At 35.2% G+C, this 124,372-nt stretch overlaps 1 protein-coding gene across 1 annotated transcript; it reads left to right on the forward strand.

The window, feature by feature from the left end:
- Positions 1-22,968: 22,968 nt before the first annotated feature.
- Positions 22,969-120,961, forward strand: ANKRD13C (ankyrin repeat domain 13C). Its single transcript, XM_047727430.1, has 13 exons — positions 22,969-23,915; positions 45,686-45,727; positions 59,570-59,674; positions 64,716-64,801; positions 73,020-73,065; positions 78,888-78,954; positions 83,690-83,834; positions 88,975-89,106; positions 92,125-92,286; positions 105,681-105,760; positions 106,990-107,088; positions 110,224-110,324; positions 118,693-120,961. Exons 1-13 carry the CDS (start codon positions 23,471-23,473, stop codon positions 118,821-118,823), a joined length of 1,641 nt encoding a protein of 546 aa, XP_047583386.1. The 5' UTR covers positions 22,969-23,470; the 3' UTR covers positions 118,824-120,961.
- The last annotated feature ends 3,411 nt before the right edge of the window (positions 120,962-124,372 follow it).

Consider the following 124,372-nt stretch of genomic DNA (forward strand, 5'->3'; position numbering starts at 1 on the left):
TTTTTTTTTTGACATGTGGATATTGGGTTGCTTCAGCACTATTTGTTGAAAAGATTGTCTTTGCTCCATTGCATTGTCTTTGCTCTTTTGTCAAAGATCAGTTGGCTACATTGATGAGGGTCTATTTATGGGCTTTCTATCCTCTTCCATTTGATCTATTTGTTTATTATTTTGTCAATACCACACTGTCTTGATTATTGGACCATTGTAATAAGTCTTGAGGTTAGGTAGTGTCAGTCCTCCTACTTTGCTCTTCTTCTTTCATGATGTGTTATATATTCTGGGTCTTTTCCCTCTCTATGTACAATTCATCCATATCCACAAAATAACTTGCTGAAGGTTAGATTGGGATTGTATTAAATCTATAGATCAAATTGAAAGGATCTATATCTTAACAACATTGAGTCTTTCTATCCATTAACATGGAATATATCTCCATTTATCTCATTCATCTTTGATATCTTTCATCAGAGTTTTACAGTTTTCCTTATATAGATCTTACACATAATTTGTTAAATTTTATCTAAGTATTTCATTTTGGGGAATATAACATAATATTTTCAACTTAATGTGATTTCAATTAACATAATTTCAATTTAATGTAAAATTTTCAATTTAAAATCCCATTTGTTCATTACTGGTATGTAAGAAAGTGATTAACGTTTATATATGTACATACATTTTAATAATTTGATGATTTTTTTCTAGGACAACGTCATCCTTAAATCTATTTCTTAAAAATTTCTTTCTCAAATTAAAAAAATTAAAGTATATCAAACTTTGAGTTTCATGTAAATTCCAAGTGTTCATCAATTTCTAGTCTAAAGAAAAAGTCACAGTAAAGGTGGACTGCAGTTAGAAGGCAAGTTCATTTAAAATAATTAGGATGCCTGGGTGGTGCAGTTGGTTTGGTGACTGACTCCTGGCTTTGGCTCAAGTGGTGATCTCAGAGTCTTGGAATTGAACCCCACACTGAGATCCACAACAGGCTCAGAGCTCTGCATGGAGTCTGCTTGGGATTCTCTTTCTTTCTCCCTCCTCCCCTTCCCCTAGTAGTCTCTCTCTCTGTCTCTGTCTCCATCTCTCTCTCTCTAATAGGTAAATAAATAAATAAATAAATAATAGTTCAATTGTTCATCCTTGCTATCTCTGACCCATGAACCTTAATGGGAAAAAAAAAAAAAAGGATAAGTTTATCTTTCTTGAAACTTGCTAGCATGAAAACACAATGGGGAATTCCATATTTTTCAATGGAATAATTTAGCCCATTGCAGAACATATTGTTCTTGCTAAATTAATTGGTAGAAATGAGTAGTTAATTCATTTAAAAAAAAAAAAAGTGTGTTATCAACCTGGAAAAAAGATGGTGCTGGTATTCTACTGAAATAGATATAGTTTTTAAAAATACTGACAACAATAATAATAGTTTTTAAAGCCTATCCATTTGTATAGTATTTTCGATTTTTAAAAATATTCTCTTACACAATGTTATATAATCCTAACACTTATCTTATTTTTTAAGATTTTATTTATTTATTTGACAGAGAGAGATGACAAGTAGGCAGAGAGGCAGGCAGAGTGAGAGGGGGTAAGCGCACTGGCCACTGAGCAGGGAGCCCAATGTGGGGCTTGATCCCAGGACCCTGGGATCATGACCTGAGCCGAAGGCAGAGGCTTTAACCCACTGAGCCACCCAGGCACCCCAATCCCAACACTTATCTTTTGAGGTTGGTATTATCATGATCCCATTATATAGATGCAATAGCTAAGATTCAGAGCATTTAAAAAACTTGCTTGGATTTATACAACCAATATGTAAATAGACATGCCTAGACTCAAGCTTGGGTTTTCTCATTCTAACTTCTAATGTTTACCCAAACCTGATTACCTACTACCTGTAAATATATATACCACATCATCTTTATCTGTTCATCAGTGAATGGGCTCTTGAGCTGTTTGCATTATTTGGCTAATGCAGATAAGGTTGCTATAAATACCAGATTTATCTATAAAAATTATAGAAAAATAAAAAGGCTGAAAAAGAAAAACATTCTAACCTGATATATAGGTGGAAAGTTGATATTTCCATCTTTTTTCTACCTTAGATGAAAACACCAGAAGAGAACGAATGGGAGGAAGGAGCACAGGAGCAGTGACTTAAAATATGTCTACAAATTTTATACTCTTGTCCTCAAGAGTTAGCGCCTAATTCTCATGTCCTTGAGTGTGGGCTAGATTTAATAACTCTCCTCTAATGAATAGAATGATGTGGTATAACTTCAGAAACTAAGTCAGAAGAGTATTAAGTCTTCCTACTTGCTCTTCCTCTTGGATCTGCCACTGTGGCAGAAACCAGCTACCACATTATGAGAATACTTTGGAATTCCAGGTAGAAGTCCACATGGTAAGGAACTTAGGTCCACAACCAATAACTAACACTAATTTTCCAGAATCTTGGAAAGAGATCCTCCAGCCCGGTCAAGCCTTCAGATGATTGCAGCCCCAGCCAACATCTTGACTACTATGACATGAAAAACCTTGACCCAGAATGTCTTGGCTAAACTGCTCCCCAATTCCTGACCCACTTAGTTTAAACCCCTAAGTTCAGGGACAGTTGATTACACAACAATATATAACTAATATAAGAACTTTGGCATAAAAAATATGTAAGTGTAAACCAGGAGACCGAAGAATATTTAGAAAATCAGAGGGACCTGGTTAGAGTCTAGAGGCTGTGTGTTATACTCATCCCTTAGTGTTTATCTCCTACTTGTTTGTACTAGAAGTTAGTAGGGAATTACACATATTGAAAATCACATGTGAGTCAATTTCATTGGTCACTGGAATAGCTGTTCACCTCATTCCTTTCGAGGTATATATTGTGTGATTGCCCAACAGAAGGTGGCCTCTCTTCACTCTGGAAGCAGAGCTACAGACCAATACTTCCCTTTTACTTCCTCATTTTCTCCAGCACTTTAGTCAGTCATCAGTAGTTGGCACAAGACCTTTGACCTGTTTCCATCCCATTCCAAAGCACGCTAAAAATAAAGGGTCACACTTTCAAAAAAGTGTCAGATCTTTGGACTAAACTGAAGGAACAGTAAGACTTCCAGAGGTCCTTTGCATTTATCTAGCCTAATTCATCAGGGGATTAGAATATAAAGAGGAGTGATTGCTAATGGGTACAGGGTTTCTTTTTGGGGTGATGAAATATTCTAAAATTGATTTTGGTAATGGTAGCACATTTCTGTAAATATAATAAAAACATTGAATTGTACACTTCAGATGTATGAACTGTATGGTATTTAAATTATATCTCAATAAAGGTGTTATTTTAAAAAGAAGGGTGGGAAAAAAAATAAAAAGAAGGACGGGACGGAGTTAAGAAGATACAACCTTGACTTCTGAGTGATCAAAACCCAACTCTGACTTTGCAGTGACATCAGTGTTGATCCTTCTTCAGTTATTAGGAGTCATGGTTTTGAAAATATAACCTTAATTACTATAAAATAATGATCCAGCAAAATTAATTTATAACCCTTAGAAACAAATGCTTAGATATTTGAATCTTTATGCACTGTTTGAGCAAAGAAAGAAATTAACATTCATTCAGTGTCTGCTACTTGTCAGGCACTTCGACATATATTATTCATTTAATTCTTGTACAATTCTGTAAGATGGGTATTACTATTCTTGCTTTAAAGGTAACAAAGCAAGTGATAGAGTCTAGGTTTAAACCGAAGTTGTCCTTGGGAGACCAGGGTGGCTCAGTAGTTAAGTGTCTGCCCTTGGCTCAGGTCTTGATCCTGGGGTCCTGGGATCGAGCCCTGCCTTGGGCTCCCTGCTCAGTGGGGAGCTCGCTTCTCCCTCTCCCTCTGCTCCTCCTGCTTATGTTCTCTCACTCTCTCTGTCAAATAAATAAATAAAATCTTGAAAAAAAACCAACCTAAGTTGTCCAATTATAGGTTTAATGGTCCTTCCATACTATCACAAAGGTACCATACAAATTATTTAGCTGTCATATTTGGGTACCTTAAACAATCTTGTTAATTGCCTTTTTAGTGTATATATTATCTCTCCTTCAGTGATTTTAAGCATCTTATTGGCAGAAATCTTTTTTTTATAACTTTCATATCACCTTTTATTCCAAACAACTGGTCTAGTGCTAAGATCATGTAAATGTTTATGAGGATGAAAATGCTAAACCTGGGATGATAAGAGTAATTTAGGGGTGATAATTAATTCAAGATATTTGGGCTGATACTATAAACTTATGTATCATATATGCCACTACAACCCTTATGATCTTCAATATTATGCAATAAAAATAACAGCATTGGATTGAGGTAGACCACTCAAAACCTATGCAATTCTATGGCCAAAATGCTATCAAGAAAATAATTGGTACTTCAGAAGAAACTTTGGACAGCCTAGTCAGGCAGCTCAATATGTCTAGAAGCTACTTTAGGAAATAGTAAATATGCCAAAAAGCAGTAGAATAAAAATACTGCTGTGACGACAGTGTGAATGAAGAATTGTTTTGAACTAATAGGGTTGCTATTTCTCCGAGATGGAGAAAGATCCCCTGAAGAGGAACCTTTGAAGGGCATATCAGTGGCTTTAAAAATGACACTTACCCTCAGTTGATCATTAGCATCAGAATTAGGGGTGGCAGTTTGCTATCCACTGAGTCAAAACTGGAATTTATTCCATAAGGTGTTGTTTTTGTTTACCAAATATTATCTAAGTTTGCAATAACTTTACCACATTCCTCCTTCCTCCCAGCACTGCCAAACTCCCTTCCCTCAAAAACCTACCAGTTGAGGTCACATGATTTGGGTTGTTGATGAATTGATTCTTGGTCAGGATATGGAATTTCATTGTTAGCTCAAGGGAACTCATACCTAATACTTGATTATTAGGCTGAAGTCCTTTTTAAATAAAAGTTCCCATGTGTCACCTTAATGTAACTTACACATTCACATCTTTCATGCCCATTTTAGTTTTTTGCAAAATAGATTTTTTTCAGATATTAAAATAATTAACACTTACTGAGTAATTATGTTCAAGGCACTGTTCTAAGTATTTCACATGTATTTACTCTTTAATTTTCATCATGACCACTGAGATGGAAACTATTATAACTCTCATTTTATAGATAAGGAAATTGAGGCACGGAAAGATCAAATAACTTGCCTAAAGTAACTTACCTTGAGCCGAAGCAGACTGGCTCCTGGGTTCCTATTTATAACCAGTAAATCACCTACTATCTGAGATGATGTCATGTGATATTCCTGAATCTGATCTGATACAAATACTGGCTACTTTATAAGTCATTAGAATCTTACTTATAATTCACTGAACAGGGTCATCTAAAGTACTTCTAAAGGGTTTATCTATCAGAAAATGAGGGCTCAACCTTTTAGTTAATTCTTATATTTGGGATAGTTAATTATTTTATTATTATGGAACACTTTGTTGAATCCTCTTTAAAGGTGTTTATTATATATGACCACTGGTGCTAATCAATTGGTGAGTGCACCTTCTGCTGGGCTATCCTCTATTAACAAAGGGATTGATTAGCCCATTCAGTTCTGGCTCAGTACCTATTTTTTTTCTGGAAGCATTTGGCTCACTTAGAGTTCTCTCTCTATATATCTTGCTTATACAGATAGGAAAAAAAGTACCTGTCTATATTTTACAGACACATACTTATGGAATTAACAAAATGCACCAGTGTATTAATGTCCCCAATTTATATTGAAATCACTAAAACTTATGTATCTATTATAGTCATTCTTTCATATTAAAAATACTGTTTGCACATAGTATGTTAACCTTTCTTTTTTCAATATCATTACCAAGTTCATGGGCTTTTTATACTCAACTTGTTTTAGTTAGCAAAATCATAATAATAAAGATTCTGGTGCTCAAATTGTTACAACTTGGTGGCTGGAAATCCCTTTACGGTGGCTCTTTGTCTTTAAATACTGCCCCTGGAATTCTTAAAATTATCTTCATTGTCTAATAATAATAGACAAATAAAAATAGATTTTAAAACATTTTTAAAAATATTCTCTACAGAATCTTACTGTTTTTTTCCTAGAATAACTTTAGGGACAAAAATCTGGGCTGCTAGGATTGCACACGACTTTAGGTGGTAGGCAAAAATGCTGCTGCTACTATTGCCGCTTGATCACTTTTAGCACAGAGGTGGAGAATTATATTTCTTTATAAGTTTATGAGTTCATATTGATTTTTTCCAACTCAACATTATATGGCTTTGCATAGTACTTTTCTGATTTTATAAAGTTTCAACAACCACTGAGGCTTTCAACTATGCCTTCATGATCTGTAAACCTCAGCTACCTTGATTCCCTTGTTCGTAAAATTGGTGTAAATTCAAAGGATTGTTGGAATGAAACAACACATGTAAAGTGCCTAAAATGTTTGGTACACATCCATTGTTGGCTGTAGCTACAGATACAAAATTCGGGACTATTTTCTCTTCCTTGGTAACATCCCTTCCTTCCCCTGATCCACAGGGTGTACTGCAAGCCACCGTATCAGTAGAACTCAGCCTTAATCCTGAACTATAGTTGTTTGATCTGGGACTGGTATTCTGAGGAACTCTAGATGAAATTCCTGTTTATAAGTCTTAATTATTATTTTCTTTTCTCCTGGGAAATAATTGGAATTAGTAGATTATGAATATTCTTTTTTCATCAAAGTCAGTCATTTTAAGATATGTGTGAACCCTCTCCTAAGGATAACAGACGCATGTATCTGCCTTGGTTTTTATGAGGTATCCTTATCTAGTTCGATCAGTCATGACAGAGCGATGAGACAATCTTGGAGGATAAAAACTACCTTGTTTTGTGAATTGGGGATGCAAAGGCAATTTTTTGAAGAGAAGGGTCATTGTATAACAGCAGGCAACCCCACAGTGTCTAATGCTAACTTACAAAAGGAATTTTAAAAATCTCTGAGAGAAATTACTGATATTCTAGAGCAGTACAGTCTAGTAAATCTTTCTGTGAGGGTACAACTTCCTTTTATCTGTACTGTTCAATTTAGTAGCCTCTAGCCATACATTGCTTTTCAGTACTTGGAATGTCACTAGTGCAACTGAAGAAACAGAGGAAGTAAAGTTAATTTTATATAATTATAATATAAAACATATACAATATAATTATATGTAGCTAGTGCATATTATATTGGACAACAGAATTTTAGAACTGTCAGTGAAACCGTGTATCATACTTATTTAAAGCTTCAGAATTTGGAATCAATCCTGGGTATAAATTTGGTCTGTGCTATTGATCATCTGAGTGAATTTAAGAACATTATTTTACTTATCTAAGCCTCAGCTTGTTTTAAAAAGGAAAGTGGATATAATAACCCCTATTTTATATAGAATAGTGCTACTCAAAAAGTGTGGCCTGCATATTGGTGCCAATCAGTGAACTATTTGTTACAGGTCAGAAGTTAAGAGTGAGCAGTGGAAACTTCTATAAAAAATTGACAGTAATTTTATGTCTTTTGGCTCTAATAAAATTTCATATGACACATCAGATTTTCATTTTTCTAGGTATTTGTTTTTGTTGTATTTTACAAAAGTATCAGTGTGCAACAGATTACAAATAAAAGAAAGATGACCCTTTACCACAGATGATTTGAGAAGTACTATCAGAGATTCACTGGGAAGATGAAGCTAAAAGGTATAGAATGATGTCTGTATTGTTACATGTAATTGATGAATGGCTATTATGAGTGTTGGTCTTATAATTTCTCAATCTCTAAGGTAATAGAAACAATTCCTTCTTTGGACTGCTCAGAATATAATCCATAAGGCACAATAAATTAGAGGCAGTATGAGTTAATAGCGATATATTTCACTCAAATGACTATACTTTTGACTAAAGAATGTGTTGTTAATAACCTATGTAGGCAATGAGGTTTGTTAGTCCAAGTGAAAAATGAACAGTATGTATTTTAGTAAGAAAAATAGATTATTATAAGTAAAGTGGAGCAGAGAGGATTTTTAAGGCAATGAAAACAAATTGTATGATACTATAATGATGGTTGAATGTCATAGGTTTGTCTAAACCCATAAAATGTACAATATTAAGAATGAGCCCTAATGTAAACTATGGATTTGGGGTGAGTATGATGTATCAATGCAGCTTCATTAATTGTAATAAATGTACCACTCTGGTGGAGGATGTTGTCAATGGGGGAGGCTGTACATGTGTGAGACAGAAGGTATACGGGAAGTCTCTGTATCTTCCTCTTAATTTTGTGGTGCACCTAAAACTTTTCTAAAAAAAAAAAAAAGCCTTAAAAAAAAGAAAAATAAGTGATAGAAAATTTCTGCCTTAATGTAGAAAACAAAGATTGTTAGCCTTTGCTGCATTTGGGACCTATACGGTTATTTGGTGATATGGTTTAAGAAAAAGGTATATATTACATAAGAATATAATTTGTACTCTAAGAAAATAAGATAGGATTTATTACTGGGAACCCCAAAGACCAATCATTATTAATTTTTTACTGGGTTTTATTAAATAAATGTATGCAGCTATTTTATGTTGAAAAGACTTTGAATGTTAAATATCACAGCAAATAATCAATATGTATTTTTTAAGTTTTTATTTAAATCCAGTTAGTTAATATAGAGTGTAATATTAGTTTCAGATATACAATATAGTGAACCAGCACTTTCATACAACATCTGGAGTTCATCACAAGTGCCCTCCTTATTGCCTATCACCTATTTAACCCATCCCCCCATCCACCTCCCTTCTAGTAATAGTTTGTTCTCTATAGTTAAGAATATGTTTATTGGTTTGCCTCTTTCTCTTTATTTTTCTGCTTGCTCATTTGTTTTGTTTCTTACATTCCACATGCAATTGAAATTATATGGCATTTGTCTTTCTCTGATGCATTTTGCTTAGCATAATACTCTCTAGCTCTGTCCACATCCTTGTAAATGGCAAGATTTCATTCTTTTTCATGGCTGAGTAATGTTCCATTATGGGTATGAATATAAATGTTCCATTACATGTATATATGTGTACATCCTACCTCTTCTTTATCCATTCCTCAGTTGACGGGCATTTGGGGTCATTTCATAATTTGGCTATTGTTGGTAATGCTGCTGTAAACATCAGGGTGCATGTACTCCTTCGAATCAGTGTTTTTGTATCCATTGGGTAAATACCTAGTGGTTCAGTTGCTGGATCCTAGGGTAGTTCTATTTTTAACTGTCTGAGGAAACTCAATGAAGTTTCCAGAGCAGCTCCACCAGTTTGCATTCCTACCAAAAGTGCAAGAGTGTTCCTTTTTCTCCACGTCCTCGCCAATACCTGTTGTTTTTTTCCCTGTGTTGTTAATTTTAGCCATTCTGGCTGGTGTGAGGTGATATCTCACTGTAGTTTTGACTTGTATCTCCCTGATGATGAATGATGTTGAGCATCTTTTCATGTGTCCATTGGCCATCTGGATGTCTTCTTTGAGAAAATGTCTATTCGTGTCTTCTGCCCATTTTTTAACTGGTTTATTTGGGTTTTGGGTGTAGAGTTTTATATGTTCTTTATATATTTTGGATACCAACCCTTTATCAGAAACGGCATTTGCAAATATATTCTCCCAGTCCATAGGTTGCCTTTTAGTTCTGTTGATTGTTTCCTTTGCTGTGCAGAAGCTTTTTATTTTGATGAAGTCAGTAGTCCATTTTTACTTTTGTTTTCCTTGCCTCAGGAGGCATCTAGAAAGAAGTTGCCAGCTGATGTCAAAGAGGTTGTTACCTATGTAGGATTTTGTTGGTTTCAGGTCTCCCAGTTAGGTCTTTCATCCACTTTGAATATTTTTTTGTATATGGAGGAAGAGGGTGGTCCAGTTTGATTCTTTTGCATATTGCTGTCCAGTTTTCCCAACACCATTTGTCGAAGACACTGTCTTTTTTCATTGGATATTCTTTCCTGCTTTGTTGAAGATTAGTTGACCATATAGTTGTGGGTCCATTCCTGGGTTTTGGATTCTGTTCCATTGATCTGTGTGTCTGTTTTAGTGCCAGTACCATACTGTTTTGATCACTGCAGCTTGGTAATACAACTTGAGGTCTGGAATTGTGAAGCCCTCAGCTTTGCTATTCTTTCTCAGTGTTGTTTTGGCTATTTGGAGCCCTTTGTGGTTCCATACAGATTTTAGGATCGTTTGTTCTAGCTCTGTGAAAAATGCTGTTGGTATTTTGATAGGCATTGCATTAAATGTATAGATGGCTTTGGGTGGTATAGATATTTTAACAATATATGTTCTTCCCATCCATGAAGATGGAATGTCTTTGTTTCTTTTTTTTTTTTTTTTAAGATTTTGTTTATTTATTTATTTGACAGACAGAGATCACAAGTAGGCAGAGAGGCAGGCAGAGAGAGAGGAGGAAGCAGGCTCCCTGCTGAGCAGAGAGCCTGATGCAGGGCTCGATCCCAGAACCCTGGGATCATGACCTGAGCCGAAGGCAGGCAGAGGCTTTAACCCACTGAGCCACCCAGGCGCCCCTGTCTTTCTATTTCTTTGTGTCATCTTCAATTTCTTTCCTCAGTGTATTATAGTTTTTAGAGTAGAGGTCTTTTACCTCTTTGATTGGGTTTATTCCTAGCTGTCTTGTGGTTTTCGATGCAATTGTAAATGGGATTGATTGGTTCCTTGATTTCTCTTTCTGCTGCTTCATTATTGGTGTATAGAAATGCAGCAGTTTTCTGTATACTGAGTTTGTATCCTGAGACTTTACTTAATGCCTGTATCAGTTCTAGCAGTTTTTGGGTGGAGTCTTTTGAGTTTTCTATGTAGAGTATCATGTCTTCTGCCAATACGGAAAGTTTGATTTCTTCCTTGCTGATTTTGGATGCCTTTTATTTCTTTTTGTGGTCTGATTGCTGAGGTGAAGGCTTCCAGTTACGTTAAATAACTGGTGAAATTGGACATCCCTGTCTTGCTCTTGAGGGTGGAGGGAAAGCTCTCAGTTTTCCCCATTGAGAATATTAACTATGGTTTTTTCATATATGATCTTTATAGTTTTTATTATTATGGATTTGTTATCTCTAAACCCACTTTATTGAGGGTTTTTATCATGAATGGATGTTATACTTTGTCGAATGATTTTTCTGCATCTATTGAGAGGATCATATGGTTCTTATCCTTTCTTTATTAATCTGGTGTATCACATTGATTGAGTCATTGTTGCAACCCAGGAGTAAATCCCACTTGATCATGGTGAATAATTTTTTTAATGTATTTTTGGATTTAGTTTGCTAGTATTGTACTGAGAATTTTTGCATCCATGTTCATCAGGGATATTGACCTGTAGTTCTCTTTTTTAGTGAAGTCTTTATCTAGTTTTGGTATCAGAGTAATGCTAGCTGCATTGAATTAATTTGGAATTTTTCCATCCATTTCTATTTTTTGGAGTAGTTTGAAAAGAATAGGTGTATATTTAATTTTTTTGCCCACATTCAGATACTGTGTATATTGAATATTAATTTTTAATAAGCAAATGTGTTATGATATCAATAAAAAAGATTATTGTAATTATGTGACAAAATGAAGCTGTGAATATATCATAGTATGTTTTGATTAAAATTAATCTGAATGTGTTTCTTCTTTTCCTTCTGCTTCTCATTCTCCTCTCCCTCCTCTTCCTTTTTAAGTGATACATGGTTATTTAAGAACTAATTAGAAAGGATTTAAGAACTAAGAGAATTGTTCTGTATTTTTCATGCGTGTGTGTATGCATGCACATGGGCACCCATGCTCATGCAAAAAGGTTATTTAAAAAGTTTAACAAATATTTTTAAAAAGATGTTATCTATCTATCTATCTATCAATCTAGGTATGAAGGCAAAGGGAAATAATGATTTTCAGGTAGACTCTGCACTGAGCTTGGAGCCCAACAGAGGTTTTGATCTTATGACCCTGGGATCATGACTTGAGCCTAAATCCAGAGGCTGATGATTGACCAGCTGAGCCACCAAGATGACCCTAACAAATATTTCAATTGGTAAATCACATTTGTTAGTAATATTCCTAATTTCCTACTTCCTGAGATGAAACATTAAAACTATTTTGCTTTTTATTTTACATGTTATCAGTATATACACGCAACAGTGAAAAGTCTCCCCAAAACATAAAAATAAGGGAAATAGTTATTTGAATTAAAATTAGAAATGATCACAGCATAATGTATAGACTTGTTGAATCACTTTGTTGTATACTGAGACTAGTGTAACATTGTGTGTCATCTGTATTTTAATAAAAATAAGCAAACAAATAATATCTTATTAAAAAATACAATGAAATATAATTATATAAAGTTAGAAAACATTGGAAAATTCACATAACATATATGAGTAGAGGTGTGCAAAGTCATCTAAAGAAATACAATGGCTTCCTGGATCAGACTTGTTAATAATCACAGGGAATATTTGTTTGTGTGTATGTTTCTCTATTGAAGTATAGTTGACACACAATGTTATATTAGTTTCAGGTGTACAATATAGTGATTTGACAGCTCTAAACTTTATGCTGTGCTACAGATGTAGCTACCATCTATCACTGTACAAGGCTATTACAATACCGTTGACTCTATTCCCTGCTATACCTTTCATCCTGGTGATTTATTCATCCCATAATTAGAAGCCTGTGTCTCCCACTGCCCTTCATCCATTTTGCATATACCCTTGCCCCATCCCTTCTCACAACCACCAGTTTGTTCTCTGATATTAGGGGGTCTGTTTCTGTCTTTTTGTTTGCTCATTTGTTTTGTTTTTTAGGTTCCACATATAAGTGAAATCATACAGTATTTGTCTTTCTCTGTCTACCTTATTGCACTTAATACCCTCTCAGTTCATTCATATTGTTGCAAATGGCAAGATCTCACTCTTTTATGGCTGAATAATATCCCTGTGTGTGTGTGTGTGTGTATTACATCTTTATCTATTCATATATTGATGGGCACATGTTACTTCTATATCTTAGCTATTATAAACAATACTGCAATAAATGTAGGGGTACACATATCTTTTTGAATTAATGTTTTTGTTTCCATTGAATAAAGAGTAGTGGAATTACTGGATGGTAGATATTTACTTTTTTAATTTTTTGAAGGATCTCTGTCCTATTTTCTACATGGCTGCACCTATTTACATTCCCACCAATATAACACATGGATTTCTTTTTTTCCACATCCTCACCAAAGCTTGTTATTTCTTATCTTTTTGATACTAGCAATCCTGACAGTGTAAGATAGTATCTCATTAGGGCTTTGATTTACATTTTCCTGATGATTAGTAATGTTTAGCATGTTTTCATGTCCCTGTTGGCCATCTGTATATCTTCTTTGGAAATATGTCTAATTTGGTTCTCTGCCCATTTTTTAATCAGACTTTTTTTGTTTGTTTTGAGTTGTATAAATTCTTATATGTTTTGGACACTAACACCTTATTGGCTATATCATTTGCAAATATTTTCTCCCATTCAGTAGGCTGCCTTTCATTTTGTCAATGTTTTCCTTCACTGTACAAAAGCTCTTTATTCTGGTGTAGCCCCAATAGTTTAATTTTGTTTTTACTTTCCTTGCCTTAGGAGATATATCTAGAAATATGTTGCTAAGGCCATGTCAAAGATATTACTCCCTGTGTTTCTTCTAGGAGTCTTATGGTTTGAGTTCCCATGGAATGTTTTAATATACCTGCAGCTTTTTTTTTTTTTTTTTTAAGCAACAAGTAAATGCACATGAGATTGGGGGATGGAAGCGTTAGTCATTCAGGAATGCAAAGAAATATGAGTCATAGAAGCACAAGTTGGCCCTGACCATCAAAGCGTGGTGTGCTGGTGAGGAATGGATTATTATTCCTCTGGTCTTGTGAGTCTCCATCTGCCTCACAAACAGAATTTTGTTCTTGTGGAAGAGTGCACATCAGGCTATCAAAATGCAATGCCATTAAACATTAGAATCAAATACTTGACTCCTCTTATTCTGATTCCATGCTCACCAAGCACCCTTCTGCTTATTTGACTTTGTATGCAGTTTGTCTACAGGGGGGGTGTGCTGATGGATACTTCTAGTACACTCAATCATTAATTTTAGATTGGAATGCTATGTTAGTCTTTTATTCTTGGCTATCTCAAGCCCATCCCTGGAAAATGGACTCACTCTCAGGTAGCTGAAAATATTAGATTTCTTTACTTGCCACACTGACGACAAGCTCACAGACTACAGTGAAACCATTATCGTAAGTGCCACTAAAGAAAGCTCTTGACTGTCAGCCAACATTCTACAAACAATAGTTCTTTGCATTCTCTGGGGCAAATGTTCCTAATAGTCAAGGAACAATAGTTGGCTTCGATTTTAGCAATAGGGGTCCTCAATAATTATATGATTGCTTGACTTATTTTTCTACTCTTGAAACGTGACGTCTAGAGGCAGTACATAGGAGAAGTACCTAACCCAGATACAGGTTTTTGGAAGCTGCAAAGGTAGAATGTGAGGATAAGAGTTCCCTGAGTGCAGGAATTAGAAAGTCTGAGAAATGGAAATAAATAGAGAGGGTACAGTTGAAGTAAAGATGGTATCCGTATGATACCATACTTACAATACCAGTTTCACATACTGTTTTACTCTGCTCAACATGTTTTAAACTCAACTCTTCACACCGGTATCTCTCTTTTCTTCTGTTGATGAGGAGGAGGACATGCTAAGGAGGAAAGATTCTAAGAAGCATCTTAAAGTCAGGCAAATTTCCTTCTGTTCCTTGGAGGAAGAGTGTTGTAAAATTAATGGTATCTAGAAAACTGATAAACAGGAGAGGAAAAGTTCAAGGAAGCAAATCCAAGGAAGTAAAAGGAAGTTTTATTCTTTTATTAAGGTAGAAATGCATTGATGTTCACATACAGGATTCGGAGCTGTTAGTAAATCACAGTCTTTAGTTAGCAGCACATGGACTTTAAGGAAAATGAAGGAAAAGAACAGACGGAGAAGAAAATACAGGTGACAATGAAATTTTAATTAGATTCCATAAATGCAAGTGTTAAGTATCAATGCATCATACCTACCATATAATGTAATAATGCCTACTCTATTTATTAAGTTTGAATTTATAGATATACAAAGCAATTTTTAGAAACTTAACATGTAAGGCTAAGTGTGGTTTGTACAAGCTGAGGAACACTTGCCATGTGTTTATTCTAAACAACAAAAGCAAGACCCAGTTTACGTGACAGGTGATGTTGAAACCAAACTTTGCAATAGGAATGACAGAAGAGAACTTCATTCCAGGTAATGATTTCTAATCTACTCACTATGAGGTGGTAAGATTTATGATTTCACCTAGATACTGATTATAAAATAGGGTTCATGTTAGAAGTAAAATTATTAAATACCTCAAGAATGCTAAATAAACCAGCCCATCATTCATTAAGTAATCAATTCCTATAGCAAATATTTATTGAGGAACCATTGGTGCCAGGCACTGGGTGGGGGCTGGAGTTGTCATTATGAATACAACTTAGTCTCTATACTTTTAGAGTTGTTTTCTAATGGGAGATACAGACAAGTAAGTCAGCAGTTATACTTGGTAAAGATAAATGCAAGTAGTGGTAAAAGTGTTGAGTTTCCTGACAGTACATAGGAAAACTATATAAGCCAGATATTGATAAGGTGCCAGTGGAGTACTGGCAGCTAATTTGAGGTTTAACGACAAGAGGGAAGAGTATGGGCAATCTTTTGAGGAAAATTTTTCAGGACAAACAGACTGTTGTGTACAACCTGGAAGTGACAAGGTTAGAGGGGTAAACAGAGTCAATGAACCCATGATGGTGCTTATAATCCATGTTCAATTCTTTGGACTTTATCGAGAGTGCTATTAAAGATTTTAAAAATATTCATTATAAATATTTGATGCACACACAAAACAAAGTAATATAAAAAACCTGTATAAACACCAATGAACTTAAGGAATGAAACATAAATACCCTTTTAAAAAGGAGGAAAAAAACCTAAAAGCAAAAATTCAAAATGCATGCTTAATACAAAAATAGCTGTAACAGAATTTCCTATGGACACTTAACTGAAGGCACTTTTTTACTTCATGCTTCAAAGAAGCCACTATACCAAATTTGGTGTTATTATTCTGATTCTTTTGGATTTGTACTTTATTACATATTTAACTCTAAATAACACAAACAAATGAGAGGTAAGTTTGTCAGATAAAATACAAGACAACCAGTTAAATTTGAGTTTCAGATAAAAATAATCATTTAGTGTAAGTATGTTTCACATATTGAAATTTGCAATATTTGTAATATTGTCCCACACAATATTTGGGACATACTTATAACAAAAATTGTTTATCTGAAATTCAAATTTAACTGGATGTCCTGTAATTTTAATTATAAATCTGGCAAGCCAAGGATTGAATGGATGCGGGTTTCTGCATATGCACTCATGAGTGGGAAATGAGAGCCAGAGACACAAGAGTTTGGAGGCAATTTTAAGTGATAGTGGCCTAAACCTAAGGATGGCTACTGTAAAATTGAGAGAAATGATTCAGTTTTAGAGCTATGTGAAATGGTTCAATTTTAGGGCTATTAGAAAGGTCAAGATACTATTAGAAAGGTCAAGATTTAGTAACTGGTTGAATGTGGAGCTGAGGGAGAGGGAGGAATTAAGGGTAATAGAATTGATATACAGGTTTGGCCAGTGGAACTGCTGACGGAAATAAGCTCTATATTGGACATGATGAGTTGGATGTTCTCTTGAGGAATATTTAGGTTAATTGATACAGTATATAGTTGGATGTATTCTAGGCAGTAAAATAGAACCAGGAAGCCATGGACACAAATACTGAACCATATCCATCTATTCCATTTAATTGCTTTACATATCTATTTACTTTATTTTAACCTCTTTCACTGAAAAACCCACTCCTATCCCTGTTCTGTCTCTTGTTCCAAGCCTTTGTTGGTGATCTAAAAATAATTTCACTTATAAAAGTTGCAATGTATCTTTTCATATTCATCTCATAATGAGTTGTTTTCTCATTATGCTCTTGGCATCTTTCCTCCTTCTCCCCTGCATAAGTCTGTGTGTTTAATCTGTCTCAGAGGAATTCCTTCCTCCCTTCTGGAACTTCCACAGCTATTGGCTCTGGTTTCCTTGGCAACCTCTGCATCTCTGATTTTTTTTTTCTGATTATTTAAGGGAAATCTGACAAAATCACTAATAGTTGCTGATCAGAAAGACTAGGAAAAAAAAGGAGAGTTCCCAACATTACCTCGGAGAAAGGAAGTGGGAAGATTTAGAGGAAACAGGAAAATATTGAGACCTAGAGAGATGGATGTAAAATGTGTGAAGAAGATATTGATCTATATGGCTTGTTATTTTCATTTTCAGTGCACTGTTAAGAATGTTTTAGGGGGATGCTCAAGATGATGACCTCATTAGCCAGGCAACTGTAGCATCTATCCAACCAAAATTCTCCTGGACCTAGCTCAACCAATATGGAGTGTAAGAAATCATATTTTAGATTATCGTGAAAATATGAAATACAAGCCTTCAAAGAAGGAGGGGAAAAAAAGATGTAGACCAAACTTGCTTCAATGTTTACATTAGAAATATATTGGTACACAAAGTAGGGAGGACTGAGTAAGATTAGCGAATTACCAATCTTAGTTGTAGTTCTGCTGATGCATTTATAAAATATAACCAGTGAGATTTTATTATTGTGTACAGGGCTTCTGTATTTCATACTTTGATGTGATTGCTTTTATTAAATGAAGACACCATGATGGGGATTAGGTGCTTTGTCTAAAGCTAACAGAGATACATAGATACATATATTTCCGCTAAAATTCAGAAATATTCATTCTGGGAATCAGGCTTAATCCTCTAGTCATTGTTGGATGTCTATTATCTAGTAAACTGGATAGTTGAGTTACAAATTCAAATTGTTGGATTGAATTCTATCTTGGTAACATTTGAATAAAAAATAAATTTGTTGTTGAAGTTATTCACTCATTATCTATTGATATTATTGATTATCACAATGTATTTCATCATATTTAGTCCAAGACACTGTGACAAGAGGCAAGTTTTTTTTTTCCTCCAAGTAAAATCTCCCATTAAGTCTGAGTGTAGTACTTTTGCTGATTGCTCATCTTTGTCTCCTTATCATCTTTCCCACCTATTTCCCATTATGAAATAGTTTCTGCAGTTTGGGAGTGTTTATCCCCAACTTGCTGGATTCAGAGATGAGTGCCAATTGGGCAAAACTAGTCAAGGTAACCACCTCCCCCGGGGGATTTGTTTAGGTAACCCAGGCCTGAGCCAATCATCACTTTCCTGGATACTTGGATAGGATTCTTTTATGAATGTCAAGGGCCAGACATCTGTGGTTGTGTGCCCTCCCTCCAGTCCTGAAGGAGGGAATACATGGGTCCTGTGACTGTGGGCAGGCATCTTGTTCTTTAAGAGAAGCTGGCCTTTGGAGGACAGTCCAAACAGGAAGAGGCACACTGAGAGTCACCTAGAAACTGACAGGTGGTTTAGACCAGGCCACTCTTGAAGACATATCTCTGCCCCTTTCTATTATGTAAGTCAATAAATGCATTTAATTTAAGCCAGTTTCAATCGAATTTACTGTTACTTGTAAATGAAAAAAAAACAAAAAACAAAAAAACCCAAACAAACCCAAAATGAAATATTTACTCTTGGGTTTCATGTAAGAATCCAAGAGAGTAGTAGTCAACTTCAGTGTTGTCAGGTTGGGATTATTTATTTATTTATTTAGCATCTCATCACTTAGTGTACAATTGTCTTGGTACACTGTAGGTACTTTGGGGTTTTATATTCTAATGGATTGATTAATTCAATAGCTGTTTATTATTAATATTAAACATTCACTATTTAACGATCTGAAAGGCACTGTGCATACAACAGTTTTAGCACTCGGAGTTTTAGTACTTGGAGAGCTCAGACTTATATATTTTGTAACTAGAAGTTTGTACTAACTTTTCTTTTCGTGCTGTGGACCTCTTTGGCAGTATGGTGAAGCTTAGGTGTAAATGATATTTTGAGATATTGGTAGCAATTGTAATGTGACACGGAAATATCTGTGCTTTCTTGTGATTGCAAAGGCACAAATATTGCTAATATTTTCATGGTTTGTGACCTACATTCATAATAGAAAGACACGCTAAATTTTATTTTGAACTAAAGTTCGACGTAATTTTCTGGACCCCTGGATTCTATGCCAAGTTTAAAAGACAACAACAACAACAACAAAAAAAAAAACCTTGTGCTAAGGAGAATTTTGAAAAGCTTTTGAAAGGCTGAAGGAGGTATCTAGGTGAATGAAATTACAATGGGTTTGGGACATATGGAACATCGTGTGCACAGGCATGGAAACATGAGAGAGGATATGGGACTGTCAGCAGATTGTTTTGGTTAGAATGAGGAATGAGTTTGGCAACGTGGTAGGAGGCAAAGCTGGAAAGTTTGGCAGTCTCCTATCTTTGGAATGTGGGTTGATTATACATTATGGTGATTAAATGTGATCCTGTCTTTACTGTGTTTGAAATCCTTTACAGATTCTCCACTGTCCAGCATATATAGTCATATAGTCCGAATGTCTTACAGTTGCTCTTTGTAATCCAGCCCCAGCTTTCCTTTCTAGTCTTATTTGCCACCACTTTTCCTGTCACATACTATGCTCCAGTGTTTGTCAAATATAATGCTGTGTTTATACATACTATTCTCTTTTTTTAAGATTTTATTTATTTATTTGACAGAAAGAGATCACAAGCAGGTAGAGAGAGAGGAGGAGGAAGCAGGCTCCCTGCTGAGCAGAGAGCCCCATGCGGGACTCATCCCAGGACCCTGAGATCATGACCTGAGCTGAAGGCAGAGGCTTAAGCCACCCAGGTGGCCCTATACATACTATTCTTTTTACCTCTACTCATAGCTGGACGATCACTTCCTAGTGCCTCTGTTGCCTCATCTGTAAAATGGGGACAGTAAGTACCCCATAGAGTTGTTGTGAGAAACTTGCTTGAAACAATGCCTAACACGTCATAAGCTCTCAGTAAATGATAGTTTTATTATTATTGTACTTATTATTACTACCTTTTCCCTCCTATGTCCAATCAGCCAACTTCATACATTCTTTCAATTCAGACAATTACCTCCTTCAGAAAGACTTCCTGATCAACTGACTTTCATTTCCTCCAGAGAGAATTAATAATTTCCTCTTTTATATCATGTCAGGATCTTATATAATTTTAATTCTTGTATTTTTCACAATGTATTGTAATCTTATATTTCTAGATCATTTTTTACTGATTATACTGTTAAACCCTTAAAAATAAGGGTCAAATAACATTGACATCTGCAATGTTTGATTTTACTAGGGAAACACTTAGGAGTTTTCACATCTATCCGTAGTTGGCAGCCACTAATGAGGTACTTTTAAATTCTGGATGCAGTGATAAGATGCTTCTCAGATATAATGGTTGACTATTTGGTGCAGGTTTTAATAATAACAGGGTACTGAACACCAGTCTTTTTATACATATCCTTTATATGTTAGTGTTTTATTCTAGACTGGACCTGAATTTCTCACACTGCACATTCTTTCTTGGGGAACTCAAAGACTTCTGTGGTATCAATTACTGTGTAATGATAACTCCTAAATTTTAATCCTGATCCCTGCCTCCTAGGGTCATTTCAAAATATTCAAAATGTATACCATCTAACTTCTTCTGGGTGAACAAGAAACTTCAATTCAATATGCCAAAATTGAACTAGTTTTTTTTAAGTTTTACCTCCTTTAACATCACTCTTACTAACTTGGTTCATGTTCTCCTAATTTCTCATCATCTGAATTACTGCATACTTCTTTAAAAATTAATTTTTTTGATTCATAAAAATGAATATTCAAGGAATGTAAGAAATATGTGATTTAGCAATCTCATCTTCCAAAGATAACCAGTGTTCACTCTGTGCAATGTATATATTCTGCCAGACTTTTACATGCATATACTAACACACTTATTTTTTTATTTATGCAGTAGTCTGTCTCTAGAAGAGCACCCATGTACTTTATTCTTGACATATACTTTTCTTTTTTTTTTTTTTTAAAGATTTTACTTATTTATTTGACAGACAGAGATCACAAGTAGGCAGAGGCAGGCAGAGAGAGAGGAGGAAGTAGGCTCCCTGCTGATCAGAGAGCCGGATGTGGGGCTGGATCCCAGGACCCTGGGATCATGACCTGAGCGGAATGCAGAAGCTTTAACCCACTGAGCCACCCAGGAACCCCCCACATACTTTTCTTCTTCTTTTTTTTTTTTTTTTTTGTCAGAGAGAGAGGGAGAGCGAGCGAGCACAGGCGGACAGAATGGCAGGCAGAGGCAGACGGAGAAGCAGGCTCCCCACCAAGCAAGGAGCCCGATGTGGGACTCGATCCCAGGACGCTGGGATCATGACCTGAGCCGAAGGCAGTTGCTTAACCAACTGAGCCACCCAGGCGTCCCCCCCACATACTTTTCTAAAGTACGGGAGAGTGAGTAACTTTTCTAAAAGACAAATCTCATCATGCTATTTCCCTATTCAACATCCCCCATTTCTTGTGGGATAAAGTCTAAACTTTTAACATGATCTGGCTGTTTCCTATCTTTCTAGCTCTAGAATAAGGCTGGATTGTGCTACATTCCAGCTTTGAAGCATTAGGGTGGTTTTTCAACTGTCAAGTGAAGATTAAAAATAATATCACATGGAGATAACAGCATATAAAATGCCAAGCATACTGCTTGCCTTAGAATTAATAAATATTGGCTATCGTGGAAGAACAAAATGTTTTTGTATGCATATGTTCAGTCTCTTGGTTTCTGAGTAGGATTCTTTGAGGTTTTGGTTATGCAATGCTTGATCATAATTGGAACAAGCCTCACTCCCCACAAAAGGAGGAGGAGAAGAAGGAGAAGAAGGAGAAGGAGGAGAAGGAGAAGGAGAAGAAGAAGAAAGAAGAAGTAGTAGTAGTAGTAGTAGTAGTAGTAGTAGTAAGGGCGGAAATAGTTCGATTTGAATAGATTTGAGAAAAAGATGATGGGAAGTGAAAACCTGAGTGGCGGGGAAGGATGAAGAGAGGACAGTTCCCACAAGTTATTTGTTTATTTGCAGGGGAATGGAGGTGACAATAAAGTTTAAGAAGCGATTTGAGAGAAGCTACTGTTAGTGTAAATGGGACTTTGGAGAGATAAGTGGGTGAAGGCACACCTCTAGGATACTTCACTAACCCTCCTCCCTTCTAGCTCCCCACAGCTTTAGTTATTTGGTTGAGATTTTAGGGATTTTAGATTTAGGTTTCTTTAGAATTTGACAATGGGTGGAATTTGGCCAGGAACTAGCCCAGTGACATCCCAGTCACACAATTATTATATGCCATTCTTTAGTGTCCATTACCTTACCTGAAACTCTGACACCCACTTGAAATTCATTTCTCTAAAATTTGAGTGACCTCCCTTCTTTCCGTTTGCTGAATAGCCTGTTTTCCAAGGTCAGCCCCTAAACTACGGTGACTTTTAGGACTAAAATTTTTTTTTTTTTTTTTTTTTTTTTGGTGCAATCCAGCTCCTCATATTCGTCGCGCAGTGAACTACTGTACCCAACTGTTTGTCTTTCCTCCTCTGCTGAGCTCTTTGGAGCCAGGAGTGGCGTTTTAAAAATTTACTAGCTCAGTATACGGCACAAAGTAGATGCTTAGTAAATGTTTATTGAACGAGTGTCTTGTGCATCATCTCACTGACATCATATCCTGTGTGCAGTGGCGTCAGTTTGCATTACTCTGCGGGAGGCCCAGAGGTCCGAGGGTTTAAGTCATCGTTTATAACGTGTATCGAGTATCTCAAACAAAGGTTAAAGGTCTCAGACTGCACCGAAGAAGCGCGGCCACGGCGAGCGCTCGGGTTCTCAGCTTGGGGCGGAAACACGCTGCCTGGGAGGCGCCAGCGCTGGGCTCTTCTCCGTGAGTGGAAGGTGCAAGGGAGGGAGCGGGCACTTCACTTATCGCGGTGTTTCCTCCCTCCTCCCGAGGGAGCTCTCGCGAGAGAAGTCAGGGTAAGATGGCCGTGTCCTGTTTTTCGGTGTGAGGCAGGCGGCTGCGGCAGCGGGGACAGGGATCCTGGTGTCGTGGGCACCTCAGCTCTAGCTCCCCCCAGCGAGCGCGCGTCCCTTAGTGCCTAGGCGAGAGCCGGCTCTTCCTCCAGGAGATGCGTTTGTCCCAGGCTCGGGGGAGCGCTGAGAGTACATGCTGCGCTGGAGGCGCCTGGCCACCGCTCTAATAGCCTTGCGCCGCCGCAGCGCTACTTCTGTCGCGGGCGGTGAGCCTCCCGGATACCCTCTCTGCCCCTGGCGGCGATGACCGGGGAGAAGATCCGCTCACTGCGGAGAGATCACAAGCCCAGCAAAGAAGAGGGGGACCTGCTGGAGCCCGGGGATGAGGAAGCGGCGGCTACCCTCGGCGGCACCTTCACGGGAGGCAGGATTGGGACAGGCGGCAGGGGCAAGGGCAGCAAAGCCTGTCATAAGATCTTCAGTAACCATCACCACCGGCTGCAGCTGAAGACAGCTCCGGCCTCCTCCAATCCCCCTGGCGTCCCGGCCCTGCCGCTGCACAGTTCCTCCGTGACTACCACCACCCAGTCCCCGGCTCTTCTAGCGGGCACCAACCCCATTGCTGTCGTCGCAGATGGAGGCAGTTGCCCCGCACACTACCCGGTACACGAGTGCGTCTTCAAGGGGGATGTGAGGAGACTGTCGTCTCTCATCCGCACGCACAATATCGGACAGAAAGATAATCACGGTGAGGAGTGCTCGTCCCTCTCCACCTTTCCCTTCCCGAACCCACGGTGTGCCTCCCCAGGCCAAAGGAATTCTAGGCTTCTCTCCAACGATCTTTCTTTCCTCTCCTTTGCCCATCACCCGGGCCAAATGCCTGTAAATCATGACCGTTTCAGTAATAGCATGCCAGTGGTCAGGGGATTGGTTCTTGTGGGTGCAAAGGAATGTTTCCTCTTTGCCCACTTAAGAGTTTCCTTTCAGAAGCTGTTTTTTTTTTTTTTTTTTTTTTTTTTTTTTTTTTTAATCTTTGAGACAGGCCTTCAATGTATTGGTTTTTGACAAATTTTAAATAGTCTCTTATCCAAACTGTCCTTCTTCCTTTGTTTGTGGAACTGTTTCTTTTCTTTCTCTCCTCCTCTCCCACCTTGGGATTTCGAATTTTGAACGTGTAAATGGCCCACCTCCCTTCATCACTCAGGTACAGATCCAACTTGACTGCAACTGGTTGTTGTGATTTCTACCTGCCATCAGGTTCTGTGTTTCTATTTCTCTGCTTTCATGAAACTTAGTTTGATACAAAGTGTCTACACTTTGCATTTAAGATAGAATGTAGAATGCCTTGGTTTCTGAAAGCCCCACAGTAGAAATTTGTTGGCATTTGATACCTAGAGCAAGTAAAAAGTGACTAGAGCAGCCAAAATTTTTTGGAGTAGAGTTTTGAGTGTTTTGTTTGTTTTATGTAATTGCTAACAATAATGTTTTATCTTGCCTGTGACTAAAAATAGTACTATGATTTTTCATAGTAACTTCATCATAGCCTATATGACAAAATAGAGTATCATTTATTATTCAAGGACTGTATTTCTATTTTCTACCTTAACTCATTAGCTGATTTTTTTGGGTTTCTTTTGTTTTAAAAACATTATATGATTGAGTTGATTTATAAGCAACAGTACATTTATTAATGAAAATGAAACACTGATATTTTCAACATTTAATAAGCCATTTTAAATTGGGTAGTTGACAAATATTGTTGCTAGCTCTGCTTTTAATTGAACATGACTGTTGTATACATTCAATTAGAACACACTCAACTCTGCTCAAAATAATGTAACACATTAATGAAATGCTTGCCTGAGGAATAAACTCCCTTAATTCCATTGGACTCCAGGCTTCTTATCTAAAATTAGGGCAAAAATTGAGATTAAAAAAAAAATAAGATTTTTCTTAGTGGTTTTATAATTCTCTAAAAACTGCACTTGTATCTGAATTTACAATATTGTAATATTACTGTCATTTATCATAATTCAGATCCACAAAAAAGTACCTGAAAGCTGCACCCATTTTTTCATTCCTATACTTATTTAATCATTTTACTATTGTTACAACTAGCATAACAATTGTTTGTTGATGGTAATATATTCTAACACTTTGGGAAACATATTGTATTAGAAGGTGTGTTGTAGTTTCAGGTTATTCATCATTTATTAGGGAGTTTGAAGAGTTGGCCTTCATAGTAGGTGTATATATATGTGTGTGTGTGTGTGTGTGTATATATTCCCCCCCCCATGGGGCCTTGAAATATCTGTGAAGGTAGATGAAAGTTTTTTTTTCAGAATTAATTTACTTTGAAAGAAGAGCTAGATGAATATGACTGACAAGTACGATAGTATAGTATTTTACAATTGATCCTCCTGGTTAATCACAGAAGGTACTGAATTACAGGATTATTGAGCTTCCATATTCTGTAATTCAACGTTAAGTAGTTGGTCTGTTAAAATACCAATTCTGTTCATAGTAACTAGAATCCTAAATCTCTTAAACTCTTGTCCTTCATCCCCTCAACTTCACTTTTTAAATTGCCTTGATATACCAAATGTATATATGGTACTTGTATTTTTGGTGTTTCTGATGATTGTAACCAGTGGTTCACATACCTCTGGAAAGTGTAATTGTTTTTTCCCCTGAAATACATATTTTTATCTCTTGCTGTGAAGTCTCCTAGGGAGAGTAGCTTATATTTAATATGCTACTTCTTTAGTCCCTTTTCTTGGTAGCTGCATAATTTCCCCATTACATTACTTTTATTCCTGATATTTTTACTAACCTGGATACTTTACTTAGATTTTAAGGATATTTTTTCCTTCACATTACAGAAGATAAATGTCTTTAAAAGATAAATTTTAAGTCACCAAACAAATATAAACTATATATTTTATTTGGATTGTTATAACGTGATAAGTGCATAGCAGATTCATATACTCATATAGGTACATAGCAAAACCATACAGTCATACTGCATCATACCACGAGGTTAGTTTTATATTTACCAGAGATTCCTTCTATAATGTGTTGATGATGATTATCATCATCATAAGCACAATTTACTGAGAATGTCAGCACTATGCCAAATGTTATCTACATTATCACATTTAATTCTCACAATAGCCTTGCAAAGCAGATTGTTTTATCCTTATTTTAAAGGTGAGGAAAGTGAAACCTAGAGATGCAGGGAAACTTTGTTAAAGTTGCGTATTTGGTATAAATTGCAAAGCTGGGAATTGAGCTAATAGCTGGAACTCAAGTCTGTGGTCAACCTCTGCAAATATGTCTATTAATTAGGACACACTGTCCTGCACAGAAGTAAATTCTAATAATGTGTAATGTGGTAATTTACAACAAAGTTCTTTAATATATATTTTCTCATTTAGTCTTTATAGTATCCTTTTTTTTTTTTTTAAAGATTGAATTTATTTATTTACAAGCAGGGGAGCCGCAGAAAGAGAGAGGGTGGAGCAGGGAGCCTGATATGGGGCTCGATCCCAGGACCCTGGAATCATGTCCTGAACCAAAGGCAGACTTTTAACAGACTGAACCACCCAGGAGCCCCGTTATAATAGCCTTATGGAGGGACGCCTGGGTGGCTCAGTCATTGGACATCTGCCTCGGCTCAGGTCATGATCCCAGGGTCCTGGGATCGAGCCCCACGTCTGGCACTGTTCAGCAGGACCTGCTTCTCCCTCTCCCTGCTTGTGCTCTCTCTCTCTCTGTGTCAAATAAATAAAATCTTAAAAAAAAAAAAAATAGCCTTATGGAGAGTTTTTTGCCATTGGACAACGTTCAGAGTTTTTCTGTAGAGCCCAAATCTCTCACACTTCTTTGTTCTGTTTCTTTTTTATGTAACGGCACAAATCAATGGGTTCCCTCATCCACATGATAGCCCTTAGGTATCTGACAAAAGCTGTCACGTTCTTTTTTTTTTTTTTTTTTTAAAGATTTTATTTATTTATTTGTCAGAGAGAGAGCACAAACAGGCAAAGTGGCAGGCAGAGGCAGAGTGAGAAGCAGGCTCCCCTCTGAGCCAGGAGCCCTATGCCAGACTTGATCCCAGGACTCTGGGATTAAGACCTGAGCTGAAGGCAGCAGCTTAATCCACTGAGCCACCCAGTCATCCCAGCTATCACATTCTTATCTTTCGGTTAAACATTCCTGACTTCTGTGTCCATTCCTATTAACAGCATGGTTTTTAAAGTCCTTACGTGGCCCCTGAAATAGTGAATACTATATAATCATGTTAAGTAAGTAAATGAAAATCCTATTCATCTTCTTTTTAATGAAACTCAGTTTATCAATTCTTCCCTTTGAGGATGGTGCTCAAGACTAACCTTACAAGTAAAGACAAAAAAGGAGACCCTATTGCTCTAAGCAATATATGTTTAGTAATGTGTACTACTAAAAAGCACACATTAAAACATACAGTGCAAGAGTATGTTAATTTTTTAATACTGCTTTTTCCCAAGTGATTAGCTATGTCTCCATTCTATCTCTTCTTGCAGGTTTTTTTTAGCCTAAAACAGGTCTTTATGTTTATTAAATTTTATCGTTAGTTTTGATCCTTTATTCTATCTAGCTGGAAAGCTTATTGAGCCTTAATTTGGTCACTGTTTAGCTCACTATTCATTAGCTCTTTGAGTTTCCAGTGATCTCTGATTTGATAAACTTTTTTTGGAGTGCGTATGTAATGTGTATTTACAAATTACTGACTTGAATAGGAGCAAGGATCCAGCTTTTTCTTTTGTGGTAAAATGTTGGTTGAGTATGAATTGCCTTTTCTGAGTCATCAGTTATTTTGAGGAATATTGTATTTGGATCCAAACATATCTTTGAAATATAAGTTAAATACAGTAATAGGTGTAACATCATGAATATACTGTGTTCAGATATGCCAAGTGATTATGACTCATTGTATATTTAGTAAAAGCATTTTTGGGGTGGGGGAAAAGATACATTAAATGTACACACATTTGTTAAATTTTATATTTTTAGTATACTTGAGTTAATATATGTTTTTTCTTGAGTATAGAATTAAAGTTTAAGTCTAAGCCCTTTTTCACGTTGTAAAAATTTTTCTGAATCACTTCTTGCCATTACTAGTTAAAGTATCATGATGATATGCTTTTTTTAAAAAATAACTAATGGTAATGAGTTTTACTTCTTTAGCACCTTTAGAATTGAGAATGCTTATGGAGCATATAGAACACTTTCTTGATTTTTGATTGCTCTTCCTTTTTGTTAAACTTAAAATTTTGTTTTTTTCCCTTGAGTTAAATATCCTTTGGGCATTTGTCAGAAAGTTTTAGGTACCAGAGTGATGCAAGTCCTTGATATGTGAATTGCTTAAACCAGCCTTTCCTAGATGTGAGAAATTTGTGATGTGAGATGTATTCTGAGAGATTTGGCAGTTTCTACTGCCTTTAATGATATTGCCTGGGATGTGACAAGCCATCTTCTCCATACAGTTAATTTTCATTTTTACTGAGATGTAGCATAATCTTTGTGTAGCTATTTCATATAGTAATTAGAAATTTCAATTGTGAGTTTAACTTCAATTGAGGATCTATTGCTGCCAGTGTTGGTAACTCAAGGGAATGATAATGAAATGGTTAATATGTGTAGCCTCTCTGTCTGGTGGTGGTAGATTTCTTCACAGAGGGATTTTAAAACATCTTAATTTCAGAATGATTAAAAATGTATGTTTGAGAGTTGAGGCAATAGGATAATCTGTTTGGTGCCTATGTGGTAGGTTTATTTTGGTTTATTCTATATACATCTTTAAATTTCCTTCTGATATTTTTCTTCTATGTGTTTGACCCTAAAATCTTTATGATGGGTGATTTAAGAAAATAATGTACCTTATGTCTGTTTGAGAAGTGACTATAAAATTACACTTTGCATGGCCAAAAAAAAATCTTGAATTAAGCCTTAGGTGAACAGTTTTAGCTAAGAATGTTAAAATGATGGTACATCTTTAAAAGAACAGTAATAGTTTTGTATTTTTTCCCTCGTGTTATGTGGTGTTCTCTGGACTTTGTTTTTGAAAGGTAGACCTCAGTTTGTCTTAGAAAAAAAAGTGAAGTAGTTTTTGGGGTGTAAGATAATCCATTAAAGTGTCCTGCACCCTCACTTGGAATGAGGGTGGTTTGGCAGTGAAATCTGTCATTTCATTGATCTATCAGGGTTGATTCAGTTAATCTTTATGACAATGTGAATATGACCTCTCACCTCTTCCATGTGCATCTCCTAGCATGTGTATGTCCTTGGGTTAAGTGGACATGTTTCTTGATGGCATCATATAAGTATTAGAATGTGACTTCGCACTTAGAATTGTGATGTGAACACATTTGCAGAGCTACCTCTCAAGAAGGTGGGGGGAATCCTCTTTCCTGTACTGGGGAATATCTCCTTTCCTTTACTGAGCTGTAAGAGGAGCAGTAATTCTGACCTTTCAAGTTTGGCAAAAAAGGAAGCAGAAATGAGCAGTTATTGATCATGTTGTGTTCTTTGTAGCCTCAATAAGGCAGGAGAATTCTGGAGGACTCCTGGAATAACAGAATTCTAGGCAGTCTTTCCCTAGTTAATGTCATTCTTGAGTCATAGAAATCTAATGCAGAGTATAGTGTAATAGGATGCTTTGGGTTCTAGAAAATGAGCATAGTTCCTCAAAAATTGACTGGGAGCTAGGCAGACAAATATGTTCCTGTTCACATACTATTTATTTCACTGGGGGATAGATGGAAGATCAGTTTTAGAGCAATACTGAAGCACGTAAAATGGCGTAGGAAAAAGAGAAAGGATCTTTTTCCTGTCTGAAAATTTTGAATGGTGTTTGTTACCAGGATATATGAGTTTTAACTTTGTGGCTCAGTTGAACTTCATCTGTTTTGAGCCTGTTACTTTTGTTGAAATCCCAGAGATTATCTGCAAAACTAGAAAGCTGTCTCTGTATTTGGAATTAGATCTAGCTTTGAGACTATGCTTCTCTACAAACTAGTTTTTTTTTTTTTTTTAAAGATTTTATTTATTTACTTGACAGAGAGAGAAAGAGAGACAAATCACAAGTAGGCAGAGAGGCAGGCAGAGAGAGAGAGGAGGAAGCAGGCTCCCCGCTGAGCAGAGAGCCTGATGCGGGGCTCGATATCAGGACCCTGAGATCCTGACCTGAGCCGAAGGCAGAGGCTTTAACCCACTGAGCCACCCAGGCGCCCCTACAAACTAGTTTTTATGAAATTATACTATTTACTTAAGCACTGAAGTAGGTAGATATAATATCTTCCTTGTGGGGCATTATAGTCTCAATTGGGAGACTGCACTTAAAACTATTTTCAAAGGCTAATATAATAGTAATATCCATTGATACCAATAATTCACTCTCACTTGTGGTGTTAAGTGATTTTTGGCAGAAGACATTTTTGTTCTGGAGGTTTAGATAGTACTTCAGGTAAAGTTTTATCTGGTACTTGAATTTATACTGCCTGTCAGAGTACTAAAGACTTAGGTTTATCTGACTCTCTTACAAGTCATCTTTAATCTGCTGGTATAACTTGGTTTAGTGTATTTGGATTCTTGGCTATAGATATTTATCAGGCATGTTAATACATGTATTCTCTTACTCAGCACCGTACTGAGTTCTGTAAAACCACCTATGCTGTGTTGAATATCCTCTTGAGCGTATATATCCTTTGGTTGACTTTCATAAAGAATCATGTGGAGACCTGCATTGTTCTGGGATGGAATGCTTTTTGGAGAGTAAAAACAGATTTTAACACTACTCTAATGGTTCTTTATATATTTTTTTCTTTTCTTTGTTCATCCATTCCTTCATTTAACAGATACTTACATATTGACCTCCTAATATGTGACAGTGTTTTAGGTGCTGGGACTATAGCAGTGAACAAAGTGGCCAAAGTCCCTGCTCTCATGGAGCTTACATTCTAATGGGGGAAGATAAATAATAAGCTAATAAATATCTGATATGACTGATAATGATAAATATCTTGGAGTGAAATAAAGCAGGGTAAGGAGAGAGAGAGTGCTGGGTGTACAGGGGAGGGGAAGTGCTAAGTATTTCAGTGAGGTCAGGGTCAGGGAAGACATCAGGAATAGGAGAAGTTTAGTTACCTAAAGAAAATTAAGGAGCAGATACCTGGCAGAACAGTTTCAGACAGGGAATAACAAATGTAAATGTACCATGTTCAAGGGTCAGAGGGAAGGTCAAGTTTGGCTGGTTCAAGGGGAAGAGTGGTAGGAAATAGGAGATTTGAGAGGTAGCTGTGGGTATAAGCATGTGGAACTTTTGTAGACCATTTTTAAGGATTTTGGCTTTTACTCTGAGGAAAATAGAAAGTGAGGATTTTGAGCAGAGGAGTAATACGATCTGATTTTAGAAGACTCAGTCTGGTGGCTATATGAAGCAGAAACTTGGATGGACAAATGTCAGTTTAACATGCTGTAAAAGTGGGGGTAGCTTTGAAAATAATGAGATGGTAGAGCTGGTTAGGAGTTTATGATGGATATAATATGTGTATATGTGGGTTTTAATAGTATAATACTGCTTATGAGAGAAAATACAAAAATTCTCCCTTTTTACCACTTGCTTGGATGGGACTTGAAGGTGTCTGTAGAAGCTGGAGCTATGTTGGTTCTAGTACTTAGAATGTCCTGTTTTCTCCCTAGTTAAGGGGTAGGTGAAATCAGAACTATTTTTGTAATAATATAAAGTCATTGCTTGCCTTTTTCACTATGCTGACATTTTTGCTGATGGTACAAAAGCAGTGGTGAGTAAAATTGTTGCAACCTGAGTAGAGTCTCCCAAACTACTAGTATTACTTGCCTATTTACTGCTACATACTTGTAGTAAAAAGAAAAAGCCAGTTTCACATAATGTCTTTGATGAAATTGTAGAAATGATTAATTTTATTAAGTCTTAATCTCAAGTACTTATCTTTTTGATATTCTTTGTGACATAATGTAGATTTTGCATGATCTTCTTTTGCCTACTAAAGGGAAACAAGGGAAAACATTTGTATAGTTGTTTGAGTTGTAAGCCACACTAGCAGCTTTTGTCATGGAACACCATTTTTACTTGAAAGAACAGCTTACAGGCAAACTATGGTTATTTCAATTTGGATACTTGGCAGGAATTTTCTGGAAAAAGAATGAAGAAGCCTGTCACTTCACAGAAAATAATTGGTAGTATTTATTGCCAATTAAAATTCAAGCTTTGAATCAAAAATTAACATTTGGGAAATTTGTCTTTGTCACACCGAGGTTGACAGCTTCTCTCACTAAGTTTGACAGCTTCCCAATATTTAAAGACTTCTCTGGTCAGATTGGTGATATTACCAAATGTGTGGTTTTTGTTTTTTTTTGTTTTTTTGGTGTAGTGAAATGGGTTGACATTTGGAAGATCGGTATAACTCAGTCAGCTTATATTTTTCAAATGATCAGTATGTGGTATTTCAAAATCATGCATCAGTAAAAGATCCATTTAAAATACAAGAGAAACCAGTGCATTTCGGTGTAACTCAATAGGAAAAGTTTATTGATAGGGTTTTAGATTTCACATTGCTGCTAACCTTTAAGAAATCACCACTTACTGGGGCGCCTGGATTAAAGCCTCTGCCTTCTCCTTGGGTCATGATCCCAGGGTCCTGGGATCAAGCCCCACATCGGGCTCTCTGCTCAGCGGGGAGCCTGCTTCCCCCTGCCCCCCCACCCCCGCCAACCCCTCTGCCTGCCTCTCTGCCTACTTGTGATATGTCAAATAAATAAAATCTTAAAAAAAAAAAAAAGAAATCACCACTTACTGAGTTCTGGTGTAGTAGCAAAGAATATCTATAATTATTTAAGAAGTCTATTAAAATACTCTTCTTTCTTTCTTTCTTTCTTTCTTAAAGATTTTATCTATTTATTTGACAGAGTTCATAAGTAGGCAGAGGCAGGCAGAGAGGACCTGGGTGGGGGTGGGGGGGGGAAGCAGGCTCCCCGCTGAGCAGAGAGCCAGATGAGGGGCTTGATCCCAGGACTCTGGAACCAGGACCTGAGCTGAAGGCAGAGGCTTTAACCCACTGAGCCACCCAGGCACCCCACTCTTCTTTTTTTCAACTGCGTCTCTTCTATATCTAGATTTTCTTCATATACTTCAAACCAAAGCAAAATTTACACAATTCAGTGCAGAAATAATTATAAAAATCTGGCTATTTAGTCAGACATTAAAGCAATTTATTTTAATTTTTTAAGAGTTTAAAATAGCATACTTTTGTCATTTATTTCTATTTTAGAAAACAATTATTTTTCATAAAAAATTTATATTGATATGTAATGGAGTGATTGTAAATGTAAAGGTAAAGTTTTATAACATTTAATTTAATTATTAATATAAATATCAATAGATTTGTCCATATAAATAATCCATATAAAAGTTGTTTAATAATTATTAAGAGTATAAAACAGGTCTTGAGACCAAAAAGTTTGAAAACTATTGGTCTGGTAAAAAGCATATAGATTTTAGAGTCATGACTCACACATTTCTAGATATATAGTTTTAGGAAATTACCTAACTAGTGTTAGCTTTAATTTTCTTACCTGTGAAGTAGGAATAATATTTGTCTCACAGGGTATTGGGCTAAGATAAGGTTTATAAGGTATATAGCATAGTGCTGGCCCCATATAATGGATGCCCTTTTAATGCCTAGCCTTTTGGTTGGCAATTTGCATACTTTAGCACTGCAGTGGTCTTAATGTTACTGGAATACTTTTTATTCATTTGACACAACAGAATTGTTTATTTACCAAATTAGAACCAAGGCATCTGATTTCAGATTTAACAGCTACATTGTGGAAAGTTGGCAGAAGGTTATTTTAAGTTTTTAGTATCTTTTATGTAACAAGTTAGCTAAAGCAGCAGGTTGAGGTTTTAGAAAGCTGAGGTTTAACTGGGACATTTGAGCAGTTAGTTTCATGGTATACTTGGCTAGTGAAGTAACTCCAGTGTTGGCTAGAGGAGGAAGAGGATGGGGATGAAGAAAATGATGATTTGCATTTAAAATATTGAAATCAAAGCATGATATTTGGTATCCTTAATTATATGTGTATTTCTGATTATGTATTTACCTGTAAAGTGAGAGGAATTGGATGATTGAATACAAAGTCATTTCTAGTTCATAAATCTTTTGAAAATATGATTAATTTTGTTGTGTTACAGTAATTTTAGTTTGTTACTTCAGTGGGTACTGATGATTTACCCCCCCCCCTTTTTTTTCTTTCCAAATTTTAGTTTTTTAGAAGGGGGTAGGGGCAGAGGGAGAGGGAGAGAGAGAGAATCTAAAGCAGACTCCACACTGAGCACAGAACCTGACTTGGGGCTCGATCTCACAACCCTGAGATAATGACCTGAGCTGAAATCAAGAGGCAGACCCTTAACTGACTGAACCACCCAGGCACCCCACCCTTTCATCTATATATTCCTTGAGGGTTTAAGAAAACAGTAATAATTTAGGTATATAAAGGCCTACTTTCTTTACCTAGGTACCCTATCTAGATTTTGGTGGATTCTCCTTAATTTGTGTAATTTTTTCAAAAGTTACTACATTCAAATGCTATAAAATTATAAAAAGACATAAACGATACATTATAAAAATAGTTTCCTTCCTGGTGCTCCTGGGTGGCTCATTGGTTAAGCTTCCAACTGTTGATCTCAGCTCAGATCTTATCTTAGGGTCCTGAGTTCTGGTCCCCCTTTAAAAAAAAGTTCACTCCCACTCATCTTTATCCACTCAGTTATCCTTCTTGACAGCAGCTGATGTTATCAGTTCCTTGTTTTCTTCTTGTCACCATTGTCACCATTTAGAACATGGTCTTTCCCCCTTTTCTCCTGGAAGATAGAGAAATGAAGAAGGGTAACTATTATTACCTTTTCTAGTATTAAGGAAAAAAATGGGTATTCATAAATTTATATGTTTGGTTTTAAATGACTTTTTTTTTAAAAGATTTTATTTATTTATTTGATAGAGAGAGATCACAAGTAGACAGAGGCTGGAAGAGAGAGAGGAAGGGAAGCAGGCTCCCCGCTGAGCAGAGAGCCCGATGTGGGACTCGATCCCAGGACCCTGACATCATGACCTGAGCCGAAGACAGTGGCTTAACCCACTGAGCCACCCAGCGCCCTTAAATGGCTTTTTTAAAAATGTCAAATTTATATCTCAATCTAGACTTCTCCCTGGAGTTCCCAGATTTTATAATCATCTCCACTTGGGAATCTCAGATATTTCAAAATTTGCTTGTTTAAAATGTTATTATTTTCTACCTTATCCTCTCCCATCTGGCCACCTAGTCATTTATTAAATCATATCATTAATTATCTGTTTGCTCAAGCCTCAGTTATTGGGATCATTTGTCTTACCTCCTTCTCCTAACCATACATATCTAACTAACAGGTTATTTTGAACACCCTACTTTCTGTCTCCACTGATTGGTCTCCACCGCTGCTTTGAGACCAGTTTTTATTATCTTTTCCCTGTAATAGTGCACCAACTCGTATCTAATTTCTCTGTGTGCTCCTCCATTCCATTCTGTATATGGTGATAAGGGTGATCTTGAAAGGTAATTTGTATAATGTCATGTCCCTGTTTAGATGCCTTCTCCACTTAAAAGTAAGTTTATATTTCTTTATTTTTTAAATATTTTATTTATTTGACAGAGAGAGAGTATGTACAAGCAGGGAGGCCTGTAGGCAGAGGGAGAAGCAGACTTCCTGCTGAGCAAGAATTCCCAGGACCCTAGGACCATGACCTGAGCCAAAGACAGACACTTAACTGAGCCACCCAGGTGTCCCTAAGTTCATATTTCTTACCATAATTATGGAGCCCTGCATGATCTGACCCTCACCTGATTCTCTGATATAATCTACAAATCGCTTTTTTTTCTATGTTCTGGCCATACTTGTTTTCTTTCAGTTCCTTGAATCTGTCAGGTTATTTCTGTTCTCTGACTGTGATGCCTTTCTTCTCATTCTTTGATTTCTTAGTTCCTCTTCCTCTTTGAGAGCTCATTTTAAAAATTACCTCATAGAGGGATTTTCCTGCCTGAAAAATTAGGTTATGTCTTTCATTGTTATTTTTGATCTTAGCTTTTTGTTATTTTTCTGAATACCTATCAGTCTATTTTGTTGCATTTTGTTTTTTTCTCTTTTGTGACTATAAGCTCCGTGAGAACAAGAATTATTTCTAGCTTCTTAATAGTTAAATCTTTCATATCTAGCACTATGCCTAGAACATAGAATGCTCAGTAAGTATTTATTAAGTGAGAGTGAATGGGTTTTACCTCCAGGTAAAATTTTGGAAAGATAAGGAACCTTTGAACTTCTCTTTCAATTTTATATTAAAACACAATAATTGGGACGCCTGGGTGGCTCAGTTGGTTAAGCGGCTGCCTTCGGCTCAGGTCATGATCCTGGCGTCCTGGGATCGAGTCCCGCATCGGGCTCCTTGCTCAGCGGGGAGCCTGCTTCTCCCTCTGCCTCTGCCTGCCACTCTGTCTGCCTGTGCTCATGCTCTCTCTCTCTCTAACAAATAAATAAATAAAATCTTAAAAAAAAAAATGTAAGTCTTTGAAAAAAAAAACACAATAATAACTCTAGAATCAAGTAAACTAGATTATGAGAGAAGATTTTAATAAAAGTAATATGTGGTTATATATAGAAATTATATTGACTGACAGGTGTTCTCTCCTGGAAGCAATGCAGTATGACATGAAACCCTTACTGATTACAGCATGGGTCTACGAACATAATAAAAGAGCAAGATAGTTACAGAGTTATTGAATCACTATGTTATGCACCTGAAACTAATGTAACATTGTGTGTCAATTATACTTCAATTAAAAAAATTTTTTTAAAAAGGGCAAGATAGTAAGTATAGGCTAAGCTTGCATGTTGTACCATCTGTTGCATGAAAGCAGCCATCAGCCATGGATAAACAATCAGCAAGTGGTTACATTTTGTTATACCTTATTTATGTCACGTCCCTGAATTGGAGGATGAGAATGTGCCTAATATGGGAAACAGATGGGTGCCTGGGTAGTTCAGTGGTTGGGTGTCAGACTCTTGGTTTCAGCTTGGATCATGATCTCAGTGTGATGGGTTCGAGCCTCACATCAGGCTCTGTACTGGGCATGGAGCCTGCTTGGGATTCTCTCTCTCTCTCTGCCCCTCCCCATCCCTTTCACCCGCCCCCCCTCTCTAAAAGATATATGGGAAACAGGTGACAGGAGCAAGTTTGTGCCCTACAGCAAGCCTACCCCTTCCTTTTGCCTTCGTTTATTGCTGTCCTTAGGATTATAGCAGTAGGAAAAAAATTACACTATTTCTAGTACTTTATTGAATAGAAAAATTCATACCAAACAAGCAAGTGGGCAAGAAAGCCTTTTTAGTCCACAGCTAGACTAACCTGGGTGATGATTTTTTAAAATTTAAAAAATTTTTTTTAATAATCTCTATACCCAATATGGTGCTTGAACTCACAACCCTGAGATCAACAGTCATATGCTCTTCTGACTGAGAGATCCAGATGTCGCTACCTGGGTGATGATTATTAAGGCGAAATAAGATGTCTAGTACAAAGGCTTTTGTAAGGAAGAAATCATTAGGAAGTGAATAAATAGTTGCTGCAATTCTAGCAACTTTACTTATCCCCCACTTATCTTCCATTTATTTATTTTAAATAGCTTTATTGTGATATAATTCACATACCATACATTTGATCCATTTAAACTATACAGTTAAATGACTTTTGGTGTATTCAAAGTTGTGTAACCATCACCACAATTTAAACAGAAATCTTGTACCCTTTACCTTTCACTTCCAACCCCTCCCACCATTTCCCTCAGCCCTAGATAGCCACTAATCTACTTTCTCTATAGATCTGATTATTCTAGACATTTCATGTAAGTGAGATAAAACAATATGTGGTCTTTATGACTGGCTTCTTTCACTTAGCACATTGTTTTCAAGGTTCATCCCTGTTGTAACATATATCAAAATTTCATTCCTTTCTATTGCCAAATAATATTCCATCGCATAGATGTACCACATTTTATTTATATATTCACCAATTAATGGACATTTGAGTTGTTTCTACTTTTTGGTATTATGAATAATGCTGCTATGAACATTTGTATGTAAGTTTTTGTGTGGACATGCTTTTTTTTTTTTTTTTTTTAGGGTATATACCTTCTGTTGGATTGTGTGGCAACTCTGTTTACCATTTTGAGGAACTGCCACACTCTTTTCCAAAGTGGCTACAGTATTTTACTTTATATGAGGTTATTTCTCTTCTCTTCTTTGCCAACACTTGTGTTCTTTTTTATTATAGCTATCCTAGTGAATATGAAGTGATATCTCATTGTGGTTTTGACTTGTATTTCCTAATGGCTAATGATTTTGAGCATCTTTTCATGTACTTATTGGCCATTTGTTTATCTTTTTTAGAGAAGAAGCTATTCAGATCCTTTCCTATTTTAAAATTGGGATTTTTAATATTATTTTGTTGTGAGAGCTCTTTATATATTCTGGATATTATCACACATATAATTTGCAAAATGTTTTCCCCTCTGAGTTGTCTTTTCACTTTCCTTATGCCATTCTTTGCAGCACATTTTAATTTTGATGAAGGTCAGTTTATTTTTGCTTTCGTGCTTTTGTGCTGTGTTTTTGGTGTATCTGAGAAATTGTTACCTAATCTGAGGTCACAAAGATTTCCTCATCCCCTACCCCCCCCAAGAGTTTTAGAGTTTTAGCTCAGACATTTAGGTCCATGGTATATATTAGGTCCATGTGTGTAAAATGATTGGTCCGTTTATATATAGATCTGTCTTTACACAAGACAGATCTGTCTTTATAAAGAACTGTCTCTATACTGTGCTGATTACTGTGGTTTTGTACTAAGTTTTGAAATTGGGTTGTGTAAATCTTCCCACTCTGATGTTCTTTTTCAATTTAGATTGTCTGGGTACTTTGAATTTTTATACGAATTTTAGGCTCAACTTGTTATTGTCTTCAAAAAAGCCAGGTGGGATTTTTTGAAGGAGATCATTTAGAAGTTATAGACCATTATGTCATCTTACCAATGTTGAATCCACGAACTCAGATGTCTTTCCATTTATTCAGGTATTATTTAATTTCTTTCAATGCTGTTTTGTAGTTTTAGGAGTATGTCTTGCACCATTTTCCTTCTCTTTGATTCCCATGCAGCAGCTATCTCTCAACTATTTGATTCTCTTTGTTTTATCTAGGGTATTAGAATAGAGTCTCAGAGGAAAATGCCTAAATATCAGCTTGTTCTTTTAGCTTCAGAGTTTAGAAGGGGTTTCTGCTGTTCATGTTTTGAACAAATTGAGAGGAAAGTGGGGGCAGTCTGATTGTCCTTTCCCATACTAGATTTGACTAAATCTTCATTTCAGGATGGATGAGCAGAAAAAAGTCATTTGATGGTCTTTGAAAAATATTCATTATAAAAGATGTGTCATTATGAATATCCTGAAGATACTGTTAAATAAAGTCTTGACAGTATAGAAAATTGAATGAAAGATGTAAAAAATCAATTTGAAAACAAAGACTAGAAGAAAAGGAGAAAAATTTAAAGAATGAGGGATAAACAGTAGATTTCATGTTATGAGTAGTATGTATTTCCAGAGAATAAAATAGAATAAATAAATCAGAAGCAGTACTCAAAGCTGTAAGTAAGGAAGAAAACATTTTTGATCTAAAATTGGTTCAGACTCCAAAGTCAGAGCTCATACTGTGTTCCAGGGAAAGTCAATGAAAAGAGATTCTTCATATTTTGGCGATATTTTGAAACTTAATGTAGAATTCTATACATATACAAGTAAAGAGCATAGATTGCTGTTGAACAAATGAATGTTAATTTGCCTCAGACCTCTCCAATATTAGAACATCCTTGCTATTAATATTTTCCAACTGTAGAACTCTTTCTGGGCAGGTATTCATTTGTGGAAACAACAATGTTCTAGAAAATAGAGTAACCACCATGCTGTCATTCCTGAAAAGTATTATTCAAAGAAGTATCCCAGCTCATAAGAGATGAATTTACATGATTAATACAATAAAAGAGAAGTTGTATCAGAAAAGGGTTGATAATGAACATTGAAACCAGTTAAATATACCATACATGAAGTCTAATAATCATAGCAAATATGATTACAATCTTGAGAGTTAATTTCCAAAAAAAATCTTTTGCTTTAAAATTTAAAAGACATGCACATATTCTATAAAGGGTAAGAAAAAGGTTTATAACTACTAATTAAACTAATGAAACAAAAATGGAGATGAGAAATAAAAGTGTGGACTTTCTCATTTTTTGTTAAAGGGAATTGGGGTGCCTGGGTGGCTCAGTTGGTTAAGCATCTGACTCATGATTTCAGCTCAAGCCATGATCTCAGGGTCATTAGATCGAGCCCCACTTTGGGTCCCATGCTCAGAGCAGGGTCTGCTGGAGATTTTCTCTCTCTTGCTCTCCCTCTGCCCCTCCCCCCTGCTCATGTGCTCTTTCTCTCTCTCTCAAATAAAATCTTTTTTTCTTTTTTTTAAAGATTTCATTCACTCATTTTACAGACAGAGATCACAAGTTGGCAGAGAAGCAGGCAGAGAGAGGAGGAAGCAGGCTCCCTGCTGAGCAGAGAGCCTGATGTGGGGCTCTATCCCAGGACCCTGGGATCAGGACCTGAGCTGAACGCAGAGGCTTTAACCCACTGAGCCACCCAGGCGCCCCCTCAAATAAAATCTTTAAAAAAAAAAAAAGAAAAGAAAAAGGAAATCAAATGTGTGATTTATTTCTTTACTTTGTTAGATAAATATAAGTTTAAAAACATTTTTTGAAAAACGTATTAATTTTGCTACAAATAGAATTTAAAATATATGTTTATATTCTGTGTTACTGCAGAAGATAAATTACATTTTAAAATTCTAAATAATAAGAATAGAAAAGAAAAACAAAAGCACTTATAAAATAGGAGTCTCCCAAAGTCTGTTTATGACAAATAAGACCTTCTCTTTCTGTATCACATTAGTAATGTTCTTGCCATGTGTAAGTGAAACTCATTGCAAACTAGCTTATGCCCAGAGGTATTTATTGATTCATATAACTGAAAATGGTAGGGTAGGAGCTAGTATTGGACATGTATGTATCTACACTTCCTGCAGGTCAGGACTTTTTTTTGGTTGTTGCTTTGTTTTTTAAATAATCTCTTAGCTTTGCTGTTAGGTAGAGCTTCCTCCTTTTCTCTTGCAACTGGGCTTTATTTATTTCAGCTTTTCAACCTCTATACTTCACATTTTGTGCTGGAGAATTCTTTGTGGGAGGAAGCTGTCCTATGCATTATAAGGTATTTAGCAGTATCCTTGGCCTCTACTCTCTAGATGGTATTAGCACCCCCACTCCTCAGTTTTTATAACCAAAAATGTATTAGACATTGCTAGCTGTTCTCTTGGTGTAAAATTGTCCTTAATTGAGAACCACTAAACTATGTTGTAGAGAATATTTGGTCCCATACTCATCTTAAAGCACTGTAGTTCTAGCGGTAAAAGACAGTCTTCCCTATGAGTTCTAATAAAAGAAAAAAGGAAAGAAAGAAAAGAAAAAACTTTTGGAAAAGAACCTTGACCCAGGTGGTTGTTGTGCCATTTCCTGAAACATTTTCTAGTTGGATATCAAACTGGTTAGGTTTGAGTCATGTGTTCTCCCTGGTTCATGTACTTAGTGTATAAGGTTTGTCATTGAGGGGAAGGCGTAGGGAAGAAATTTCCAAAAATAGTAACTATGACATCTGTTAGAAGAAAAGGACTTCTAGGAGACACATCTAAAGGAGACTGGAAATAATGGAAAATTTATTGTTGAGTTAATGATAAAAAAATATGAATGGCAAGATTAATTACTGACAAAATTGAACTTCAGGTAAAAATGATTTAAAAGCACTGAGAAAGTAATTCTCATTCTCATTCTCATGATAGAAGTTATAATCATTAGTGCCAATAAAATGATCTCATCTTTATGCATTAACAGTACCAAAGAATGGAAGGCGCAGAATTACAGATACGAGAAAAGTTAGTAAGTAAAATAGAAGTAGAATTTCTGCCTATTGTAATAATAGACTAGATGATTAGGACTAGTCTTCCTTTGAAGCAATTAAGAATAAAATATTCAACTTAAGGGTATTGGAAATCTAATGAGATAGATGAGAATTACTGGGTCAAGATCTGGCAGAAGATGGAAATCCAAAGATTTGAGCCTTACATTTTAGGTTATTTTGCCTCAGTAGCTTTTGCAAAGCCAAAAGAAGTAGTTAAGAGGCTGAGCAGCACTTTTTATAGCCTCTCTGGGCTAAGAGGACAAAAGATAGAGGTCAGGGCCTCCCAAGTGTGGGATAAAACTAAACACTGCTGTTTGGGCTGGTAACTTGAAGGGCTACACCTTAGGAATACGAATGAACAAAAGGTAAATCAGTTCTGATGGAGGCTCGAGTACAGCTTTGAGTCATTTGTGAGGGCCAGAAAAAAATGTCAGTCCGTGGGTTAATGAAGTGTAGTACCCGCAGCCACATGCCAAAAGCAAGTGGAAGTATCTGGAGGATTTGTTGCTTAGGCTTCCATAGAGAGCTCATTAAATGCTATATCCAGTATATAATTAAAGATGACCAGCACTTTAAGGAAACTGAACAACATGACTGAGAACTGGTGTGGAGGGTACCCATCAGAGCTTCAGTTTTTTGTAATTATTATTAGAGGCTTTAAATAACAGTATTTTTTATATTCTTGGGAGATAAAGACAAATTTAAATATTTTAGTAGAGAACTGGAAATTATAAAAATTGAAATCATGTATTTGAAAATGAACTAAATAGAAATTCTCAAATGGAAAATACAAGCTGAAATTCAAAAGCTAAATAAATAGGCTTACTAACAGGTTTAGATCCTGAAGAAGACAGAATTCATGATCTTGGAAATAGGTTAGAAAAACATATCTATAATGAAAATGGAAAGGGAAAGAAAAAAAAATAGAAAAGGTGACAAGTTCTACTGTAATTGAACCCCCAGAGAGAAGAGAGGAAATGGAACTAAGGCAGTATTTGGAGAGATACTTGCTGAGAGTTTTACAGAACTGTTGAAAGACACTGACTTGGAGATTCAAGAAGTCTGACCCAAGCAGAATTAAAAAAAGGACTCCACATTGAAGTGAAATGGCTGATGATTTAAATGAAATAGAACAAGATAAATATAGCCAGGAATGTCAACATTACTTTCAGAGGAGGGGTAGAAAGTTCTATGGCTAGCTTTTCATCAAAAAAGGAGACCATAAGACCACATATAGTGCAGGGGAAAAATAACAGCCAATCAATAATTACATACTCGGTACAGTGTTCTTCAAGATAGAAGTTGAACACACATTTACAAATAAGAACCTGAGGGAGATCACTTATCAAACCTCCACAAAGGGTAATCTTGAAGGATATGTTTTGTTTTGGATAGATGAAAAATGATTGTGATGGAAGGTTAGAAATAAAGGAAATAATGTAGAGCACAAAAATGGTAAGTAAATCTAAATGAATATTGACTCTTTAAGATAAAAATACAAACTTGTAGAACTAGATAATGGCCTGAAGGAAGATACCTAGCTCCCTAAAGAGTCTGAGCTATTTGGAAAATTGAAATTTGTCTTTTTGGAAAATAGTTTTGTACCGATAACTTGGTACCTAGTAAAGTTTACTTAAGTAGTATTGTGAGCAAAACCTCTTTTCTGGGGACATGCTTCAATGTATGATTATTAACAGAGTTTGCATATCTCAACTGGAATTCATTTTGAGGTGTGAAAACTGCCTAGTAGCTAAGGGAAATTTTATTTTGGAAAATCATAATGTGAATTATGTCCCCAAATCTTCTTATTGTTTTTGTTTTTCTAATATTAAGATGAAGAAATTGATTGTAGCCCAGGTTTTTTTTTTTGTAAAATTATTTACAGAGAAAATTTAAGTTTAATGAATTTATTAAACTTCTAAATTTTGCACAAAAATTGTATTTACAGCCAACAATTCGTATTCCATTGTGCTTGTATTGAGCAAAAGATTTTGTGTGTGTGTGTTTATCATTTTGGTAGTTTTGTCAAGCTAAGAGATTGGTGTAGATCTTATATAAGGTTTTTAAAAACATAGTCAAATCTTGTTTTATCCTGTATATGATTTTTTGGTAAGTGTGCAGCTTTTATTGACAAAAATTGTTCATGTGGTGCCTTCTGTAAAAATGCTAATATCTGAAAATTAGTATACATAAATTTATTCAGTAACTTTATTTTAAAATACTACTGTTGGGGTGCCTGCATGGCTCAGTGGGTTAAGCGTCTGCCTTTGGCTCAGGTCATGATCCCGGGACCTGGGATCAAGCCCCACATCAGGTTCTCTGCTCAGCGGGGAGCCTACTTCTCCCTCTCCTGCCTGCTGCTCCGCCTACTTGTACTCTCTGTCTCTGTGCCAAATAAATAGAACCTTTAAAAAAATTATCTTCTGTTATTTAAAAAAAATAATATTACTGTAGGTTTGCTTTCTTTTATAATCAAGATGTTTTTCGGCTACTGGGTGGCTTAGGATGTCATTTTGAAATTAAATTAATCATTATATAGCAACTAATAGGCTATAGTCCAAACTTTGTAGCATAGCCTCTAATCATCATTATCTTTTGTTCATCTTTCCAGTTTCATTATTTATTATTCTCTTTACTGCCACTAGTATAAAATAAAAATTTGTTTGCTTCCTAAATATAAACTATTCTTGCATTTGAATTTAATTTGGGAGTATTGTTTTTAACATGGAATACTAGTCATTGTTGCTTTGTTTGCCTATAAATTTCTAATGCATTTTTCAAGACTCATTCCAGTCTGTCCCTCTTCAATAGTTAATCCTATTTGTACAGGCAAAATTAGGAGCTATATTTTGTGTTCCATTATCATGCTATACTCTCTTCTGATAAATAATAATAGCAATTATTTATTTTCATATAAGACTTCTGAACAAATTGAGGACTGGGATTAGGTCTTTTTGGTATCTGTCCCCAAAGATGAGTATATAGTAGGTATTTAAATTGCTGAATGAACAAAGAATGATATGATAAAGAAATTAGTAACAAAGGAGTCTGTGAAATCTATTGGGAGAAGAAACCTCAAAAGCAAACTGGGTATCCTTTTTTGGTGAGTGTTGAAGGGTGAGGAATAGAATACGTTGTGTTTAGAAACCATGGGATGTCCTCTTACTTTGAATTTGCCATATAAGGAAGATCATTTTGCAGTCACATTATTTTTGTTTAAAATCTGTCAGTGAAATTTCTGAAGGAAATAAAACCACCTTTAAATAAAATATCCAATGTTTTTATACTAATATAATTTTTCTTTAATTTTAGGAAACACTCCTTTACATCTTGCTGTGATGTTAGGAAATAAAGGTTAGTAAATATTTCCTTTCTTGTGTTTAACTTCACTCATGTAATTTCAGATTTAGTTAAAATTTTTATATTTTGTTTTTTGAGTTTTTCAAAATCTACCTGATTATTTTATTGGCTAATTGAATTAGGATTCAGTATATTAAAATTAATATTTTCTCATTTTCCATAGTTTAACATAAGAGTTAGTGGAAATCCTGTACTAATTTTATGCTTTTTGAAACTATGTTTTTTTCTTATTTTATTATTTCATCAAGTAAGTATTTATAATTTCCAACTATTAAGATTTACTAACTATTGTAATCCTTTTAATATTCAAAGAGTTTATAAGATTCTTTAATAAGGATTGTTTTATATATCTAAACTCAGAAGACTAACCTTTTGTATGTAAGATGATAGTAAGAACTTGTATATTCTTTAATTAAAAAAAACCTTCATTGACAGATGATTTAAAAGATTTACTTAAAAAGAAAAGATTTTATTTATTTATTTGAGAGAGAGAGAGAGATTGAGAGGGAGAGCATGAGTGGTGGGAGGGGCAGAGGCAAAGGGAGAGGGAGAAGCAGACCCACTGAGCCGGGAGCCCGGATGCAGGCCTGATCCCAGGACCCTGAGATCATGACCTGAGCATAAGGCAGATGGCTAACTGACTGAACCACCCAGGTGCCCCTAAAAGATTTACTTTTTAAGGCTATTCCTAGAAGTAATAAAATATTCCCAGTGATCCTGGAAAGTGAGGATTTCAGGTAGTGGATTGGCAACATTTTGATGCTGGATTTTTAAATTTTAGATGTGTTTGATAAAAATTTTTAAAAACATATAGTCTTAAATTTTTAAAAAGGGTAATGAAGTTTGTTAACACTTTTCTTTCTGTTGATCTAGAAGTATCATTTTGGAACATCTGTTATTGTTACATAGTATAGTACATTTGGTGTAAACATTTGATCTGAATGTATGCAGATCCCAGGAGTGTAACCAGAACTTGCTTTGTTGAGAAACAAAATTCTTTCGTTAGTTTGGTTTTTAAGTTTATATGCTTAAGTGTGTGATCTATAGACTGATTTAATTTTTATTTTAATTCTGTATAAATTGGTGACTCAAATTATTTTTAGTACTTTTTAAAATTTAGTTCTTTCTTTTTAATACCTTCTTGCAAGGAATACTCACTTGAGTAACTTCTAAGTTAACAGAGATTTATTAAGTGGCTACATATTACAGAAACTCAAGAAATGAGGACTAATTATATCTCAGGAAGAGAAATGACCAGGACTATATGAGGAATCAGGCTTCCTGCCCCTGCCACATCTCTCTCTACCTACCTGCTTACCTACTATATGTCTATCTCCTATGGTGTGTCTGCTATTTTTTATATATGTGTAAATTACATTTATTATATATAACACTAAGAGGAAGACAAAGCAAATGTGATAAAATGTTAACAACTGTTGAACCTCAGTATGGAGTATTTGAGTGTTCATTGTGATCATCTTTCTATTTTTCTTTATATTTGAAATTTCTTATAATAGAGTATTGAAAGAAATACAGAAATGGCATTGTTGGGGCACCTGGGTGGCTTAGTGGGTTAAGCCTCTGCCTTCGGCTTGGGTCATGATTTCAGGGTCCTGGGATTGAGCCCTGCATCGGGCTTTCTGCTCAGCAGGAAGCCTGCTTCCCCCTCTCTCTCTGCCTGCCTCTCTGCCTACTTGTGATCTCTGTCAAATAAATAAATAAATAAATAAATAAATAAATAAATAAATAAATAAAAGAAATGGCATTGTTATGTTTTATCATAGGTTTACTTTAGCCTGTCTAAATCATATTTCATAGAACACTAGTTTTATGGCATACTGATAAATGTTTAGAGGAAAATAGTAATTTCAGGTCAAATCAATTTGGAAAATAGTGGGTTAATACGTATTAAGCATTTTTTTTTTTTATAAAATTTATAAATAAATTTTATTTCTTAGAACTTTAATATGCTAATATGCATTGTGACCTTCTAAGTTGGGACAGGTGGTGGATATATAGTCGTTGTTCCCCAAAGTTATTTGATTTTTTTTTTTCCACATGTATCCTGAATTCTGTGGAATGTATTTTTGCAGAACACTTGGTTAGATGATTCAGGATCTGAAAATAATATTCACTTTCTGAGTCCTTTTCATCTAGAGTAGGTACTAGAGATAATATGCTGATCCGTTTACATTTTCTTAAGTTGCATATACTTTTTTGCTTTTTTCTTTATGGCCTTTAATTTTTTTTTTTAAGATTGTATTTATTTATTTGATAGAGCGAGAGACACAAGCAGGCAGAGCAGCAGAGGGAGCGGGAGAAGCAGGCTCCCACTGAGCAGGGAGCCCAATGTGGGGCTCGATCCCAGGACCCTGGGATCATGACCCGAGCCGAAGGCAGTTGCCTAACCAACTGAGCCAGCCACCCAGGCGCCCCTGGCCTTTAATATTTTTGAGATTCGCTTACACAGGAGCAATATTGAAATGTGTAGTGGAAGATAAAACATCTACCTTATTAATTCTATAAATTAATTTTGCATTGTACCACTCTTCAGTCTATGGCAATCCATTCTCTTTTATCTTCTTCCTTAGAGATAAATATGCTATACCTTTACTGATATCATCGTTGAAGGAAAACTTGCTATTTGTATGCTTGTTTGTAAACACAGTAAAAGGACAAATAGTATTTGTTGATTGACTTAAAGAGGGATATCCCAGGACTTTTGCAGTATTACCTATTTTTTCAACATTAAAGTCTGATTTTTTTCCTGAATTTCTGGGTCTGTTGACCATGTTGGCCTTCTAGTCTGGGAAGTTGTTGAATTATGGATTTGAGTTACCTAAAGAAGATTTCAGGAATCTTTAGAAGATGAAATAGAAAAGTAATCTTTATTTCTTACCCTTTTGGTTGGACATCAAAGAAAGGTTCATCAAACCAGTTGCTGCACCTTTTAGTATATGTGCTGCCAAAGCGAGCACAGTTGCTGCACCGTTTAATTCATTCTTCTGGATCTGCAGTTTTTAACTTTTTTTTCCCTGAGATAACTCTAGAGTTAATATGATTTCTTACTCTCATTAGAGTCTTTCTCTGGATGTTCTTCTTTGTTTGCACTGTCCTATTTATCCTATTCTCTCTCTTTATATTTTATTATCTTTATAGCTCTTGCTTATTTGTATGTGATTTCTGTTCTTCATAACTTCATTTTATTCAGTCTCCTCAGGTCCTAACTTCTTTGTGGCACATTTATGCATTTTTTAAGCCTTAGTGCCCTGTTGTTAACTATCTTGTTTTTTTATTACTCATTGTTAAAATTATTGGGCAAGGGATTTGATTGATCCTGCCCTTTTTTTTTTTTTTAATGTATCAGACTATGTCATAGGTGACTGGAATATTTATGATTATCTGACTTTTTAAAGTTACTTATTTCTACATTGGTTGAATTGTGATGGGTAGCCATTCAGCAGGCTTTATGGCATATTAGAAAACATAGCTGATGTGTCTAGCATATATATAAATCATACCAATCTTATGCCTTAGTTTATATAACTGGAATATTGCTTTAAATTGTTGTCCATCTTTTTAATAATTTTAAATTAAAAATTTTAAATGATTTTAGACTATTAATATATACATACCAAAACAATAGAAATAAAACAGCTCAAAGATATAGAAAAGTATCGTCTCTTCTACTTTTTTCCCCCTGATGTAATTAACATTAATAGCCTAGTGGTATCCTTGTACCCCTTTCTTCTTATTTATATAACACAGGGGCTTAGTTTGTTTTTACTGAAGTTGAATCACCATACACAGTACTTTGCAATATTTTTCTTTTCATGCAGAAGTTTATCATGAAATAGTTCTGTAAGTCTGTAGATACCTATCCACGTTTATGTTGCCCTAACTTTGTTATATGTACACACATCTATACCTACTCACGTAAAACCCCATGATCCTAGGTTTCTTGGAGAATCCATTTTATTTATTTAAAAATATTCTTTTTAGCTGGGCCGTCATCCTCTTTCCTTGTTAACCTTCTTCTTTCTTCTTTTTTTAAAATTCCAGTTAGTTAACATACAGTGTAATATTAGCTTTAGTTGTAGAATTTAGTGATTGATCACTTACATACAATACCCAGTATTCAACACAAGTGTCCTCCTTAATACCCACCACCATTTAAACCATCCCATTGCCCACTTCCCTTCCAGTAACCATCAGTTTGTTCTCTGTAGTTGAGATTCTATTACCTGCTTTGCCTCACTCTCCCACCCCGCCCCCCAAGTTCATCTGTTTCCCTCTTAAATTCCACATGAATGAAGTCATATGGTACTTGTCTTTCTCTGACTTATTTCACTGAGCGTAATATGCTCTAGCTCCATCCACATCATTGCAAAATGGCAAGATTTCATTCTTTCTGATGACTGAGTAATATTCCTCTGTGTGTGTGTCTGTGTGTGTGTAGCATACCTCCTCTTTATCCATTCATCGCCCAGTGGGCATTTGGGGGTCTTTCCATAATTTGGTACATGTACTCCTTCAAATCAGTGTTTTTGTTTCCTTTGGGTAAATACCTAGTGGTTCAATTACTGGATCATAGGGTAATTCTATTTTTTTTTTAAGATTTTATTTATTTATTTGACAGAGATCACAAGTAGGCAGAGAGGCAGGCAGAGAGAGAGGAGGAAGCAGGCTCCCCGCTGAGTAGAGAGCCGGATGCAGGGCTCGATCCCAGGACCCCGGGACCATGACTTGAGCTGAAGGCAGAGGCTTTAACCCGGGTAATTCTATTTTTAACTGTCGAGGAAACTCCATACAGTTTCCAGAGCGGCTGCACCAATTTGCATTCTCACCGAAAGTGCAAGAGTGTTCCTTTTTCTCCACGTCCTTGCCAATACCTATTGTTTTTTTCCTGTGTTGTTAATTTTAGCCACTCTAAGTCTGAGGTGACATCTCATTATAGTTTTGAGTTGTATCTCCCTGATGTTGAGTGATGTTGAGCATCTTTTCCTCTGTCTGTTGGCCATCTGGATGTCTTCTTTGAGAAAATGTCCGTTCATGTCTTTTGCCCATTTTTTAACCCATTTGTTTTTTTGGGTGTCAAGTTTTATATGTTCTTTATATATTTTGGATACCAACCCTTTATCAGAAATGTCATTTGCAAATATATTCTCCCAGTCCATATAGGTTATCTTTTAGTTCTGTTGATGATTTCCTTTACTGTGCAGAAGCTTTTCATTTTGATCAAGTCAGCAGTTTATTTTTACTTTTGTTTTCCTTGCCTCAGGAGACCTAGAAAGAAGTTGCCAGCTTATGTCCAAGGGGTTACTACCTGTGTAGGATTTTGTTGGTTTCAGGTCTCACAATTAGGTCTTTCATGCATTTTGAATTTTTTTTTTTTGTATACGGTGGAAGAAGTTGGTCCAATTTCATTGTATATTGCTGTCTAGTTTTCCCAACACCATTTGTCGAAGAGACTGTCTTTTTACTTTTTTTTTCTTTTCTTTTTTTTTTTTTTTTTTTAAATTTATTTGTCAGAGAGGGAGAGAGAGCGAGCACAGGCAGACAGAATGGCAGGCAGAGGCAGAGGGAGAAGCAGGTTCCCCGCCGAGCAAGGAGCCCAATGTGGGACTTGATCCCAGGACTCCGGGATAATGACCTGAGCCGAAGGCAGCTGCTTAACCAACTGAGCCACCCAGGCGTCCCGAAGAGACTGTCTTTTTTCATTGGATATTCTTTCCTGCTTTGTTGAAGATTAGTTGACCATATAGTTGTGGGTCCATTTCTGGGTTTTGGATTCTGTTCCATTGATCTGTGTGTCTGTTTTAGTGCCAGTACCATACTGTTTTGATCACTGCAGCTTGGTAATACAACTTGAGGTCTGGAATTGTGAAGCCCTCAGCTTTGCTATTCTTTCTCAGTGTTGTTTTGGCTATTTGGAGCCCTTTGTGGTTCCATACAGATTTTAGGATCGTTTGTTCTAGCTCTGTGAAAAATGCTGTTGGTATTTTGATAGGCATTGCATTAAATGTGTAGATGGCTTTGGGTGGTATAGACATTTTAACAATATATGTTCTTCCCATCCATGAAGATGGAATGTCTTTCTGTTTCTTTGTATCATCTTCAATTTCTTTCCTTGGTGTATTATAGTTTTTAGAGTAGAGGTCTTTTACCTCTTTGGTTGGGTTTATTCCTAGCTGTGTTGTGGTTTTTGATGCAATTGTAAACGGGATTGATTGGTTCCTTGATTTCTCTTTCTGCTGCTTCATTATTGGTGTATAGAAATGCAGCAGTTTTCTGTACATTGAGTTTGTATCCTGAGACTTTACTTAATGCCTATATCAGTTCTAGCAGTCTTTGGGTGGAGTCTTTTGAGTTTTCTATGTAGAGTATCATGTCTTCTGCCAATACGGAAAGTTTGACTTCTTCCTTGCTGATCTTGGATGCCTTTTATTTCTTCTTGTGGTCTGATTGCTGAGGTGAAGGCTTCCAGTACTACGTTAAATAACTGGTGAAATTGGACATCCCTGTCTTGTTCTTGAGGGTGGAGGGAAAGCTCTCAGTTTTTCCCCATTGAGAATATTAACTATGGTTTTTTCATATATGATCTTTATAGTTTTTATTATTGTGGATTTGTTATCTCTAAACCCACTTTATTGAGGGTTTTTTTTTTTTAAAGATTTATTTATTTATTTGACAGAGAGAGAGAGAGAGAGAGAGAGATCACAAGTAGGCAGAGAGAGAGAGGGGAGCAGGCTCCCCGCTGAGCAGAGAGCCCGATGCGGGGCTCGATCCCAAGACCCTGAGATCATGACCTGAGCCGAAGGCAGAGGCTTAACCCACTGAGCCACCCAGGTGCCCCTTTATTGAGGGTTTTTATCATGAATGGATGTTATACTTTGTCGAATGATTTTTCTGCGTCTGTTGAGAGGATCATATGGTTCTTATCCTTTCTTTATTAATCTGGTGTATCACATTGATTGAGTCATTGTTGCAACCCAGGAGTAAATCCCACTTGATCATGGTGAATGATTTTTTTAATGTATTTTTGGGTTCAGTTTGCTAGTATTGTACTGAGAATTTTTGCATCCATGTTCATCAGGGATATTGACTTGTAGTTCTCTTTTTTAAATGAAGTCTTTATCTGGTTTTAGAATTGGGATAATGCTGGACTCATAGAATAAGTTTGAAAGTTTTCCTTCTGTTTCTATTTTTTGGAATAGTTTGAGAAGAATAGGTATTAACTCTTCTTTGAATGTTCAGTAGAACTCCCCTGGGAAGCCATCTGGTCCTGGACTTTGTTGGGAGACTTTTGATTACTGATTCAATTTCTTCGCTGGTTAATAGTCTATTCAAATTTTCTGTTTTTTATTGCTTTAGTTTTAGTAGTTTATGAGTTTCTAGGAATTTATTTCTTCCAGACTGATTTTTTTTGGCATATAATTTTTCATAATGTTCTGTTATAATTGCTTGTATTTCTGTGGCATTGGTTATTTCTCACTTCTTATTTTCTTATTGCTTATAAATTTATTTATTTGGGTCCTTTCTCTTTTCTTTTTCTTTTTTCTTTTTTTTTTTTTTAGAAACATATTCTTTTTTTTATTATTTGATAGAGAGAGAGAGATCACAAGTAGGCAGAGAGGCAGGCAGAGAGAGGAGGAAGCAGGCTCACTGCCGAGCAGAGAACCCGATGCGGGGCTCGATCCCAGAACTCTGAGATCATGACCTGAGCCAAAGGCAGAGGCTTAACCCACTGAGCCACCCAGGTGCCCCTCTTTTCTTTTTAATATGTCTGGTTAGGTGTTTATCAATTTTATTAATTTTTTCAGAGAACCAGGTCCTGGTTTCATTGATCTGGTCTACTTTTTTTGTTTGTTTGTTTTTAGTTTCTGTATCATTTTTCCACTCAAATCTTTATTATTTCCCTTCCTCTGCTGGCTCTAGGCTTTGCTTTGTTTGTTGTTTTTCTTCTAGCTCCCTGAGGTATAAAGTTAGGTTGTTTATTTGAGATTTTTCTTGCCTCTTGAGTTAGGCCTGTATTGCTATATACTTCCCTCTTATGACTGCTTTTGCTTTTACCCAAATGTTTTGGACCGTTGTGCTTTCATTTTTATTTGTTCCCTTGTATTTTTTTTTTTTTTTATTTTCTCCTTTAATTTTCTGGTTGACCCATTCAGTCTGTAGTGCACTTTCCATGTATTTGTGGACTTCCCAAGTTTTTACTTGTGGTTGACTTGAAGTTTGATAGTGTTTTAGCCAGCAAAGATGCATGGTATGATCTCAACCTTTTCTTATTTCTTTTTTTTATTTTTAATAATTTAAAAAAATTTTTTATAAACATATAATGTATTATTAGCCCCAGGGGACAGGTCTGTGAATCGCCAGGTTTACACACTTCACAGCACTCACCATAGCACATACCCTCCCCAATGTCCGTAACCCCACCACCCTCTCCCTACACCCCTCCCTCTGGCCACCCTCAGTTTGTTTTGTGACATTAAGAGTCTCTTATGGTTTGTCTCCCTCCCGATCCCATCTTGTTTCATTTATTCTTTTCCTACCCCTCAAACCCACCATGTTGCATCTCCACTTCCTTATATCAGGGAGATCATATGATAGTTGTCTTTGTCCGATTGACTTATTTCACTAAACATAATACCCTCTAGTTTCATCCACGTTGTCGCAAATGGCAAGATTTCATTTTTTGATGGCTGCACAGTATTCCATTGTATAGATACACCACATCTACTTTATCCATTCAAAGAGTCCCCTTTAGTATTTTTTGCAGGGCAAAAAAGTCCTTTAGCTTTTCACAAAGTCCTTTAGCTTTTATTCATCTAGGGAACTCTTCATTTCTCCTATTCTGAATGGCTGTGACCTTTTCTTGTTTTTTCTTTTGGGATGAATTCCTCCATCTTGGCATTTTGTATAGGTCTCTGTCTTCTCTGTGTTAGAAAATCCTGTTATGTTTCCTGCTCCTGTGAGTAATGGCTTTATGAAGAAGAGGTCATATAATGTCCAGGGTCTGGCACTTGAGGAAGTGCCTCTGGTGTGTGCTGCCTATACTCTGCTGCTGTGTTTTCTCTGCTCTTTCCCTCAGGTCAGTCCTCTACAGAGGCTCTCCTTGCCTGCAGTGGACAGTGTCTAGACCTTGGCCAGAGTGTGATGAGTTTTAACTAGGTATGCTCTGGTCTGCTTGTTAAATAAGACCTGATGCTATTTCCACTAGAGTTGAAGGTTTGCAGAACTCTATGGTCAATAGACATGGTGTGTGTGGGAGTTTGTGCTGGTCTTCCTGGGGGAGGGGTCTGCTTGCTGGTCATTGGGCACACTTGCCTGAGAAAAGCAGCACCAGCAGAGCAGATGGGGCAGGAGCTGGTGTAAACATGTTAGGTAGCCAGTGTTGGCGCTGTGTTCTGAAGTTGGTTTCTGCTGAGGGGCCCAGGAGGGAAATGGCTTCAGCCAACTCCTTTGTCCTGGGAGAGGGAAGTCCATGCCTGCTGCTCTCGGGTAGCCTTCCCAGAAAAGCAAGTAATTTCCCCTCATGTTTCCTAGCCATTTTTGCGATCCCTGTTTTCACACTACCTGTGTCCAGTTTGCTTGCCTGCCTGGAGCAGCACTATTCAGTTTGGGCTCTATCTCAGCCAAGCCTGCTTACTTTTAAGATTTTAAGAGAGAATGCTGACATGAGTGGGGAGAGGGGCAGAAGGGGAGGGAGAGGTAGAGAATCTCAAGCCAAACTCTCACTGAGTGCAAACCTGATGCAGGCTCAATCCCAGGATCTGGAGATCATAACCCGAGTTGAAGCCAGGAGTTGGATGCTTAACCAGCTGAGCCATCCAGGTGCTCCCAGGTCTGCTTACTTTTAAAACTTCAGACTTTAGGGACTTTGTTGCTGCCCTGGACCCTACTCAGGTTTGACCCAGAAGGGCGGTGGTGCCAGTGTTAGAGGTGTGGTATTTGGAGCAAAGCATGCTAAACAGCCAGTTTCCAGTGTCTGGGTTAGCCTCTGCACTTACGCTGAGGGACAGGGGAATGAAATAGTGCCCACGGACTCTTTTGTCCACAGAGAGGCACTGCTGTCACAGATGCACTCCAGGAAGAGTAAACATTCCCCCTCCATGGTGATCCTCAAATTGTGCTATCTTTCCAGGGGTGGCATGCCTGCCTTCTCTCCAGCAGGAGGGCAGTACCCTTAGGTCTTTATACCAGCCAAGGCCGGGACCTCTAAAACTCCAGTCTGAGCCCTGCTGGTTGCAAAACCTCATGAGAATTAGCCCCTCTCATTTTCCCAGCCAATGGCTTTGGGGAAGTGTTCTTCTTGTGCTTATCCCTGTGTGCTCCACTCTCTCACATTTCTCCATAACCAGGGCTATCTCCCCTCCCCAGCACCTACGATCCTTTTCTCTCTCAAACCACTTCTCTGCACTTCCCACCTTCCTTGTTGTGGCCTTTTCTCTCCATTTAGTTGTGCAGTTTGTTCTGTCAGTCCTCAGGTCTAGTTCTTGGGTATTCAGAATGATTTCATGATCACAATGAACATTCTAATACTCTACCTAGGTTCAGTAGTTATTAACATTTTATCATATTTGCTTTGTTTTTCTCTTAGTGTTACATATATTATTTTCACTGTATCATTTGAAAGTTAGATGTAGACATCATGACATTTTACCACCAAGTACCTTAGCATGCATCTCTAAGAATAAGGACATTCTCTTTCATAACCACAGTATCATTATCACACTTTTTAAAAAAAAGATTTTACTTATTTATTTGACAGAGAGAGCACAAGCAGGGGGAGAGGCAGGCAGAGGGAGAGGGAGAAACAGGCTCCATGCTAAGCAGAGAGCCCAACATGGGCTCGATCCAGGACCCTGGACCCTGACCTGAACTGAAGGCAGATGCTTAGCCAACTGAGCTACCCAGGCACCCCTATCATTATCACACTTAAGAAAATTAATAATATTGTTATAATCTCTAATATCTAATCCATATTTTAATTTTTCAAGTTTTTCCAAAAATTTCTTTTATATGTGCTTTATATTGAATCAATATACTCATTTGCATTTGGTTGTTATGTCACTTTATTTTAATCTAGAAAAGTTTGCCTCCTTTTTCTTCTTCCTTTGTACTTCACTTTTTGAATAGAATTTATAGAATATTTCCCATCTCAGATTTGCCTGATTATTTTCTCATAATGTAATTTAACTTGTTTCTTATCTTGTATCTTCTCTGCAAATTGAAAATTAGGTAGTAAGACTTGATTTGATTCAAGTTAAATATTTCTGGAAAGAGTACTGCGTAGGTGATGTTAGGAACTTGATATTATGTCACATTAGAAACACATAATGTAAAAACAAAAACAAAAAAACAAAAAAAAAAACCATAATGTCGGGGGCACCTGGGTGGCTCAGTGGGTTAAAGCTGCTGCCTTCGGCTCGGGTCATGATCTCAGGGTCCTGGGATGGAGCCCCGCATCCGGCTCTTTGCTCAGCGGGGAGCCTGCTTCCCTTTCTCTCTCTGCCTGCCTCTCTGCCTACTTGTGATCTGTCTGTCAAATAAATAGACAGATAATATCTTAAAAAAAAAAAAAGAAACGCATAATGTCAAGTTAATGCCACTATTAATGCCGTTACGTTTGGTCACTTATTTAAGCTGATGATCTCCAGATGTCTTCACTGGAAAGGAACATTTTTCTCTTTGTAATTAGTAGGTGAACTTGGGATACTATTTTGATATCATGTGAATATCCTCTTTTCTGGCACCATACCATTTTACATAATGGCTTTAGCATTCATTGAGGACATTTGCCAAAGTCAGTTATTACTTTGGTGATGTAATATACTAATTTTCAAATTCTGCCATTTCTTCTACATTTATTAGCTGACATTTTTCTGTAATTGATTGTCTTTAGTTTAATGTGTTATAATCAATCATTACTCTTTTTGATGCTCAGTTTCCCAAATTTGGCCAGTAGCTGACCATTTGGCCTTGTTCCTTTGTCCTTTTGATATGACACTATTCTTTTTTTTTTTTTTTTTTTTGGATTTTTATTTATTTATGTATTTGACAGAGAGAGAGAGATCATAAGTAGGCAGAGAGGCAGGCAGAGAGAGAGAGGTGGAAGCAGACTCCCTGCTGAGCAGAGAGCCCGATGTGGAGCTCGATCCCACGACCCTGGGATCGTGACCTGAGCCAAAGGCAGAGGCTTTAACCCACTGAGCTACCCAGGTGCCCCAATATGACAGTATTCTTAAAAAATGGCTGTATATTACTCCAGTGGTATAGATGCATCCTGTTAGTCAGTCATTCCCCCATGGTGGATGTTCATTTAGTTTCCCATATATTTGCCATTATAAACTGCTACAATATCTACTTTTGTAGATTCTCTCCTCTTTTTTGGGGCAGGGAGAGGGAGTAAAGGTAGGGGAAGGGGCAGAGGTAGAGGGAATCTTAAACAGACAACACCAGCACAGAGCCTGATTGTGGGACTTAATCTCGGGAAATCAAGAGTCGGAAGCTTCCTGACAGAGCCACCCAGGAACCTCTCTTATACCTATATTCTTATATACTGCTGTAGACTTTCTTAAGCACATTTGTGAAATTTCTATGTTTATATTAATTTATTCTAGTAAAACTTAGTATAGTTATTCCTAGTTCTATGTGCTGGTATAGTTATTCCTTCTATAACTAAAAATCACATTCTTCTTCCACCTGTGTTCAACGACATGATACTGTCATAAGACCCTTATTTCCTTCAAAACACTTATCATTATCTGACTTTTTAAAAATTTATTAGTTTACTTATTTTCTTCTAACAAAGGATGTAAGCTCTCTGATAGCAAGACCTTATCTTCTCACTGCTTATATGGAGGACTTTAAATGGCATATAATAGGCACTTGGTAAATATTTGCTGAATGATTAATTGAATGAATGAACCATTCCTTTAGGAAATTTGGAACGGATAGCCATCCTAAATTTCCCATGAGTCTCAGTTTTGAACGTTTTGCTTATTAATATACTTTTTATTTCTACTTTTTAAGAAGGGTATCCTCAACCTATAGAAGGGTCTATACCTTAGACTTCTTTTGGTTACTAGACTGTCCAGGTTTGTCCTTGGAATCATAAATAGATTTTTTCCTCTTTTGGGTGTTTTCCTGAAGTAAAAGAATTGTAACATTTGAAAAATAAGGGTTTATGGAAGCATTACTGGTCCTTTTTGAAAGCACTTTTTTTTCTTTTTCAATTTCTTTTTAAAGATTTTATTTATTTATTTGACAGAGAGAGACACAGCGAGAGAGGGAACGCAAGCAGAGGGAGTAGGAGAGGGGGAAGTAGGCTTTCTGCCGAGCAGGGAGCCGGATGTGGGGCTCCATCCCAGGACCCTGGGATCATAACCTGAGGCAAAGGCAGATGCTTAACTACCGAGCCACCCAGGCTCCCCACTTTTTTTTTTTTTCCTGAAATAAATTAGGAACTTTCCACTTAACATTACATATATACAAATCCTCTTTTGAGTTTTATTAGTAGAATTTTGATGTAAATTACTCTTGGGAATCCTGGGTTATCTTTTAGACTATGGAAATATTCTCAAAATAGTACTTCTTTGGAGAGATACAATCTATTTTTAAGTAATAGAATGGATACTTCTTGAATCTAAGAATCTGAAATAACCTTGTTTAGATATATAGGACTTTAAAAATTATTTTTCTTTATAGTACCATGTTTATACTATAGATCTATTTGTATTACATCGGTTTCTTAAATTTCTAAATGATTTTTGTATTTAGGAATTCTAAAAATTACACGATGTTTGATATTATTACCACTTCATGTTTCAGAATGTGCCCATTTACTTTTGGCTCACAATGCTCCAGTAAAGGTGAAAAATGCTCAGGGATGGAGCCCTCTGGCGGAAGCCATCAGCTATGGAGATAGACAGATGAGTAAGCAATACAAATTACTTGTTTTTGCTATAAATTCTAAAAATATGAAGTGATGCCTTTGATATAATTTTCATTTAGTGTAACTTTCCATAGTATGAAATGTTTGTAGTTATTTATAAACTTATATGTGAATTATTCATGACATAGGAACTTGGATATTAGATAGTACATAAAAAGAATTGAGGAGTCATGTTTAAAAGTATATTATTTATAATTATTTTCTTTTACAGTATTCTACTCACTGATAGGCTTCCACTGTTTTATTTATTCAATATGAAGTATTTTTAAAAGCACTGAACCCTGATTGTCCTTTCTGGCAGCTACTTAATTATATACAACATTAATTGGAACTGAAAATAATCAGTGTGTTATAACAGTTATCTTTTTACTTTAATTGGTGAGAATAGGCTTGGCTGGAAGTGAGAAGAAAGTCTCTTTTTTTGGTCTTTGAGAATTTCAAAAAAAGTCACATGTTTTTTCACAGTATACAAAGTGTTCAGTTACTCTACCTTCCCTCCTCCTATTCCAAATTTTTTTTTCAACTTCATATACAGGTTTTATTTTTGTTAAGCACATCTCATAGTTTTTATAAAAATGAATTTTATAACATTTATAAAAATAAACGTTATAAAATTTATAAAATTATAAATTTTATAAAATCTAAATCTGGATGAATAAGAATATTATATTTCTGGTAATATCTTTTTACAATTTGAGGTTGAAAATAATGAAATCTCGACTTGTGGAAGGAACAATAAAATTTTGGGCAGTTTTATTAAATAAGTGCTTTAAGATTGAACGTTCTTAGGATGTTATGTGGATTTAGTTCTATTTGATACTTCGTTTAGGGCTCTTATGTCTTAACTTCATATGTAATCCACATACTACATCTTTGTGGGGCTTCTTTGGCAGCTTTTAATGGTGACGTTACATTTGGGCTTAGGATTTAATGAGATAAAATTGTGATGATTTAACAATTATATGAGTGTGTGTGTGTGTGTGTGTGTGTGTATATTTGTTGTTATTCATTGACAGTTGTCCTTTTTGGACAAAATCAAGAGACTCTTTTGAGAGTAAGAAACCATAGTAATCCTAGAATTATGTCAGGGAAAGGACAAAAACATGTACAGATAAAACAAACTGAGAATAAACTAGAAGTTGCAGCAACCAGTCTAAAGGAACTTTCTTTGATATTTCTAACCCATTAGTGGAATGGAGAGGAAACCAGATGGACTCCTGGGTTTCTGACTTACATTGAGACTTATGTGGCTTTCACATAACTTTTATTTAGAGTCAGTGAATATTTTTTGAATTCTTAATACAAAGCATGTATGTATAGTAAGATGTAGAGAATGAAGACATGGTCTCTGCTCTTTAGGAACTTAATCTGTTGGGAAGGTCAAGAAACCGTTTTCTTGAAAAATCAGTTACTAGATTTTAATATAAAAGATTGAGGCCCATGGTAGTTAAGATCTGCTTTTAAAGTGATTTTTTTTCTATAGAGTGATGTCTTAGATATACATTCTGAATAGTATTCCATTGCCAATTACTGTATCATATATCCATAATTAGTTAGTATTTTTTAAAAGTTATTTCCCATCATATGAAATGGAAATATTTAACAGCTAACTTAAAGAATAGGAAATTTAACAACTCTTAAGCTACATATTTAGAAATATATGGATGTATTTATAATGGTATTAAAAGGGTCTATACTTTGAAATTGTTTTAAAAATTATGATTTACATGAGAGAATCTGGACCCTGGAAACCAAACTGAGGGTTACGGAGGGGAGAAGGATGGGGTAACAGGGTGATGGGTATTAAGGAGAGCACGTGTTGTGATGAGCACTGGGTGTTACACACAACTAATGAATCATCGAACACTACATCAAAAACTTATGTACTGTATGATGGCTAACTGAACATAATAAAATTAATGGATTAGTTAAAAAAAATTATGATTTAAATTTTTGATTATTTAGCTTGTGTTACATTAAAATTTTCTAGGCATAGAAAATTACATTATTTAAAAAAATTAGAGATAATCTAATATAATTTTTACTGAAATATTTTATCTAATTAGCAAAATGTATTCTGATACTATAAATTATCAGCAAGTACTGTAACCTGTTTCTTTTTTGGTCTGATTTCTGCTGATGTTTTTGTGCTGTAGAACGAAATGATACTGTATTTTTTGGAGACTATTTAAAATCATTTCACTTAGGGAGGACACCTGGTTGGCTTAGTCAGAAACGCAGGTAACTCTTGATCTCAGGGTCATGAGTTTGGTTGCCCCAAGTTGTCTGTAGAGATTACTAAAAAATGAACTAAAAAAAAAAGAGAATTATTTCACTTTAGAGTTAATAAAATTTCAAAATTATGTTATTTTTCTGTCTTATGATTGTTGCGTGCTGAACAGTGATCAGCCTAGGTCAGTATCGGAGAGCTATCAGTCTTGGATTTAATTAATTTGATGTTAGATTTGTTGAGTTTGAGTTATCTATGGTATGTCCACAGAACTGTCTAAATAAGAAGTGGGAAATAATTATTCTGGAGCATAGAAGGAAGTGGAGAGCAGAAAATACAGATTTAAGTAATTCTTGGAGCAGGAGGGCATAGTTCCAAAGGTTTTAGGCACAACCAACTGAATATGTTAAAAGTACTTTGTGTGGGAAAAGAAAGAGAAAGGTAAATAAGTTATGGTTTATTGGAGTTCTTTGAGTTTTTGTTTGAATTCTAACACCATTCAAATTCTCTAAAGCTAATTTTATCCTTATTATCAGTCATCGTTAATGTGATTCTTACAATATGGGAGTACAAATCCTGATCCCACAAAAAAATACTGATAATTTTGTATAATTGCATTCTCAATGTTTGTTTCCATTTTCATGAGAAAGTTTGAGTTGACGTTATTTTTTAATGTAATGTAAATTTCTTTATCACTATCTTTTTAAGAATGTTCCATTTTAATGTAACTGTTATTTACTACATGTGTTCAGTCAGTTTCAATATATTTACCTGGGGAAAAATATATAACTTCTGCTTTTTTTTAAGATTTCTTTTCTATATATGAATTGAATTCTTTCTTTTCCTTACATTCACAGAGGTTTGTTTGAATTTGAAGGCAAATTGCCTTGCTTAAAGGCAAGGAAGATTTATTAAAATACTTGAGTTTATTATAAATCATAAAATTTTAATTAATTATAAAATTTTAATTAATCATAAAAAGAATTCTACTACATTTGGCTAATAAAGCTTTGATATTAAAATTAAATCAAACAAACATGAGGTTAGCCAGATTCATATAAATTTATATCTGGAAAGAACTTTAATGATTATCCAGGTCATTGGTTCTCAGACTATTTGGATTTCACAGGCCAGAAAAAAATTGTATTTGAGAATTGAGGTGGAGTAGGCAACATTTCATTTTAGCATGTAGAAACTTTAAAAAAAAGATAATTGCTTTCTTGCTGTGATCACCATTTCTTAAAAAATGACATTTTGAAACCAAAAATAGCAGAAAGAATTAATCCTTAAATTGAAAAAATATTCATTTTACTGCATATCACTGGGAACTTGAACAGTTGGGCACTGTAGAATGTAGACTTGTATTTGGAAACTATTGACCTATGTCACAAAGCTAGCTGTAGGACTATATGATGAGATGAGGTCCTGCACCTTGGTTTCTAGGGCTAACTAATCTCAGCCACTTGTTGTTCCAAAAGACCATGAGTAATTTAAATTTGTTCTTTGATTTTTGACTCTTTAAAATACAGTGGGGTTATGGTTAGAAGTGTGGTTCAAAGTAAGAATAGATTGCACCGTTTTTCAAATTTTTCTCTAGTTTTTTTCCTATTTTGGCCATTGTAAACAAAACAAATCTGGTTCAAGCTTTCAGTACAGTCTTCTTTCGTTTTTCTTTTTTTTTTTTTTTTTACCTTTTGCTTCTGTATTCCACATAAAGCTTTAAGTAGTTTATAAGAATGAATATTGTAAAGTAGTAAAAATAATAGTATTTTTAAATGTATATGAATATATATATATTCAGATATATAGATATATGTGAAAAATATCTCAGGACTAAGAGGAAGTCAGCATGTAGTGATGTACATATTTTCCCCCAGTGCATATTTTCTATCTTCTTATCTTTTGTTAGGCTTACTTGATTTAAGTCTAATATTTTCCCTTATTTCAGTAAATGTTAGGGATTGATTGATATTTTCTAGTCAATTTTAGACCTTTATTCTAATAGGTAAAAATTATATTTACTTAATTGCAGGCACAGTAGTAAGCAACTTATATTGAGCCTTTACAGAAATTCTGTGTAGATTTCACTTTATTTTTTACTTGGCAAATGAAAAACAGAAACTGAAATTTAGGGAAATTAAGTAACTTGTCCATTTACATATAGCTAATAATTAGTAAAGCTGGAGTTTGCAGTTAGGCAATGTGTTTAAATCTCGCCTGAACTATTGAGAAAAGACTATGGAGGGCTTCAGATTTTAAGAGATTCAGAAGTTCTTTTCACAGATAAAATAGGATTCGTTTTTATATTTTTTCTACTATGTGTCGATCTTTGAGAGTACAACCTCTAGGGAGAAAAGAACAGATACACCCAGTAATAATTACAAATAACTACATTTTTTATAAAAGTAATATCCAGTGGGATTTTTGAGATCTGTCTTAGAGATCTTTTAGATCAGTGTTATAACAGGACATTGCATCATCTGACTTAGATTGGTTAATCTTGGCTCAGTTAGGTAAATCCTCGCTGATAATTAAAAACTAGGAATACTAGTGTGAATATAAGTTCATGTTAAGGTATCTCTTTTCAGTTTTCTTTGGGGTTTGTAACAGTTTTATTAAACTTATCAACTTATTTATAATGTCTATATTTATATCTTTGCATAGTAAGCTAGTGGTGTTTTCTAACATGGCAAAAAAGTTTTTTGTATAAATTTTTTTAATTGAGCTGTAATTGACAATCTAGCATGGTGAAATTTATTTTAAATTAAAAAGAATTTTAATTTAAACTTCAGTTACAGCTCTTTTAAGGAAGCTTAAGCAGCAATCCAGGGAAAGTGTTGAAGAAAAACGACCTCGATTATTAAAAGCCCTAAAAGAGGTAAGTTATATCTCTTTGCCAATCTTGTACTAAAGAGCAAATTGTAAGTGTATTTTTAAGCATTTTTAAAATGCAGTCTAATTTCTGGATTATTAAGAAATGGTAAAAGTCCTGTTTGAACTGAGCAATAATGATAAAACAAAATACCCTGATTATAATGGATACATTTAATCCTATGGAAGCACCATTTACTTTGAACCAGGGAAGGAGATAAAGAATTACTGTTTTCGGGCACCTGGGTGGCTCAGTGGGTTAAGCCGCTGCCTTCAGCTCAGGTCATGATCTCAGGGTCCTGGGATCGAGTCCCGCATTGGGCTCTCTGCTCAGCAGGGAGCCTGCTTCCCTCTCTCTCTCTCTCTTTCTCTGCCTGCCTCTGTCTACTTGTGATCTCTCTCTGTCAAATAAACAAATAAAATCTTTAAAAAAAAAAAGTTTAAAGAATTACTGTTTTCAATGAATTAGATAAGAGCTCTAAGGAAAAAGGAGGTAGTTCATAAGTAATGGCAATAATTTTCCTTTGTCCTTTGGATAGGAAGATCACCTAAGAACTGAGGCCACTATCTGTTCCAGGAACAGCATTTTCTTTATATAACAAAACTCTTTTTGTCTATCCTACATTCTGATCTTAAGAGCTGGATGTGCTGGCACAGAAAGGAAGAGAGCTTTGTTTTCTTTTATTTTTGTCTACTGTATGTTTGATGTCTGAAAGAACTGTGAGAGATAGACCTATCGTGTTAACTGTCTCTTCTGAAGTATGCTTTTTTTGGTTTTATATCTCAAGAGATAAATTTTTTTTAGAATATATGATCACAGTAGTTTCCTTAACAGTTATAGGCTTTGCTGTCTAGCTTCTAATTTGTGAAATACAAACTTAACATCTTCATATGGTGTAATTTCATATTTCAGATTTAGTAAATTTGTATTACCACTTTATAGAAAAAGTTTTCTATTTCAGAGTGTCATTTTCTTAGTCCATTATGAGACTGCACAAATAGTCATTTTGGAAGTTTATTTTATAAAACATCTAAAGGTTTGGCTATTTTTACAGTTATAGTTATTATTGTTATTTTGGTTATGCTGATAAATGGACTATTTATTGATACCAATTTTTTATTAATTATTTTTATTAACATATAATGTATTATTTGCCCCAGGAGTACAGGTCTGTGAATCATCAGTCCTACACACTTCACAGCACTCACCATATCACATACCCTCCCCAATGTCCATAACCCAACCACCCTCTCCGTACTCCCCCTCCCCACAGCAAACCTCAGTTTGTTTTGTAAGATTAAGAGTCTCTTATGGTTTGTCTCCCTCCCAATCCCATCTTGTTTCATTTTTCCTTCCCTACCCCCCAAAGCCCCCACTCTGCCTCTCAAATTCTTCATATCAGGGAGATAATATGATAATTGTCTTTCTCTGATTGACTTATTTTGCTCAGCAAATTGACTTCTTTCTTTGCAAATAGCAAGAGTTCATTTCTTTTGATGGCTGCAAAGTATTCCATTGTGTGTGTGTATATATATACACACACACATATACACCACATCTTTATCCATTCATCTGTTGATGGACATCTAGGTTCTTTCCATAGTTTGGCTATTGTGGACATTGCTGCTATAAACATGTGCCCCTTCAGATCACTACATTTGTATCTTTAGGGTAAATACCCAGTAGTGTAATTGCTGGGTCGTAGGGTAGCTCTATTTTTAACTTTTTGAGGATCCTCCATGTTATTTTCCAGAGTTGGTGGATTGCATTCCCACCAACAGTGTAGGACGGTTCCCCTTTCTCCACATCCTCACCAGCATCTGTCATTTCCTGACTTGTTATTTTTAGCCATTCTGACTGGTGTGAGGTGGAATCTCATTGTGGTTTTGATTTGGATTTCCCTGATGCCGAGTGATGTGGAGCATTTTTTCATGTGTCTGTTGGCCATTTGGATGTCTTCTTTGCAGAAATGTCTGTTCATGTCCTCTGCCCATTTCTTGATTGGATTATTTGTTCTTTGGGTGTTGAGTTTGCTAAGCTCTTTATAGATTTTGGACACTAGCCCTTTATCTGATATGTCATTTGCAAATATCTTCTCCCATTCTGTCAGTTGTCTTTTGGTTTTGTTGACTGTTTCCTTTGCTGTGCAAAAGCTTTTGATCTTGATGAAATCCCAATAGTTCATTTTTGCCCTTGCTTCCCTTGCCTTTGGTGATGTTCCTAGCAAGAAGTTGCTGTGGCTGAGATTGAAGAGGTTGCTGCCTGTGTTCTCCTCAAGGATTTTGATGGATTCCTGTCTCACATTGAGGTCCTTCATCCATGTGGAGTTATTTTTGTGTGTGCTGTAAGGAAATGGCCCAGTTTCATTCTTCTGCATGTGGCTGTCCAATTCCCAACACCATTTGTTGAAGAGACTGTCTTTTTTCCATTGGACATTCTTTCCTGCTTTTCGAAGATGAGTTGACCATAGAGTTGAGGGTCTATTTCTGGGCTCTCTATTCTGTTCCATTGATCTGTGTGTCTGGTTTTGTGCCAGTACCATACTGTCTTGATGATGACAGCTTTGAAATAGAGCTTGAAGTCTGGAATTGTGATGCCACCAACTTTGGCTTTCTTTTTCAATATTCCTTTGGCTATTCAAGGTCTTTTCTGGTTCCATATAAATTTTAGGATTATTTATTCCATTTCTTTGAAAAAAATGGATGGGATTTTGATAGGCATTGCATTAAATGTGTAGATTGCTTTAGGTAGCATAGACATTTTCACAATATTTGTTCTTCCAGTCCATGAACATGGAATATTTTTCCATTTCTTTGTGTCTTCCTCAATTTCTTTCATGAGTACTTCATAGTTTTCTGAGTATAGATTCTTTGCCTCTTTGGTTAGGTTTATTCCTAGGTATCTTATGGTTTTGGGTGCAATTGTAAATGGGATTGACTCCTTAATTTCTCTTTCTTCTGTCTTGCTGTTGATGTAAAGAAATGCAACTGATTTCTGTGCATTGATTTTATATCCTGACGCTTTACTGAATTCCTGTACAAGTTCTAGCAGATTTGGAGTGGAGTCTTTTGGGTTTTCCACATGAAGTATCATATCATCTGCGAAGAGTGAGAGCTTGACTTCTTCTTTGCCGATTTGGATGCCTTTAATTTCTTTTTGTTGTCTGATTGCTGAGGCTAGGACTTCTAGTACTATGTTGAATAGAGGTGGTGATAATGGACACCCCTGCCATGTTCCTGACCTTAGCGGAAAAGCTCTCAGTTTTTCTCCATTGAGAATGATATTTGCGGTGGGTTTTTCATAGATGGCTTTGATGATATTGAGGTATGTGCCCTCTATCCCTACACTTTGAAGAGTTTTGATCAGGAAGGGATGCTGTACTTTGTCAAAAGCTTTTTCAGCATCTATTGAGAGTATCATATGGTTCTTGTTCTTTCTTTTATTAATGTATTGTATCACATTGATTGATTTGTGGATGTTGAACCTAACTTGCAGCCCTGGAATAAATCCCACTTGGTTGTGGTGAATAATCCTTTTAATGTACTATTGGATCTTATTGGCTAGTATTTTGGTGAGAATTTTTGCATCTGTGTTCATCAGGGATATTGGTCTGTAATTCTTCTTTTTGGTGGGGTCTTTTTCTGGTTTTGGGATCAAGGTAATGCTGGACTCATAAAATGAGTTTGGAAGTTTTCCTTCCATTACTATTTTTTGGAACAGTTTCAGGAAACAGTTTCTTCTTTAAATGTTTGGTAGAATTCCCCTGGAAAGCCGTCTGGCCCTGGGTTCTTTTTTTTTTTTTTTTGGCAGATTTTTGATGACTGCTTCAATCTCCTTGGTTGTGGTTCTGTTCAGGTTTCCCATTTCTTCCTGTTTCAGTTTTGAAAATTTCTATGTCTCTAGGAGTGCATCCATTTTTTCCAGATTGTCAACTTTGCTGGTGTACAGTTGCTCATAATATGTTCTTATAATTGTTTGCATTTCTTTGGTGCTGGTTGTGATCTCTCCTCTTCCATTCATGATTTTATTAATTTGGGTCCTTTCTCTTTTCTTTTTGATAAGTTTGGCCAGGGGTTTATCAATCTTAATAATTCTTTCAAAGAACCAGCTCCTAGTTTTGTTGATCTGTTCTATTGTTTTTCTGGTTTCTATTTCATTGATTTCTGTTCTGATCTTTATTATTTCTTTTCTCCTGCTGGGCTTAGGCTTTCTTCGCTGTTCTTTCTCCAGCCCCTTTAGGTGTGGGGTTAGGTTATGTACTTGAGACCTTTCTTGTTTCTGAGAAAGGGTTGTATCGCTATATACTTTCCTCTCAGGACCACCTTTGCTGTGCCCCTACAGATTTTAAACAGTTGGGTTTTCATTTTCGATTGTTTCCATGAATTTTTTCAATTTTTCTTTAATTTCCTGGTTGACCCATTTATTCCTTAGTAGGATGCTCTTTAACCTCCAGGTATTTGAGTTCATTTCCACTTTTCTCTAGTGATTGAGTTCTAGTTTCAGAGCATTGTGGTCTGAAAGTATGCAGGGAATGATCCCAATCTTTTGGTACCTGTGGAGGCCTGATTTGTGACCCAGGATGTAATTTATTCTGGAGAATGTTCCATGTGCACCTGAGAAGAATGTGTATTCTGTTGCTTTGGGATGGAATGTTCTAAATATATCTGTGATGTCCATCTGGTCCAGTGTGTCATTTAAAGACTATTCCCTTATTGATCTTCTGCTTAGAACATCTGTCCATTTCAGTGAGGGAGTGTTAAAGTCCCTTACTACTAATTGTATTATTGTGGATGTGTTTCTTTGATTTTGTTATTAATTGGTTTATATGATTGACTGCTCCCATGTTTGGGGCATAGATATTTAAAATTGTGAGATCTTCTTGTTGGATAGATCCTTTAAGTATGATATAGTGTCCTTCCTCATCTCTTATTAGAGTCTTTGGTTTAAAATCTAATTTATCTGATATTAGGATTGCCACCCCAGCTTTCTTTTGATGTCCATTAGCATGGTAAATTGTTTTCCACCCCCTTACTTTAAATCTGGAGGTGTCTTTGGGTCTAAAATGAGTTTCTTGTAGACAGCATATAGATGAGTTTTGTTTTTTTATCCATTCTGATACCCTGTGTCTTTTGATTGGGGCATTTAGCCCATTTACATTCAGGGTAACTATTGAAAGATAGAATTTAGTGCCATTGTATTGCCTGTAAAGTGACTATTACTGTATATTGTCTCTGTTCCTTTCTGTTCTGCTACTTCTAGGCTCTCTCTTTGCTTAGAAGACCCCTTTCAATATCTCCTGTAGGACTGGTTTGGTGTTTTTAAATTCTTTAAATTTTTGTTTGTCCTGGAAGCTTTTTATCTCTCCTTCTATTTTCATTGATAGTCTAGCTGGATATAGTATTCTTGGCTGCATATTTTTCTCATTTAGTGCTCTGAATATATCATGCCATTTCTTTCTGGACTGCCAGGTCTCTGTGGATAAGTCTGCTGTCAGTCTAATACATCTACCATTGTATGTTACAGACTTACTGTCTCGAGCTGCTTTCATTATTTTCTCTTTGTCACTAAGACTTGTAAGTTTCACTATTAGATGATGGGGTGTAGACCTATTTTATTGATTTTGAGGGAGGTTCTCTTTGCCTCCTGGATTTTGATGCTTGTTCCCTTTGCCATATTGGGGAAATTCTCTACTATAATTTGCTCCAGTATACCTTTTGCCTTCCTCTCTTCTTCTTCTGGAATCCCAATTATTCTAATGCTGTTTCATCTTAAGGTATCAATTATCTCTCAGATTCTCCCCTCGTGGTCCAGTAGTTGCTTGTCTCTCTTTGCTCAGCTTCTTTATTCTCCATTATGTGTTCTTCTATATCACTAATTCTCTGTTCTGCCTCATTTATCCTAGCAGTAAGAGCCTCCATTTTTTATTTCACCTCATTAATAGCTTTTTAAATTTCAATTTGGTTAGATTTTAGTTCTTTTTCTCCAGAAAGGGTTTCTCTAATATCTTCCATAGCTTTTTTGAGCCCAGCTAGCACCTTGAGAAATGTAGTCCTGAACTCTTGTTCTGATGTATTCCCAATGTCCGTGTTGATTAGGTCCTTAGCCATTGATACTGCCTCTTGTTCTCTTCTTTGTGGTGAGTTTTTCCACCTTGTCATTTTATCCAGGTAAGGATATATGAATGAGTTATAAAATGCCAAAAAGGTGGCAAAGACTGCAGAAAAATGTACGCTAACCAAACCAGAAGAGATCCAAAACTGGGGGGAGAAGAAGGGGGAAAAAAGAAATAAAAATTTAAAAAATAAATAATAAAATATATATATTAGACTGGTGAATAGAACAGAGCCACTCACTTGATTTTGGGTGTATATTGGTCTCTTAGAAGAACCTGTCTCCCAAAATTTTAAAGAAAGAAAAATTTATATATATATACACAAAAATAAGGGTAAACACGATGAAAGGATGGAGTGTGACTGTAAAGATAAAAATTTTAAAAAAGATTCTAAAAAGGGAATTGATAAGTTGGTTAGAAAAAAAAAAAGAGGAGGGAATGTGCTTAGTCTGGAGACTAGAACAAAACCATGTGCTAGATTAGGGTATATTTTGATCTATTTGAAGAAATTGTATCCCAAAATTTTTTAGGAAAAAAACCCCTATATGTATATAAAAGATAAAGTTAAATACAATGAAGGGATAAAATATGACTATAAGAAAGTTTAAAAAGATTTTTGTTTTTTTAGAAAGGTATTGTTATCATAAACTAGTTAAAACAGTTAAAAGAGGAAAGAGGTAAAGTTAAAAATATAGAATAAGAAAAAAATAAAATTAAACAAATTTAACTTTGCAAGACTAAAGGATCATGGGGAAAAAGCCATGAATTGAGTGCGTTGCTTTCCCCTAGCTCTGGAGTTCCGCTTTTCTCCTTGATTGGTGAGCTTGGTCTTGGCTGGATGTTCTTGCTGATCTTTTGTGGCAGGGGCCTGTTGCACTGATTTTCAAATGTCTTTGCCCTAGGCAGAATTGCACCACCCTTGCCAGGGACCAGGCTAAGTAATCTCGGGTTTGCTCTTGGAGCTTTTGTTTCCTGAATGCTTCCGGTACCGCTTTGGAGGATGGGAATCAAAATGGCAGTCTCCCAGTTTCCCGCCCCATAGGAGCTAAGAGCTGGGGGCCTCACTCCACAGTGAGCCCTCAAAGATAAGCAGTCACTCCTGTCTCCCTGGTCTCTGGCTGTACTCCGAGCTCATCCAGCCTGTGACCAAGCATTTCTGTCTATTTGGAGATAGAAATTGTCTCCAAACTCTATCTGGAGACCCCTATTGGAGTCTCCAAACCCAGCAGATTACTGCTGCACTGCTCCTCCTGGAGGAGGAAGGTGAGTCTCCCCGGATCTGCCGCTTATGGGGTACATGCTGGAAGAGCAGTGGTCTGACTATGCCTTGGATCCCTGTTTAAGGTAACTCTGATCTGAATGCTCACTCTTCGGCTCTGTCTCTGTAGTAGGCTTCCCCAACCCGATACCCTACAGCTCTGCCACACTCAGACACCCCCAATCTTTCTGTGACCCCATGGGACCCAGGTCCCCGCGAGGGCTTCACCCCTACTTAACCTCTGAAGCGATGTCCCTCAGCGGAACAGACTTCTGAAAGTTCTCATTTTGTGCAGTGCTCTGCCACTTGCTGGGAGCCGGCCCCTCCCCCCGTGGTCTGTTTTCCCGTTGCTTTGGATTCACTTCTCCGCACATCCTACCTTTCAGAAAGTGGTGGGTTTTCTGTTCCTAGAGTTGCTGCTCTTCTTTTCTTCTATCTCCTGTTATGTTGTAGGTATTCAGAATGGTTTGATACCTACCTAGCTTAACTCCAAGGATCTGATGTCATTTCAGTCTGCTTCTTCTCTGCCATCTTGCCTCTCCCAACACTGTTGATACCAATTTAAATGCCTGTCAGTTTCAGATATGTTTCATTGTGGTTAAAATATTCATGTAAAATGTACAGTTGGTGCATATTTTCCTTTGTAGATAAGTATAATAATATGTACTATTGTAATGTTTTATTTTGTGATTTAACCATATTTTTTCTTCCAATTCCAGAAATTGAAACTATTTTCTATTGCTGTGTATAGACCTTTTATGATTATAGATTGAAAAAAAAAGTAAAATATTCAGTAGATATAAGAGCTGTTAAACTAAGATGCATTCAGTAATTATTTGTATTTTGTTTCTCAGCTAGGTGACTTTTATCTGGAACTTCACTGGGATTTTCAAAGCTGGGGTAAGAATGTGCTGTGTTTCACTCTAAAATATGTGCACATGCAGAAATGCAAGTGCAAAAATAACTATTCTATAGAAATGTTAGCAAATTTGATACTTGCCTTAAGGAAAATTAAATATTTTTCATTACATTGAATGTAATGGTAGTAAAGCCCTATAGTAATACTTAATTATCCCCACCTAAATAATAACTTTCAAAAATCTTGGGTATGGTGCATAAACAATGAGTTTTGGAACTCTGAAAGAAAATTAAATTAACTTAAAAAAACTTTCAAAAATCTTATTTTTAAGATTGAAAATTGTCTTTTCTTTTAAACAAAATGAAGGTTTGAATATTGTAATAAATATAAGGAATTCTCAAAGGGAAGAGAATAATTATAGGATTATTAAATTGCTGAATTTAAGGAAATTGAAATATAGTACTTAGATCCCTGAATGAGAAGAATTCAGTTAACATTATGATTTTGTATATTTTGTCATCTTTCAGTCATTTTTGCCACTTTTATTGTATACTTTGTAGCTACTTGTTTAACATACTGTTTGGTTGCTCACTGTTTCAGTTATTTATAAGATCTTAATCCCTAGATATTTTGCAGTCATTTAATGATTTATCTTGGCAAGGTAAGTTTCCCTCATCCCCATTTTAAATCTCAGTCCATTTAGGGAGAAAACCTTCATGTCTAAATAGGAATTTGATGCTAATGACCTTTACTAGTTAAGCAACTACTAAATTTGGAGTGTTTTTTGAAGATTTAAAAGCAATGTAATTTGTATGTAGGCTTGGATATAATGAGCTTACATATTTTTTTAAAGCATCTCAATTAATTTCTATGATACAAAGGTATTTGAATGCTTAGTGATATTTATCCCCCAAATCATCATCAAACTAATCAGATATTGACAACCATAAAAATCACTGTTTCTGTTCACGTGAATGCTTTCAAACCCTTTTCAAAATTAATACAGGTGTACATGTGCATGTATATATACACACAAATGAATACATGTATGTGTATTTATCCTCAGAATTATTTTTTAATGGGATCATGCCATTATATTTTTATGCAATTTGTCATTTTTACATAATGTATCATAGACATATTTCCACATTGGTTCATGAGGAAGTAACTTTATTTCAACAAATACATAATAATGTATAGCATGAATGATTAAAATTTTTATAGTGTGTTTTATCTCTAAATGTAAAGTTTTGGTTTCTAACATAATCTTTTTTTTCCGGCATTGTTACAACTCTAGGTTATTGGGTTAGTTTTGGCTCCATCAAAATCACACATGATTTTTTTATACTGTAGACCTACCTTGCCTTTATGCTTTATATAACATTCAGAGTCCTGGTGTTTTAGAACACTGAGAGAAAAAGGAATTTGTAGTAGCTTTGTAAAATAAAAGAATTCCAAGTCAGATTGGTGTAAAACCTGAATACTATTGTTTTTACCCAATTTTTTTTTTCCATCTGTAAAAACCCCAGGCCTGCTTGGCAATCTTTTTTTTTTTTTTTTTAATTTTATTTATTTATTTGACAGAGGGAGATCACAAGTAGGCAGAGAAGCAGGAAGAGAGATGAGGAGGAAGCAGGCTCCCTGCCGAGCAGAAAGCCCGATGTGGGGCTCAATCCCAGAACCCTGGGATCATGACCCCAGCCGAAGGCAGAGGCTTTAACCCACTGAGTCACCCAGGCAACCCTGCTTGGCAATCTTATATTGAAGTAGTTCCTTGAGTATATTGGCTCTTTAACTGATTCTCAAGAAATTGTTAGTAGTTTAAATTCTAAAATAGTTTATCTAAAAAGTTTATCTTTCAAAATGTTTTAAAATATTTTAAAAGTAACATTTCAGTTATGTGAAGAAACAGAAATGGATGTAAGCACTGCTGAAATTATACATGTATCTGTAGTTATAAACTTTGTAAATATTGCATAATCAAATTTATGACATAACAACTCGGTATTGAAAGTATTCCTTCTTTGGGAACTTGACTTTGATGCAAAAAAGTCAGCACATCTGTTTTATTGTTGATAAAGGATTTTACTGATTTCTGTCAAAACTACTAGCATCTAATGGCTGGATATCATGTGTAACTCTAAAAACTAAGCTCACTGGCTATATTTAATTTAGAAACTTTAGATTTAAAAAATGCAGGATAATTCCTATTTTTAGATTTGATTAATCAGCTTTTTTCTAGAATTTAGGCGTGTTTCTCTGCATTGTCAAAACCCCTAATATTGGGGTACCTGGGTGGCTTAGTTGGTAGAACATATAGCTCTTGATCTCAGGGTTGTGGTTCAAGCCCCATGTTTTGGGCATGGAGCCTACTTAAAAAAAAAAAAAAAGAATTTATAAATTCCCTTTGCAAACATAAAATGCTACATAACTATGACACTTTTTTTTTAAAACTCTGATATTAAAAAGATAAAAGAGCAACTCAGAAATAAGGGAAAGTTAGGAAATACTGAGATCCAGGATTAGGTGTAATTAGAGGTAGTGGAGCATGCACACCCTTTTTCATACTATTATATCTAGTGTTTGACTGAAAATTGCTTCAGACTTGGTTAATAGCAAGTAAACTAAACTATTCCAGCTTAGGTTTTTAGGTATAGAAAAGCTTTAAATCAGACTCAGAAGTACTGGTTCCTATCTGATGTGGCAAATCACGTATCTTTCCCAAGTGTCTTCATTTTTAAATGAGGTTAATAACTACCACAGATACTGCAGACTTTTATTTTGGTGTGGAAGAAATGAAACTATGTTTTTGAAGGAAGCCCTTTTTATACCTACTGCAAAACATTAAATAATTTATAGCATCGTAATAATCATGACTTCAAATTTAGGTTTGTGTATATAGCACATTTAAACAGAAAAACTAATATTTTACAAGTTTCTTTATCTCATAATCTACAGAGTATCCATTCTGTATTTGAGACTATTATTTGTGTATTGTAGATGGAAAATACTAGGTTTAGAAACTATTCTTAAGATCAAGGCATAAATGACAGGAAAACCATTTTTTAAAAATTATGTTATGTTAGTCACCATACAGTAGTACCTCATTAGTTTTTGATGTAGTATTCCATGATTCATTGCGTATAACATCTGGTTCTCTGTGCAGTCTGTGCCCTCCTTAATACCCATCCTAGCAACAGCAATCAGACAAAAGAAAGAAATAAAAGGTATTCAGATTGGCAAAGAAGAAGTTAAACTCTTTCTTTTCGCAGATGATGTGATATTTTATGTGGAAAACCCAAAAGATTCCATCCCCAAATTACTAGAACTCATACAGCAATTCAGTAATGTGGCAGGATACAAAATCAATGCGTAGAAATCAGTTGCTTTCCTATATACTAACAATGTAACTGTAGAAAGAGAAATTAGAAAATCTGTTCCATTTACAGTAGCACCAATAGCACCAAAACCCATAAGATACCTTGGAATAAACCTAACCAAAGAGTACAAGGATCTAGGAACTACAGAACACTCATGAAGGAAATAGAAGAAGATACAAAAAGATGGAAAAACATTCCATGCTCATGGATTGTAAGAATAAACATTGTTAAAATATCTGTGCCGCCCAGAGCAATCTATACTTTCATCTCCATCCTGATTAAAATACCAAGAGCATTTTTCAAAGTGCTGGAACAAACAATCCTAAAATTTGTATGGAACCAGAAAAGACCCTGAATCAAAAGGAAGTGTTGAAAAGGAAAAACAAATCCAAAATTAAAATGTAGAGACTCTTCTTTTTTCAGTTCAGTGAATTATGCTACCTTTGGAGTGCTATGTTAAACTCTCAGATTATGCTGAGATAACTTAAGATAAAGAGACCTCGATTGTTCAGTTTATATGAGGGAGGAAAAAAGTCATCACAGAATTGGGAAAATGCAAATCGCTCCATTTTTGGAATGTATTAAAAGCTAGCAGGAATCTTTTTTGTTTTTTTGTCTATGGTGTTCCTTTTTCCCTTTTTATTAGCTTTTGCTTCTCAATTCCTCAATTTATTTTGTCTCTGTATTTGTCTGTTCCTGTGTTTCTGATTTTTGATAAATAAGTATTGATACATAATTATAAATTTTGTTTTGTTACCATAGGTTACCATACTACTTCAAAAGATGCAATAAATTAAGTTAAATTCATAAATTAGGGTGCTATCTTTAATTATCTTTTTCACACTTTACTAAACACTTAAGGACAGGAAAACTGGATCTTGATTAAAGAGCATTAAAGAAGAGCTTTGATCATTTATATAAGATAAATGCTATTATTGCTATTCTCAACTTCTGTTATTTCATATGAGGAAAGATTTTTATCATATAATGGTTACTGAGTCATCAAAATGAAGGAAACCTTGGCATTTGCAATGACATGGATGGAACTGCTAGAGGGTATTGTGCTAAGCGAAACTAGTCAGAGAAAGACACATACCATATGATTTCACTCATATACAGAATTTAAGAAACAAAACAGATGAACATAGGGGAAGGGAAGGAAAAATAAGATAAAAATTGAGAGGGAGGCAAATCGTAAGAAACACTGAACTCAAGGAAATAAATTGAGGGTTGCTAGAAGGGAGTTGGTTATGGGGAAGTGATAATTGGGTGATGGGTATTAAGGAAGGCACTTGATGTAATAAATGCTAGGTGTTATATGCAACTGATAAATGACTAAATTCTACCTCTGAAACTAAAAAAAAGAAAGAAAGAAAATGACATATATTCTCTGACTAGGGTAACTCTTAGTTGATATTCCCTTTGGGCAGTAACTTGTTTTTGTATAATGAAATGTCTAGAAAACTATCTTTAATGCTGAAAATCATGGATTATATGACCCCTAAGAATTTAAAAAAGACATTGATATATTAATACACCTTTTATGTTAATTAGAAAATGATGCTTTTTAAAAAGTTAACTAAAAAACTAGCCTTTAATTTTTCTGAAATTTTTGTTTCTTTTTAGCTGAGGTTGATTTAACATTCATTTTTAAAATGCTGAATTTTATAAAATATGCATGTAGTATATCTTGTACACACACATTCTTATATACATATGTATGTGTGATGTGATTTTGATTTCAAGTATTTTGAACTTCACATTTTGGTTTTTTCTTCTTTTGTATGTGGTAGCTTAGTATAGCCTGTATGTAGATTTATTCATCCAAAGAATAACTATTTCCCAAAATGTAGCAGTTAATAAATAAGAAAAATATCAGAATATGCTTGTGATATGAATATGAACAATACTGGATGTAGAAATCTGTAGGTAAATGTATGATTCCATTTTACAGATTTTGAAACTAAGGTGCAGTGAGCTTAAGTAATAACCAAGATCACATATTTGTAGTTCAATCTCAAATTAGACTATTTAGCTCTAAAAATGTCTGTGTTTTTAAAATACGCATTGCTTTTCTACTATTTAATGAGGTTGTATTTAAAGGTTCAGGAAGGATCCAGGTTCATCAGGTTACCCATTCAGGATGGTTTGGTTGTCATAGGGCACTGTTTGCTCATCTGTAATCATGCCCTGCAATATGAACCCAAGAGTGACACTGTATTGACTCTGCTGTTTGTGTGTTTGTAGGTGGGTAGGTGGGTAGAGGGGTGAACTATATAACAATTCCAATTAAATGGTAGATTTTTGAAGTTGCTCAGAATTGCTTTATATATTATTTTTAAGTGGAAAATACTATTTTAAAGGAAATTATTACAATTTTAGTGAATTAATAAAATGTTTAAGTTACTCTTTTTCTAATTAAGAAATTTGTAATGTCTCAAAACTAGGTAGTTATCTTTTATCTTTTCTTTTTAAAAATACAGTGCCTTTACTTTCCCGAATTCTGCCTTCTGATGCATGTAAAATATACAAACAAGGTATCAATATCAGGTAAGGTGATTTGATATTTTTCTGAGTAACAGAAAATTGAGATTTAGAGGAAGGTTTTCTTTCTATATTAATAGGTTACATTTGGATGTAGTATTTGATAACTTAAACATGCTGTAATATATTCACAGTATGTTATCTTATTTGAGACATTGTATAGAAAAGAAACCAAAGATAAAATCTTGACTAAATCAAAGGTAGTAATTCCTATTCAACTGCAGACTATCTAGGAGACAAACAGAGTGAAGATCATGAAGATCTTAAAATGGGAAGATGTAAGGTGGTTATCTCTCTGATCCTGACTTTTTAAGGAATAGGGACACACATAAGGAGCACCCAACTCTTGTTCTTTTTTCTCAATCCCTCTCATACCCCTCCTTCCTCTGCCTATCCATGCACCTATTTAATCATCTATTCCTTCTAGGGAACACTTTAAGGCTAATTTTAATTTTCTTCTTTTTCTTTTTAAAGTTAAGATTGATTTTTGGGTCTGATGGTATTTATTTTACTCATTTTACTTTTATCATTACTTATATCTTAAACTTTATATTAATATAGGTATATTTAGGGGCGCCTGGATGGTTCAGTAATTAAGCATCTGCCTTCGGCTTGGGTCATGATCCCAGGGTTCTGGGAATGAGCCCCACATTGGGCTTCCTGCTCAGCAGGAAGCCTGCTTTTCCCTTTCCCCCTTTCCTTGCTTGTAGTCCCTCTCTTACTGTGTCTCTGTCAAATAATGAAATAAAATCTTTAAAAAAAATACAGGTCTATTTATAAATTATACATATGTAAGATGTATATAATACTAATGAATATGCCAACTTATATATACATGTGTGTGTATTTATAAAAAAAATATATATGTGTGTGTGTGTGTGTGTGTGTGTGTGTGTGTGTGTGTCAATAATTTTGTAAATCTGTGTCTCTGCATGTCTCCAGAATATTAATTTGGACATGTAAAGGTCTAGAACTGGAACATCTTGAGACTATCTCATAAAAACTCTTTGTTTTAGTATTATTATTTTTAAAGATTTTATTTATATATCTGACAGAGACACAGCAAGAGAGGAAACACAAGCTGGGGGAGTGGGAGAGGGAGAAGGAGTAGAAGGCAGAGCTTAATGACTGAGTCACCCACGTGCCCCCAAAACTTTTCATTTTATAGATGAGAAAATTTAGAGAGGTGAAGTGATTTTTATAAGAGCATATTGTGAATTAATGTCTGGGTCAGGACCTTTGACTTCCTATGTGTTATCACCATGTCACAAGGTAGACATTTTAGAAAGTCAACTCTGAGATTAAGAGTTATGTTAAATTATAGTGAAGAGATAATCTTTAGTTGAAAGTAAGTTCTACGGTAATTGTCCTCAAGCAGTAGAATTTGATTCAGGTGGATATTTCTGGTTTTTGTTTTTAAAAACAACCTCTTCCGATGCTTCTAATTATGGAAGTACTTAGGTATGTTAAATTCATAGTCCATATAGAAACCTTGCAAAATACAGAAAAATAGAAAAACTAGGAAAGGATTTGATAATGATGTAGATTTATTTCAGCAGCCTATTAACATTATATTATGATTTTTATCAGAAATTATTCATCATTTTAACAATGTTTAGGTGCTTGCCAAAGATAGTAGGTAATTTGGGAGAACATTATTATTTTCCATATGCTACTTTTAAAAAAGGTTAGTTTTAGTTCTGAGTCTTAAATGTAGGATAAAAGGAGCTTCTTTTAAAAAATTATTTCACATTTATATATGAATTTTATAAGTAAATGATATGCATATTATATAATAAAGACAATAAAATAATAGTGCCAGAGAATATAGAGTAATATAGATTAAGAGGAAGCTACTATAATTTATCAAGATGCTCAGACCTGGGGCTTACAACCAACTGAGGATAAAGGAGATATGTGATAGGTTCTAAAGTTCTCATTACCAAGTTTACCAGATTAATGGAGAGGCTGGGTTTTAGGATGTATGACAAAGGATTTTTTTTTTTTTTGCATAGATGAGAAGAACCTAATTAAAAAAAAACCATTAAGATTAAATAACTTTCAAATGTAAACATCATGAGATTGTTGTTTTTTTTTTTTAAACATCATTTCAAATGAAACTGAATTTTAAACTATGTTCAAAGAAATCTTTAAAGTTTACTTGTGTTTCATGACAACCATGTGATCATTTAAAATATCTTCTCTGGTGTCAAGGAGAAATGAATACTTTAGTGGAAATAGGAAAGTATGAGTAACTTTATTATTGAGAAGATTAGTAAACATTTTCACTGTAATAATTATGAGGCATTCTGTAACCACTGACTGAAATGATCAGGCCAAATTTGCCTCTTCTCAGGCTTTTCCTGTCTCAAGAGAAGGCTCTATATTATTTTTCATTGTTATTTGGCATTTTTCAAGCTTTTATCTCAAAAAGAATGTTTTCTGTTTTTTTTTTTAAACATTTTCTATTCAGATTTTTGCAGTTATATAATTTTTTTTTCATGGCTAATCACATGGCAAAAATTAAAAATATTTAGACTCAAACGTTTAAAGCAAGGAATAGTTAATACATTAAAATGCCATCATGGTAATTATATCCTTATGAGGCATGTGTAATACAGTAGGCCATCTAATATGTCAGGGATATTCCAGAAAATGTACTGGGCAGTCTCCTTGTAATTGCAAATTATAAAAACACAAATAAAAATTGGCTATGAGTGATTTTAGGTATGGCTAGATCTAAGGTTTCAAATGTCACCATGTATGTCTGTCTTTGTCTTCCTGTTTCTCTCTGTGCATCTCTTCCCTCACTGTTCTTATCTCTATCCCTTCCTCTATCTTCATTCCTTCCAACCCACTACTACTTTCATCCAGTTTAGGCAAGAAGGAAATGGAGGCAGGAGATTGTTCTGTTTCATTCCCTCTTTTATGTGGGGTATGGAGTTCCCTGGTAGCTGAAGTTTGAAGTCCAAATAGACCACTTATATAAAATGATCTTTTCCTTTTTTTTTTTTTTTAAGATTTTATTTATTTACTTGACAGAGATCACAAGTAGGCAGAGAGGCAGGTGGTGGAGTTGGGGGAGAAGCAGACTTCCTGCTGAGCAGAGAGCCCAATGTGGGGCTCAATCCCAGAACCCTGGGATCATGACCTGAGCTGAAGGCAGAGGCTTAACCCACTGAGCCACCCAGGTGCCCCTGATCTTTTCCTTTTTTATATTATCAGTAGCTTACATCTTACAGAGGTAGGGGATGAGCCTCTTTTACTGTCATTATTTTTTCTTATGCCACATATACAGGTAGTAACAGGATATATTTAGTAGTACAGGCACTAGTAGTACAGTAGCAGGCCCCTGGAGGTGGACCAGGAGCTAGAATTCAGCAATAAAGCATCAGGCAGGATTCACCTCTTTAGAAGTTTGTGACTTGCTTTTTTTTTTTTAGGGTTTCTTGATTTTATTCTGTGGGGGTATATACATTTTATATGGTTTAGAAAGGAGACCCTTGTATATAAGGTAACCATACTTCCCTCTTTGCTCTTGGTTCCTCCCTGTTACCCTAGCAAAATTATTAGTATCACCTTCACTTTTAAAAGGTAGTAGTTTTGTTGATAAATTCATATGTAACTGCAGTTACTCTTTTGAAGCAGCATCTAAGATATATTCCAGTTCTCAGATTTTTCTGTGTAGGGAAAACAAGAATGCTTATTCCCTTTGCCTGAGATGAGAATTGAATAACTTAAATGAAGTAATGAATTCTTAGAAACTCAGTAGCTAGGGTATAATCAGCAGCTCTTAACAGCTGTGTCAACCCATTTTTTAGATTAAGTACTGTGTTTTAAGTAGCCGGTAAGAGAGATCCTAATGTGATCTACAAAGCATAGTGAAAGATTGAAGCACTTTGGGGGGCTTGTGAACTTTTCCATTCTAGTATAATCCCGAATTTCAACAAACCGTGGTTTGTGGGATTTATTTGAGACCAATCCATTGGGCCTAGACCATGCCCAAGGAGTTACCAAGGAGTCTTAGTTACCAAGGAGTACCATAAATACACAAGTTTATGAGTCCATGAATCTTTGGCACATAAATGATCCATAAGGTTTTTAGGCCATGGAGATGATAGGAAAGAGACTGCTGATCTGAACCTGGGAAGTGAAACAGAAAGGACAAGAATTTGGAATAAGTTAAATGATTTATCTAGTTGAAGAATGAAGCCAGGCTTGGTATTAGATGGCTAGGCCTAAGGCATAGATGTAGATCAAAAGAGCAAGACTGGACACATAGTCCTTAATCTGAGAATGTGGTCCATCTATTGCTGTGTGTACCCTTCCTATATACTCTCATGAACTAGCAACATGGTCTTGTTGGGATCAAAGAATGTTAGACAAGTCTGCTTTCCATTAATGACCTTCACAGTTGAAGTAACTTTTATGGAGTAGCTGCAGCAAGAGCAATGGTAGGGAACAAGGTATAGTTGTGGAAATATTTGAACAATGTGGAAACAATCTTTTTCTTGTTGGAATAATAAAGTATATATTCAGAAAATGAAACATAGGAAAAATGGAATATACATTTAAATATTCTTTCAGTGTTTTTAAATAAAATACTTTAGCTTTTTACTGTAAGTTTGACTTTGAAATATGGTGTTAGCGTCAATTAAACAAGCAACAAAGCTTGTTTAATTATCATAGAGTTTTATCAAAATTTTATTTGTCAGGTTTCTCATCTATCCGTCTTTCACAGGCTTGACACTACTCTCATAGACTTTACTGACATGAAGTGCCAACGAGGGGATTTAAGCTTCATTTTCAATGGGGATGCGGCACCCTCTGAATCTTTTGTAGTATTAGACAATGAACAAAAAGTTTATCAGCGAATACACCATGAGGTGAGCATGTCATCTTGTCAGTATTTCTCTAAATGGTTTTTTAAAAATATCTATGTATGCAACCAAACATCAATGTAATTGTTTTAAAAGTCATATAGTATAGGTGAGATGGTTCATTCCCAGTGCTTTCATTTCTTTACTAATAGCTTTAAGGTTTTTTTGTTTGTTTGTTTTTTAATATTCAGGTCTTCATCCTGACCTTCCATTGAGACCATTTGCTCATAATTCACTGATGATTTTCTAGTTAAATGAACTCCAACTTCTTTTAGTTCTCATTTGTAGCTCTGATTTGTTGCACCTGTGCCAGCTCTTTTACCATTTATTATCTTGCTACCTTAGCTTCTTTTAATCTTGCTGAGCATCTCCATCCCCTTAGTAGCAACATCTCTTTTGGCTGTCCGTCTGTACTCTTTTTTGTACTCTTTTACTGTCCTTAACTTTTTGGCTGCTTTATCTTCTCCCTCTTAAAATACAAAAATATCTTCCTTCTGTTATGTCGTATCTCCCTGTTGGTATTGCCTGTACAGCAACCACTGAAAAATCATACACACGTTATCTTCATCCTTTGTTCCCTGAATGCCCTGCTATAAACCAAAGAAAAAGTTTTTCCTGTATCTATACATCATAGATAGTCTTTAAAATGTTTTTAAATCAACATTTTATTTTACCACTGTTGCTGTTCTTTTCTCTTCTTTTTTCTCCTCTCTTCTCTTCTCTTTCCTGGTACCTAACACGGGTCTTGAACTCATGACCCTGAGATTGAGACTGAGCTGAGATCAAGAGTCAGATGCTTAACTGACTGAGCCACCCAGGCACCCTGCTTTTCTTTTGTTTTTGTTTTTCAACACTTCATTTCCCTACATAGTCATTCACCACATGCTGTGGCTCCTTCCTTAATATCTCTTATTTTAGACCCTCCTCCTACTACCATGCCTATTGATGAGACCTTAATTACATTGTATGTGTACTACTAAATACTTTACTAACTGGCAGTGAGCAATGAAGATTTAGATTGGAAGAGGAGAAGAAAAAGAAGGTATTCCTTGTGGAGGAAACAGGATGAATAAAGTCAGGGAAGTAGGAATGAGAATGGTATGTTTGACAAACAGAAAAGAGGTCTGACTGTGGTGAAGGTTTCTGTTAAGAGAGTGGGAATGTGGTTTGTGGAAGGCTTTAAAAGCCAGATAAGATAAAAGGATCTGCTGTAGTTGGCAACAGAGAATCATGGCTTCTTAAATACGGTATCGATTTGATCCACAAGTAATTTAAGTGCTTTACAGCTTTTTTCATTAAATCTTTAATCTATCACAGCAAATAATATTATTATCTCCATTTTACAGATTAGAAAATGTGGCTTATAGATGTTAAATGACATCTTCACACAAGTTCACACAACTAGTATGTAAGATGGGTTGGGAAAATAGGGAGATTAGAGGTAGGGAACTTATGGAAGAAGTTTTTATTTTTTTACAGTTCTACAGTTGAGAAGTGATAAGGCTCTTGACTAGGATTGTACAGTGAATACTAAAAAAACTATGACTTACATTTCCAAGAATGAAAGATTGTGATTTGGTAGTAGTTTGAATGTAGTGAATTAAGAATTAGAAAGATGTTGCTTCCTTCTCTCTCTCTGCCTGCCTCTCTGCTTTCTTGTGATTTCTCTCTGTCATATAAATAAATAAAATCTTTAAAAAAAAAAAAAAAAAGGGCGCCTGGGTGGCTCAGTGGGTTAAGCCACTGCCTTCTCCCAGGTCCTGGGTTCGAGCCCCACATCGGGCTTTCTGCTCAGCAGGGAGCCTGCTTCCTCCTCTCTCTCTGCCTGCCTCTCTGCTTACTTGTGATTTCTCTCTGTCAAATAAATAAATAAAATCTTTAAAAAAAAAAAAAAGAATTAGAAAGATGTAAGGGTAAGTATAGTGCTTCTGCCTTGAAGAGTGGAATGATGGTGGTGCCAGTGATAGAACTGGAAGATCTGGAAATGTATATGTTTGAGGTCTTAGATGATGTTAGTTTTGAGTCATTTGCTAAGATCAATGTACTTACTTCAACCCTGTCTTTATCAGACTTCTTGGTCTATTATTGGAAACTTAGTTCTTAAAATTATAATTTCCTTACGATTTGACTTTGGTCAAGCGATCTTTTCCCTTCTCTTCTTATTCTTTGTTGCCTGTTCCTTTTTCTCTGCCACCTCTTGAATATTGGTGTACCCTCAATGTGGTTCTCATTTTGACAAACCGTCAGAATTATCTCTTCTATTCCTACATCTTGAGCTACCTACCACGGGTTGATGATAGATCTCTCAGTGGAGATCTATCTACTTAAGTTCCTAATGGATATCAGGTACGTCAAAATTCAGCTCATCTAAAACTTAATTCTTTTTTTCCCCCTCTAAACTCCAGACCTGCCCTCTCTCCTGTTGTCCTTCCTTTGATGATTGACATCATTCTTTATTCAGTCAGGAGACTGTGAGTTATTTTTGAAATATTTTCTCGTATTCCATGTTTCCTAATTAGAGAACAAGTGTGGTCCTTTCTGTCTCCCTAATGTCTTATAATTACCTCTTTTTAATCATACCATTACTGCCACAATTCAGATATTCATTATCTCTCAACTGGACCATTACAAAATGGTCATCAAAAACATGATCATCCTGGTCCCCTTCTTGTCTGCTTCTAAATTATCCCACATATAGGAGATAGATTGAGCATTGAAAGCAACTTCATGAAACCTGCCTTCTTTAATGATACTTTAAAAGATCCCTGTTTCCTAAAGAATGAAATCCAAATTCCTTAACATGACCTGGAACCTTCTGTGACCTGGCTTTTGCTTACTTTTCCAGCCTGTTTTTACTTTACTATCTTAGATACCCTCATATTTAGCTCTTTGCAGTTTTTCAGATGTGCCATGCCATTTAGAGCCTCATTCCTTTGTTCACATTGTTTCCACCTCCTGGAATGCTCTTCTTCTTGTACTTCCATACTTTGGGGGCATCTACTTAGTGTTACTTCCTCCTTTGCCAGGTGACCATTATTTTGTTTATGCTCCTACCGAATCTGGTACTAAAGTGCTTCAAATGCTATATTCATTTATGTGGCATTCTTCCTCTGCTCCCCATGGTTCCTTTAGTTGTATTCTCTGGTACCTAATACAGTGCATCAATACATTCCAGGCTGGAGTTTGGCAAACACTTTCTGTAAAGGGAGAAATAGTAAATATGTTAGATATTTATATACATTTTTTGGGCCAGGTGGTCTCTGTCACAACTACTCAACTCTGCTTTTAGTAACCTAAAAATAGGTATAGAGAGTATTTCAATGAATGAGTGTGGCTATACTCCAATTTATTTACAAACACAGGTGGTACACTGGCTTTTGCCTACTGGCCATAGTTCACCAGCCTTTATTCTAGACTCTTGGATAATTTATTAAATAATTTGACCTCTTGCATATTAAAGACAGTGGGATAGCTACCTAGGCAACAAGTGAGCTAGAAGCATGGCATTGAAATAGAAGCCAGAGAGTAAGGCTACTAGTGTAAATATTAGCTAATCTTAAAGTAGCAATGGAATTATGAAATGGTGTATATGTGTATGTGTGTTTTATACCTAAAAAAATATAGAAAAGCTTGATTTTGAGCATCAGTCCTCAAGGCAGGGAATAGTTGTTGTTTATTCTAATATACATACATAAATAATAACTGTTCAATAAATGTTTCTTAAACAAATGTTATTAACGATTGATCTTTTTCAATGATGTGGCTAGGAGATGGCCAGTCTATGATTTTTAGAAGAGTTCTGTTGCAAAAGTTTATTTAAAAAGAGAGTTTTTGAAACTTAAGGCAAATTTCTTCATAGTGTTGTATATAGTGTTGTTCCGAAGCTAATACATGAAATCCTAATTGATTTAGAGTATATTTGAAACATAATGCCTGACAGTTCTATACCTATGCCAGCTAAAGTTTTTCTTTAGAAAACTGTGTTCAGAGTTAGTTTGGTTACCGGAGCTACATTTTCACCTCTTACAGCTTTAGCATTAATGTCAGGATTTTTCATTCTTCACTTGTAAGGGTGAAGGAAATGGCCCTGTTCCAGTCCCAGGGTATTGCTGTGTTTTTGTTTTTGTTTTTGTTTTTGTTTTTTTTTCTATAGACTTTTAAGTTCAGAAATAGATTATATCTGGGTGAAGTTTGGTGATTAAGAATAGAAAATGGGCCTCTTGGGAAGCTAGAAATCTGGAGATAGGGGAAATAGAGCCTGTAGTCATCATAAAACATTGTGGACAATTCTTATTCCATAGTCACTTCTCTAGTTTATGGCTTTTTTCTCCTTTCTTTCCCCTTAGGACCCTGTAGTCCTAAGTATCAGAGATTCTCTTCTTGGCTTATTACAGAATAGAACCTCATTTTATACCTGCTCATTTACCCTTCTGTACCTGATCATTTAGTCTTCTATCTCTGAAGCAAGCACAAACCTTTTTTCTCATTTAAAAAAATAATTATTAATCAGTTATTATATATCAGCACTGGGAAATATTTAGAGGATAAACCAGAAACAAGACTATTACATTTTGAAACCATGGTTTTTTTATTTTTGGGTTCCCTTTCTTGCTATAAGGAATATAGAGAGGATCTCTTTTCTTCTTTCCTTTTCTCCTCTCTTTCTCTTCCTTTCTCCTTCCATTCCTTCCACTTACAGTATTGGGAAAGAAAGGCTCAAATGATAGTGGTGGGTCTTTGGAGGAAAAAGAGTTAAAGTAAGATTGATCTGTATTTGAAGAAAACCTTGATAAGGGAATTTTGTCTCAGACCTCTCAACTTAATCTTTTAAAATTGCTCTACATACTCTATATTTCTGTAATCAGTAACCCAGTATTGTTTCCATGACCTATCTTTAATAGTATAAGAGAACTGTATTTTATGTGCCCCATATTTACAGATTTATAATTAGCCATAATTTTAACTCATTTAGAGATACAGAGTTAAAACTTCTATAATTGGTTTTTAGATTAAGACTTAACATTTTTTAGAATCTGTCCTTTTTGGTTTTAAAATCTGTAACATTTAATTGTTGATATTTTCATATGTAGTACTAATAACCTTTGAAAACCTAGATTCTTATATTTAACTTATACCCCCACTGCAGGAATCAGAGATGGAAACAGAAGAAGAGGTTGACATTTTAATGAGTAGTGATATTTACTCTGCAACTTTATCAACCAAATCAATTTCTTTCACGCGTGCCCAAACAGGATGGCTTTTTCGGGAAGATAAAACAGTATGTGTAAATCTTGATTTTTCAACTTTAAAAATTGCTCAGTATTTCATGTTACCAAAATAACGTGGTGGAAATGCGGAAGAAGTAGCTTACTGAATTGTCTCCCAATGGTTTATTCCCTCCTCCTTAATCCAGATAGGGAATTATAATGGTTGTTTATAGAGTTAGAAGATATTCTTACTGAATCAAGGAGAGAAAGTTTAGCTCATTTGACTTTTGTTGAGAAACATTCTTGCTGTCAGCTGCCTTGTTATTCACAGGGAAACATGATTCCATTACATTTCTAATGCTTTTATTCCTAAAGACCACAAAGAGGGATACACTTTTGAATTCATTTCCCTGGACCTTTCTTTTTTCTTTCTACTTTTAGACTTCTAAACTATTTACTTACTCATTATCTATTTCTCAGTATTCCATTCATATGACTGGAATTAAATAAGCTTATGTTTCTAAAAAAATAAATAAGCTTTCATTTCTGTAACAGTCATTAAATTAAATTTCCATGGAGGTTCCCTCGTTTGTGAATTGTAAATTCTTTCCGTAATTCCCATTTCATCTGTCAGCAAGAGGTTATATAAGGCTATTCAAAATATATTTAAAAATTTTTAAATAGACCTAAGAGAAGCATTTTGTAAAGTTTTAAATACAATTAATAAGTCATCACAGAGGCACCTGGTTAGCTCAGTCAGTGGAGCATGCAACTCTTGATCTCAGGCTTAGAAGTTCGAGTCTCACATTGAATGTAGAGATTACGTAAAAGAAAAATCTTTAAAAAAAAAAAAAAGAAGAAGAAATCACATAGGTGAGGGCCAAGATCTACTGCTTTCAACAATTGGGTTTTAAAAATTATGTTTTATTACACACAGTAGAAATGAATATATTCTTACCGGAAAAAAAAATAGGTTTTATTAGGGTTCTCTGAGGAGGAAATTGGTAGGAGAGCACTCTCTTTCTATATCTCTGTATATCTACATGTGGATACATGTGTACCTATATACAAAGATTTGGATATAGAGAAAGAAGGTGGGAGGGGTTTAATTACACCAAAAAAAAAAAAAAAAAAAAAAAAAAAACCCATGAAAAAACCCTCCACAGTAAAATCTAAGCAGTGTTAGACCAGACAACTGGGCACCATAGTCTAGTTAAATTTACACAAAATTAATCACCACACAACCTTATACAAAAACATGAAAAGAGCCCTTATTACTAACTCAGTCCCCAGAGTACTTTGTAGAGAATTATGCATTTGTATATCCTCTAGATCATTTTTTATTCTCTGCATACATAAATATGTATCCATAGTAATATGTAGCTTTAGTTGTTGATATTTATTTTTTCTAGTGTTATATTGTGTTGTTTTGCAGCTTTTTTCTTCACTCTTTAGTATGTTTAGAAAATTTTTTCTTATCAGTAGTACCACTTCATTCTTTTTAGCAACTGCATAGTATTCCATTTTATGGATATATTGTAGTTTATTTATCTAGTCTCTTATTTATGGACATTGTGATAAATGACACACAATTGTGTCCAGTTTTCTGCTATTGTAAGTGATGTTGCATTTACCATCCATTTATATGTCCTTGCATTGTCTCTTATAGATAGCAAAAAATGGAATGGTTGGATTATGAAGCGTATATACTTAAAATTTTTATTGATATGATGATTTACTTTTAATAAATTCTCTTTCATTATAAGATTTCAAAAACTGAGAATTACCTCCTGAGAATTTCTCAACCACAGATAAATTCTCACTATTAGATGTAGGTTCATGAACTTTATTTTCAAAGCATATTTGGCAGCAAATAGTATAGGATTCCCAGTTGTAAGTTCCCACACTGCAATCCATTTGTTGGCTTGAAGTCTTATTTGTTTGTACTCTGTTCTTCTGGACAGCATTAGAAGGATCACCTCAAGAGAAGATAAAAATTGAAGCTGCTATTCATCTAGTGCTACTGCTAAGCAGCTCAAAGCTCTTGAACAGCGTCTAGGTGATCTTCTTAAATCTTTGACAGGTAAGGAGGGAGTCAGTAATACTTACGGTTCCCATTTTATAGGTAGAAACAGGTGCAGAATGCTTTACTTTTTGATGACTGGTAAGAAGGCCACCAAGAACAAGGTGGACATGAAAACAGCCCTAAACACGTAGTTTTGGAATGCCAGAAAACATCAGTAAGATGGAGACCAAGTGATTTTCATGCAGTTAGAAATGGGAAGCTTGTTTTCAGTAAGCTTTTGATCATGGTTTTTGTAGCAGGGTGTTTGAAACTGACCACCCATGGGTCTGAAAAAGGTTGAAGGTTAATGTTGAAGGAGGTCTTCATTGAAAGGAAATAACAACTGTTTCCTTGATACCATTTATATCACTTGCATTTCCTTATCCCTAATCCATAACGTAAACACTTAATTGTAATTGTATTGGTGAGCAAGACTATTCTGTTGTTCTCTCTTCTTTATTGAAAGCAGCTAGCAACCGTAACTTGAAGTTAGATCTTGTTAGAGAATAGAGTATTGGAACAGGTAATTATTTCTAGTTGGGCTAGGGATTCCTATGTGAATTAGAGTATTTCTTTTTATTCTACTTTTTTTTCTATCTATAAAATGGGAACAGTAATTATCCCTGACCCCTCCTTGTTACTCATGATTGAATATCAGAGAAATAAAGTTTTCAGATAGCTTTATGCTACTTGGGAATAGATTCTAAAGGAATACTATGTGGTATTTTTATTTAGATTTAATTCATTTGCAGAGTAACTACCATACATCTTGTGTGTTTAAAATTTTCGTTTACAAATGTGAAATGTATAGTTTAAATATTTTTCAATTTAATAGAATATGTAAGATAATTTGATAAGCTCAATTACCGAAGGGAGCATTTATTTTCACCTAAATGTTACATGTTATGGAAAAATGTATATATTACTTTGAAACTTTCTTTTTAATCTAAGATAAACTTAATTCATTTTATTATTTTAAAATATTTGAATATTTTATTATTTTGATTATTTAATTTCATTTTAGGAAAGAGTAGGAAACTTTTTGGCAGACTTTTATCTGGTGAATGGACTTGTTTTAGAATCAAGAAAAAGAAGAGAACATCTTAGTGAAGAAGATATTCTTCGAAATAAGGCCATTATGGAGAGTTTGAGTAAAGGTGGAAACATAATGGAACAGAATTTTGAGGTATAATGTTTACTTCTAATTTATAATGTTCTAATAAGACTTCATTCCTGGCACTCAGTGAATTTATATAAGTACACTAAGTACACTAACAGGTTTTTTAAAAAATTAATTAATTATTATTATTATTATTATTTACTATATATCACCTTTTATTTTTCTTTAATAGGGCCTTTGGTAATTTTTTGTGAATGTATTCTTGGTCTCTGAGTCTTAATTAATAGATTAAAATTGTTTTATAAGCATGAAACCAAGTGTTTATTTTTAATCCATGTCCCTTTGTATCTCTTCTTTTTCCTACTTCACCAAAAAGGCCCAGCCAAAGATTTACTCCCCTTATGAAGTCATTTCTAATCTATACCTTCCCATAAATTTTATGTAGCATGTGTATATTAAGAACATGCTATATGCAAACAATTGTGTGACAGTAGGGGAAGGGGAGGGGAAGTTAGGAAATACAAAGGTATATGAGACATCGTCACTGGGATATTAAATTTATTTTTTATTTTGAAAATTTTAGATTTTAGATTTACAAAAAAGTACAAAGAATTCCTCAGTACTCTTCATCGAGATTCCCCAGATGTTAACATTTAATAACAATGGTATAGCAGTATTTTACAAATTATAGGTGGCATAGGGACCCCTTAATTTAGGGACCCCACTAATTTAGTGGGCTGTGACCACCCTTTTTAAAAGAAAAAAAATTAGAACCTCAACGAAGATGTTAGAGTAAAGCCAGAACACATGACATGTAGTATGGGTCATTACTTTATGAGATAATATTTTAGGGGTGTATGTGTTTATAAATACGGATATGTGTGAGTGCTGGTTTGAAGTGTCAAATGTGAGTCACAGTAGTAAAAAGATTAAAGGTTACTATGAGGAGGCTTGAATCCCTTGAATGTTTAGTTTCTTTCCTATGGTATTGTGCCAGATTATGTTTTAGGGATAGATAAACTTTTCAGAACAATATGCCAGGTTCCAACTAATGCATGGTAATGCCGTACATACCAGGAAAATATTTTAATGTTTCGAAAGTTCATTTGTTTAGTGTAACAGCTATAGTTTAGTTAAATAAGTGTAGGATATAAAATGTCTAAGAATCCTTATTAAATGTTAAAGTTGTGATTATACCAGTGTAGTGTGATCCTGTCCCCTCATGCCAGATCCTCTTTGTACACCTTTTTCTTTTTCCTGGGATAGAGCATCACAGGACTTCATTTTCAGGAAGCCTTCTGGTATTTACTGATCTCTTGATCAGTAAGAGATATAGGACACGATATGCTCAGGAAATAGAAATGCAGATGAACTGAGAGAGGGGATGCTGAGGTCAGTCTTTTACAAAGCTGCTACTCTCTCCCATCATTGACCAGACAAAAGTCCATTTATTTGGACTTGCATTGTGATTAAAATTTTATTGGACTTGTTTTTTTTTTAAAATGGTTTTGTTGTGGTGGTAGTTATTGCTACCTTTGTTTAAGTTTGGCAGTAAGCTATTTGGGGATGAATACATAGAAACAAAACTTTATAAAATAGAATTTCATGGGCCATTTGCCATTTGTCTTCAGTTGTCTGATTTATCTACATTTAAACTTAACAGTACGCAACATGATTTCCTTTAGGGCAGAGATTATAACCTGATGCACCTAATTGTTAATGGGGCCTTTAAATTGCATTTTAATCAGTAGTAGTTTTGAACTTTGCACTTAAAACATAGTTTAATTCCAAATGAGTATATAATAGAACAAAATAATATGAAATAAATTAACTAGTTAAGCTTTTAATTTCTACGCAGAAATCAAAGGAAACATTTCCTGTGTGAAGCATAGCCTTTTGAACTGTGTAGTTCTTCATGAATATTTAAAATCAGCTCATTAGTTTCTGCAAAATATGAAAAACGTGGTAGGATTTTGATTAAGATGATTTTGAATATATAGATCAGTCAGTTTTTACATGAAGGTCTGCTTGATTTTTCTGAATTCAACTTTTAATTTTGAGGTAATTATAGGTTCACATACATAGTCATAAGAAATAATACAGAGATTCTACATATATACCTCACCCAGTTTCCTCAAATGATAATGTCTTACAAAACAGTAATATAATAGCATAACCAGGGTATTTGCATTTATAGTCAAGATATAAAATGTGTCCCTCACCATAAGATTCCTCCTATTTCCCCTTGTATAGGCATACCTTTTGCCTTTTTGTGCCTTTCCTGTCCTTTATCCCTCGCAACCATTAATCTATTTCTCCATTTTAAAAATTTTGTCATTTCAAGAGTATTGTGTATAACCCTTTGAGATTGCCCCCCCCACCCCACTCAGCTTAATTCTCTGGTAATTTTTCCCAGTTGTAAATCAATAGTTTGTTGGTTTTACTGCTGCATAGTAGTCCATGTTATGATTGTACCATAGTTTGGTTAACTATTACCTACCTGTTGAAGGACATTTGGGTTGTTCCCAGTTTTTGGCTATTATGAATAAAACTGCCAAAAATGTTCACATACAGGTTTTTGTGTGAACATAAGTCTTTATTTCTCTGGGATAAATGCTCTTTTGGAATGCATGAAGCTGGCTGCTTGTGTGTGTGCTTGAGGAGTAAATGGGCAGAGGGACCTGTGGGGAGTGGGCTGTAGGACCCTGTGTGCCTCACTGCCCTGGTGGCTCTAGAAGACAGTTCATGCCAGTTGTCTGATTTGTCTGCTCTGTGTACCATTCATACTGTAACTGGGCCCGAGCAAGAACACCTGTTCTGTGGGGTCCCCAACAGACCAGGTTCAGCTAGCCACTTGCCACGGGCAAGATCCAAAGGCAGATAGACAAGTGGTGGTGAAATGAGAAAGGACTTTATTTTGGTGAGGCCGGCACCAGGAAGATCGCTAACTGATGTCTCAAGGACTGTGCGAAGTGCTGAAAATACTCCTGGTTTATGCAAGGAAAATGTGGGACAAAGGTATGTGGGTACGTGCTGCTGGCCAGTAAAGGTCAGGTTGATCATTGCCCTGGGGTCAGTCATGCAGGGTCTTGCTGGTGTCGGGGCAGTTCTTATTGGGTTTCTGTCAAGGTTTCTATCAAGGGATCCTTTGCCTATAGGGTTTTTGTTGTTGTTCTTTTGTTTGTTTGTTTTTTGTTTCTGTTTTTGTTTTTGTTTTGTCTGAGTTAAAAGATAACTGGAAAGAAGGAGTTAATTAGAAAGTACAGACTGAGGTCAAATGTAGGTGGTTTTGAAGTCCTTTTCAACACTCATCTCTAGAATGCCCAGATGCTGTCTTTGCTTCGGTCCATTCAGAACTTCCTCCATAATGAAGAGTTCACATCCCTCCCTTCCGGGGTTGGGCTTGGGGTTGGGATGATGGGGGTGAAGGGAGGGTTCTGCACTCAGGTTCAAGTACAATTAAGAGTATAGCTGCTGGGTTGTATGTTTAGTTTTGTGAGAAACTGCCAGAATGTTTTACATTCTCCATGCTTGCAAACAGCGTATGAATGATTGTTTCTTTCATCCTTTCCGACATTTGGTATTGTCACAATTTTTATTTTATCCATTCTTTTTTTGGTTTTTATTATTTTTTTATTATTTATTTTACTGTTTCTGGTAGTGTCTTACTTAGCTCCTATATGGATACAAAATACCAGAAACTGGATGGCTTAAACCATAAGAATATATTTTTCACGGTTCTAGAGGCTGGAAAGACCAAGAGCATAAGCATGCTGGCCTATTTGCTTTCCAGATACGGGTTTTCTTACTGACTTACAGATGGCTGACTTCTTGCTGTGTTCTTAGGTTGGGGAGAGCACTCTGTTCACTCTGTTTGCTCCTCATCTTAGAAGAACAGTAATACCATCATGTGAGTCTCGCCCTTACAACCTCATCTAAAACTAATTATTTCCCACAAAAATAGACTCAAAATGGATGAAAGACCTAAATGTGAGACAGGAATCCATCAAAATCCTAGAGAACACAGCAACCTCTGTGATCTCTGCCACAGCAACTTCTTGCTAGACACATCTCCAAAGGCAAGGGAAACAAAGGCAAAAATGAACTATTGGGACTTGATCAAGATAAAAACCTTATGCACAGCAAAGGAAACAGTTGATAAAATCAAAAGACAACTGACAGAATAGGAAAAGATATTTTCAAATGTCTTATCAGATAAAGGGCTAGTATCCAAAATCTATAAAGTACTTACCAAACTCAACACCTGAAAAACAAAGAATCCCCTCAAGAAATGGGCAGAAGATATGAATAGACATTTCTCCAAAGAAAACATACAAATGGCCAACACATGAAACATGAAAAAAGGCTCCACATCACTTGGCATCAGGGAAATACAGATCAAACCACAATGAGATACCACTTTACACTGGTCAGAATGCCTAAAATTAACAAGTCAGGAAATGACAGATGTTGGCGAGGATGGGAAAAGGGTGAACCCTCTTAGACTGTTGGTGGGAATGTAAGCTGGTGCAACCACTCTGGAAAATCATATGGAGGATCCTCAAAAAGTTGAAAATAGAGCTACCCCGCAACCCAGCAATTGCACTACTCCAAAGATTTTGTGGTTTTGGGTTTACCCCAAAGATACAAATGTAGTGATCTGAAGGGGCACCTGCACCCCAATGTTCATAGCAGCAATGTCCACAGTGGCCAAACTATGGAAAGAGCCCAGAAATCCATTGACAGATGAATGGATAAAGAAGATGTAGTATGTATATACAACGGAATACTTGTCAGCCATCAAAAAAAAAAAAAAAAGATATCTTGCCATTTGCAATGATGTGGATGGTACTAGAGGGTATTATGCTAAGTAAAATAAGTCAGAGAAAAGAGAAAGTTATTATATGATCTCAAGTCATATGTGGAATTTAAGAAACAAAGCAGGATCATAGCGGAAGGGAGGGGAAAATATGATGAAATTAGAGAGGGAGACAGACCGTAAGAGACTATCATATGAAACAGACTGAGGGTTGCTGGAGGGGAGCGGGGTGGGGGATTGGGGTAACTTGAGTGATAGACATCAAGGAAGACTTGTGATACGATAAGCAATGGGTATTATTTAAGACAGATTAATCACTGAATTCTACCTCTGAAACTAATAATACATTATATATTAGTTAATTGAGTATAAATTTTAAAAAATGTTAACTGGGAGAATAGTCGGGAGATACTACCAGTGAGAATGTTGGGGATAGCCCTTGGCATGTTGCAGGAGCTGCTTTTGCTTCATCTGTGTTTGTCAGCTCTCTTGAATTCCTTAGGACAGAGAAGATTTTGCCAGGTTTCTTTTGTTTCATTTTGCTTTGCTTTGAAGCCCTGTGCAGCGTAGGTGTTGTGATACTGAGTCATACTTCCCAGCCACAACTATCTTTGTGTTCCCTATCATCTTAGAGATATGTGGCCTAGGAAATTGGATGATACTAGTCCATAAGCATGCACTTGACAGAAGAGGTGGCAGAATAGCTCAGTGGCCCAGAGGAAGCCCTTCTGCAGAGTGTTTTATTCTTTTTACTGCCTTAGATGCTGATAGTCAGAAGAGGGCCTTGATGCTTGTTTATAATTTATGCCTATCTAATTTTCATGAGGTGAGGAGGCCTGGAATGAAGATCACATTTAGAGAGATGTTTAAAAAATAAAAAAGGAAAACCAGAAGCAGTGCTGAGGAATAAGCAGAAAGTGCAGGAGCTGTGGCACAAGGTGAATGTCACAACTGAGCGTTACATTTAGTTCTGAAATTCCTCCTAGCGAGGGAAAGGCTGGAAATACAGGGAATAATATAGTGTGCATTCCATGAAAGGAAGAAATAACAACTGGCCTTCAGAGATGTGTGGTTTTGTGACTGGATGGAGGTGTTAATGGTAATCATTTTGCAATATATAAATGTATCAAATCAACATGTTGTACACCATAAACTCATACAATGTTATATGTCAGTTATATCTCAATAAAACTGAGGCAAAATATAAAAAAAAATCTAATTACCTCCTTAAGCCCCCACCTCAAACACCATCACATTAGTAGTTAGAGCTTTAGCACATGAATTTTGGAGGAATATAAACATTCAGTACATAACAGATACTGAATAGTGCTATCTCATCATTTTATTGCATTTCCCTAATAGCTAATGATATTTCAGTGCTCATCTCTTCATGTACTTATTTGCCATAAAATATACAGATTTATATCCTCTCTGATAAAATGTTTCTTCCTGTCTTTTGCCCATTGTCTAATTGGATTGTTTCTTTACTGTTGAGTTTTTAAGGTTTTTAATATATTCTAGATACTAGTTCTTTGTCAGGTATGTGTGCAGGTATTTTTTTCCTACTCTGTAGCTAATTTTTTTCATCCTATTAAACGGGTCTTTTGAAGAGGAAAAGTCTAATTTTGATGAGGTCCAGTTTATTAGTTTTTGTTTTATGACTTCTACCACGTCTGTGCTTAGCTCCAAGTCCCTTAGATTATCTTCTATATGTTTTTGATCAAAGTTTTATATTTCTACATTTTACATTTAAGTCCATGAATTAATTTTGTTTAAGGTGTGATGTATGGTCAGGGTTTTTTTTTTGCCTTTGATGTCCAGTTGATTTAGCACCATTAAAAAAAAGAAAAGGTTCATCCTTCCTCCATTGAATAACCTGCTGGAATTTTTACTGGGGTAGTGTTGAATTTGTAAATTAAAGTGGAGTACTTGATATCTTAAAATCTTGAATGAATTTTCTGTTTCATGAACCTGGTGTATCTCTACATTTATTTAGATCATCTATAGTTTATCTCAGAAGTGTTTTGTAGTTTTTAGTATATAAGTCTTTCTCACATTTTACTAAATTTATCTCTCAAGCATTTAGTATTTTGTAGTGGTTTCATAAGTGGTAATATTTTTAGATTTCATTTTCCAGTCATTCCTTGATAGTATATAGAAATACATATGACTTGTCCATATTGCTAAATTAATATATTATGTAGTTTTTGTAGATTCCTTAGGATTTTCTACAGATGATCATGTCCAGTCATAAAGGTTTACTTTTTCATTTCATTGTTTTTCTTACCTTATTGCACTGGGAAGTAACACCAATATAATGTTGAATAAAAGTGTTGAGACTAGGTGCCATGCCTTTTCCTGAAGGGATTTTTTTTATATGTGTGAATTTTAGGAAATCATTATACTAATTTTCAATCTGGCATAAGTAATTTCTTAGGAATTACTAAAAGCCGTGGTTATATTGTTATTTGTTAATTCTATAATCCTTGTATGATTACATTTTTGTTATTTTAGAATAAAAAATATGTATCTCATTATATATTGTTTGGACTTTTGATAGGGAAGAACTGAAGAATTACATTTGAGAATCTTTTGGGAGTTCAATTATAAATATTTAGAAGAAATTTAAAGAAAATAGTAATTCTATCAGATACTCATCTATACATATAATTTGATTTGGTTGAATCAGGTAAGGTGTAGGATGAAAGAACATCAAAATAGAATTGATAAATGTAATCATAAAAAAGATACAAATAATCTGTATGGTTTTTGTTTGTGTGTCTGTATGTTTCCTCTTAGACACAATTTGCTAACACATGGAAAGCAACATGAAACTGATACCAGTTTCATTATATTCAATAGTGGGCATTAAAGGAGAAGAGAAATATTTCAATGCATTTTGTAGATAATTTTAGGAATGTAGTTCTTTTAAACCTATGTAAGCTTTTTAGGATATATATATATATATATATATATATAAATTAACACACAAGTTTTAAAAATTGGGGTGAAGAAGAGTAAAGGGGGGGATCTAATGAATTCAAGAGACATTTAATGATGAACTATGTTTAAAATTTTAACAGAGTTTAAAAAAAAAACCCACATACCACTATTGAAATTAATGGCTGCTAGGTCACATTTGGTAATACAAAAGCAAATCAGTTGTGGAAATCAATATATATATGCTTTATTAACTTTCAAGTCAGGGTGAAATATAGATTACTTGTTCAAATGTGTATATTTTAATTAGTGACCATTAAATACAAAGTGTCACATTATATTGGAGTATAACAAAGGATTTTCCAGTGACCTAATTTGAAAGGAGTACCATAAATCTAAATTCAATTTCTAGGTTAAAAAACTTAAAAAATTAAAAAAGGTTAATCCATATTCACCTCAACAAGTTTTTCTTTCCTATTTATATTGGCTTAAAACATTGGAATTGTTTTTAGCAGGGGTATTGTTTTATTTCATGTGTCATTTCATTTATTATAATGGCCTAATGAGACAAGTATCATTACCCCACTTTATAGAAAGGAAACTGAGGTTTAAAGAAATTAATGTACATGAAGTCACAGAACTAGAAGGAACAAAGGTAGGTTTTGGTTTTAGGGCCCTTACCCAAGCTGCTTTGGCTCTAAGTATATCCCTTTATAGCCAGCCTTTAGTGTAGTTGCTTCTTTCTATATGTTCAGACTTTCAACACGTCTTAATAATCCTTCAACATGTTGGGAAGTTCAAGTTGGGAAAGGAGTCAGGGAACCTTAAGATACGATTCTGGGAAAGATGCTATTCGTAAATGTAAAAAAATCAGTATTTTGATATTTTTAAAATTACGTGCATAGACCACGTAGTGGTAAAAAAATACATTTTTTGGCTTTGGAGCCTTATTGAAAATTTCAAGAACCTAGAAAATACATATGACAGTTCTGATTGTTTAAAAAAAAAAACATGACTTTTATGTTTTGAAGCTACTTTTTAATAGAATTTCAGTTCTTAATAAATGTCTAATTCTTTTCAGAATGAATTTGTATTCTTCATTGTAAATGAATAACTTTGAGTTTCTTTCTTTCTTTCTTTCTTTTTTAAAGATTTTATTTATTTATTTGACAGAGGTAGAGATCACAGGCAGGCAGAGAGGCAGGTAGAGAGAGAGAGGAGGAAGCAGGCTCCCCGCTGAGCAGAGAGCCCAATGCCGGGCTCTATCCCAGGACCTGGAGATCATGACCTGAGCCAAAGGCAGAGGCTTAACCCACTGAGCCACTCAGGCGCCTGATAGTATTTTTTTAATAATAAAATTTAAGTGCTCAGAAGCTCTTAAGTCACCATACTTGCTCTTATATTTTTGGTGTTTGTTTTCCTCTTTGTTCTAACCAGTTATTGTTGGAGGAGGGAAAAATGTTTCGTTTATACCTTAGGCACAGAGTCATTGATAAAAGCATTTATTTTGCCAACTATACATATAGAATACTGAGTTAAGGTCTATTAATTCTTATGTATTTTTTAAATATATAAAATCTAAATAGGAATACATAGATATAAAATACATGAATGTCTTAAACTTCCAGAAACCTTTGCCATATAATAGAATAGGAGCAAACCTAGGAATACATTAAAAAATCTGTGTTTTTTATATGCTTCAAGAAAAACAGGCATTAGAATTTTTGCATTTAATTATGAAGAAATGTTTGATGATATTTCAATTAAAAAGCCTGTTGACTTGGGAAAATAACAGTAGAAAGCCATCTGGTATCCTGTGGCAGCCTTCATGTGCTTCCTGTTTTATTAGATATCTGTGGTAGTAGTGTAGCAGGAACACTGATGGATTCAGCTGCAAGTGTCACTATATAACAAAGGGACAATTAGAGTAAACAAACTTGGGAAGACGTTATTAAGATATAATAATTGATACCATGATGAGATAAAGTACTCAATAAAAGGTTAAATTATAAATTAGATTCATTACAGTCTTTTTAAGATGGGTAACGTATAATGTATGGTTTAGAATGAATTCTACTAGAAACAGAACTGCTTAGAGAAGTTTATTACCTGAAAAAATATACTTAAGTGACATACCACATTACCTAATCATGCCTGGCAAATGAGTCATTCATATATATATATGCCTATTTAGTATTCCAGCTAGCAGGAATTGTAATTCCTAATTGTAATTTTGAAGAACAGGGCTTGCCTGTTTTGTTTGAGAATCCAGTCAGAAGTTGCGCCCATCACTCTGCTCATATCCCATTGGTTAGAACTTAATAACATGGTAACACTTAGCTAGCTGAAAAGATGGCTAGAAAATAAGTCTTTAGTCTAGGAAATCATATGTCCAGTCAAAAATTTGAATGGGAGGTTTTTTTTTCCTTCCTTCCTTCCTTCCTTCCTTCCTTCCTTATTTTTTATTTTTATTTTTTTTTTACAGTAACAGGAGAATAGATACTGGGTAGACAACTAGTAGTCTCCAGTGTCTTATTGGTTAGATACTATCTGATGTTGCTTTTGTTACCATGTAAATACTGGTAACTGTCACCCAAACTATGCTTTCAGTTATGACTTCTTATCCTCAGATATGTAGTGCTTTCATCTACTCCACTTGGATAAACATAAGTATCTAAAATTTAGTATGTTTAGGGGCTCCTAGGTGGCTCAGTTGGTTAAACATCTGATTCTTGATCTTGGCTCGGGTCTTGATCTCAGGGTTGTGAGTTCAAGCCCCATATCGGGCTAAATGCTAGGCATGGAGCCTACTTAAGTAAATAAAAATAAAATTTAGTATGTTCAAATCTGATCAAACAATTTTGTTCCTCCTCCCTGTCTTCTCTATCTTGAGAGGTGGCACCATTAATCTAGTACCATCACCCAATCCAGCAGCCTGAAATTTGTCCTTAGACTTCTTAGCTTTTCTTACTCTGTGTCTGGTCAGAAACAAAATCTTGAAGACTTCTGGAATCTGTTTTTGTCCTTCTATTTTGAAACAGTATACCGTTACTATTTCTCATTTGTATTACTGAGATAAGTTTGTAACATACACACTGCTGTCCTAGTGATCAGCCTGAAATAGATTGAACTATGTAATGCCTATGCTTAATAGCTAAAATGTACAGAGTAATAACTATTTGTCAGGCACCATTTTAAATTAAGTACTGTATATTTAACAAATCACTTTTATCTTCACAAACCCTGTGAGATTATATAGTTGACTAAACTGAGACAAAAGAGGGTGAGTAATTTGTCCAAAGTCAGTAATTGGCAAAGATAGGGTTTGATCAGAATTTGTGTTTTAAAAACCACATTATATTGCTTAAAGTATTTGTCCATTGCTTTCTGAGTAAAATACAATCTACTCAGTGCACAAAACCCATCCAAACTACCTTTTCTCATTTCTTTCTTTCTTACTTACCCCTGTATCTGACTATTTTCTCTCATGTATTCTACTCATTAAGTGGATACAGTACACTCACAGTTTTCCAGTACACCACATGACTTTTCTCACCTTTGTGCTTTCCTCAGTTTCCTTCAACTGGTTATTTTGTTCTCTTTCTTTTAGACTCCTCTGCTCAGGAACCATGATTGCTGGCACTTATCTTTGGCTACCCCAGTCAGAAACCCCTTCTCTGATTTTATGTCATCCTTTAGATCCCTTAATCATAGCCTGCATCACTCTGGATTTTAACCCAACTTCTGTGTGTCTCTTTGTAAAATTTTCAAGAATGGAATTGTTGTTTTTCATACTGCCTGATACTCAAACATTGTTAGGTTCCTTTTTTTCCCCACATACTTCTGATGTTATTCAAAGATCTCAATCACGTCTAACCAAAAAAAAAAGTATGGCCTTTTTTCAGACTTTCTCTTCAAAGTCCTTGTACTGAGATATATAATAGTCTTTTGGCCTCCATGACAACTTGATGCTTTAATTTTTTTTTCCTTATTGATTAATATCTGACTCCTTTCTGTCTTTTTTTCTCCCCCTTATGCATGTTGTTTTTAGGACTTAGTCATTAACTCTGTTTTCTTACTAATTTTTTTTTTTAATCTATTCAAAGAATTCCCATATATTTAACTTTGACTTCTTCCCTTTTCTTTTTGTAACTTCCCTCTGGGAACTTCATGGTATATAATTGTGATTGTTACTGAATACTTTATTCTTTGCCAGGCATTATGCTCTTTCTATGCATTATTGCCCTGAATTTTTTTTAAGATTTTATTTATTTATTTGAGAGAGAGAGAGAGATCACAAGTAGGCAGAGAGGCAGGCAGAGGGAGAGGGGGAAGCAGGCTCTCTCCTGAGCAGGGAGCCTGATGTAGGGCTCAAGCCTTGAATTCTTTTTTTTTTTTTTTTTTTAAAGATTTTATTTATTTATTTGACAGAGATCACAAGTAGGCAGAGAGGCAGGCAGAGAGAGAGGGGGAAGCAGGTTCCCTGCTGAGCAGAGAGCCCTATGAAGGAGCTTGATCCCAGGACCCTGAGACCATGACCTAGCCGAAAGCAGAGGCTTTAACTTACTCTGAGCCACCCAGGCACCCCTCATGCCTTGAATTCTTAACTATGAGATAGGTGGTCATATGTTTTGCAGGTGAGCTAAATTGACAAAAGAGAATGTAATGCCCAAATTTCCACAACTATCAGGTAATGGAGCTGGAATTCCAACTCAGTTTATTGTTTTCAGAATCTTGATTTTTAATAACTCTAATATCCTGTTTATTAATATCTTATAATATCCAAAACTGTACTATGAATGGGATCCTCTCCCAGTGTTAACTATTTATCTTATTATTTATATCAGTATTTCATTTGTTACGCTTTTGCTCCATGAGTTTGTCTTGAAAATTTTTCTTAGCAATTTTTAATATCTATTGCCACTCCCATAGTTCCTTATTTGCCAGTTCATCCTGTGGTGATACAAATTCATATTTAACAAAGACATGTTACCATGTAAGTTTTAAGATCTGACATGACCTTTATCACTATTGTTGATCTCCTTTTTCAACTTTCCAGTTCACATAACTTAGTGTAGTTGTGTTTTTTTACCATGAATTTTCCTTGTCTAAAATATTCTTTTTATTTTGTTTTCATTTAAATCTGAGCCTCAATCCCTAGTCTCAATTTATTATCCATAGACAATTGCTTTTTTTTCCCCCTGAACTTCTGTACTACTCAGTTTTTTTTTAAGTTCATTTGGCCGTTAATTATACAATAACTTCGTATTTCTGACTGTTATGTCTGTATGGTTTGGTTTTTTTCTTCTTTCCAACTCTGAACTGTAAATTCCTTGAAGCTGGGGTTAGTTTTTATACCTCTCTTTAGTTCTCATGCTCAACATCTGGCATAATGCCAGGAACATTTTAGATGATTAAGCCATTGAATGAATGGATTTTATTGCTTTGATACTGGTCTTATTTGAGATTTAGAAAAAAAAATGATAATAAATCTTACCAATAGAGCTTAAGTCACCATGGAATTATCTCAGAAGTAAATCCTTAAAAGCATTATATTGAAGAGATTTAATTTAAGTAAAATTAGTAATTTACATAGTTTATTGCATGTTTTTATTTTATGTCTTTAAAAATATGTCATTTTTCTTTTTTTCTACCTGTCTCCCTCTCCCTCTTTCTTTTTTTCTTTTTTAATTTTTGGCAGCCGGTTCGAAGACAGTCCCTTACCCCTCCTCCTCAGAACACTATTACATGGGAAGAATATATATCTGCTGAAAATGGAAAGTAAGTATTTTTGTTTATTTTATTTTTGAAAACAGGAGCTTTTTTTTGTTTTATTTTGTCCATTGGTTTTTAGAAAGAACAGTTTGTAAAAATGTGGATATTTAGGTGTAAGATTATTTTAGCAAGAATTTTTAGTGCCTTCTCTGAAGCAATTCTTTTATCTTGTAAAATATGGAGTAAGCATGATGAGGGAAAGAAGTACCCCAGTTACATTTGAATAAGTTGTGGAGCCTTCTTTTTACATCTCTGCTGCCATTTTATACAACCTAAAAAAGTTACAGCACATTATTCTAAGAAAGTATGTGAGGAATTTCCCACTGCAACTGCTTATTTGAGTTTTCTCATTATATGTGGACTTTTATATTCTGTTATTATCCTAAGTCTTTAGCATGGTGGATAAAGCCATTCACTATTTTTCTACTTTTTGCCTTTTAAAGCATTAAAGCACATCCCCTTTCATTATCTGTTTCAGCCTGTGTCAGACCTCTTCTCGCCATCCTTACATAAGACTTTGCTTAATGTTGTATTACTGATCTTTGCTAGAGTACCTACTACATGGTTTGTATGTAGTAAATATTTATTGAATAAAAGGATGATGAGTGAACAAATGGTTTATTTTGAATGGATAAATAAAAGATTTTTTTTCTCGCCAACCCTGTCAAAGAAGGTACAATTGTTTGTAGAAATATTTTTTCCTTTTGGTGGAGAATAAAATATTACCTACTTCCATGATTAGGAAGAAGTTGTCATGACTTTTATTTCTTTAATATTTAAGGTTTATTATTGTACTTTTCTAACTTCTTCAAAATGTTTCCAGCTTATAGTTAACATAGAATTCTTTATTCTTCTTACTAGTCAGTGGTAAGAAGTATAGACAGTAAAAGAGATTGAATTGAATAAGTGATCTTATAGATACACAGTATTTTTAAAGTTGACTTTTCTAGCAATTTGCTTTATTCCTAAAAACAGTGGTTATTAAATTATGTTCAGTATGAAATTTGTTAAGATTTTTTTCTGAACTTTTACTTTATGCTAGTTTCTTTTTTTGTTACCCATGTCTCATTTTTTATACATGTCTTAAGTCCTTTTAGCATAATTTAAATTTATGTCTGTATAGATTAGGAAAAATTAATTTACTAGTGATGTGATTAGAAGAGGACAGATTCTTCATAGGGTGATGAGAGCATGTAGAAAAGGTTTCCTAATTTTTTATTTTCTTCCCATTTTAGAGCTCCTCATCTGGGTAGAGAACTGGTGTGCAAGGAGAGTAAGAAAACGTTTAAAGCCACGATAGCCATGAGCCAGGAATTTCCCTTGGGAATAGAGTTGTAAGTTTGTCACTAACTATACAAGGCTATGAAAGAAACTATGAAACCTTGAAGGGTGTAATAATATTTGCATCTGAGTGTTGCATTTGGGTCCTTTGAAATGAAAAAGCAAATTGCCATTGCTTTGATAGTTGTGCACTCTTCTAGACAATTTCTGTTTAACAAACTATTAACATTTTTACTATTTTAATCAGATAAATTTTTGAATAGTTTTTTAGAATGATGGAGTAGTAAATGAATCCATGCTAATTATAAAAAAATCTAACAGCATGGAAGTTTATAGAATAAAAATTTGTTTACTTTTACCTCATTAATAGTTAATAGGGGAATAACGGGTGTTTTTGTCTAGATTTTTCTGTGTGTTTTGCCATTTTTTAAAATAAGATTGAGGAATAGTTTACATTTTGTTCTGTGACTTTCATTTTTTTCTTTTAAAAAATACGTGTATCTTGGAGTTCTTGCAATAATTACATTTTTATCTTTTTCTTCTTTCCTTGGTATTTTGTAATATTGATGTACTGTCCTTTATTTTATCATCCTCCTACTGATAAACATTTTGATTGTAGTTTGTCACCGTTATAAGCAATACTGTAGTGAACATCTTGAATATATGCTTTCAAACCTGTACTCATCAGGCATTCATTTAGAAAAAGTCCAATTTGTGGAGCACTTGGGTGGCTCAGTTGGTTAAGCATCTGCTTTTTTTTTTTTTTTTTAAGATTTTTATTTATTTATTTGACAGAGAGAGAGATCACAAGTAGGCAGAGAGGCAGTCAGAGAGAGAGGAGGAAGCAGGCTCCCTGCTGAGCAGAGAGCCCGATGTGGGGCTCGATCCCAGGACCCTGGGATCATGACCTGAGCCGAAGGCAGAGGCTTTAACCCACTGAGCCACCCAGGCGCCCTGAGCATCTGCTTTTGATTTCAGTTTAGGTCATGATCTCTGGGTCATGAGATTGAGCCCGGTGTTGTGTCCGACTCTGTGCTGGCATGGAGTCTGCTTAAGATTCTGTCCCACCTTTTCCCTCTGGCTCCTCCTCTCAAAAAAAAAGAGAAACCCAATTTGCAGAGGTGGGTGGAATGGGGGATAGCTGACTGACAGAATTATAACTTTAGGCTCCTCTCTAAAATAGGGGATGAATAGAAGCACCAGGCTATTTTCCCTTTTTAGTTCCTTCCCCTTCTCCAGCCTAGAATATCGAAAATTATCAGAGAAGAAAGGATGACTCCTATTTTCTACAAAAGATATACATGTCTCTCATACTCCTCACTAACCAAAATTTAGAAAAATGGGTAGAATGAGCTAGATAGCCATTAATCTATAGATCAGAGAGGGAGATTGGTAGTTGTGAGAAGATGTGGGAAGGGCATTTAGCCATACCTGCAAATTTGCATAATTCATCTTACCTTGGACCCATCTGACAAGGATCACCAGTTTTATGTTCTAATAAAGAAGAAAATGTGGCTAATTGTAAGATGCTGTCAATTTTAGGAATTACTCAATTTCACAGTTAATATGTGAAAAAAAATGGGTACATTAGAATTTATAAAATGTGGCCATTGTAACCATTCCTTCTGAAAACAAAACAAGAAACATAGCGTGTAAAAGCCAGACAAAATATTCATTCTAGAATAAAACATAGGTCAAAGACAGAAGGAAATTCCTTGTAAAGTGGTTTAGAAAAATGTAAAAAGATGTGAAATCAGCAAACTAGGTGATTCTAGATGAGATAAGATAATAGAATTAAATGAAAAGGAGACTTTAAAGCTAAGGAAATAAATTAAGCAGTAAATAACACTATTGCAGAGCAAATACATTAGAAACAACAATGAACACAAAAGATGTGTCTGAAAAATAAAATGTGATAGCTCATAGTGAATTTAATGAAAAAAAGATTAAAGGAATTAGAGAAGCAATATTTATGGAGGACAAAGAGGGATCAACACAAGGATCATTGGTGATCCCCTTACATAGAAAGCCTCCAAAATGTAATCAAAATAGTATTCAAAGTAGGGTAAAAATTTCTCTGTAAGGAAAGACTGAATCTGTAGCATAACCTCAGGTTCTAGGAAAAATCAAAGAATCATTGGTAACAATAATTATCGTGATTAAATGACTTTGATTTTTTTTTTAAGATTTTATTTATTTGACAGAGAGCTAGAAAGCCAAAAAGTACAAGTCGGGGGGCGGGGGGGATGGCAAAGGGAGAGCGAGAAGCAGGTTCCCTACGGAGCAGGGAGCCCAACTTCCTGGGCTCCTAGGGCTCTATCCCTGGAATGCAGGATCATGACCTGAACCAAAGGCAGATGCTTAACCAGCTGAGGTGCCCAGATGTCCCTGGCCTTTGATTGTTAATAAAGAAATCCAAGGGCAGTTAGGCAAAAAAAGAGGTAAAAACCTGGCTTTACATTTTTTCACATCTTGACATTTCTGAGACAAAATGTGATCAGGTGGTATATCTGGCTAAGATGTCATTTATGTATTAGGGCAATTGAAGAAAACATTGAATTAAAAAATATATCAGCCATTTGGGTCCATTTTCAAAGAAAAATAATACTATTTGAAAATGAAATTCATTCAATTAAAAGATGAAAGAAGAAGTTATAATCAAAGACTAATGTAATATCCTAAATTCTGGGAGACATTATGAAATTATAATTCAGAGGGAAAGAAGCATAAACTGAAATTTTATGCCAGCCAGATTTCCCTTTAAATATGCAAAAAGAAACACTCATTTATGAAGTCTATAAGAAATCAAGGAATACTAAGAATATGAGAGCCCTTGACACAAAATTGACCAAGAAATTCAGCCACCCAGGGAGACTAATTAAAAACTCAGTAAAGTGTAGACTTCAGGAAGAACATGGGTGTAAGCCTTTTCATTTATATACAGATCTAAAAATCAAACAACTGTGGAAATTATGAATTCACAATCAAATGTAAATGTAAACTTTAACACAGTAAAAGGGTAATAAAACAAAAAATCAGGAGGAAGAAGGAGGTGACATTTCCTCATCCTTAACATCTAGAGGTCAATACTACTGTCTGAGTTTGATGCATGTGGTTATAAAACAACATAAAGATAAAAAGAAATCAATTCGAAGAATGATAATATTTTTTCTCCTTCAATATTTCAGGTTATTGAATGTTTTGGAAGTAATAGCTCCCTTTAAGCACTTTAACAAGCTTAGAGAATTTGTTCAGATGAAGCTTCCTCCAGGCTTTCCTGTAAAACTAGGTAAGAGAAAATTTACATGTAATATCAGTGTTTGTTAGAAACATGGAGCTGTTTACTAGCATTCAATAAGAAATGTGTTTTGAAGGAAAAATGATTTCCAAGTTGCTTACATTTTTATAAAGTTTTTCTCTGATTATATAGATTGAGATTCATGTTTTATCAAATATGTAAAGTGCCCAGAGAGTTCTAATTCTATGGGATTCAAGTTAAATGTAAGGGATTTGCAGATATTTCATACAAGAGCATGTGGGTGAACTTAAAATGCACTGTGATAATGTTTTCTAATGTCAAATAAGGATACTGGATTTTAGCCCAGATTTTTAGCAGATTTTTGAGTTCTTGAACAGTGGGGATGTTTCTAGGATCAACGTCACTATTCATGGGTAAAGTAATACTCATACATTTTATTTTTTAGTCTTAAATGTTTAAACTTAATCTTAAGCAATGATCTTTAAGAAGAGTAAGCTCCCATTTTTGTGCATATTTATCTAACTAAGTATATCAGAAAACTGGGAACAAGAGACTGTTAAGAGATTCTTTAGGAGTTTAGGCTTAGATTTAGCATTAATCTTCAGGAGAGCCTTTACTACCACCCATACTCTATTTGGATGGTGTTAAATATTCCACCAAATATTTAATCAGTGCTTGCTATGTGCCAGGTGCTTTTCTAGGGGTAAAAGTCTCTGGCCTCTTAGGGTATACATTCCAGTGGGAAAGAAAAATAAATATGCAGTAAATATAACCTTTATTTAATCCCTCAGATGGATTTTGTTTTTTAGTTGATATTACTGAAACCACATTTCAGAATATTTAGGCCAAAATGCTTTTCTCACAGAACTAATGCTTTCAGAGGGCACTGGGGTGGCTCCATTGGTTGGGAGACCGACTCTTCTGCTCCGTTCTATGATCTCAGGGTTGTGAGTTCAAGGCCCACGTTGGCCTCCATGCTGGGTGTGCAGTACAGCCTACTTAAAAATAAAAAAAATAAATAAGTAAATAAAGGAATAAAAATTTAAAAAAGTAATGCTTTCATTGCTAAAAAGTAAACATGACCTTTTCAACTTTACAAACTTGGAAATAAGCATTTTATGGGTTAAAATGGATTTTAAAACATTTCAAAATATCACTGTAGATTCCCTTTGTGATGAAAAATTATTGTGAACCCAGCATGTACTTTGAGGACTTATGATAAGATCTTAAGGCAGAAATGATTGGAAAACGAAAGCAATCGAGAGGTGTGTTTGAGTTAGGGATCTGGATCATTATGTGATCATTTCTGCAGAAGCTTAAAATCCCACTGTAATTTTCTATAGCCAGAAAATAGTTGAAGCATTGGACTCTCTTTAAGGTACTATAGTTAAAGAGGTACGGTACCAAACTAAAACAGTGGGCAGGGATTGAATATATAAGAGTTTCAAACTACCCCAGCATTCACATCTATTTAAGTCCAAAATATCTATTTAAGTCCTAAACTCCAGTCAAACCCCACAATACAATATAGATTTGTATACAGAAGTAGTATTTTGATTATGTGGAAAGGAGGAAAAAAAGTGTACAATACTTCTTTGCAGGCATTTCTCTAATGTAGAACCACATTCTTAACAAGGGATTGATAATCTTTGGCTTGCATATTAAAGTTATCAGAAATTTGTTTACCTTTCTCTCTTTTGTCTTTTTGTTCTTCGTTTGAATTAACCCTGTAAAACTCTAGCCCAGGGTCTGTTTAATCTTCCACCATTTCTGTTTCTGTGTTCAGCCTAGAAAATACAATTGAAGGGAAAATTATAAAAATTTAGAAATTGTTGTTAAGGTAATTGTGTTTGCAAAATCAGCCAGAGCTTTAAATGCTAATTATGAATGATCTTTTCTCTTTTTGCTTCTTCCATTCTGTTGAAAGGCTACAGGCTACATTTGAACCTCTTTTACTAGTCCCCAGCTTCTCCCACCACTTCCTTACACGTCCAAGCAGATGATTTTTGCTTCCTTAGTTATAAAAAAAGATAATCAGAAATGAGGCCTCCCTGTTACTCCCAATCCTCCATATAGACATTTTTGTCCCAAGTCTCATCTTTTTCTTTATATATCCTATCTCAGTGGAAGTGGTACTTCTCTTCTTAGCTTGAATAATCTCTTGATTTGTACTATGGATCTTTTAAAAACCTTGTTCTATCAGTCTCCCCATATTTTTCTTTTATCTTTAAACTCCCTTCTCTGCTGCTGCTTCTCTCTTAGCTGTTAGGCTTTGTTCAGGTATTTCTCCATTAAAAATTCAACCAACTATGTAAAATAACCTCTTTTACTTTTTCCTGCCCAGCACTTGCCTTTAATCTTTGTTATCATAGCCAGGCTACTTGAAAGTGTAGTTTTACATCTATCTCCATTGTTACTTTCTACTTACATTTTTTTTTGTAAAGGGGAGAAGGTGAAGGGACATAAAGGGAGGCAGTGTTTTTCTACTTCACTTGAACTGCTAAAATGATGACATTAGATGACTATAAGTTTTATACACACACACACATACACATATATATATAGCTAAAGAAGCTATACAAAGAGGTATATTCAAAAACACTATAGATAAATGAAATGAAAATGAAATTGTAAAATAGTCAAGTAACCTATAGAAAGATAAGAAAAGGAAACAAAGAAATGAAAAACAGAGACAACAAATAAGAAAATAAAATGTCAGACTTAAGTCTTAATATATAAATAATTCCATTAAATGTAAGTAGTATAAATAGACTATTTAAAAGAGATTGACAAAAAAGAGATTAAAAAACATGAACTATATGTTCTCTTTAAGGAACTGCCTTCAAATATGATATAGGAAGTTTGAAAGCGAAAGGATGGAAGAAAATGTTTCATAATAACATTAATCAAAGGATAACAGGACTGCCTTTTTAAAAAAAAATTATTTATTTATTTGACAGACAGAGATCACAAGGGCAGAGTGGGAGGCAGATAGAAAGGGCGAAGTAGGCTCCCTGTTGAGCAGAGAGCCTGACCCCAGGACCCTGGGATCATGACCTGAGCTGAAGGCAGAGGCTTTAACTCACTGAGCTACCCAGGTACCCTAGGATTACCTCTCTTAATGTTAGATAAAGCAGATTTCAGAGAAAAAAAAAATTACCAGAGACAGATAAGGATATTATTTAATGATAAAAGGATCAGTTCATGAGGAATAGCAATTCTAAATGTATGTGCACCAAACAATAGATCTACAAGATAGGTAAAACAAAAACCGAAAGAAATGAAAAGAAAATAGATCTACAATTATAATTGGAGACTTCATCACCCTTCTTCCCTAAACAATTGATGTAATAACTAGACAAAATCAGCAAGGATATAGAATGTCTCTACAACACCATAAACTAAAGTACCTAATTGGCATTTACCCAACATTAGCTAAATACACATTCTTTTCAAGGGCGCATGGAAGATATACGAAGATATGCCATATCCTGATCCATAAAACAAACCTCAATAATTGTAAAAGAGTGAAAAATTAATCATAATAGAATCATAACTAGACAATAGTAGAGAAAGAAGAGCAAAATAAACCTAAAGCCAACAGAAAGAAGGAAATAACAGAGTAGAAATCAGGGAAAGGGAAAACAAAACAAATCTAGAATGTCAATGAAGGAAAGAGCCGGTTCTTTGAAAAGATTGATAAAATCAACAGATTTGCAGCAAGACTGATAAAAAAAAAAAAGGGAGAAAACACCAATTATCAATATAAGGAATGAAATGGGATAGCACTACAGGCCCTGCAGAAATCAAAAGGATAATAAGCACAATAAGGAATGAAAGGGGGCAGAAAAAGTCATTCAGAGCAGAAAGAAAGAAAACCTTCTCTGTTTGCAAGAGAGACATGATTCTATAAGTAGAAATCCCAACATTTCTACCAAAAACTAGAATTAATGAGTTCTGCAAGATGGCAGGATACAAATTAAATGTATAAGAATCAATAGTATTTCTGTATACTAGCATTGAACACATAGACACCAAAATTTAAATATTAAGTACCATTTACAATTGCTAAAAAATACTTAGGCATGATTTTACCTAAACACGTATGTTATTTATATGTTGAAAATTATATAACACTAATGAAAGAAAGGAAGATCTAAACGAATGGAGAGATAGACCATGCTCATGAATTAGAAAATTCAACATAAGAAAGATGTTAAATTGCTATACAGGTTTAACACAATTCTTGTCAGAATCCCAATAATTTTTTTTTGTAGATAAAGACAAGATTATTTTAAAATTTACATGGGAAGGCAAAGAATCTAGAATATCTGTATTAGTTTTTTGGGCTGCCATAATAGAATACCACAAACTGAGTGACTTAAACAACAGAAATTTATTTTCTGAGCTTTCTCATAACCTTCAGGGGCTATCCATACCTCTCCCCTAGCTGCTATTTTTTTTTTAAGATTTTATTTATTAATTTGACCGAGAGAGAGAGTGAGAGAGAGAGAGAGAGACAGTGAGAGCAGAAACACAATCAGAGGGAGTAGGGGAGGGAGAAGCAGGCTCATGCCAGAACCTGGGATCATGAGCTGAGCCTAGCCACCCAGGTGCCCCTCCCCTAGCTTCTGGTGATTTTCCTTGGCTTATAGAAGAATCACCCAGTCTTTGCTTTCATCTTCACATGGAGTTCTTGCTGTATGCCTCCAAATTCCCACATTTTGTAAGGACACTGGCCATTAGATTAGGGACGACTATAATGACTTTTAACTTGATTACTTCTGTAAATTACAGACCCTATCTGCAAAAAAAGTCACATTCTGAAGTACTAGAAGTTAGGACTAGAACATATATTTCTTTGGAGGGGAGAGAATTCAACCCACAACAATAGCCAAAACAATTTTGAAAAAGAAGAATAATGGAACACCTTGGTGGCTCAGTGGGTTAAGCCTCTGCCTTCGGTTCAGGTGATGATCTCAGGGTTCTGGGATCGAGTCCCACATTGGGCTCTCTGCTCAGCAGGGAGCCTCCTTCCCCCTCTCTCTCTGCCTGCCTCTCTGCCTACCTCTGTCTGTCAGATAAGTAAATTAAAAAAAAAAAAAAAGAAAAAAGAAAAAAGAAAATGTGAGTAGTCTACTCAGTTTCAGTATTTATTATATGGCTATAGTGGTCAGGACTGTGTATTAGAGGCTGAGGGATGAATGTATAAATCAACATAACAGAACAGAGAATCCAGAGATAGACCCTCACAAATCTGTAGAATTCATTTTTTATTTATTTATTTTATTTTTTATTTTATTTTTAAAGATTTTATTTATTTATTTGACAGAGAGAAATCACAAGTAGGCAGAGAGGCAGGCAGAGAGAGAGGAGGAAGCAGGCTCCCCGCTGAGCAGAAAGCCCGATGCGGGGCTCGAACCCAGGACCTGGGATCATGACCTGAGCCGAAGGCAGCGGCTTAACCCACTGAGCCACCCAGGCGCCCCAGAACTCATTTTTTATAAAGATACATTAACAGTTCAAGGAGGAAAGATAGCCTGTTCAACAAATGATGCTGGCATAATTGGACATCCAAAGGCAAAACAAGGAACCTCTACCTAAGTTCTGCAGTTTATATAGAAATTAATTGAAAATGGATCATAGACTTGAATTTAAATGTAAAATATAAAACTGTAAAACTTTTAGGAAATAAACAGAAAGCATTAGGGGCGGATATAGGTTTAAGCAAAGAGTTCTTAGACTTCACAGGATACACAAGATGTATAAAAAGAAAAATCAATGAATTGGACTTCATCAAAAGTGAAGACTGCTCTGTGAAAGACCCAATTAAAAGAAAGAAAACACAAGAACTTTTAAAACTCATCAGTAACAGAATGAACAGGCCCATTAGAAAAGGGCAGAAGACACAGACATTCCACCAAAGAGGATATATAAATGGAAAAATAAGCACATGAACAATGTTCACTTTATTAACCATTAGGGAAATGCAAATTAAAATCACAATATCAATTTACACACCTAACAGAATGGCCAAAATAAAACATGTGACAACACCAAATGTTTGTTCAGATGTCGAATTCATTTGTAATAGCCCCAAACTAGAAACAGCCCAGCTGCTCATTGCACATTCTCTTTATCAGTTCCACTCTGTGTTTATTATTGATATTCATGTTGTTTACTCTACCGGTTACTTTTCTGTTATCGTTCTTAATCTCACCAAGATTTGACTGTTTTTTCTAGAGTCCTTGTCCCAGTGAATGATAGTTTTTCTTCAGATTTCCTCTGACTTCTTCGATAGAGTTCTCTCTCAATTTTCTTTCTGCCTGTCTGCTGCTCCTCTGGAGCAGCCTCCATTGTATCTTACTCTGGTCAGCCTCCATTATATTCTCATTACAGCTGTGAAAACTTAAGCCAAAGCATGTTACTACTCTGCTCACAGCCTTCCATTAGTTTTCCATTTCATCCAGAGAATAAGTAGCCAGATACTTTTTGATGTTAGCCCCATTTGATCTGGGTTTCTGTTTCCCCCCTGATCCCCTTCTCCTGTTCATCTTCCCTTCACTCAGCTGTTAGCCACACTGGTCTCTTAGCTGTTCCCAGTATATGTCAGACACTTTCTTTTTTAGGGCATTTGTAGTTGTTCCTTCTACTTGGGATTTTTTTTTGCTGTAGACAACTGTATGGTTCATACCTCAGGTCTTTGCTGAAAGGTCACTTTATCGAGTTTTTCTTAAGACCATCCTTTTCAAGAGCTCTTACCCCAGCACTGAGACTCCTTTCAGCCTACCATGCTTTACTTTTGTTTATCTTTAGTCACAGATACTTTTTACTTACTTACTATGTCTCCCAACCAGAGTATAATCTCCATAAATGCATGGTTTTTTTTCTCTTGTTCACTTGTTTTGTTCCCTTGTTTCCAGTGCCTAAAATGGATCATTAACTTTCTGAAGATTAGTAAATAATTTAGGCTTTGCCGGCCATATGGTTTCTGTCACAAGTACTTAATTCTTGTTGGAAAACTAAAGCTGCCATAGACAATAAGTAAATGAATAGCATCCTGTGTTCCAATAAACTTTATTTAGGGACACTGGATTTTGAACTTCATATAATTTTTTCAGCATGAAATACTGTTTTTTGTGTATTTTTTTAACCATTAAAAAATGTAAAATCTTTTGTTAGCTCATAGACATGAAAACAGGCCAGGCAATGGGCCTTACTTTTCTGACCCCTGAGTTAGGACAGCATTTGTAACTAATATACACTCATGAATGATCACCACCCCACACCCCCCCACCAGGGAAACTCTATAATCTTTATGTAGATTTTTGTTTTTTGTTTTTTGTTTCAGAAGAATATTACTTTCTTCAGTAAAATACTAGCCTTGAAACAATTTACTCTTCGCTGTTATTCTAGACATACACTCACCTTAGCTTCATAGATCATTTCAGGTTTTTTTTTTTAAGATTTTATTTATTTTTTTTTTAAGATTTTATTTATTTATTTGACTGACAGAGATCACAAGTAGACAGAGAGGCAGGCAGAGAGAGAGAGGAAGGGAAGCAGGTTCCACGCTGAGCGGAGAGCCTGATGTGGGGCTTGATCCCAGGACCCTGGGATCATGACCTGAGCCGAAGGCAGAGGCTTTAATCCACTGAGCCACCCAGGCGCCCCTCATTTCAGGCTTTTAAAGGAAGCTTTAGAGTTTATTTTGTAGGTGAAATCCCTGAAGACCATGAATTAAATGATTTATAGGAATCAGAACCCTTTCTAAAAACTCATATTAGGGATAAAACTAAGGAGAGTAATTAATGTATTTGACCATTTTTAATGTTGGATTTCACTGTAATTTCAGTGAGAAATATATTTTATGTAAAAAAAATGTTAGGCTGTGTTGGTGTATTACTCCAATTCTGGTGAGACTTTTTATCACACATATTTAAGTGATGGATTGTATTTCATATTTTAAAACAAGAGGGATTAATGTGTTTCTTTTGTATTAGGATGAAAATAAATTAGCTCAGAGTCAGAACAGTATGTATGCTATAACATGAATAGAAAGGATGCCAGAATGCAAAAAGTACAAATGTATGTGTTTCTGCCCCAAGAAAAAGATAAGAAAGCCTGATGGAATCTGGCATTATAGTTTTAAGATTGGGAAGCAGTGGGAACTTGTGTTTTTGATGTGATTCTTGATGCCTTGATGTCTTTCTCTCTTCACCAATAAAAAACCCTTCTCCAAAATAGATACACTCACTATTGGGCATATATTAGGATCTGTCAAGTCCTTCAATAATACTTTTTTACATTTTAAGGAATATGGTTTTCTCTAATATTTATAATCTGTAAATAGATAAGCATTTTATTTTACAATATTATCATTGATTTTCGTCTCTAGATATTCCCGTGTTTCCTACGATCACAGCCACTGTGACTTTTCAGGAGTTTCGTTATGATGAATTTGATGGCTCCATCTTTACTATACCTGATGACTATAAGGAAGACCCGAGCCGTTTTCCTGATCTTTAACTGACATGGAAAATGATGTCATCTGACCAAGGAAAGTAAGAGAATACAGAGACCCCAGAAGTAAATCCAAACATAAGGGACAAATGTTCTGAGAAGAAAAGGGAATTACATTGAATCAACACATCAGTAATATGATATTATGAAACGGGCCTTTAAAAAGAATTTCAGCAAGTTTCCTGATGTGCCATTTTCAGTCTTTTTAAAAATATACATATTATAAGTGTAATAGTTTGACACCTTAATGACCCTGCGTACTTCTTATGTAAAACAGCTATAAGTGCTGTGATTTGTTTTTAAAAATTTTTACACTTCTTGTTGAAATATATATGCATATAAATATATCTATATCTATATCTATATCTAAAACACTCCTGGACCATTAACATAAATTAAATGTCTTAAGAGATGTGAAGCCCTTTTAAACTTGTCATCTTATATTCAAGGTGACATTTACAAATATTCCTTCGAGCTTTGTTTTCATAAAATGTAAACTATGTAACATTATGTATAGTTTAGTAATTTGAATGTTTGTTCAATATAATGAACTAGAAGGAATGCAGTTTTCTGTAGATGAATGAACCAAATGGTAACCATTAAACAGTTGCATTTATATGTTGCAATACATTTCAGAAGGAGCGTTCACTCTGCAGGGAATAAGGTACCTCCTTTAGCACCTTAGTGCAATTCATTGTGGTGCTATTTGTTTTTACCTGAATTCTTTCTTCACTGGAAAATGTTTGTTACTAATCTTCCTTTCATAGGACCTCTATTTTTTTTTTTCTAAACTTGAGTTTAAAAGTCCTTTTTGTGTTCAAGATAAGGTATGGCTAGCATGTTTAAAGATATTCCTCTTCCAAATCTCAGCACTTTAAAAAATAACTCCAAATTTTTAAACTTGCTTCCTAATAAGTGCAAATCATTCTGATTATTTTGTTTGTTTTTAATGGAATATGGATGCATTCATGTCAGTTTTAAAAAAACAACCCACATATTTTGGACATCCCTACATATTTAATGCTTTCAAAGTAAGATAAAAACATTTTATATGCTAACAGAATATATTTGTTACAAGCTAAATTCCAGAAATATACACAGGATTGACAATTCCTACTGTTTATTTTTTTAAGTCATAAGAAAATATTTATTGATTTTAATCTCCAAAGTGAAATCATGCATTACTCATTTTTGCATTTAAAATTTTTCATATTTATTCCAAGATGGTTTGAAGGTCCAAGACTGAAAATAAATTAGGAAGAATAATGTATAACAGTCACAAAATGTTATGTTGTATTTAAAGAGCTTAGCTAAAGAAATGTTTTTTAAATGTATCCTGATAAATGTGTCAGAATGCATCTGTCAAATTTTGTAGAGTGACCAATAGTTTAAACTTTTTCCAGGATTTTAAATAATTTGAATGAATTTAGAGACTTTTATTGAAGAGAGGATTTATTTAAAAATCCAAAGCATCAACCATAAGAAAATTTTATAATAAACATCTTTAAAGCTGCATCTTCCATGCTGAAACATACTACATTGCATATGTTGACATTTTATTAAATACATTTTATAATGAAGTAATCATAGTTAAAAATTCAAAGACCAATTACTACCGTATGTGGGTCTGTTGAATTTTGTGGAAAGAGTTGGTAAACCCAGATTAGGTTTATTGGATAGAAGTTGATCCCTATTATTTTGGGAATGCTTGTTGATAAGTGACTTGGAGATTGAATTATCCTGTCTATGATTATTTGAAGTGTGACACACTGAAGGGTAGTAATCACTGTTGCTTGTAGGCTCCCTGACTTTGAGGGAATATGGTATACTTCAGGAATATACTGCAGATTTTTTTCGCACGTACAGACAACTTAGTGGAGAAGAAACATGGTAAATTGCAGCTTGTGATTTATCAATTTCCTAAAAACTGTGAATATTTTGCTGGGGTACACTGGAGGTAGGAAGACTACTGAAAACTTTTGCACTTGGATTTTCTTTTTAACTCTTATCTTTTTCTTTCATAAAGAATAGTAGATTATCCATTCCAAAATGTCTTTTATCTGATCACAAAGAAAAGCAAATGTATCTCTTACGATGGTGAAAACAAGGTGTTAATTAATGCAAATAAACTTTTCACAATATTAGACTTTTCAAAATGTGCCTTTTAATCCAATTGATAAAGCTCTACGTATGCCATATTTCATGTAAGTAGATCAAAACAGCATATATTTTGATAATTGCACATGAAAATTTAGATTTTGTAGAAGTCCATAAAATTCTTTATGTCTTCCATTTGTGATTGAAGAAACTATTCAAACTTGGGAGACTATAAAATGGTCACCTTCAGTGGTCCTTCAGAAGTGCTCAGTATTCCTGCAACTAGTACTTAACTTCGAGAAAATTTTTCCCTAGAGACAATTTGCCTCTGTCTGTAGTATTCATATACAGTGAGTTGTCAGATTTCATAAAAGGGGCACATAAAGCAGATGCTATGATGACTTTGAGTACAGGTACATATGATGGTCTGGAAATTAACACATATCAGAGAAGCTGACATCCAACAGAAGCTGAAAAGCTATGTATAGTTGACCCCTGAACAACATAGGGGCTAGGGGTGCGAGGCACAGTCAAGAATCCATGTAACTTTTGATTTCCCCAAGACTTAACTACTAATAGCCTACTGTTAACTGGAAGCCTTACTGATAAAATTGTTCAACACATTTTGTGCATTATATTATATATTTTTACAATAGGGAAAAATGTTAAGAGAATCATAAAAGAAAATACATATATACAGTACTGTATGTAGTGTATCAGAAAAATCTGCATGTCAGCGGAGCTGCACAGTTCAAACCCTTGTTGTTCAAGTGTCAGCTATCGTTTCTTTCTCCTGCTTAGGACTGCTGTTGAGCCCCACTGACATAAAAATGGGTTTTCCTGGTGATAATCATGTAAATTGTTTATTCACACCTGAGGGGATGATGGTAAATGATTGTTTAGTGAGCCTTCTCCCCAGTTCTCAGTAATTCTAGGGTGAAGATCCTGTTTCGAGTCTACAAAAGGGAAGTAAATATTTTCAGGATATACTGAATTAAGGAATGCTTCCTGCTGCTTTCTTTTTAATTGGCAAATAACATGGTTCAGAAAAATTTCTAGTAGAAATCTAGGTGAATTTGAAGTCCTGCTACTAGTATTCTAGTCTTTAAAATTGAGTGAGAATTATTGATTAGCATGGAGCACAGTATTTCTCTGCTGTTAATTCTAGCAAAAAGTACCTTAACCATGTTTTGCAAAATTAACAAAATGCATCCTTACCAAATTTGCTCTATTTCAAACTATGGGAAGTTTCAAAGATGACAGCGAAACTCACCCCAGAGGTAATTGCATAGAGAGTGTTAAATCACTTGTAAAGACAGCAAAATTAAACTTGCTAAAAGCCCATAATTTGTATACTGTCAATTAGCAAAAATAACCCTTGCAAAGCATTTTGTTGTCAGAAATCTGGGGCAATAGGTGTCCTAGGCCACCATCTCAAGTATTAATATATTTTTCAGATCATATGACCATCCGTATAGTAGCCAGTGATGAAATTTTGAAACTTTTATAGCTCAATTTACAATAGTACTTTAAGCCACAGTGGCACCTATGGTATGCAGAATTACAATTTCACATTTGCCATAGGACCTATAAATACTGAAGCAAAATCTCCTAAGTGTTTTAAAGGAAGGCACTTGACAATCATTCCTGAATTTGTGTTTTGCTGGTGTAAATGACTAGCCCAGAGTTAAAACTTTGTGTAATATAAAAACAAAATAATAAACCCACCACTTATATTATCTGTACATCCCAGAGTGTTCTCGGTCACTAATGTTGTCCAACGACAACTGGCTGAGGTGTTTTAAATAATGTGTGGGTAGCACCGGAATTCTGTAGGGCAGAAGGGAAGCAGAAATTTTGTAGTTTATATACATTGTGGCTTCTCTGCTGACCCCTGTGGGATGATGAAGTGGTAGCAGGGCCTACAACTGCCTCACCTTCCCCTAGATCCTCCCTCAGCTTCTCAGACTAATGTGCCAGTGGGTGTTTACCTTCACGAGGAAGGGTCCTGGCTTCCTTAGGACAACCCTGCCACCGAGGTCAGAAGAAAATAAGACCTGACTCAAGTTTCAGCCCATCCTTGTGGGCTCTGGCTCTTGCTTTGGTTCCATCTATTCTTACTTCTCCAACTATCCGTCTTCTCTTGTAGACTGCCTGTGGGCTTTAATCTCCAGCATCAGATGCAAAGACGGCAAACACCTTTGAGACTAATTAAGCAGCCCTCACAGTTAAGGCCAAACCTCTGTAATAAAGGTTGTTTCTAGTGATTCTGCTCCTTTGAACACTTATAAGAAAAACATTTTTAACCTACATGGTGCTTGTCTTCCAAAACTTATTATTTAAGTAAGCAAATTTTAACTTTTTCACAGTGAATGAAAAAAGGCAGTTTTTTTACATTTGGTAATTAAAAAAAGGCAGTTTTTACATTTGGTTTATCAATAAAATTGTATCTTGAGATAACTGGAAAAATGATATTAACCCTTATTTGGAACATTCCAGACGTGACCCTGGACTTTTAATTTCTATGCACAAATCATACATCAGCTAACTAGCTTTCTTAAAAAAAAAAAAGACATGAAACATTTTAGTGACAGTGCACTGGGGAGAAAAAAAAACCTTACACGGTGATAACTTTTGAAAAGAATGGGAACATGTCACTTCCCTGATTTGTCTAAGGACATCATTATAAACAAATTAGTTCTGTCAGATCCTTTCTCTGTGAATTCTTTACCAGTTACATCTACTATACACTTTGTATATTCTTACAAAATTCTCACTGGTAAATTAGCATGGCTTACACCTGAGTTATTTTGCTGAAGAATGTCTGAATGCATTGTATATAGACTTGGACATTATAAAATGAAAATAGCAACAAAAATAATAAAACTAAATAAAACAGACTCAAACTGCAACTCCAGATTGGTCCCATTTAGAATGGTGCTTCTGATAATAAAGCCTTAATAATAGACATATTCTGGATGCTCTTAAAAATACCAGTAGCATTTCTGCTACATCCATATTTAGCTAAAATAAATACAAGCAAATGTACTTGATTACAGAGAATTTATATAGAACATGGATGAAATTCATTAGCTTAGAAAGACACAATTTACAATTTCAATTCCAGTTTGAAAGATGTCTACCAATCTTCAAACAGCATGGTCCCCTAGGTATACAACATAGTGCCCAACTGGAGAAACTGGTAGTTTTGCTGGAGAAGTTGGTGCGTCCATGCGGATACCAACAGAACCTTATTCAACTCTAGGAAGCGACACCAAGATTAAGAAAACTTACTGTTCTAGTGAAGTCCAGTTTGATTTTCTTTTCCCCAAGCACCTAACATTTTCCTATGCTCCACACAGTATATAATCACTAGGCTTATCCAAAATCCACCTTCACAAAAAGGAAAACGTACCTTCTCAAAGCTGTATCTGTGCACAATTTATCTTAGAGCTTCT

This window comes from Lutra lutra, chromosome 4 (genome assembly GCF_902655055.1).
Source record: "Lutra lutra chromosome 4, mLutLut1.2, whole genome shotgun sequence".
NCBI classification, from domain to species: Eukaryota; Metazoa; Chordata; class Mammalia; order Carnivora; family Mustelidae; genus Lutra; species Lutra lutra.

Coding starts and splice junctions, on each gene's coding strand:
- ANKRD13C (XM_047727430.1), top strand. CDS start 23,471: ATGACCGGGGAGAAGATCCGCTCACTGCGGAGAGATCACAAGCCCAGC. Junction 64,802..73,019: donor TATTAAAAGCCCTAAAAGAG/GTAAGTTATATC, acceptor TTTGTTTCTCAG/CTAGGTGACTTTTATCTGGA. Junction 92,287..105,680: donor TAATGGAACAGAATTTTGAG/GTATAATGTTTA, acceptor AATTTTTGGCAG/CCGGTTCGAAGACAGTCCCT.